Here is a 144,179-nt window from a genome sequence, read left to right on the forward strand (position 1 = left end):
CCTACATAGTAACTTGCAACTTTGAATGAGAATGTGCTTGCTTACAGCAACGTGCTATATGTTCTGAATGCCCGAATTGGGAATCTGTGTCAAAACTGTTAGGAATTATGTGATCCTTACTAGCTGGAAGTAAGGGAGATGGGGCATGATGTTATTTCTAGGAGTTGGACACATACCAAGTTTAGCTCAGTTCTGGGCATCTTTGAAATACCTATACAAACTTGTTCCTACATAGTAACTTGCAACTTTGAATGAAAATGTGATTGCTTACAGCAACGTGCTATATGTTCTGAATGCCCGAATTGGGAATCTGTGTCAAAACTTTGTTAGGAATTATGTGATCCTTACTAGCTGGAAGTAAGGGAGATGGGGCATGAAGTTATTTCTAGGAGTTGGACACATACCAAGTTTAGCTCAGTTCTGGGCATCTTTGAAATACCTATACAAACTTGTTCCTACATAGTAACTTGCCTCTTTGAATGGGAATCTGCTTGCTTACAGCAACGTGCTATATGTTCTGAATGCCCGAATTGGGAATCTGTGTCAAAACTTTGTTAGGAATTATGTGATCCTTACTAGCTGGAAGTAAGGGAGATGGGGCATGAAGTTATTTCTAGGAGTTGGACACATACCAAGTTTAGCTCAGTTCTGGGCATCTTTGAAATACCTATACAAACTGGTTCCTACATAGTAACTTGCAACTTTGAATGGGAATGTGCTTGCTTACAGCAACGTGCTATATGTTCTGAATTCCCGAATTGGGAATCTGTGTCAAAACTTTGTTAGGAATTATGTGATCCTTACTAGCTGGAAGTAAGGGAGATGGGGCATGAAGTTATTTCTTGGAGTTGGACACATAGCAAGTTTAGCTCAGTTCTGGGCATCTTTGAAATACCTATACAAACTTGTTCCTACATAGTAACTTGCATCTTTGAATGAGAATGTGCTTGCTTACAGCAACGTGCTATATGTTCTGAATGCCCGAATTGGCAATCTGTGTCAAAACTTTGTTAGGAATTATGTGATCCTTACTAGCTGGAAGTAAGGGAGATGGGGCATGAAGTTATTTCTAGGAGTTGGACACATACCAAGTTTAGCTCAGTTCTGGGCATCTTTGAAATACCTATACAAACTTGTTCCTACCTAGTAACTTGCAACTTTGAATGAAAATGTGCTTGCTTACAGCAACGTGCTATATGTTCTGAATGCCCGAATAGGGAATCTGTGTCAAAACTTTGTTAGGAATTATGTGATCCTTACTAGCTGGAAGTAAGGGAGATGGGGCATGAAGTTATTTCTAGGAGTTGGACACATACCAAGTTTAGCTCAGTTCTGGGCATCTTTGAAATACCTATACAAACTTGTTCCTACATAGTAACTTGCAACTTTGAATGAAAATGTGCTTGCTTACCGCAACGTGCTATATGTTCTGAATGCCCGAATAGGGAATCTGTGTCAAAACTTTGTTAGGAATTATGTGATCCTTACTAGCTGGAAGTAAGGGAGATGGGGCATGAAGTTATTTCTAGGAGTTGGACACATACCAAGTTTAGCTCAGTTCTGGGCATCTTTGAAATACCTATACAAACTTGTTCCTACCTAGTAACTTGCATCTTTGAATGAGAATGTGCTTGCTTGCAGCAACGTGCTATATGTTCTGAATGCCCGAATTGGGAATCTGTGTCAAAACTTTGTTAGGAATTATGTGATCCTTACTAGCTGGAAGTAAGGGAGATGGGGCATGAAGTTATTTCTAGGAGTTGGACACATACCAAATTTAGCTCAGTTCTGGGCATCTTTGAAATACGTATACAAACTTGTTCCTACCTAGTAACTTGCAACTTTGAATGAGAATGTGCTTGCTTAGAGCAACGTGCTATATGTTCTGAATGCCCGAATAGGGAATCTGTGTCAAAACTTTGTTAGGAATTATGTGATCCTTACTAGCTGGAAGTAAGTGAGATGGGGCATGAAGTTATTTCTAGGATTTGGACACATACCAAGTTTAGCTCAGTTCTGGGCATCTTTGAAATACCTATACAAACTTGTTCCTACATAGTAACTTGCATCTTTGAATGAGAATGTGCTTGCTTACAGCAACGTGCTATATGTTCTGAATGCCCGAATTGGCAATCTGTGTCAAAACTTTGTTAGGAATTATGTGATCCTTACTAGCTGGAAGTAAGGGAGATGAGGCATGAAGTTATTTCTAGGAGTTGGACACATACCAAGTTTAGCTCAGTTCTGGGCATCTTTGAAATACCTATACAAACTTGTTCCTACATAGTAACTTGCATCTTTGAATGAGAATCTGCTTGCTTACAGCAACGTGCTATATGTTCTGAATGCCCGAATTGGGAATCTGTGTCAAAACTTTGTTAGGAATTATGTGATCCTTACTAGCTGGAAGTAAGGGAGATGGGGCATGAAGTTATTTCTAGGAGTTGGACACATACCAAGTTTAGCTCAGTTCTGGGCATCTTTGAAATACCTATACAAACTTGTTCCTACCTAGTAACTTGCATCTTTGAATGAGAATGTGCTTGCTTACAGCAACGTGCCATATGTTCTGAATGCCCGAATTGGGAATCTGTGTCAAAACTTTGTTAGGAATTATGTGATCCTTACTAGCTGGAAGTAAGGGAGATGGGGCATGAAGTTATTTCTACGAGTTGGACACATAGCAAGTTTAGCTCAGTTCTGGGCATCTTTGAAATACCTATACAAACTTGTTCCTACATAGTAACTTGCATCTTTGAATGAGATTCTGCTTGCTTACAGCAACGTGCCATATGTTCTGAAGGCCCGAATTGGGAATCTGTGTCAAAACTTTGTTAGGAATTATGTGATCCTTACTAGCTGGAAGTAAGGGAGATGGGGCATGAAGTTATTTCTAGGAGTTGGACACATACCAAGTTTAGCTCAGTTCTGGGCATCTTTGAAATACCTATACAAACTTGTTCCTACATAGTAACTTGCAACTTTGAATGATAATGTGCTTGCTTACAGCAACGTGCCATATGTTCTGAATGCCCGAATTGGGAATCTGTGTCAAAACTTTGTTAGGAATTATGTGATCCTTACTAGCTGGAAGTAAGGGAGATGGGGCATGAAGTTATTTCTAGGAGTTGGACACATAGCAAGTTTAGCTCAGTTCTGGGCATCTTTGAAATACCTATACAAACTTGTTCCTACATAGTAACTTGCATCTTTGAATGAGAATGTGCTTGCTTACAGCAACGTGCTATATGTTCTGAATGCCCGAATTGGCAATCTGTGTCAAAACTTTGTTAGGAATTATGTGATCCTTACTAGCTGGAAGTAAGGGAGATGGGGCATGAAGTTATTTCTAGGAGTTGGACACATACCAAGTTTAGCTCAGTTCTGGGCATCTTTGAAATACCTATACAAACTTGTTCCTACATAGTAACTTGCAACTTTGAATGAGAATGTGCTTGCTGGCAGCAACGTGCTATATGTTCTGAATGCCCGAATAGGGAATCTGTGTCAAAACTTTGTTAGGAATTATGTGATCCTTACTAGCTGGAAGTAAGGGAGAGGGGGCATGAAGTTATTTCTAGGAGTTGGACACATACCAAGTTTAGCTCAGGTCTGGGCATCTTTGAAATTCCTATACAAACTTGTTCCTACATAGTAACTTGCATCTTTGAATGGGAATCTGCTTGCTTACAGCAACGTGCTATATGTTCTGAATGCCCGAATTGGGAATCTGTGTCAAAACTTTGTTAGGAATTATGTGATCCTTACTAGCTGGAAGTAAGGGAGATGGGGCATGAAGTTATTTCTAGGAGTTGGACACATACCAAGTTTAGCTCAGTTCTGGGCATCTTTGAAATACCTATACAAACTTGTTCCTACATAGTAACTTGCAACTTTGAATGAGAATGTGCTTGCTTGCAGCAACGTGCTATATGTTCTGAATGCCCGAATAGGGAATCTGTGTCAAAACTTTGTTAGGAATTATGTGATCCTTACTAGCTGGAAGTAAGGGAGATGGGGCATGAAGTTATTTCTAGGAGTTGGACACATACCAAGTTTAGCTCAGTTCTGGGCATCTTTGAAATACCTATACAAACTTGTTCCTACATAGTAACTTGCAACTTTGAATGAGAATGTGCTTGCTTACAGCAACGTGCCATATGTTCTGAATGCCCGAATTGGGAATCTGTGTCAAAACTTTGTTAGGAATTATGTGATCCTTACTAGCTGGAAGTAAGGGAGATGGGGCATGAAGTTATTTCTAGGAGTTGGACACATAGCAAGTTTAGCTCAGTTCTGGGCATCTTTGAAATACCTATACAAACTTGTTCCTACATAGTAACTTGCATCTTTGAATGAGAATGTGCTTGCTTACAGCAACGTGCTATATGTTCTGAATGCCCGAATTGGGAATCTGTGTCAAAACTTTGTTAGGAATTATGTGATCCTTACTAGCTGGAAGTAAGGGAGATGGGGCATGAAGTTATTTCTAGGAGTTGGACACATACCAAGTTTAGCTCAGTTCTGGGCATCTTTGAAATACCTATACAAACTTGTTCCTACATAGTAACTTGCATCTTTGAATGAGAATGTGCTTGCTTACAGCAACGTGCCATATGTTCTGAATGCCCGAATTGGGAATCTGTGTCAAAACTTTGTTAGGAATTATGTGATCCTTACTAGCTGGAAGTAAGGGAGATGGGGCATGAATTTATTTCTAGGAGTTGGACACATACCAAGTTTAGCTCAGTTCTGGGCATCTTTGAAATACCTATACAAACTTGTTCCTACATAGTAACTTGCATCTTTGAATGAGAATGTGCTTGCTTACAGCAACGTGCTATATGTTCTGAATGCCCGAATTGGCAATCTGTGTCAAAACTTTGTTAGGAATTATGTGATCCTTACTAGCTGGAAGTAAGGGAGATGGGGCATGAAGTTATTTCTAGGAGTTGGACACATACCAAGTTTAGCTCAGTTCTGGGCATCTTTGAAATACCTATACAAACTTGTTCCTACATAGTAACTTGCAACTTTGAATGAGAATGTGCTTGCTTGCAGCAACGTGCTATATGTTCTGAATGCCCTAATTGGCAATCTGTGTCAAAACTTTGTTAGGAATTATGTGATCCTTACTAGCTGGAAGTAAGGGAGATGGGGCATGAAGTTATTTCTAGGAGTTGGACACATAGCAAGTTTAGCTCAGTTCTGGGCATCTTTGAAATACCTATACAAACTTGTTCCTACATAGTAACTTGCATCTTTGAATGGGAATCTGCTTGCTTACAGCAACGTGCTATATGTTCTGAATGCCCGAATTGGCAATCTGTGTCAAAACTTTGTTAGGAATTATGTGATCCTTACTAGCTGGAAGTAAGGGAGATGGGGCATGAAGTTATTTCTAGGAGTTGGACACATACCAAGTTTAGCTCAGTTCTGGGCATCTTTGAAATACCTATACAAACTTGTTCCTACATAGTAACTTGCAACTTTGAATGAGAATGTGCTTGCTTACAGCAACGTGCCATATGTTCTGAATGCCCGAATTGGGAATCTGTGTCAAAACTTTGTTAGGAATTATGTGATCCTTACTAGCTGGAAGTAAGGGAGATGGGTCATGAAGTTATTTCTAGGAGTTGGACACATACCAAGTTTAGCTCAGTTCTGGGCATCTTTGAAATACCTATACAAACTTGTTCCTACATAGTAACTTGCAACTTTGAATGAGAATGTGCTTGCTTACAGCAACGTGCTATATGTTCTGAATGCCCGAATTGGGAATCAGTGTCAAAACTGTTAGGAATTATGTGATCCTTACTAGCTGGAAGTAAGGGAGATGGGGCATGAAGTTATTTCTAGGAGTTGGACACATACCAAGTTTAGCTCAGTTCTGGGCATCTTTGAAATACCTATACAAACTTGTTCCTACATAGTAACTTGCAACTTTGAATGAGAATGTGCTTGCTTACAGCAACGTGCTATATGTTCTGAATGCCCGAATTGGGAATCTGTGTCAAAACTTTGTTATGAATTATGTGATCCTTACTAGCTGGAAGTAAGGGAGATGGAGCATGAAGTTATTTCTAGGACTTGGACACATACCAAGTTTAGCTCAGTTCTGGGCATCTTTGAAATACCTATACAAACTTGTTCCTACATAGTAACTTGCATCTTTGAATGAGAATGTGCTTGCTTACAGCAACGTGCTATATGTTCTAAATGCCCGAATTGGGAATCTGTGTCAAAACTTTGTTAGGAATTATGTGATCCTTACTAGCTGGAAGTAAGGGAGATGGGGCATGAAGTTATTTCTAGGAGTTGGACACATAGCAAGTTTAGCTCAGTTCTGGGCATCTTTGAAATACCTATACAAACTTGTTCCTACATAGTAACTTGCCTCTTTGAATGGGAATCTGCTTGCTTACAGCAACGTGCTATATGTTCTGAATGCCCGAATTGGGAATCTGTGTCAAAACTTTGTTAGGAATTATGTGATCCTTACTAGCTGGAAGTAAGGGAGATGGGGCATGAAGTTATTTCTAGGAGTTGGACACATACCAATTTAGCTCAGTTCTGGGCATCTTTGAAGTACCTATACAAACTTGTTCCTACATAGTAACTTGCAACTTTGAATGGGAATGTGCTTGCTTACAGCAACGTGCTATATGTTCTGAATTCCCGAATTGGGAATCTGTGTCAAAACTTTGTTAGGAATTATGTGATCCTTACTAGCTGGAAGTAAGGGAGATGGGGCATGAAGTTATTTCTTGGAGTTGGACACATAGCAAGTTTAGCTCAGTTCTGGGCATCTTTGAAATACCTATACAAACTTGTTCCTACATAGTAACTTGCATCTTTGAATGAGAATGTGCTTGCTTACAGCAACGTGCTATATGTTCTGAATGCCCGAATTGGCAATCTGTGTCAAAACTTTGTTAGGAATTATGTGATCCTTACTAGCTGGAAGTAAGGGAGATGGGGCATGAAGTTATTTCTAGGAGTTGGACACATACCAAGTTTAGCTCAGTTCTGGGCATCTTTGAAATACCTATACAAACTTGTTCCTACCTAGTAACTTGCAACTTTGAATGAAAATGTGCTTGCTTACAGCAACGTGCTATATGTTCTGAATGCCCGAATAGGGAATCTGTGTCAAAACTTTGTTAGGAATTATGTGATCCTTACTAGCTGGAAGTAAGGGAGATGGGGCATGAAGTTATTTCTAGGAGTTGGACACATACCAAGTTTAGCTCAGTTCTGGGCATCTTTGAAATACCTATACAAACTTGTTCCTACCTAGTAACTTGCATCTTTGAATGAGAATGTGCTTGCTTGCAGCAACGTGCTATATGTTCTGAATGCCCGAATTGGGAATCTGTGTCAAAACTTTGTTAGGAATTATGTGATCCTTACTAGCTGGAAGTAAGTGAGATGGGGCATGAAGTTATTTCTAGGATTTGGACACATACCAAGTTTAGCTCAGTTCTGGGCATCTTTGAAATACCTATACAAACTTGTTCCTACATAGTAACTTGCATCTTTGAATGAGAATGTGCTTGCTTACAGCAACGTGCTATATGTTCTGAATGCCCGAATTGGCAATCTGTGTCAAAACTTTGTTAGGAATTATGTGATCCTTACTAGCTGGAAGTAAGGGAGATGGGGCATGAAGTTATTTCTAGGAGTTGGACACATAACAAGTTTAGCTCAGTTCTGGGCATCTTTGAAATACCTATACAAACTTGTTCCTACATAGTAACTTGCAACTTTGAATGAGAATGTGCTTGCTTGCAGCAACGTGCTATATGTTCTGAATGCCCGAATAGGGAATCTGTGTCAAAACTTTGTTAGGAATTATGTGATCCTTACTAGCTGGAAGTAAGGGAGATGGAGCATGAAGTTATTTCTTGGAGTTGGACACATACCAAGTTTAGCTCAGTTCTGGGCATCTTTGAAATACCTATACAAACTTGTTCCTACCTAGTAACTTGCATCTTTGAATGAGAATGTGCTTGCTTGCAGCAACGTGCAATATGTTCTGAATGCCCGAATAGGGAATCTGTGTCAAAACTTTGTTAGGAATTATGTGATCCTTACTAGCTGGAAGTAAGGGAGATGGGGCATGAAGTTAATTCTAGGAGTTGGACACATACCAAGTTTAGCTCAGTTCTGGGCATCTTTGAAATACCTATACAAACTTGTTCCTACATAGTAACTTGCATCTTTGAATGAGAATGTGCTTGCTGACAGCAACGTGCTATATGTTCTGAATGCCCGAATTGGGAATCTGTGTCAAAACTTTGTTAGGAATTATGTCATCCTTACTAGCTGGAAGTAAGGGAGATGGGGCATGAAGTTATTTCTAGGAGTTGGACACATACCAAGTTTAGCTCAGTTCTGGGCATCTTTGAAATACCTATACAAACTTGTTCCTACATAGTAACTTGCATCTTTGAATGAGAATGTGCTTGCTTACAGCAACGTGCTATATGTTCTGAATGCCCGAATTGGCAATCTGTGTCAAAACTTTGTTAGGAATTATGTGATCCTTACTAGCTGGAAGTAAGGGAGATGGGGCATGAAGTTATTTCTAGGAGTTGGACACATACCAAGTTTAGCTCAGTTCTGGGCATCTTTGAAATACCTATACAAACTTGTTCCTACATAGTAACTTGCAACTTTGAATGAGAATGTGCTTGCTTGCAGCAACGTGCTATATGTTCTGAATGCCCGAATAGGGAATCTGTGTCAAAACTTTGTTAGGAATTATGTGATCCTTACTAGCTGGAAGTAAGGGAGATGGGGCATGAAGTTATTTCTAGGAGTTGGACACATACCAAGTTTAGCTCAGTTCTGGGCATCTTTGAAATACCTATACAAACTTGTTCCTACTTAGTAACTTGCAACTTTGAATGAGAATGTGCTTGCTTACAGCAACGTGCTATATGTTCTGAATGCCCAAATTGGGAATCTGTGTCAAAACTTTGTTAGGAATTATGTGATCCTTACTAGCTGGAAGTAAGGGAGATGAGGCATGAAGTTATTTCTAGGAGTTGGACACATACCAAGTTTAGCTCAGTTCTGGGCATCTTTGAAATACCTATACAAACTTGTTCCTACATAGTAACTTGCATCTTTGAATGAGAATGTGCTTGCTTACAGCAACGTGCTATATGTTCTGAATGCCCGAATTGGCAATCTGTGTCAAAACTTTGTTAGGAATTATGTGATCCTTACTAGCTGGAAGTAAGGGAGATGGGGCATGAAGTTATTTCTAGGAGTTGGACACATACCAAGTTTAGCTCAGTTCTGGGCATCTTTGAAATACCTATACAAACTTGTTCCTACATAGTAACTTGCAACTTTGAATGAGAATGTGCTTGCTTGCAGCAACGTGCTATATGTTCTGAATGCCCGAATAGGGAATCTGTGTCAAAACTTTGTTAGGAATTATGTGATCCTTACTAGCTGGAAGTAAGGGAGATGGGGCATGAAGTTATTTCTAGGAGTTGGACACATACCAAGTTTAGCTCAGTTCTGGGCATCTTTGAAATACCTATACAAACTTGTTCCTACATAGTAACTTGCATCTTTGAATGGGAATCTGCTTGCTTACAGCAACGTGCTATATGTTCTGAATGCCCGAATTGGGAATCTGTGTTAAAACTTTGTTAGGAATTATGTGATCCTTACTAGCTGGAAGTAAGGGAGATGGGGCATGAAGTTATTTCTAGGAGTTGGACACATACCAAGTTTAGCTCAGTTCTGGGCATCTTTGAAATACCTATACAAACTTGTTCCTACATAGTAACTTGCATCTTTGAATGAGAATGTGCTTGCTTACAGCAACGTGGTATATGTTCTGAATGCCCGAATTGGCAATCTGTGTCAAAACTTTGTTAGGAATTATGTGATCCTTACTAGCTGGAAGTAAGGGAGATGGGGCATGAAGTTATTTCTAGGAGTTGGACACATACCAAGTTTAGCTCAGTTCTGGGCATCTTTGAAATACCTATACAAACTTGTTCCTACATAGTAACTTGCAACTTTGAATGAAAATGTGCTTGCTTACAGCAACGTGCTATATGTTCTGAATGCCCGAATTGGGAATCTGTGTCAAAACTTTGTTAGGAATTATGTGATCCTTACTAGCTGGAAGTAAGGGAGATGGGGCATGAAGTTATTTCTAGGAGTTGGACACATACCAAGTTTAGCTCAGTTCTGGGCACCTTTGAAATACCTATACAAACTTGTTCCTACATAGTAACTTGCATCTTTGAATGAGAATCTGCTTGCTTACAGCAACGTGCTATATGTTCTGAATGCCCGAATAGGGAATCTGTGTCAAAACTTTGTTAGGAATTATGTGATCCTTACTAGCTGGAAGTAAGGGAGATGGGGCATGAAGTTATTTCTAGGAGTTGGACACATACCAAGTTTAGCTCAGTTCTGGGCATCTTTGAAATACCTATACAAACTTGTTCCTACCTAGTAACTTGCAACTTTGAATGAAAATGTGCTTGCTTACAGCAACGTGCTATATGTTCTGAATGCCCGAATAGGGAATCTGTGTCAAAACTTTGTTAGGAATTATGTGATCCTTACTAGCTGGAAGTAAGGGAGATGGGGCATGAAGTTATTTCTAGGAGTTGGACACATACCAAGTTTAGCTCAGTTCTGGGCATCTTTGAAATACCTATACAGACTTGTTCCTACCTAGTAACTTGCAACTTTGAATGAGAATGTGCTTGCTTACAGCAACGTGCTATATGTTCTGAATGCCCGAATTGGGAATCTGTGTCAAAACTTTGTTAGGAATTATGTGATCCTTACTAGCTGGAAGTAAGGGAGATGGGGCATGAAGTTATTTCTAGGAGTTGGACACATACCAAGTTTAGCTCAGTTCTGGGCATCTTTGAAATACCTATACAAACTTGTTCCTACATAGTAACTTGCAACTTTGAATGAGAATGTGCTTGCTTGCAGCAACGTGCTATATGGTCTGAATGCCCGAATAGGGAATCTGTGTCAAAACTTTGTTAGGAATTATGTGATCCTTACTAGCTGGAAGTAAGGGAGATGGGGCATGAAGTTATTTCTAGGAGTTGGACACATACCAAGTTTAGCTCAGTTCTGGGCATCTTTGAAATACCTATACAAACTTGTTCCTACATAGTAACTTGCAACTTTCAATGAGAATGTGCTTGCTTACAGCAACGTGCTATATGTTCTGAATGCCCGAATTGGGAATCTGTGTCAAAACTTTGTTAGGAATTATGTGATCCTTACTAGCTGGAAGTAAGGGAGATGGGGCATGAAGTTATTTCTAGGAGTTGGACACATACCAAGTTTAGCTCAGTTCTGGGCATCTTTGAAATACCTATACAAACTTGTTCCTACCTAGTAACTTGCATCTTTGAATGAGAATCTGCTTGCTTACAGCAACGTGCTATATGTTCTGAATGCCCGAATTGGGAATCTGTGTCAAAACTTTGTTAGGAATTATGTGATCCTTACTAGCTGGAAGTAAGGGAGATGGGGCATGAAGTTATTTCTAGGAGTTGGACACATACCAAGTTTAGCTCAGTTCTGGGCATCTTTGAAATACCTATACAAACTTGTTCCTACCTAGTAACTTGCATCTTTGAATGAGAATGTGCTTGCTTACAGCAACGTGCTATATGTTCTGAATGCCCGAATTGGGAATCTGTGTCAAAACTTTGTTAGGAATTATGTGATCCTTACTAGCTGGAAGTAAGGGAGATGGGGCATGAAGTTATTTCTAGGAGTTGGACACATAGCAAGTTTAGCTCAGTTCTGGGCATCTTTGAAATACCTATACAAACTTGTTCCTACATAGTAACTTGCATCTTTGAATGAGATTCTGTTTGCTTACAGCAACGTGCTATATGTTCTGAATGCCCGAATTGGGAATCTGTGTCAAAACTTTGTTAGGAATTATGTGATCCTTACTAGCTGGAAGTAAGGGAGATGGGGCATGAAGTTATTTCTAGGAGTTGGACACATACCAAGTTTAGCTCAGTTCTGGGCATCTTTGAAATACCTATACAAACTTGTTCCTACATAGTAACTTGCAACTTTGAATGAGAATGTGCTTGCTTACAGCAACGTGCCATATGTTCTGAATGCCCGAATTGGGAATCTGTGTCAAAACTTTGTTAGGAATTTTGTGATCCTTACTAGCTGGAAGTAAGGGAGATGGGGCATGAAGTTATTTCTAGGAGTTGGACACATACCAAGTTTAGCTCAGTTCTGGGCATCTTTGAAATACCTATACAAACTTGTTCCTACATAGTAACTTGCAACTTTGAATGAGAATGTGCTTGCTTACAGCAACGTGCCATATGTTCTGAATGCCCGAATTGGGAATCTGTGTCAAAACTTTGTTAGGAATTATGTGATCCTTACTAGCTGGAAGTAAGGGAGATGGGGCATGAAGTTATTTCTAGGAGTTGGACACATACCAAGTTTAGCTCAGTTCTGGGCATCTTTGAAATACCTATACAAACTTGTTCCTACATAGTAACTTGCATCTTTGAATGAGAATGTGCTTGCTTACAGCAACGTGCTATATGTTCTGAATGCCCGAATTGGCAATCTGTGTCAAAACTTTGTTAGGAATTATGTGATCCTTACTAGCTGGAAGTAAGGGAGATGGGGCATGAAGTTATTTCTAGGAGTTGGACACATACCAAGTTTAGCTCAGTTCTGGGCATCTTTGAAATACCTATACAAACTTGTTCCTACATAGTAACTTGCAACTTTGAATGAGAATGTGCTTGCTTGCAGCAACGTGCTATATGTTCTGAATGCCCGAATAGGGAATCTGTGTCAAAACTTTGTTAGGAATTATGTGATCCTTACTAGCTGGAAGTAAGGGAGATGGGGCATGAAGTTATTTCTAGGAGTTGGACACATACCAAGTTTAGCTCAGTTCTGGGCATCTTTGAAATACCTATACAAACTTGTTCCTACCTAGTAACTTCCATCTTTGAATGGGTATCTGCTTGCTTACAGCAACGTGCTATATGTTCTGAATGCCCGAATAGGGAATCTGTGTCAAAACTTTGTTAGGAATTATGTGATCCTTACTAGCTGGAAGTAAGGGAGATGGGGCATGAAGTTATTTCTAGGAGTTGGACACATACCAAGTTTAGCTCAGTTCTGGGCATCTTTGAAATACCTATACAAACTTGTTCCTACATAGTAACTTGCAACTTTGAATGAGAATGTGCTTGCTTACAGCAACGTGCTATATGTTCTGAATGCCCGAATTGGGAATCTGTGTCAAAACTTTGTTAGGAATTATGTGATCCTTACTAGCTGGAAGTAAGGGAGATGGGGCATGAAGTTATTTCTAGGAGTTGGACACATAGCAAGTTTAGCTCAGTTCTGGGCATCTTTGAAATACCTATACAAACTTGTTCCTACATAGTAACTTGCATCTTTGAATGAGAATGTGCTTGCTTACAGCAACGTGCTATATGTTCTGAATGCCCGATTTGGGAATCTGTGTCAAAACTTTGTTAGGAATTATGTGATCCTTACTAGCTGGAAGTAAGGGAGATGGGGCATGAAGTTATTTCTAGGAGTTGGACACATACCAAGTTTAGCTCAGTTCTGGGCATCTTTGAAATACCTATACAAACTTGTTCCTACATAGTAACTTGCAACTTTGAATGAAAATGTGCTTGCTTACAGCAACGTGCTATATGTTCTGAATGCCCGAATTGGGAATCTGTGTCAAAACTTTGTTAGGAATTATGTGATCCTTACTAGCTGGAAGTAAGGGAGATGGGGCATGAAGTTATTTCTAGGAGTTGGACACATACCACGTTTAGCTCAGTTCTGGGCATCTTTGAAATACCTATACAAACTTGTTCCTACATAGTAACTTGCATCTTTGAATGAGAATCTGCTTGCTTACAGCAACGTGCTATATGTTCTGAATGCCCGAATTGGGAATCTGTGTCAAAACTTTGTTAGGAATTATGTGATCCTTACTAGCTGGAAGTAAGGGAGATGGGGCATGAAGTTATTTCTAGGAGTTGGACACATACCAAGTTTAGCTCAGTTCTGGGCATCTTTGAAATACCTATACAAACTTGTTCCTACCTAGTAACTTGCATCTTTGAATGAGAATGTGCTTGCTTACAGCAACGTGCTATATGTTCTGAATGCCCGAATTGGGAATCTGTGTCAAAACTTTGTTAGGAATTATGTGATCCTTACTAGCTGGAAGTAAGGGAGATGGGGCATGAAGTTATTTCTAGGAGTTGGTCACATAGCAAGTTTAGCTCAGTTCTGGGCATCTTTGAAATACCTATACAAACTTGTTCCTACATAGTAACTTGCATCTTTGAATGAGATTCTGTTTGCTTACAGCAACGTGCTATATGTTCTGAATGCCCGAATTGGGAATCTGTGTCAAAACTTTGTTAGGAATTATGTGATCCTTACTAGCTGGAAGTAAGGGAGATGGGGCATGAAGTTATTTCTAGGAGTTGGACACATACCAAGTTTAGCTCAGTTCTGGGCATCTTTGAAATACCTATACAAACTTGTTCCTACATAGTAACTTGCAACTTTGAATGAGAATGTGCTTGCTTACAGCAACGTGCCATATGTTCTGAATGCCCGAATTGGGAATCTGTGTCAAAACTTTGTTAGGAATTTTGTGATCCTTACTAGCTGGAAGTAAGGGAGATGGGGCATGAAGTTATTTCTAGGAGTTGGACACATACCAAGTTTAGCTCAGTTCTGGGCATCTTTGAAATACCTATACAAACTTTTTCCTACATAGTAACTTGCAACTTTGAATGAGAATGTGCTTGCTTACAGCAACGTGCCATATGTTCTGAATGCCCGAATTGGGAATCTGTGTCAAAACTTTGTTAGGAATTATGTGATCCTTACTAGCTGGAAGTAAGGGAGATGGGGCATGAAGTTATTTCTAGGAGTTGGACACATACCAAGTTTAGCTCAGTTCTGGGCATCTTTGAAATACCTATACAAACTTGTTCCTACATAGTAACTTGCATCTTTGAATGAGAATGTGCTTGCTTACAGCAACGTGCTATATGTTCTGAATGCCCGAATTGGCAATCTGTGTCAAAACTTTGTTAGGAATTATGTGATCCTTACTAGCTGGAAGTAAGGGAGATGGGGCATGAAGTTATTTCTAGGAGTTGGACACATACCAAGTTTAGCTCAGTTCTGGGCATCTTTGAAATACCTATACAAACTTGTTCCTACATAGTAACTTGCAACTTTGAATGAGAATGTGCTTGCTTGCAGCAACGTGCTATATGTTCTGAATGCCCGAATAGGGAATCTGTGTCAAAACTTTGTTAGGAATTATGTGATCCTTACTAGCTGGAAGTAAGGGAGATGGGGCATGAAGTTATTTCTAGGAGTTGGACACATACCAAGTTTAGCTCAGTTCTGGGCATCTTTGAAATACCTATACAAACTTGTTCCTACCTAGTAACTTGCATCTTTGAATGGGAATCTGCTTGCTTACAGCAACGTGCTATATGTTCTGAATGCCCGAATTGGGAATCTGTGTCAAAACTTTGTTAGGAATTATGTGATCCTTACTAGCTGGAAGTAAGGGAGATGGGGCATGAAGTTATTTCTAGGAGTTGGACACATACCAAGTTTAGCTCAGTTCTGGGCATCTTTGAAATACCTATACAAACTTGTTCCTACATAGTAACTTGCATCTTTGAATGAGAATGTGCTTGCTTACAGCAACGTGCTATATGTTCTGAATGTCCGAATTGGCAATCTGTGTCAAAACTTTGTTAGGAATTATGTGATCCTTACTAGCTGGAAGTATGGGAGATGGGGCATGAAGTTATTTCTAGGAGTTGGACACATACCAAGTTTAGCTCAGTTCTGGGCATCTTTGAAATACCTATACAAACTTGTTCCTACCTAGTAACTTGCATCTTTGAATGAGAATGTTCTTGCTTACAGCAACGTGCTATATGTTCTGAATGCCCGAATTGGGAATCTGTGTCAAAACTTTGTTAGGAATTATGTGATCCTTACTAGCTGAAAGTAAGGGAGATGGGGCATGAAGTTATTTCTAGGAGTTGGACACATAGCAAGTTTAGCTCAGTTCTGGGCATCTTTGAAATACCTATACAAACTTGTTCCTACATAGTAACTTGCATCTTTGAATGAGATTCTGCTTGCTTACAGCAACGTGCTATATGTTCTGAATGCCCGAATTGGGAATCTGTGTCAAAACTTTGTTAGGAATTATGTGATCCTTACTAGCTGGAAGTAAGGGAGATGGGGCATGAAGTTATTTCTAGGAGTTGGACACATACCAAGTTTAGCTCAGTTCTGGGCATCTTTGAAATACCTGTACAAACTTCTTCCTACATAGTAACTTGCAACTTTGAATGAGAATGTGCTTGCTTACAGCAACGTGCCATATGTTCTGAATGCCCGAATTGGGAATCTGTGTCAAAACTTTGTTAGGAATTTTGTGATCCTTACTAGCTGGAAGTAAGGGAGATGGGGCATGAAGTTATTTCTAGGAGTTGGACACATACCAAGTTTAGCTCAGTTCTGGGCATCTTTGAAATACCTATACAAACTTGTTCCTACATAGTAACTTGCAACTTTGAATGAGAATGTGCTTGCTTACAGCAACGTGCCATATGTTCTGAATGCCCGAATTGGGAATCTGTGTCAAAACTTTGTTAGGAATTATGTGATCCTTACTAGCTGGAAGTAAGGGAGATGGGGCATGAAGTTATTTCTAGGAGTTGGACACATACCAAGTTTAGCTCAGTTCTGGGCATCTTTGAAATACCTATACAAACTTGTTCCTACATAGTAACTTGCATCTTTGAATGAGAATGTGCTTGCTTACAGCAACGTGCCATATGTTCTGAATGCCCGAATTGGCAATCTGTGTCAAAACTTTGTTAGGAATTATGTGATCCTTACTAGCTGGAAGTAAGGGAGATGGGGCATGAAGTTATTTCTAGGAGTTGGACACATACCAAGTTTAGCTCAGTTCTGGGCATCTTTGAAATACCTATACAAACTTGTTCCTACATAGTAACTTGCAACTTTGAATGAGAATGTGCTTGCTTGCAGCAAAGTGCTATATGTTCTGAATGCCCGAATAGGGAATCTGTGTCAAAACTTTGTTAGGAATTATGTGATCCTTACTAGCTGGAAGTAAGGGAGATGGGGCATGAAGTTATTTCTAGGAGTTGGACACATACCAAGTTTAGCTCAGTTTTGGGCATCTTTGAAATACCTATACAAACTTGTTCCTACATAGTAACTTGCATCTTTGAATGGGAATCCGCTTGCTTACAGCAACGTGCTATATGTTCTGAATGCCCGAATTGGGAATCTGTGTCAAAACTTTGTTAGGAATTATGTGATCCTTACTAGCTGGAAGTAAGGGAGATGGGGCATGAAGTTATTTCTAGGAGTTGGACACATACCAAGTTTAGCTCAGTTCTGGGCATCTTTCAAATACCTATACAAACTTGTTCCTACATAGTAACTTGCATCTTTGAATGAGAATGTGCTTGCTTACAGCAACGTGCTATATGTTCTGAATGCCCGAATTGGCAATCTGTGTCAAAACTTTGTTAGGAATTATGTGATCCTTACTAGCTGGAAGTAAGGGAGATGGGGCATGAAGTTATTTCTAGGAGTTGGACACATACCAAGTTTAGCTCAGTTCTGGGCATCTTTGAAATACCTATACAAACTTGTTCCTACATAGTAACTTGCAACTTTGAATGAGAATGTGCTTGCTTACAGCAACGTGCTATATGTTCTGAATGCCCGAATTGGCAATCTGTGTCAAAACTTTGTTAGGAATTATGTGATCCTTACTAGCTGGAAGTCAGGGAGATGGGGCATGAAGTTATTTCTAGGAGTTGGACACATACCAAGTTTAGCTCAGTTCTGGGCATCTTTGAAATACCTATACAAACTTGTTCCTACATAGTAACTTGCAACTTTGAATGAGAATGTGCTTGCTTACAGCAACGTGCCATATGTTCTGAATGCCCGAATTGGGAATCTGTGTCAAAACTTTGTTAGGAATTATGTGATCCTTACTAGCTGGAAGTCAGGGAGATGGGGCATGAAGTTATTTCTAGGAGTTGGACACATAGCAAGTTTAGCTCAGTTCTGGGCATCTTTGAAATACCTATACAAACTTGTTCCTACATAGTAACTTGCATCTTTGAATGAGAATGTGCTTGCTTACAGCAACGTGCTATATGTTCTGAATGCCCGAATTGGCAATCTGTGTCAAAACTTTGTTAGGAATTATGTGATCCTTACTAGCTGGAAGTAAGGGAGATGGGGCATGAAGTTATTTCTAGGAGTTGGACACATACCAAGTTTAGCTCAGTTCTGGGCATCTTTGAAATACCTATACAAACTTGTTCCTACATAGTAACTTGCAACTTTGAATGAGAATGTGCTTGCTTACAGCAACGTGCCATATGTTCTGAATGCCCGAATTGGGTATCTGTGTCAAAACTTTGTTAGGAATTATGTGATCCTTACTAGCTGGAAGTAAGGGAGATGGGGCATGAAGTTATTTCTAGGAGTTGGACACATAGCAAGTTTAGCTCAGTTCTGGGCATCTTTGAAATACCTATACAAACTTGTTCCTACATAGTAACTTGCATCTTTGAATGAGAATGTGCTTGCTTACAGCAACGTGCTATATGTTCTGAATGCCCGAATTGGCAATCTGTGTCAAAACTTTGTTAGGAATTATGTGATCCTTACTAGCTGGAAGTAAGGGAGATGGGGCATGAAGTTATTTCTAGGAGTTGGACACATACCAAGATTAGCTCATTTCTGGGCATCTTTGAAATACCTATACAAACTTGTTCCTACATAGTAACTTGCATCTTTGATTGAGAATGTGCTTGCTTACAGCAACGTGCTATATGTTCTGAATGCCCGAATTGGGAATCTGTGTCAAAACTGTTAGGAATTATGTGATCCTTACTAGCTGGAAGTAAGGGAGATGGGGCATGAAGTTATTTCTAGGAGTTGGACACATACCAAGTTTAGCTCAGTTCTGGGCATCTTTGAAATACCTATACAAACTTGTTCCTACCTAGTAACTTGCATCTTTGAATGAGAATCTGCTTGCTTACAGCAACGTGCTATATGTTCTGAATGCCCGAATAGGGAATCTGTGTCAAAACTTTGTTAGGAATTATGTGATCCTTACTAGCTGGAAGTAAGGGAGATGGGGCATGAAGTTATTTCTAGGAGTTGGACACATACCAAGTTTAGCTCAGTTCTGGGCATCTTTGAAATACCTATACAAACTTGTTCCTACCTAGTAACTTGCAACTTTGAATGAAAATGTGCTTGCTTACAGCAACGTGCTATATGTTCTGAATGCCCGAATAGGGAATCTGTGTCAAAACTTTGTTAGGAATTATGTGATCCTTACTAGCTGGAAGTAAGGGAGATGGGGCATGAAGTTATTTCTAGGAGTTGGACACATACCAAGTTTAGCTCAGTTCTGGGCATCTTTGAAATACCTATACAAACTTGTTCCTACATAGTAACTTGCATCTTTGAATGGGAATCTGCTTGCTTACAGCAACGTGCTATATGTTCTGAATGCCCGAATTGGGAATCTGTGTCAAAACTTTGTTAGGAATTATGTGATCCTTACTAGCTGGAAGTAAGGGAGATGGGGCATGAAGTTATTTCTAGGAGTTGGACACATACCAAGTTTAGCTCAGTTCTGGGCATCTTTCAAATACCTATACAAACTTGTTCCTACATAGTAACTTGCATCTTTGAATGAGAATGTGCTTGCTTACAGCAACGTGCTATATGTTCTGAATGCCCGAATTGGCAATCTGTGTCAAAACTTTGTTAGGAATTATGTGATCCTTACTAGCTGGAAGTAAGGGAGATGGGGCATGAAGTTATTTCTAGGAGTTGGACACATACCAAGTTTAGCTCAGTTCTGGGCATCTTTGAAATACCTATACAAACTTGTTCCTACATAGTAACTTGCAACTTTGAATGAGAATGTGCTTGCTTACAGCAACGTGCTATATGTTCTGAATGCCCGAATTGGCAATCTGTGTCAAAACTTTGTTAGGAATTATGTGATCCTTACTAGCTGGAAGTCAGGGAGATGGGGCATGAAGTTATTTCTAGGAGTTGGACACATACCAAGTTTAGCTCAGTTCTGGGCATCTTTGAAATACCTATACAAACTTGTTCCTACATAGTAACTTGCAACTTTGAATGAGAATGTGCTTGCTTACAGCAACGTGCCATATGTTCTGAATGCCCGAATTGGGAATCTGTGTCAAAACTTTGTTAGGAATTATGTGATCCTTACTAGCTGGAAGTCAGGGAGATGGGGCATGAAGTTATTTCTAGGAGTTGGACACATAGCAAGTTTAGCTCAGTTCTGGGCATCTTTGAAATACCTATACAAACTTGTTCCTACATAGTAACTTGCATCTTTGAATGAGAATGTGCTTGCTTACAGCAACGTGCTATATGTTCTGAATGCCCGAATTGGCAATCTGTGTCAAAACTTTGTTAGGAATTATGTGATCCTTACTAGCTGGAAGTAAGGGAGATGGGGCATGAAGTTATTTCTAGGAGTTGGACACATACCAAGTTTAGCTCAGTTCTGGGCATCTTTGAAATACCTATACAAACTTGTTCCTACATAGTAACTTGCAACTTTGAATGAGAATGTGCTTGCTTACAGCAACGTGCCATATGTTCTGAATGCCCGAATTGGGTATCTGTGTCAAAACTTTGTTAGGAATTATGTGATCCTTACTAGCTGGAAGTAAGGGAGATGGGGCATGAAGTTATTTCTAGGAGTTGGACACATAGCAAGTTTAGCTCAGTTCTGGGCATCTTTGAAATACCTATACAAACTTGTTCCTACATAGTAACTTGCATCTTTGAATGAGAATGTGCTTGCTTACAGCAACGTGCTATATGTTCTGAATGCCCGAATTGGCAATCTGTGTCAAAACTTTGTTAGGAATTATGTGATCCTTACTAGCTGGAAGTAAGGGAGATGGGGCATGAAGTTATTTCTAGGAGTTGGACACATACCAAGTTTAGCTCATTTCTGGGCATCTTTGAAATACCTATACAAACTTGTTCCTACATAGTAACTTGCATCTTTGATTGAGAATGTGCTTGCTTACAGCAACGTGCTATATGTTCTGAATGCCCGAATTGGGAATCTGTGTCAAAACTGTTAGGAATTATGTGATCCTTACTAGCTGGAAGTAAGGGAGATGGGGCATGAAGTTATTTCTAGGAGTTGGACACATACAAAGTTTAGCTCAGTTCTGGGCATCTTTGAAATACCTATACAAACTTGTTCCTACCTAGTAACTTGCATCTTTGAATGAGAATCTGCTTGCTTACAGCAACGTGCTATATGTTCTGAATGCCCGAATTGGGAATCTGTGTCAAAACTTTGTTAGGAATTATGTGATCCTTACTAGCTGGAAGTAAGGGAGATGGGGCATGAAGTTATTTCTAGGAGTTGGACACATACCAAGTTTAGCTCAGTTCTGGGCATCTTTGAAATACCTATACAAACTTGTTCCTACATAGTAACTTGCAACTTTGAATGAGAATGTGCTTGCTTGCAGCAACGTGCTATATGTTCTGAATGCCCGAATAGGGAATCTGTGTCAAAACTTTGTTAGGAATTATGTGATCCTTACTAGCTGGAAGTAAGGGAGATGGGGCATGAAGTTATTTCTAGGAGTTGGACACATACCAAGTTTAGCTCAGTTCTGGGCATCTTTGAAATACCTATACAAACTTGTTCCTACATAGTAACTTGCATCTTTGAATGGGAATCTGCTTGCTTACAGCAACGTGCTATATGTTCTGAATGCCCGAATTGGGAATCTGTGTCAAAACTTTGTTAGGAATTATGTGATCCTTACTAGCTGGAAGTAAGGGAGATGGGGCATGAAGTTATTTCTAGGAGTTGGACACATACCAAGTTTAGCTCAGTTCTGGGCATCTTTCAAATACCTATACAAACTTGTTCCTACATAGTAACTTGCATCTTTGAATGAGAATGTGCTTGCTTACAGCAACGTGCTATATGTTCTGAATGCCCGAATTGGCAATCTGTGTCAAAACTTTGTTAGGAATTATGTGATCCTTACTAGCTAGAAGTAAGGGAGATGGGGCATGAAGTTATTTCTAGGAGTTGGACACATACCAAGTTTAGCTCAGTTCTGGGCATCTTTGAAATACCTATACAAACTTGTTCCTACATAGTAACTTGCAACTTTGAATGAGAATGTGCTTGCTTACAGCAACGTGCTATATGTTCTGAATGCCCGAATTGGCAATCTGTGTCAAAACTTTGTTAGGAATTATGTGATCCTTACTAGCTGGAAGTCAGGGAGATGGGGCATGAAGTTATTTCTAGGAGTTGGACACATACCAAGTTTAGCTCAGTTCTGGGCATCTTTGAAATACCTATACAAACTTGTTCCTACATAGTAACTTGCAACTTTGAATGAGAATGTGCTTGCTTACAGCAACGTGCCATATGTTCTGAATGCCCGAATTGGGAATCTGTGTCAAAACTTTGTTAGGAATTATGTGATCCTTACTAGCTGGAAGTCAGGGAGATGGGGCATGAAGTTATTTCTAGGAGTTGGATACATAGCAAGTTTAGCTCAGTTCTGGGCATCTTTGAAATACCTATACAAACTTGTTCCTACATAGTAACTTGCATCTTTGAATGAGAATGTGCTTGCTTACAGCAACGTGCTATATGTTCTGAATGCCCGAATTGGCAATCTGTGTCAAAACTTTGTTAGGAATTATGTGATCCTTACTAGCTGGAAGTAAGGGAGATGGGGCATGAAGTTATTTCTAGGAGTTGGACACATACCAAGTTTAGCTCAGTTCTGGGCATCTTTGAAATACCTATACAAACTTGTTCCTACATAGTAACTTGCAACTTTGAATGAGAATGTGCTTGCTTACAGCAACGTGCCATATGTTCTGAATGCCCGAATTGGGTATCTGTGTCAAAACTTTGTTAGGAATTATGTGATCCTTACTAGCTGGAAGTAAGGGAGATGGGGCATGAAGTTATTTCTAGGAGTTGGACACATAGCAAGTTTAGCTCAGTTCTGGGCATCTTTGAAATACCTATACAAACTTGTTCCTACATAGTAACTTGCATCTTTGAATGAGAATGTGCTTGCTTACAGCAACGTGCTATATGTTCTGAATGCCCGAATTGGCAATCTGTGTCAAAACTTTGTTAGGAATTATGTGATCCTTACTAGCTGGAAGTAAGGGAGATGGGGCATGAAGTTATTTCTAAGAGTTGGACACATACCAAGTTTAGCTCAGTTCTGGGCATCTTTGAAATACCTATACAAACTTGTTCCTACATAGTAACTTGCATCTTTGATTGAGAATGTGCTTGCTTACAGCAACGTGCTATATGTTCTGAATGCCCGAATTGGGAATCTGTGTCAAAACTGTTAGGAATTATGTGATCCTTACTAGCTGGAAGTAAGGGAGATGGGGCATGATGTTATTTCTAGGAGTTGGACACATACCAAGTTTAGCTCAGTTCTGGGCATCTTTGAAATACCTATACAAACTTGTTCCTACATAGTAACTTGCAACTTTGAATGAAAATGTGATTGCTTACAGCAACGTGCTATATGTTCTGAATGCCCGAATTGGGAATCTGTGTCAAAACTTTGTTAGGAATTATGTGATCCTTACTAGCTGGAAGTAAGGGAGATAGGGCATGAAGTTATTTCTAGGAGTTGGACACATACCAAGTTTAGCTCAGTTCTGGGCATCTTTGAAATACCTATACAAACTTGTTCCTACCTAGTAACTTGCAACTTTGAATGAGAATGTGCTTGCTTACAGCAACGTGCTATATGTTCTGAATGCCCGAATAGGGAATCTGTGTGAAAACTTTGTTAGGAATTATGTGATCCTTACTAGCTGGAAGTAAGGGATATGGGGCATGAAGTTATTTCTAGGAGTTGGACACATACCAAGTTTAGCTCAGTTCTGGGCATCTTTGAAATACCTATACAAACTTGTTCCTACCTAGTAACTTGCATCTTTGAATGAGAATCTGCTTGCTTACAGCAACGTGCTATATGTTCTGAATGCCCGAATAGGGAATCTGTGTCAAAACTTTGTTAGGAATTATGTGATCCTTACTAGCTGGAAGTAAGGGAGATGGGGCATGAAGTTATTTCTAGGAGTTGGACACATACCAAGTTTAGCTCAGTTCTGGGCATCTTTGAAATACCTATACAAACTTGTTCCTACCTAGTAACTTGCAACTTTGAATGAAAATGTGCTTGCTTACAGCAACGTGCTATATGTTCTGAATGCCCGAATAGGGAATCTGTGTCAAAACTTTGTTAGGAATTATGTGATCCTTACTAGCTGGAAGTAAGGGAGATGGGGCATGAAGTTATTTCTAGGAGTTGGACACATACCAAGTTTAGCGCAGTTCTGGGCATCTTTGAAATACCTATACAAACTTGTTCCTACCTAGTAACTTGCAACTTTGAATGAGAATGTGCTTGCTTACAGCAACGTGCTATATGTTCTGAATGCCCGAATTGGGAATCTGTGTCAAAACTTTGTTAGTAATTATGTGATCCTTACTAGCTGGAAGTAAGGGAGATGGGGCATGAAGTTATTTCTAGGAGTTGGACACATACCAAGTTTAGCTCAGTTCTGGGCATCTTTGAAATACCTATACAAACTTGTTCCTACATAGTAACTTGCAACTTTGAATGAGAGTGTGCTTGCTTGCAGCAACGTGCTATATGTTCTGAATGCCCGAATAGGGAATCTGTGTCAAAACTTTGTTAGGAATTATGTGATCCTTACTAGCTGGAAGTAAGGGAGATGGGGCATGAAGTTATTTCTAGGAGTTGGACACATAGCAAGTTTAGCTCAGTTCTGGGCATCTTTGAAATACCTATACAAACTTGTTCCTACATAGTAACTTGCAACTTTGAATGAAAGTGTGCTTGCTTACAGCAACGTGCTATATGTTCTGAATGCCCGAATTGGGAATCTGTGTCAAAACTTTGTTAGGAATTATGTGATCCTTACTAGCTGGAAGTAAGGGAGATGGGGCATGAAGTTATTTCTAGGAGTTGGACACATACCAAGTTTAGCTCAGTTCTGGGCATCTTTGAAATACCTATACAAACTTGTTCCTACATAGTAACTTGCAACTTTGAATGAGAATGTGCTTGCTTACAGCAACGTGCTATATGTTCTGAATGCCCGAATAGGGAATCTGTGTCAAAACTTTGTTAGGAATTATGTGATCCTTACTAGCTGGAAGTAAGGGAGATGGGGCATGAAGTTATTTCTAGGACTTGGACACATACCAAGTTTAGCTCAGTTCTGGGCATCTTTGAAATACCTATACAAACTTGTTCCTACATAGTAACTTGCAACTTTGAATGAGAATGTGCTTGCTTGCAGCAACGTGCTATATGTTCTGAATGCCCGAATAGGGAATCTGTGTCAAAACTTTGTTAGGAATTATGTGATCCTTACTAGCTGGAAGTAAGGGAGATGGGGCATGAAGTTATTTCTAGGAGTTGGACACATACCAAGTTTAGCTCAGTTCTGGGCATCTTTGAAATACCTATACAAACTTGTTCCTACATAGTAACTTGCAACTTTGAATGAGAATGTGCTTGCTTGCAGCAACGTGCTATATGTTCTGAATGCCCGAATAGGGAATCTGTGTCAAAACTTTGTTAGGAATTATGTGATCCTTACTAGCTGGAAGTAAGGGAGATGGGGCATGAAGTTATTTCTAGGAGTTGGACACATACCAAGTTTAGCTCAGTTCTGGGCATCTTTGAAATACCTATACAAACTTGTTCCTACATAGTAACTTGCAACTTTGAATGAGAATGTGCTTGCTTACAGCAACGTGCTATATGTTCTGAATGCCCGAATTGGGAATCTGTGTCAAAACTTTGTTAGGAATTATGTGATCCTTACTAGCTGGAAGTAAGGGAGATGGGGCATGAAGTTATTTCTAGGAGTTGGACACATACCAAGTTTAGCTCAGTTCTGGGCATCTTTGAAATACCTATACAAACTTGTTCCTACATAGTAACTTGCATCTTTGAATGAGAATGTGCTTGCTTACAGCAACGTGCTATATGTTCTGAATGACCGAATTGGGAATCTGTGTCAAAACTTTGTTAGGAATTATGTGATCCTTACTAGCTGGAAGTAAGGGAGATGGGGCATGAAGTTATTTCTAGGAGTTGGACACATACCAAGTTTAGCTCAGTTCTGGGCATCTTTGAAATACCTATACAAACTTGTTCCTACATAGTAACTTGCAACTTTGAATGAGAATGTGCTTGCTTACAGCAACGTGCTATATGTTCTGAATGCCCGAATAGGGAATCTGTGTCAAAACTTTGTTAGGAATTATGTGATCCTTACTAGCTGGAAGTAAGGTAGATGGGGCATGAAGTTATTTCTAGGAGTTGGACACATACCAAGTTTAGCTCAGTTCTGGGCATCTTTGAAATACCTATCCAAACTGGTTCCTACATAGTAACTTGCAACTTTGAATGAGAATGTGCTTGCTTGCAGCAACGTGCTATATGTTCTGAATGCCCGAATAGGGAATCTGTGTCAAAACTTTGTTAGGAATTATGTGATCCTTACTAGCTGGAAGTAAGGTAGATGGGGCATGAAGTTATTTCTAGGAGTTGGACACATACCAAGTTTAGCTCAGTTCTGGGCATCTTTGAAATACCTATACAAACTTGTTCCTACCTAGTAACTTGCATCTTTGAATGAGAATGTGCTTGCTTGCAGCAACGTGCTATATGTTCTAGATGCCCGAATAGGGAATCTGTGTCAAAACTTTGTTAGGAATTATGTGATCCTTACTAGCTGGAAGTAAGGGAGATGGGGCATGAAGTTATTTCTAGGAGTTGGACACATACCAAGTTTAGCTCAGTTCTGGGCATCTTTGAAATACCTATACAAACTTGTTCCTACCTAGTAACTTGCAACTTTGAATGAGAATGTGCTTGCTTAGAGCAACGTGCTATATGTTCTGAATGCCCGAATAGGGAATCTGTGTCAAAACTTTGTTAGGAATTATGTGATCCTTACTAGCTGGAAGTAAGTGAGATGGGGCATGAAGTTATTTCTAGGAGTTCGACACATACCAAGTTTAGCTCAGTTCTGGGCATCTTTGAAATACCTATACAAACTTGTTCCTACCTAGTAACTTGCATCTTTGAATGAGAATGTGCTTGCTTACAGCAACGTGCTATATGTTCTGAATGCCCGAATTGGCAATCTGTGTCAAAACTTTGTTAGGAATTATGTGATCCTTACTAGCTGGAAGTAAGGCAGATGGGGCATGAAGTTATTTCTAGGAGTTGGACACATACCAAGTTTAGCTCAGTTCTGGGCATCTTTGAAATACCTATACAAACTTGTTCCTACATAGTAACTTGCAACTTTGAATGAGAATGTGCTTGCTTGCAGCAACGTGCTATATGTTCTGAATGCCCGAATAGGGAATCTGTGTCAAAACTTTGTTAGGAATTATGTGATCCTTACTAGCTGGAAGTAAGGGAGATGGGGCATGAAGTTATTTCTTGGAGTTGGACACATACCAAGTTTAGCTCAGTTCTGGGCATCTTTGAAATACCTATACAAACTTGTTCCTACCTAGTAACTTGCATCTTTGAATGAGAATGTGCTTGCTTGCAGCAACGTGCTATATGTTCTGAATGCCCGAATAGGGAATCTGTGTCAAAACTTTGTTAGGAATTATGTGATCCTTACTAGCTGGAAGTAAGGGAGATGGGGCATGAAGTTATTTCTAGGAGTTGGACACATACCAAGTTTAGCTCAGTTCTGGGCATCTTTGAAATACCTATACAAACTTGTTCCTACCTAGTAACTTGCAACTTTGAATGAGAATGTGCTTGCTTACAGCAACGTGCTATATGTTCTGAATGCCCGAATAGGGAATCTGTGTCAAACCTTTGTTAGGAATTATGTGATCCTTACTAGCTGGAAGTAAGTGAGATGGGGCATGAAGTTATTTCTTGGAGTTGGACACATACCAAGTTTAGCTCAGTTCTGGGCATCTTTGAAATACCTATACAAACTTGTTCCTACCTAGTAACTTGCATCTTTGAATGAGAATGTGCTTGCTTGCAGCAACGTGCTATATGTTCTGAATGCCCGAATAGGGAATCTGTGTCAAAACTTTGTTAGGAATTATGTGATCCTTACTAGCTGGAAGTAAGGGAGATGGGGCATGAAGTTATTTCTAGGAGTTGGACACATACCAAGTTTAGCTCAGTTCTGGGCATCTTTGAAATACCTATACAAACTTGTTCCTACCTAGTAACTTGCAACTTTGAATGAGAATGTGCTTGCTTAGAGCAACGTGCTATATGTTCTGAATGCCCGAATAGGGAATCTGTGTCAAAACTTTGTTAGGAATTATGTGATCCTTACTAGCTGGAAGTAAGTGAGATGGGGCATGAAGTTATTTCTAGGAGTTGGACACATACCAAGTTTAGCTCAGTTCTGGGCATCTTTGAAATACCTATACAAACTTGTTCCTACCTAGTAACTTGCATCTTTGAATGAGAATGTGCTTGCTTACAGCAACGTGCTATATGTTCTGAATGCCCGAATTGGCAATCTGTGTCAAAACTTTGTTAGGAATTATGTGATCCTTACTAGCTGGAAGTAAGGGAGATGGGGCATGAAGTTATTTCTAGGAGTTGGACACATACCAAGTTTAGCTCAGTTCTGGGCATCTTTGAAATACCTATACAAACTTGTTCCTACATAGTAACTTGCAACTTTGAATGAGAATGTGCTTGCTTGCAGCAACGTGCTATATGTTCTGAATGCCCGAATAGGGAATCTGTGTCAAAACTTTGTTAGGAATTATGTGATCCTTACTAGCTGGAAGTAAGGGAGATGGAGCATGAAGTTATTTCTTGGAGTTGGACACATACCAAGTTTAGCTCAGTTCTGGGCATCTTTGAAATACCTATACAAACTTGTTCCTACCTAGTAACTTGCATCTTTGAATGAGAATGTGCTTGCTTGCAGCAACGTGCTATATGTTCTGAATGCCCGAATAGGGAATCTGTGTCAAAACTTTGTTAGGAATTATGTGATCCTTACTAGCTGGAAGTAAGGGAGATGGGGCATGAAGTTATTTCTAGGAGTTGGACACATACCAAGTTTAGCTCAGTTCTGGGCATCTTTAAAATACCTATACAAACTTGTTCCTACATAGTAACTTGCATCTTTGAATGAGAATGTGCTTGCTGACAGCAACGTGCTATATGTTCTGAATGCCCGAATTGGGAATCTGTGTCAAAACTTTGTTAGGAATTATGTCATCCTTACTAGCTGGAGGTAAGGGAGATGGGGCATGAAGTTATTTCTAGGAGTTGGACACATACCAAGTTTAGCTCAGTTCTGGGCATCTTTGAAATACCTATACAAACTTGTTCCTACATAGTAACTTGCATCTTTGAATGAGAATGTGCTTGCTTACAGCAACGTGCTATATGTTCTGAATGCCCGAATTGGCAATCTGTGTCAAAACTTTGTTAGGAATTATGTGATCCTTACTAGCTGGAAGTAAGGGAGATGGGGCATGAAGTTATTTCTAGGAGTTGGACACATACCAAGTTTAGCTCAGTTCTGGGCATCTTTGAAATACCTATACAAACTTGTTCCTACATAGTAACTTGCAACTTTGAATGAGAATGTGCTTGCTTGCAGCAACGTGCTATAACTTCTGAATGCCCGAATAGGGAATCTGTGTCAAAACTTTGTTAGGAATTATGTGATCCTTACTAGCTGGAAGTAAGGGAGATGGGGCATGAAGTTATTTCTTGGAGTTGGACACATACCAAGTTTAGCTCAGTTCTGGGCATCTTTGAAATACCTACACAAACTTGTTCCTACCTAGTAACTTGCATCTTTGAATGAGAATGTGCTTGCTTGCAGCAACGTGCTATATGTTCTGAATGCCCGAATAGGGAATCTGTGTCAAAACTTTGTTAGGAATTATGTGATCCTTACTAGCTGGAAGTAAGGGAGATGGGGCATGAAGTTATTTCTAGGAGTTGGACACATACCAAGTTTAGCTCAGTTCTGGGCATCTTTGAAATACCTATACAAACTTGTTCCTACATAGTAACTTGCATCTTTGAATGAGAATGTGCTTGCTTACAGCAACGTGCTATATGTTCTGAATGCCCGAATTGGCAATCTGTGTCAAAACTTTGTTAGGAATTATGTGATCCTTACTAGCTGGAAGTAAGGGAGATGGGGCATGAAGTTATTTCTAGGAGTTGGACACATACCAAGTTTAGCTCAGTTCTGGGCATCTTTGAAATACCTATACAAACTTGTTCCTACATAGTAACTTGCAACTTTGAATGAGAATGTGCTTGCTTGCAGCAACGTGCTATAAGTTCTGAATGCCCGAATAGGGAATCTGTGTCAAAACTTTGTTAGGAATTATGTGATCCTTACTAGCTGGAAGTAAGGGAGATGGGGCATGAAGTTATTTCTTGGAGTTGGACACATACCAAGTTTAGCTCAGTTCTGGGCATCTTTGAAATACCTACACAAACTTGTTCCTACCTAGTAACTTGCATCTTTGAATGAGAATGTGCTTGCTTGCAGCAACGTGCTATATGTTCTGAATGCCCGAATAGGGAATCTGTGTCAAAACTTTGTTAGGAATTATGTGATCCTTACTAGCTGGAAGTAAGGGAGATGGGGCATGAAGTTATTTCTAGGAGTTGGACACATACCAAGTTTAGCTCAGTTCTGGGCATCTTTGAAATACCTATACAAACTTGTTCCTACCTAGTAACTTGCATCTTTGAATGAGAATCTGCTTGCTTATAGCAACGTGCTATATGTTCTGAATGCCCGAATAGGGAATCTGTGTCAAAACTTTGTTAGGAATTATGTGATCCTTACTAGCTGGAAGTAAGGGAGATGGGGCATGAAGTTATTTCTAGGAGTTGGACACATACCAAGTTTAGCTCAGTTGTGGGCATCTTTGAAATACCTATACAAACTTGTTCCTACATAGTAACTTGCAACTTTGAATGAGAATGTGCTTGCTTACAGCAACGTGCTATATGTTCTGAATGCCCGAATTGGGAATCTGTGTCAAAACTTTGTTAGGAATTATGTGATCCTTACTAGCTGGAAGTAAGGGAGATGGAGCATGAAGTTATTTCTAGGAGTTGGACACATACCAAGTTTAGCTCAGTTCTGGGCATCTTTGAAATACCTATACAAACTTGTTCCTACATAGTAACTTGCAACTTTGAATGAGAATGTGCTTGCTTACAGCAACGTGCTATATGTTCTGAATGCCCGAATTGGGAATCTGTGTCAAAACTTTGTTAGGAATTATGTGATCCTTACTAGCTGGAAGTAAGGGAGATGGGGCATGAAGTTATTTCTAGGAGTTGGACACATACCAAGTTTAGCTCAGTTCTGGGCATCTTTGAAATACCTATACAAACTTGTTCCTACATAGTAACTTGCAACTTTGAATGAGAATGTGCTTGCTTGCAGCAACGTGCTATATGTTCTGAATGCCCGAATAGGGAATCTGTGTCAAAACTTTGTTAGGAATTATGTGATCCTTACTAGCTGGAAGTAAGGGAGATGGGGCATGAAGTGATTTCTAGGAGTTGGACACATAGCAAGTTTAGCTCAGTTCTGGGCATCTTTGAAATACCTATACAAACTTGTTCCTACCTAGTAACTTGCATCTTTGAATGAGAATGTGCTTGCTTGCAGCAACGTGCTATATGTTCTGAATGCCCGAATTGGGAATCTGTGTCACAACTTTGTTAGGAATTATGTGATCCTTACTAGCTGGAAGTAAGGGAGATGGGGCATGAAGTTATTTCTAGGAGTTGGACACATACCAAGTTTAGCTCAGTTCTGGGCATCTTTGAAATACCTATACAAACTTGTTCCTACCTAGTAACATGCATCTTTGAATGAGAATGTGCTTGCTTGCAGCAACGTGCTATATGTTCTGAATGCCCGAATTGGGAATCTGTGTCAAAACTTTGTTAGGAATTATGTGATCCTTACTAGCTGGAAGTAAGGTAGATGGGGCATGAAGTTATTTCTAGGAGTTGGACACATACCAAGTTTAGCTCAGTTCTGGGCATCTTTGAAATACCTATACAAACTTGTTCCTACCTAGTAACTTGCATCTTTGAATGAGAATGTGCTTGCTTGCAGCAACGTGCTATATGTTCTGAATGCCCGAATAGGGAATCTGTGTCAAAACTTTGTTAGGAATTATGTGATCCTTACTAGCTGGAAGTAAGGGATATGGGGCATGAAGTTATTTCTAGGAGTTTGACACATACCAAGTTTAGCTCAGTTCTGGGCATCTTTGAAATACCTATACAAACTTGTTCCTACCTAGTAACTTGCATCTTTGAATGAGAATCTGCTTGCTTACAGCAACGTGCTATATGTTCTGAATGCCCGAATAGGGAATCTGTGTCAAAACTTTGTTAGGAATTATGTGATCCTTACTAGCTGGAAGTAAGGGAGATGGGGCATGAAGTTATTTCTAGGAGTTGGACACAGACCAAGTTTAGCTCAGTTCTGGGCATCTTTGAAATACCTATACAAACTTGTTCCTACCTAGTAACTTGCAACTTTGAATGAAAATGTGCTTGCTTACAGCAACGTGCTATATGTTCTGAATGCCCGAATAGGGAATCTGTGTCAAAACTTTGTTAGGAATTATGTGATCCTTACTAGCTGGAAGTAAGGGAGATGGGGCATGAAGTTATTTCTAGGAGTTGGACACATACCAAGTTTAGTTCAGTTCTGGGCATCTTTGAAATACCTATACAAACTTGTTCCTACATAGTAACTTGCAACTTTGAATGAGAATGTTCTTGCTTGCAGCAACGTGCTATATGTTCTGAATGCCCGAATAGGGAATCTGTGTCAAAACTTTGTTAGGAATTATGTGATCCTTACTAGCTGGAAGTAAGGGAGATGGAGCATGAAGTTATTTCTTGGAGTTGGACACATACCAAGTTTAGCTCAGTTCTGGGCATCTTTGAAATACCTATACAAACTTGTTCCTACCTAGTAACTTGCATCTTTGAATGAGAATGTGCTTGCTTGCAGCAACGTGCTATATGTTCTGAATGCCCGAATAGGGAATCTGTGTCAAAACTTTGTTAGGAATTATGTGATCCTTACTAGCTGGAAGTAAGGGAGATGGGGCATGAAGTTATTTCTAGGAGTTGGACACATACCAAGTTTAGCTCAGTTCTGGGCATCTTTGAAATACCTATACAAACTTGTTCATACCTAGTAACTTGCATCTTTGAATGAGAATCTGCTTGCTTATAGCAACGTGCTATATGTTCTGAATGCCCGAATAGGGAATCTGTGTCAAAACTTTGTTAGGAATTATGTGATCCTTACTAGCTGGAAGTAAGGGAGATGGGGCATGAAGTTATTTCTAGGAGTTGGACACATACCAAGTTTAGCTCAGTTGTGGGCATCTTTGAAATACCTATACAAACTTGTTCCTACATAGTAACTTGCAACTTTGAATGAGAATGTGCTTGCTTACAGCAACGTGCTATATGTTCTGAATGCCCGAATTGGGAATCTGTGTCAAAACTTTGTTAGGAATTATGTGATCCTTACTAGCTGGAAGTAAGGGAGATGGAGCATGAAGTTATTTCTAGGAGTTGGACACATACCAAGTTTAGCTCAGTTCTGGGCATCTTTGAAATACCTATACAAACTTGTTCCTACATAGTAACTTGCAACTTTGAATGAGAATGTGCTTGCTTACAGCAACGTGCTATATGTTCTGAATGCCCGAATTGGGAATCTGTGTCAAAACTTTGTTAGGAATTATGTGATCCTTACTAGCTGGAAGTAAGGGAGATGGGGCATGAAGTTATTTCTAGGAGTTGGACACATACCAAGTTTAGCTCAGTTCTGGGCATCTTTGAAATACCTATACAAACTTGTTCCTACATAGTAACTTGCAACTTTGAATGAGAATGTGCTTGCTTGCAGCAACGTGCTATATGTTCTGAATGCCCGAATAGGGAATCTGTGTCAAAACTTTGTTAGGAATTATGTGATCCTTACTAGCTGGAAGTAAGGGAGATGGGGCATGAAGTGATTTCTAGGAGTTGGACACATAGCAAGTTTAGCTCAGTTCTGGGCATCTTTGAAATACCTATACAAACTTGTTCCTACCTAGTAACTTGCATCTTTGAATGAGAATGTGCTTGCTTGCAGCAACGTGCTATATGTTCTGAATGCCCGAATTGGGAATCTGTGTCACAACTTTGTTAGGAATTATGTGATCCTTACTAGCTGGAAGTAAGGGAGATGGGGCATGAAGTTATTTCTAGGAGTTGGACACATACCAAGTTTAGCTCAGTTCTGGGCATCTTTGAAATACCTATACAAACTTGTTCCTACCTAGTAACATGCATCTTTGAATGAGAATGTGCTTGCTTGCAGCAACGTGCTATATGTTCTGAATGCCCGAATTGGGAATCTGTGTCAAAACTTTGTTAGGAATTATGTGATCCTTACTAGCTGGAAGTAAGGTAGATGGGGCATGAAGTTATTTCTAGGAGTTGGACACATACCAAGTTTAGCTCAGTTCTGGGCATCTTTGAAATACCTATACAAACTTGTTCCTACCTAGTAACTTGCATCTTTGAATGAGAATGTGCTTGCTTGCAGCAACGTGCTATATGTTCTGAATGCCCGAATAGGGAATCTGTGTCAAAACTTTGTTAGGAATTATGTGATCCTTACTAGCTGGAAGTAAGGGATATGGGGCATGAAGTTATTTCTAGGAGTTGGACACATACCAAGTTTAGCTCAGTTCTGGGCATCTTTGAAATACCTATACAAACTTGTTCCTACCTAGTAACTTGCATCTTTGAATGAGAATCTGCTTGCTTACAGCAACGTGCTATATGTTCTGAATGCCCGAATAGGGAATCTGTGTCAAAACTTTGTTAGGAATTATGTGATCCTTACTAGCTGGAAGTAAGGGAGATGGGGCATGAAGTTATTTCTAGGAGTTGGACACAGACCAAGTTTAGCTCAGTTCTGGGCATCTTTGAAATACCTATACAAACTTGTTCCTACCTAGTAACTTGCAACTTTGAATGAAAATGTGCTTGCTTACAGCAACGTGCTATATGTTCTGAATGCCCGAATAGGGAATCTGTGTCAAAACTTTGTTAGGAATTATGTGATCCTTACTAGCTGGAAGTAAGGGAGATGGGGCATGAAGTTATTTCTAGGAGTTGGACACATACCAAGTTTAGTTCAGTTCTGGGCATCTTTGAAATACCTATACAAACTTGTTCCTACATAGTAACTTGCAACTTTGAATGAGAATGTTCTTGCTTGCAGCAACGTGCTATATGTTCTGAATGCCCGAATAGGGAATCTGTGTCAAAACTTTGTTAGGAATTATGTGATCCTTACTAGCTGGAAGTAAGGGAGATGGAGCATGAAGTTATTTCTTGGAGTTGGACACATACCAAGTTTAGCTCAGTTCTGGGCATCTTTGAAATACCTATACAAACTTGTTCCTACCTAGTAACTTGCATCTTTGAATGAGAATGTGCTTGCTTGCAGCAACGTGCTATATGTTCTGAATGCCCGAATAGGGAATCTGTGTCAAAACTTTGTTAGGAATTATGTGATCCTTACTAGCTGGAAGTAAGGGAGATGGGGCATGAAGTTATTTCTAGGAGTTGGACACATACCAAGTTTAGCTCAGTTCTGGGCATCTTTGAAATACCTATACAAACTTGTTCCTACCTAGTAACTTGCAACTTTGAATGAGAATGTGCTTGCTTAGAGCAACGTGCTATATGTTCTGAATGCCCGAATAGGGAATCTGTGTCAAAACTTTGTTAGGAATTATGTGATCCTTACTAGCTGGAAGTAAGTGAGATGGGGCATGAAGTTATTTCTAGGAGTTGGACACATACCAAGTTTAGCTCAGTTCTGGGCATCTTTGAAATACCTATACAAACTTGTTCCTACATAGTAACTTGCATCTTTGAATGAGAATGTGCTTGCTTACAGCAACGTGCTATATGTTCTGAATGCACGAATTGGCAATCTGTGTCAAAACTTTGTTAGGAATTATGTGATCCTTACTAGCTGGAAGTAAGGGAGATGGGGCATGAAGTTATTTCTAGGAGTTGGACACATAACAAGTTTAGCTCAGTTCTGGGCATCTTTGAAATACCTATACAAACTTGTTCCTACATAGTAACTTGCAACTTTGAATGAGAATGTGCTTGCTTGCAGCAACGTGCTATATGTTCTGAATGCCCGAATAGGGAATCTGTGTCAAAACTTTGTTAGGAATTATGTGATCCTTACTAGCTGGAAGTAAGGGAGATGGAGCATGAAGTTATTTCTTGGAGTTGGACACATACCAAGTTTAGCTCAGTTCTGGGCATCTTTGAAATACCTATACAAACTTGTTCCTACCTAGTAACTTGCATCTTTGAATGAGAATGTGCTTGCTTGCAGCAACGTGCTATATGTTCTGAATGCCCGAATAGGGAATCTGTGTCAAAACTTTGTTAGGAATTATGTGATCCTTACTAGCTGGAAGTAAGGGAGATGGGGCATGAAGTTATTTCTAGGAGTTGGACACATACCAAGTTTAGCTCAGTTCTGGGCATCTTTGAAATACCTATACAAACTTGTTCCTACCTAGTAACTTGCAACTTTGAATGAGAATGTGCTTGCTTAGAGCAACGTGCTATATGTTCTGAATGCCCGAATAGGGAATCTGTGTCAAAACTTTGTTAGGAATTATGTGATCCTTACTAGCTGGAAGTAAGGGAGATGGGGCATGAAGTTATTTCTAGGAGTTGGACACATAGCAAGTTTAGCTCAGTTCTGGGCATCTTTGAAATACCTATACAAACTTGTTCCTACCTAGTAACTTGCATCTTTGAATGAGAATGTGCTTGCTTGCAGCAACGTGCTATATGTTCTGAATGCCCGAATTGGGAATCTGTGTCACAACTTTGTTAGGAATTATGTGATCCTTACTAGCTGGAAGTAAGGGATATGGGGCATGAAGTTATTTCTAGGAGTTGGACACATACCAAGTTTAGCTCAGTTCTGGGCATCTTTGAAATACCTATACAAACTTGTTCCTACCTAGTAACATGCATCTTTGAATGAGAATGTGCTTGCTTGCAGCAACGTGCTATATGTTCTGAATGCCCGAATTGGGAATCTGTGTCAAAACTTTGTTAGGAATTATGTGATCCTTACTAGCTGGAAGTAAGGTAGATGGGGCATGAAGTTATTTCTAGGAGTTGGACACATACCAAGTTTAGCTCAGTTCTGGGCATCTTTGAAATACCTATACAAACTTGTTCCTACCTAGTAACTTGCATCTTTGAATGAGAATGTGCTTGCTTGCAGCAACGTGCTATATGTTCTGAATGCCCGAATAGGGAATCTGTGTCAAAACTTTGTTAGGAATTATGTGATCCTTACTAGCTGGAAGTAAGGGATATGGGGCATGAAGTTATTTCTAGGAGTTGGACACATACCAAGTTTAGCTCAGTTCTGGGCATCTTTGAAATACCTATACAAACTTGTTCCTACCTAGTAACTTGCATCTTTGACTGAGAATCTGCTTGCTTACAGCAACGTGCTATATGTTCTGAATGCCCGAATAGGGAATCTGTGTCAAAACTTTGTTAGGAATTATGTGATCCTTACTAGCTGGAAGTAAGGGAGATGGGGCATGAAGTTATTTCTAGGAGTTGGACACAGACCAAGTTTAGCTCAGTTCTGGGCATCTTTGAAATACCTATACAAACTTGTTCCTACCTAGTAACTTGCAACTTTGAATGAAAATGTGCTTGCTTACAGCAACGTGCTATATGTTCTGAATGCCCGAATAGGGAATCTGTGTCAAAACTTTGTTAGGAATTATGTGATCCTTACTAGCTGGAAGTAAGGGACATGGGGCATGAAGTTATTTCTAGGAGTTGGACACATACCAAGTTTAGTTCAGTTCTGGGCATCTTTGAAATACCTATACAAACTTGTTCCTACATAGTAACTTGCAACTTTGAATGAGAATGTTCTTGCTTGCAGCAACGTGCTATATGTTCTGAATGCCCGAATAGGGAATCTGTGTCAAAACTTTGTTAGGAATTATGTGATCCTTACTAGCTGGAAGTAAGGGAGATGGAGCATGAAGTTATTTCTTGGAGTTGGACACATACCAAGTTTAGCTCAGTTCTGGGCATCTTTGAAATACCTATACAAACTTGTTCCTACCTAGTAACTTGCATCTTTGAATGAGAATGTGCTTGCTTGCAGCAACGTGCTATATGTTCTGAATGCCCGAATAGGGAATCTGTGTCAAAACTTTGTTAGGAATTATGTGATCCTTACTAGCTGGAAGTAAGGGAGATGGGGCATGAAGTTATTTCTAGGAGTTGGACACATACCAAGTTTAGCTCAGTTCTGGGCATCTTTGAAATACCTATACAAACTTGTTCCTACCTAGTAACTTGCAACTTTGAATGAGAATGTGCTTGCTTAGAGCAACGTGCTATATGTTCTGAATGCCCGAATAGGGAATCTGTGTCAAAACTTTGTTAGGAATTATGTGATCCTTACTAGCTGGAAGTAAGTGAGATGGGGCATGAAGTTATTTCTAGGAGTTGGACACATACCAAGTTTAGCTCAGTTCTGGGCATCTTTGAAATACCTATACAAACTTGTTCCTACATAGTAACTTGCATCTTTGAATGAGAATGTGCTTGCTTACAGCAACGTGCTATATGTTCTGAATGCACGAATTGGCAATCTGTGTCAAAACTTTGTTAGGAATTATGTGATCCTTACTAGCTGGAAGTAAGGGAGATGGGGCATGAAGTTATTTCTAGGAGTTGGACACATAACAAGTTTAGCTCAGTTCTGGGCATCTTTGAAATACCTATACAAACTTGTTCCTACATAGTAACTTGCAACTTTGAATGAGAATGTGCTTGCTTGCAGCAACGTGCTATATGTTCTGAATGCCCGAATAGGGAATCTGTGTCAAAACTTTGTTAGGAATTATGTGATCCTTACTAGCTGGAAGTAAGGGAGATGGAGCATGAAGTTATTTCTTGGAGTTGGACACATACCAAGTTTAGCTCAGTTCTGGGCATCTTTGAAATACCTATACAAACTTGTTCCTACCTAGTAACTTGCATCTTTGAATGAGAATGTGCTTGCTTGCAGCAACGTGCTATATGTTCTGAATGCCCGAATAGGGAATCTGTGTCAAAACTTTGTTAGGAATTATGTGATCCTTACTAGCTGGAAGTAAGGGAGATGGGGCATGAAGTTATTTCTAGGAGTTGGACACATACCAAGTTTAGCTCAGTTCTGGGCATCTTTGAAATACCTATACAAACTTGTTCCTACCTAGTAACTTGCAACTTTGAATGAGAATGTGCTTGCTTAGAGCAACGTGCTATATGTTCTGAATGCCCGAATAGGGAATCTGTGTCAAAACTTTGTTAGGAATTATGTGATCCTTACTAGCTGGAAGTAAGTGAGATGGGGCATGAAGTTATTTCTAGGAGTTGGACACATACCAAGTTTAGCTCAGTTCTGGGCATCTTTGAAATACCTATACAAACTTGTTCCTACATAGTAACTTGCATCTTTGAATGAGAATGTGCTTGCTTACAGCAACGTGCTATATGTTCTGAATGCCCGAATTGGCAATCTGTGTCAAAACTTTGTTAGGAATTATGTGATCCTTACTAGCAGGAAGTAAGGGAGATGGGGCATGAAGTTATTTCTAGGAGTTGGACACATACCAAGTTTAGCTCAGTTCTGGGCATCTTTGAAATACCTATACAAACTTGTTCCTACCTAGTAACTTGCATCTTTGAATGAGAATGTGCTTGCTTGCAGCAACGTGCTATATGTTCTGAATGCCCGAATAGGGAATCTGTGTCAAAACTTTGTTAGGAATTATGTGATCCTTACTAGCTGGAAGTAAGGGAGATGGGGCATGAAGTTATTTCTAGGAGTTGGACACATACCAAGTTTAGCTCAGTTCTGGGCATCTTTGAAATACCTATACAAACTTGTGCCTACCTAGTAACTTGCATCTTTAAATGAGAATGTGCTTGCTTGCAGCAACGTGCTATATGTTCTGAATGCCCGAATTGGGAATCTGTGTCAAAACTTTGTTAGGAATTATGTGATCCTTACTAGCTGGAAGTAAGGGAGATGGAGCATGAAGTTATTTCTAGGAGTTGGACACATACCAAGTTTAGCTCAGTTCTGGGCATCTTTGAAAAACCTATACAAACTTGTTCCTACCTAGTAACTTGCATCTTTGAATGAGAATGTGCTTGCTTGCAGCAACGTGCTATATGTTCTGAATGCCCGAATAGGGAATCTGTGTCAAAACTTTGTTAGGAATTATGTGATCCTTACTAGCTGGAAGTAAGGGAGATGGGGCATGAAGTTATTTCTAGGAGTTGGACACATACCAAGTTTAGCTCAGTTCTGGGCATCTTTGAAATACCTATACAAACTTGTTCCTACCTAGTAACTTGCAACTTTGAATGAGAATGTGCTTGCTTAGAGCAACGTGCTATATGTTCTGAATGCCCGAATAGGGAATCTGTGTCAAAACTTTGTTAGGAATTATGTGATCCTTACTAGCTGGAAGTAAGTGAGATGGGGCATGAAGTTATTTCTAGGAGTTGGACACATACCAAGTTTAGCTCAGTTCTGGGCATCTTTGAAATACCTATACAAACTTGTTCCTACATAGTAACTTGCAACTTTGAATGAGAATGTGCTTGCTTGCAGCAACGTGCTATATGTTCTGAATGCCCGAATAGGGAATCTGTGTCAAAACTTTGTTAGGCATTATGTGATCCTTACTAGCTGGAAGTAAGGGAGATGGAGCATGAAGTTATTTCTAGGAGTTGGACACATACCAAGTTTAGCTCAGTTCTGGGCATCTTTGAAATACCTATACAAACTTGTTCCTACCTAGTAACTTGCAACTTTGAATGAAAATGTGCTTGCTTACAGCAACGTGCTATATGTTCTGAATGCCCGAATAGGGAATCTGTGTCAAAACTTTGTTAGGAATTATGTGATCCTTACTAGCTGGAAGTAAGGGAGATGGGGCATGAAGTTATTTCTAGGAGTTGGACACATAGCAAGTTTAGCTCAGTTCTGGGCATCTTTGAAATACCTATACAAACTTGTTCCTACATAGTAACTTGCAACTTTGAATGAGAATGTGCTTGCTTGCAGCAACGTGCTATATGTTCTGAATGCCCGAATAGGGAATCTGTGTCAAAACTTTGTTAGGAATTATGTGATCCTTACTAGCTGGAAGTAAGGGAGATGGGGCATGAGGTTATTTCTAGGATTTGGACACATACCAAGTTTAGCTCAGTTCTGGGCATCTTTGAAATACCTATACAAACTTGTTCCTACATAGTAACTTGCAACTTTGAATGAGAATGTGCTTGCTTACAGCAACGTGCTATATGTTCTGAATGCCCGAATTGGGAATCTGTGTCAAAACTTTGTTAGGAATTATGTGATCCTTACTAGCTGGAAGTAAGGGAGATGGGGCATGAAGTTATTTCTAGGAGTTGGACACATACCAAGTTTAGCTCAGTTCTGGGCATCTTTGAAATACCTATACAAACTTGTTCCTACATAGTAACTTGCATCTTTGAATGAGAATGTGCTTGCTTACAGCAACGTGCTATATGTTCTGAATGCCCGAATTGGGAATCTGTGTCAAAACTTTGTTAGGAATTATGTGATCCTTACTAGCTGGAAGTAAGGGAGATGGGGCATGAAGTTATTTCTAGGAGTTGGACACATACCAAGTTTAGCTCAGTTCTGGGCATCTTTGAAATACCTACACAAACTTGTTCCTACCTAGTAACTTGCATCTTTGAATGAGAATGTGCTTGCTTGCAGCAACGTGCTATATGTTCTGAATGCCCGAATTGGGAATCTGTGTCAAAACTTTGTTAGGAATTATGTGATCCTTACTAGCTGGAAGTAACGGAGATGGAGCATGAAGTTATTTCTAGGAGTTGGACACATACCAAGTTTAGCTCAGTTCTGGGCATCTTTGAAATACCTATACAAACTTGTTCCTACCTAGTAACTTGCATCTTTGAATGAGAATGTGCTTGCTTGCAGCAACGTGCTATATGTTCTGAATGCCCGAATAGGGAATCTGTGTCAAAACTTTGTTAGGAATTATGTGATCCTTACTAGCTGGAAGTAAGGGAGATGGGGCATGAAGTTATTTCTAGGAGTTGGACACATACCAAGTTTAGCTCAGTTCTGGGCATCTTTGAAATACCTATACAAACTTGTTCCTACCTAGTAACTTGCAACTTGGAATGAGAATGTGCTTGCTTAGAGCAACGTGCTATATGTTCTGAATGGCCGAATAGGGAATCTGTGTCAAAACTTTGTTAGGAATTATGTGATCCTTACTAGCTGGAAGTAAGTGAGATGGGGCATGAAGTTATTTCTAGGAGTTGGACACATACCAAGTTTAGCTCAGTTCTGGGCATCTTTGAAATACCTATACAAACTTGTTCCTACATAGTAACTTGCATCTTTGAATGAGAATGTGCTTGCTTACAGCAACGTGCTATATGTTCTGAATGCCCGAATTGGCAATCTGTGTCAAAACTTTGTTAGGAATTATGTGATCCTTACTAGCTGGAAGTAAGGGAGATGGGGCATGAAGTTATTTCTAGGAGTTGGACACATACCAAGTTTAGCTCAGTTCTGGGCATCTTTGAAATACCTATACAAACTTGTTCCTACCTAGTAACTTGCAACTTTGAATGAGAATGTGCTTGCTTAGAGCAACGTGCTATATGTTCTGAATGCCCGAATAGGGAATCTGTGTCAAAACTTTGTTAGGAATTATGTGATCCTTACTAGCTGGAAGTAAGTGAGATGGGGCATGAAGTTATTTCTAGGAGTTGGACACATACCAAGTTTAGCTCAGTTCTGGGCATCTTTGAAATACCTATACAAACTTGTTCCTACATAGTAACTTGCAACTTTGAATGAGAATGTACTTGCTTACAGCAACGTGCTATATGTTCTGAATGCCCGAATAGGGAATCTGTGTCAAAACTTTGTTAGGAATTATGTGATCCTTACTAGCTGGAAGTAAGGGAGATGGGGCATGAAGTTATTTCTTGGAGTTGGACACATACCAAGTTTAGCTCAGTTCTGGGCATCTTTGAAATACCTATACAAACTTGTTCCTACCTAGTAACTTGCATCTTTGAATGAGAACGTGCTTGCTTGCAGCAACGTGCTATATGTTCTGAATGCCCGAATAGGGAATCTGTGTCAAAACTTTGTTAGGAATTATGTGATCCTTACTAGCTGGAAGTAAGGGAGATGGGGCATGAAGTTATTTCTAGGAGTTGGACACATACCAAGTTTAGCTCAGTTCTGGGCATCTTTGAAATACCTATACAAACTTGTTCCTACCTAGTAACTTGCAACTTTGAATGAGAATGTGCTTGCTTAGAGCAACGTGCTATATGTTCTGAATGCCCGAATAGGGAATCTGTGTCAAAACTTTGTTAGGAATTATGTGATCCTTACTAGCTGGAAGTAAGTGAGATGGGGCCTGAAGTTATTTCTAGGAGTTGGACACATACCAAGTTTAGCTCAGTTCTGGGCATCTTTGAAATACCTACACAAACTTGTTCCTACCTAGTAACTTGCATCTTTGAATGAGAATGTGCTTGCTTACAGCAACGTGCTATATGTTCTGAATGCCCGAATTGGCAATCTGTGTCAAAACTTTGTTAGGAATTATGTGATCCTTACTAGCAGGAAGTAAGGGAGAGGGGGCATGAAGTTATTTCTAGGAGTTGGACACATACCAAGTTTAGCTCAGTTCTGGGCATCTTTGAAATACCTATACAAACTTGTTCCTACCTAGTAACTTGCAACTTTGAATGAGAATGTGCTTGCTTAGAGCAACGTGCTATATGTTCTGAATGCCCGAATAGGGAATCTGTGTCAAAACTTTGTTAGGAATTTTGTGATCCTTACTAGCTGGAAGTAAGTGAGATGGGGCATGAAGTTATTTCTAGGAGTTGGACACATACCAAGTTTAGCTCAGTTCTGGGCATCTTTGAAATACCTATACAAACTTGTTCCTACATAGTAACTTGCATCTTTGAATGAGAATGTGCTTGCTTACAGCAACGTGCTATATGTTCTGAATGCCCGAATTGGCAATCTGTGTCAAAACTTTGTTAGGAATTATGTGATCCTTACTAGCTGGAAGTAAGGGAGATGGGGCATGAAGTTATTTCTAGGAGTTGGACACATACCAAGTTTAGCTCAGTTCTGGGCATCTTTGAAATACCTATACAAACTTGTTCCTACATAGTAACTTGCAACTTTGAATGAGAATGTGCTTGCTTGCAGCAACGTGCTATATGTTCTGAATGCCCGAATAGGGAATCTGTGTCAAAACATTGTTAGGAATTATGTGATCCTTACTAGCTGGAAGTAAGGGAGATGGAGCATGAAGTTATTTCTTGGAGTTGGACACATAGCAAGTTTAGCTCAGTTCTGGGCATCTTTGAAATACCTATACAAACTTGTTCCTACCTAGTAACTTGCATCTTTGAATGAGAATGTGCTTGCTTGCAGCAACGTGCTATATGTTCTGAATGCCCGAATAGGGAATCTGTGTCAAAACTTTGTTAGGAATTATGTGATCCTTACTAGCTGGAAGTAAGGGAGATGGGGCATGAAGTTATTTCTAGGAGTTGGACACATACCAAGTTTAGCTCAGTTCTGGGCATCTTTGAAATACCTATACAAACTTGTTCCTACCTAGTAACTTGCAACTTTGAATGAAAATGTGCTTGCTTACAGCAACGTGCTATATGTTCTGAATGCCCGAATAGGGAATCTGTGTCAAAACTTTGTTAGGAATTATGTGATCCTTACTAGCTGGAAGTAAGGGAGATGGGGCATGAAGTTATTTCTATGAGTTGGACACATACCAAGTTTAGCTCAGTTCTGGGCATCTTTGAAATACCTATACAAACTTGTTCCTACCTAGTAACTTGCATCTTTGAATGAGAATGTGCTTGCTTGCAGCAACGTGCTATATGTTCTGAATGCCCGAATAGGGAATCTGTGTCAAAACTTTGTTAGGAATTATGTGATCCTTACTAGCTGGAAGTAAGGGATATGGGGCATGAAGTTATTTCTAGGAGTTGGACACATACCAAGTTTAGCTCAGTTCTGGGCATCTTTGAAATACCTATACAAACTTGTTCCTACCTAGTAACTTGCATCTTTGACTGAGAATCTGCTTGCTTACAGCAACGTGCTATATGTTCTGAATGCCCGAATAGGGAATCTGTGTCAAAACTTTGTTAGGAATTATGTGATCCTTACTAGCTGGAAGTAAGGGAGATGGGGCATGAAGTTATTTCTAGGAGTTGGACACATACCAAGTTTAGCTCAGTTCTGGGCATCTTTGAAATACCTATACAAACTTGTTCCTACCTAGTAACTTGCAACTTTGAATGAAAATGTGCTTGCTTACAGCAACGTGCTATATGTTCTGAATGCCCGAATAGGGAATCTGTGTCAAAACTTTGTTAGGAATTATGTGATCCTTACTAGCTGGAAGTAAGGGATATGGGGCATGAAGTTATTTCTAGGAGTTGGACACATACCAAGTTTAGCTCAGTTCTGGGCATCTTTGAAATACCTATACAAACTTGTTCCTACATAGTAACTTGCAACTTTGAATGAAAATGTGCTTGCTTACAGCAACGTGCTATATGTTCTGAATGCCCGAATTGGGAATCTGTGTCAAAACTTTGTTAGGAATTATGTGATCCTTACTAGCTGGAAGTAAGGGAGATGGGGCATGAAGTTATTTCTAGGAGTTGGACACATACCAAGTTTAGCTCAGTTCTGGGCATCTTTGAAATACCTATACAAACTTGTTCCTACATAGTAACTTGCAACTTTGAATGAGAATGTGCTTGCTTGCAGCAACGTGCTATATGTTCTGAATGCCCGAATAGGGAATCTGTGTCAAAACTTTGTTAGGAATTATGTGATCCTTACTAGCTGGAAGTAAGGGAGATGGGGCATGAAGTTATTTCTAGGAGTTGGACACATACCAAGTTTAGCTCAGTTCTGGGCATCTTTGAAATACCTATACAAACTTGTTCCTACATAGTAACTTGCAACTTTGAATGAGAATGTGCTTGCTTGCAGCAACGTGCTATATGTTCTGAATGCCCGAATAGGGAATCTGTGTCAAAACTTTGTTAGGAATTATGTGATCCTTACTAGCTGGAAGTAAGGGAGATGGGGCATGAAGTTATTTCTAGGAGTTGGACACATACCAAGTTTAGCTCAGTTCTGGGCATCTTTGAAATACCTATACAAACTTGTTCCTACATAGTAACTTGCAACTTTGAATGAGAATGTGCTTGCTTGCAGCAACGTGCTATATGTTCTGAATGCCCGAATAGGGAATCTGTGTCAAAACTTTGTTAGGAATTATGTGATCCTTACTAGCTGGAAGTAAGGGAGATGGGGCATGAGGTTATTTCTAGGATTTGGACACATACCAAGTTTAGCTCAGTTCTGGGCATCTTTGAAATACCTATACAAACTTGTTCCTACATAGTAACTTGCAACTTTGAATGAGAATGTGCTTGCTTACAGCAACGTGCTATATGTTCTGAATGCCCGAATTGGGAATCTGTGTCAAAACTTTGTTAGGAATTATGTGATCCTTACTAGCTGGAAGTAAGGGAGATGGGGCATGAAGTTATTTCTAGGAGTTGGACACATACCAAGTTTAGCTCAGTTCTGGGCATCTTTGAAATACCTACACAAACTTGTTCCTACCTAGTAACTTGCATCTTTGAATGAGAATGTGCTTGCTTACAGCAACGTGCTATATGTTCTGAATGCCCGAATTGGGAATCTGTGTCAAAACTTTGTTAGGAATTATGTGATCCTTACTAGCTGGAAGTAAGGGAGATGGGGCATGAAGTTATTTCTAGGAGTTGGACACATACCAAGTTTAGCTCAGTTCTGGGCATCTTTGAAATACCTACACAAACTTGTTCCTACCTAGTAACTTGCATCTTTGAATGAGAATGTGCTTGCTTGCAGCAACGTGCTATATGTTCTGAATGCCCGAATAGGGAATCTGTGTCAAAACTTTGTTAGGAATTATGTGATCCTTACTAGCTGGAAGTAAGGGAGATGGGGCATGAAGTTATTTCTAGGAGTTGGACACATACCAAGTTTAGCTCAGTTCTGGGCATCTTTGAAATACCTATACAAACTTGTTCCTACCTAGTAACTTGCATCTTTGAATGAGAATGTGCTTGCTTACAGCAACGTGCTATATGTTCTGAATGCCCGAATTGGCAATCTGTGTCAAAACTTTGTTAGGAATTATGTGATCCTTACTAGCTGGAAGTAAGGGAGATGGGGCATGAAGTTATTTCTAGGAGTTGGACACATACCAAGTTTAGCTCAGTTCTGGGCATCTTTGAAATACCTATACAAACTTGTTCCTACCTAGTAACTTGCAACTTTGAATGAGAATGTGCTTGCTTGCAGCAACGTGCTATATGTTCTGAATGCCCGAATAGGGAATCTGTGTCAAAACTTTGTTAGGAATTATGTGATCCTTACTAGCTGGAAGTAAGGGAGATGGAGCATGAAGTTATTTCTTGGAGTTGGACACATACCAAGTTTAGCTCAGTTCTGGGCATCTTTGAAATACCTATACAAACTTGTCCCTACCTAGTAACTTGCATCTTTGAATGAGAATGTGCTTGCTTGCAGCAACGTGCTATATGTTCTGAATGCCCGAATAGGGAATCTGTGTCAAAACTTTGTTAGGAATTATGTGATCCTTACTAGCTGGAAGTAAGGGAGATGGGGCATGAAGTTATTTCTAGGAGTTGGACACATACCAAGTTTAGCTCAGTTCTGGGCATCTTTGAAATACCTATACAAACTTGTCCCTACCTAGTAACTTGCAACTTTGAATGAGAATGTGCTTGCTTACAGCAACGTGCTATATGTTCTGAATGCCCGAATAGGGAATCTGTGTCAAAACTTTGTTAGGAATTATGTGATCCTTACTAGCTGGAAGTAAGGGAGATGGGGCATGAAGTTATTTCTAGGAGTTGGACACATACCAAGTTTAGCTCAGTTCTGGGCATCTTTGAAATACCTATACAAACTTGTTCCTACCTAGTAACTTGCAACTTTGAATGAAAATGTGCTTGCTTACAGCAACGTGCTATATGTTCTGAATGCCCGAATTGGGAATCTGTGTCAAAACTTTGTTAGGAATTATGTGATCCTTACTAGCTGGAAGTAAGGGAGATGGGGCATGAAGTTATTTCTAGGAGTTGGACACATACCAAGTTTAGCTCAGTTCTGGGCATCTTTGAAATACCTATACAAACTTGTTCCTACCTAGTAACTTGCAACTTTGAATGAAAATGTGCTTGCTTACAGCAACGTGCTATATGTTCTGAATGCCCGAATTGGGAATCTGTGTCAAAACTTTGTTAGGAATTATGTGATCCTTACTAGCTGGAAGTAAGGGAGATGGGGCATGAAGTTATTTCTAGGAGTTGGACACATACCAAGTTTAGCTCAGTTCTGGGCATCTTTGAAATACCTACACAAACTTGTTCCTACCTAGTAACTTGCATCTTTGAATGAGAATGTGCTTGCTTACAGCAACGTGCTATATGTTCTGAATGCCCGAATTGGGAATCTGTGTCAAAACTTTGTTAGGAATTATGTGATCCTTACTAGCTGGAAGTAAGGGAGATGGGGCATGAAGTTATTTCTAGGAGTTGGACACATACCAAGTTTAGCTCAGTTCTGGGCATCTTTGAAATACCTACACAAACTTGTTCCTACCTAGTAACTTGCATCTTTGAATGAGAATGTGCTTGCTTGCAGCAACGTGCTATATGTTCTGAATGCCCGAATAGGGAATCTGTGTCAAAACTTTGTTAGGAATTATGTGATCCTTACTAGCTGGAAGTAAGGGAGATGGGGCATGAAGTTATTTCTAGGAGTTGGACACATACCAAGTTTAGCTCAGTTCTGGGCATCTTTGAAATACCTATACAAACTTGTTCCTACCTAGTAACTTGCATCTTTGAATGAGAATGTGCTTGCTTACAGCAACGTGCTATATGTTCTGAATGCCCGAATTGGCAATCTGTGTCAAAACTTTGTTAGGAATTATGTGATCCTTACTAGCTGGAAGTAAGGGAGATGGGGCATGAAGTTATTTCTAGGAGTTGGACACATACCAAGTTTAGCTCAGTTCTGGGCATCTTTGAAATACCTATACAAACTTGTTCCTACCTAGTAACTTGCAACTTTGAATGAGAATGTGCTTGCTTGCAGCAACGTGCTATATGTTCTGAATGCCCGAATAGGGAATCTGTGTCAAAACTTTGTTAGGAATTATGTGATCCTTACTAGCTGGAAGTAAGGGAGATGGAGCATGAAGTTATTTCTTGGAGTTGGACACATACCAAGTTTAGCTCAGTTCTGGGCATCTTTGAAATACCTATACAAACTTGTCCCTACCTAGTAACTTGCATCTTTGAATGAGAATGTGCTTGCTTGCAGCAACGTGCTATATGTTCTGAATGCCCGAATAGGGAATCTGTGTCAAAACTTTGTTAGGAATTATGTGATCCTTACTAGCTGGAAGTAAGGGAGATGGGGCATGAAGTTATTTCTAGGAGTTGGACACATACCAAGTTTAGCTCAGTTCTGGGCATCTTTGAAATACCTATACAAACTTGTCCCTACCTAGTAACTTGCAACTTTGAATGAGAATGTGCTTGCTTACAGCAACGTGCTATATGTTCTGAATGCCCGAATAGGGAATCTGTGTCAAAACTTTGTTAGGAATTATGTGATCCTTACTAGCTGGAAGTAAGGGAGATGGGGCATGAAGTTATTTCTAGGAGTTGGACACATACCAAGTTTAGCTCAGTTCTGGGCATCTTTGAAATACCTATACAAACTTGTTCCTACCTAGTAACTTGCAACTTTGAATGAAAATGTGCTTGCTTACAGCAACGTGCTATATGTTCTGAATGCCCGAATTGGGAATCTGTGTCAAAACTTTGTTAGGAATTATGTGATCCTTACTAGCTGGAAGTAAGGGAGATGGGGCATGAAGTTATTTCTAGGAGTTGGACACATACCAAGTTTAGCTCAGTTCTGGGCATCTTTGAAATACCTATACAAACTTGTTCCTACCTAGTAACTTGCAACTTTGAATGAAAATGTGCTTGCTTACAGCAACGTGCTATATGTTCTGAATGCCCGAATTGGGAATCTGTGTCAAAACTTTGTTAGGAATTATGTGATCCTTACTAGCTGGAAGTAAGGGAGATGGGGCATGAAGTTATTTCTAGGAGTTGGACACATACCAAGTTTAGCTCAGTTCTGGGCATCTTTGAAATACCTATACAAACTTGTTCCTACATAGTAACTTGCAACTTTGAATGAGAATGTGCTTGTTTACAGCAACGTGCTATATGTTCTGAATGCCCGAATAGGGAATCTGTGTCAAAACTTTGTTAGGAATTATGTGATCCTTACTAGCTGGAAGTAAGGGAGATGGGGCATGAAGTTATTTCTTGGAGTTGGACACATACCAAGTTTAGCTCAGTTCTGGGCATCTTTGAAATACCTATACAAACTTGTTCCTACATAGTAACTTGCAACTTTGAATGAGAATGTGCTTGCTTGCAGCAACGTGCTATATGTTCTGAATGCCCGAATAGGGAATCTGTGTCAAAACTTTGTTAGGAATTATGTGATCCTTACTAGCTGGAAGTAAGGGAGATGGGGCATGAAGTTATTTCTAGGAGTTGGACACATACCAAGTTTAGCTCAGTTCTGGGCATCTTTGAAATACCTATACAAACTTGTTCCTACATAGTAACTTGCAACTTTGAATGAGAATGTGCTTGCTTGCAGCAACGTGCTATATGTTCTGAATGCCCGAATAGGGAATCTGTGTCAAAACTTTGTTAGGAATTATGTGATCCTTACTAGCTGGAAGTAAGGGAGATGGGGCATGAAGTTATTTCTAGGAGTTGGACACATACCAAGTTTAGCTCAGTTCTGGGCATCTTTGAAATACCTATACAAACTTGTTCCTACATAGTAACTTGCAACTTTGAATGAGAATCTGCTTGCTTACAGCAACGTGCTATATGTTCTGAATGCCCGAATTGGGAATCTGTGTCAAAACTTTGTTAGGAATTATGTGATCCTTACTAGCTGGAAGTAAGGGAGATGGGGCATGAAGTTATTTCTAGGAGTTGGACACATACCAAGTTTAGCTCAGTTCTGGGCATCTTTGAAATACCTATACAAACTTGTTCCTACATAGTAACTTGCAACTTTGAATGAGAATGTGCTTGCTTGCAGCAACGTGCTATATGTTCTGAATGCCCGAATAGGGAATCTGTGTCAAAACTTTGTTAGGAATTATGTGATCCTTACTAGCTGGAAGTAAGGGAGATGGAGCATGAAGTTATTTCTTGGAGTTGGACACATACCAAGTTTAGCTCAGTTCTGGGCATCTTTGAAATACCTATACAAACTTGTCCCTACCTAGTAACTTGCATCTTTGAATGAGAATGTGCTTGCTTGCAGCAACGTGCTATATGTTCTGAATGCCCGAATAGGGAATCTGTGTCAAAACTTTGTTAGGAATTATGTGATCCTTACTAGCTGGAAGTAAGGGAGATGGGGCATGAAGTTATTTCTAGGAGTTGGACACATACCAAGTTTAGCTCAGTTCTGGGCATCTTTGAAATACCTATACAAACTTGTCCCTACCTAGTAACTTGCAACTTTGAATGAGAATGTGCTTGCTTACAGCAACGTGCTATATGTTCTGAATGCCCGAATAGGGAATCTGTGTCAAAACTTTGTTAGGAATTATGTGATCCTTACTAGCTAGAAGTAAGGGAGATGGGGCATGAAGTTATTTCTAGGAGTTGGACACATACCAAGTTTAGCTCAGTTCTGGGCATCTTTGAAATACCTATACAAACTAGTTCCTACCTAGTAACTTGCATCTTTGAATGAGAATGTGCTTGCTTGCAGCAACGTGCTATATGTTCTGAATGCCCGAATAGGGAATCTGTGTCAAAACTTTGTTAGGAATTATGTGATCCTTACTAGCTGGAAGTAAGGGAGATGGGGCATGAAGTTATTTCTAGGAGTTGGACACATAGCAAGTTTAGCTCAGTTCTGGGCATCTTTGAAATACCTATACAAACTTGTTCCTACATAGTAACTTGCATCTTTGAATGAGATTCTGCTTGCTTACAGCAACGTGCTATATGTTCTGAATGCCCGAATTGGGAATCTGTGTCAAAACTTTGTTAGGAATTATGTGATCCTTACTAGCTGGAAGTAAGGGAGATGGGGCATGAAGTTATTTCTAGGAGTTGGACACATATCAAGTTTAGCTCAGTTCTGGGCATCTTTGAAATACCTATACAAACTTGTTCCTACATAGTAACTTGCAACTTTGAATGAGAATGTGCTTGCTTACAGCAACGTGCCATATGTTCTGAATGCCCGAATTGGGAATCTGTGTCAAAACTTTGTTAGGAATTATGTGATCCTTACTAGCTGGAAGTAAGGGAGATGGGGCATGAAGTTATTTCTAGGAGTTGGACACATACCAAGTTTAGCTCAGTTCTGGGCATCTTTGAAATACCTATACAAACTTGTTCCTGCATAGTAACTTGCAACTTTGAATGAGAATGTGCTTGCTTACAGCAACGTGCCATATGTTCTGAATGCCCGAATTGGGAATCTGTGTCAAAACTTTGTTAGGAATTATGTGATCCTTACTAGCTGGAAGTAAGGGAGATGGGGCATGAAGTTATTTCTAGGAGTTGGACACATACCAAGTTTAGCTCAGTTCTGGGCATCTTTGAAATACCTATACAAACTTGTTCCTACCTAGTAACTTGCAACTTTGAATGAAAATGTGCTTGCTTACAGCAACGTGCTATATGTTCTGAATGCCCGAATTGGGAATCTGTGTCAAAACTTTGTTAGGAATTATGTGATCCTTACTAGCTGGAAGTAAGGGAGATGGGGCATGAAGTTATTTCTAGGAGTTGGACACATACCAAGTTTAGCTCAGTTCTGGGCATCTTTGAAATACCTATACAAACTTGTTCCTACCTAGTAACTTGCAACTTTGAATGAAAATGTGCTTGCTTACAGCAACGTGCTATATGTTCTGAATGCCCGAATTGGGAATCTGTGTCAAAACTTTGTTAGGAATTATGTGATCCTTACTAGCTGGAAGTAAGGGAGATGGGGCATGAAGTTATTTCTAGGAGTTGGACACATACCAAGTTTAGCTCAGTTCTGGGCATCTTTGAAATACCTATACAAACTTGTTCCTACCTAGTAACTTGCAACTTTGAATGAAAATGTGCTTGCTTACAGCAACGTGCTATATGTTCTGAATGCCCGAATTGGGAATCTGTGTCAAAACTTTGTTAGGAATTATGTGATCCTTACTAGCTGGAAGTAAGGGAGATGGGGCATGAAGTTATTTCTAGGAGTTGGACACATACCAAGTTTAGCTCAGTTCTGGGCATCTTTGAAATACCTATACAAACTTGTTCCTACATAGTAACTTGCAACTTTGAATGAGAATGTGCTTGTTTACAGCAACGTGCTATATGTTCTGAATGCCCGAATAGGGAATCTGTGTCAAAACTTTGTTAGGAATTATGTGATCCTTACTAGCTGGAAGTAAGGGAGATGGGGCATGAAGTTATTTCTTGGAGTTGGACACATACCAAGTTTAGCTCAGTTCTGGGCATCTTTGAAATACCTATACAAACTTGTTCCTACATAGTAACTTGCAACTTTGAATGAGAATGTGCTTGCTTGCAGCAACGTGCTATATGTTCTGAATGCCCGAATAGGGAATCTGTGTCAAAACTTTGTTAGGAATTATGTGATCCTTACTAGCTGGAAGTAAGGGAGATGGGGCATGAAGTTATTTCTAGGAGTTGGACACATACCAAGTTTAGCTCAGTTCTGGGCATCTTTGAAATACCTATACAAACTTGTTCCTACATAGTAACTTGCAACTTTGAATGAGAATGTGCTTGCTTGCAGCAACGTGCTATATGTTCTGAATGCCCGAATAGGGAATCTGTGTCAAAACTTTGTTAGGAATTATGTGATCCTTACTAGCTGGAAGTAAGGGAGATGGGGCATGAAGTTATTTCTAGGAGTTGGACACATACCAAGTTTAGCTCAGTTCTGGGCATCTTTGAAATACCTATACAAACTTGTTCCTACATAGTAACTTGCAACTTTGAATGAGAATCTGCTTGCTTACAGCAACGTGCTATATGTTCTGAATGCCCGAATTGGGAATCTGTGTCAAAACTTTGTTAGGAATTATGTGATCCTTACTAGCTGGAAGTAAGGGAGATGGGGCATGAAGTTATTTCTAGGAGTTGGACACATACCAAGTTTAGCTCAGTTCTGGGCATCTTTGAAATACCTATACAAACTTGTTCCTACATAGTAACTTGCAACTTTGAATGAGAATGTGCTTGCTTGCAGCAACGTGCTATATGTTCTGAATGCCCGAATAGGGAATCTGTGTCAAAACTTTGTTAGGAATTATGTGATCCTTACTAGCTGGAAGTAAGGGAGATGGAGCATGAAGTTATTTCTTGGAGTTGGACACATACCAAGTTTAGCTCAGTTCTGGGCATCTTTGAAATACCTATACAAACTTGTCCCTACCTAGTAACTTGCATCTTTGAATGAGAATGTGCTTGCTTGCAGCAACGTGCTATATGTTCTGAATGCCCGAATAGGGAATCTGTGTCAAAACTTTGTTAGGAATTATGTGATCCTTACTAGCTGGAAGTAAGGGAGATGGGGCATGAAGTTATTTCTAGGAGTTGGACACATACCAAGTTTAGCTCAGTTCTGGGCATCTTTGAAATACCTATACAAACTTGTCCCTACCTAGTAACTTGCAACTTTGAATGAGAATGTGCTTGCTTACAGCAACGTGCTATATGTTCTGAATGCCCGAATAGGGAATCTGTGTCAAAACTTTGTTAGGAATTATGTGATCCTTACTAGCTAGAAGTAAGGGAGATGGGGCATGAAGTTATTTCTAGGAGTTGGACACATACCAAGTTTAGCTCAGTTCTGGGCATCTTTGAAATACCTATACAAACTAGTTCCTACCTAGTAACTTGCATCTTTGAATGAGAATGTGCTTGCTTGCAGCAACGTGCTATATGTTCTGAATGCCCGAATAGGGAATCTGTGTCAAAACTTTGTTAGGAATTATGTGATCCTTACTAGCTGGAAGTAAGGGAGATGGGGCATGAAGTTATTTCTAGGAGTTGGACACATAGCAAGTTTAGCTCAGTTCTGGGCATCTTTGAAATACCTATACAAACTTGTTCCTACATAGTAACTTGCATCTTTGAATGAGATTCTGCTTGCTTACAGCAACGTGCTATATGTTCTGAATGCCCGAATTGGGAATCTGTGTCAAAACTTTGTTAGGAATTATGTGATCCTTACTAGCTGGAAGTAAGGGAGATGGGGCATGAAGTTATTTCTAGGAGTTGGACACATATCAAGTTTAGCTCAGTTCTGGGCATCTTTGAAATACCTATACAAACTTGTTCCTACATAGTAACTTGCAACTTTGAATGAGAATGTGCTTGCTTACAGCAACGTGCCATATGTTCTGAATGCCCGAATTGGGAATCTGTGTCAAAACTTTGTTAGGAATTATGTGATCCTTACTAGCTGGAAGTAAGGGAGATGGGGCATGAAGTTATTTCTAGGAGTTGGACACATACCAAGTTTAGCTCAGTTCTGGGCATCTTTGAAATACCTATACAAACTTGTTCCTGCATAGTAACTTGCAACTTTGAATGAGAATGTGCTTGCTTACAGCAACGTGCCATATGTTCTGAATGCCCGAATTGGGAATCTGTGTCAAAACTTTGTTAGGAATTATGTGATCCTTACTAGCTGGAAGTAAGGGAGATGGGGCATGAAGTTATTTCTAGGAGTTGGACACATACCAAGTTTAGCTCAGTTCTGGGCATCTTTGAAATACCTATACAAACTTGTTCCTACATAGTAACTTGCATCTTTGAATGAGAATGTGCTTGCTTACAGCAACGTCCTATATGTTCTGAATGCCCGAATTGGCAATCTGTGTCAAAACTTTGTTAGGAATTATGTGATCCTTACTAGCTGGAAGTAAGGGAGATGGGGCATGAAGTTATTTCTAGGAGTTGGACACATACCAAGTTTAGCTCAGTTCTGGGCATCTTTGAAATACCTATACAAACTTGTTCCTACATAGTAACTTGCAACTTTGAATGAGAATGTGCTTGCTTGCAGCAACGTGCTATATGTTCTGAATGCCCGAATAGGGAATCTGTGTCAAAACTTTGTTAGGAATTATGTGATCCTTACTAGCTGGAAGTAAGGGAGATGGGGCATGAAGTTATTTCTAGGAGTTGGACACATACCAAGTTTAGCTCAGTTCTGGGCATCTTTGAAATACCTATACAAACTTGTTCCTACATAGTAACTTGCATCTTTGAATGGGAATCTGCTTGCTTACAGCAACGTGCTATATGTTCTGAATGCCCGAATTGGGAATCTGTGTCAAAACTTTGTTAGGAATTATGTGATCCTTACTAGCTGGAAGTAAGGGAGATGGGGCATGAAGTTATTTCTAGGAGTTGGACACATACCAAGTTTAGCTCAGTTCTGGGCATCTTTGAAATACCTATACAAACTTGTTCCTACATAGTAACTTGCAACTTTGAATGAGAATCTGCTTGCTTACAGCAACGTGCTATATGTTCTGAATGCCCGAATTGGCAATCTGTGTCAAAACTTTGTTAGGAATTATGTGATCCTTACTAGCTGGAAGTAAGGGAGATGGGGCATGAAGTTATTTCTAGGAGTTGGACACATACCAAGTTTAGCTCAGTTCTGGGCATCTTTGAAATACCTATACAAACTTGTTCCTACATAGTAACTTGCATCTTTGAATGAGAATGTGCTTGCTTACAGCAACGTGCTATATGTTCTGAATGCCCGAATTGGGAATCTGTGTCAAAACTTTGTTAGGAATTATGTGATCCTTACTAGCTGGAAGTAAGGGAGATGAGGCATGAAGTTATTTCTAGGAGTTGGACACATACCAAGTTTAGCTCAGTTCTGGGCATCTTTGAAATACCTATACAAACTTGTTCCTACATAGTAACTTGCAACTTTGAATGAAAATGTGCTTGCTTACAGCAACGTGCTATATGTTCTGAATGCCCGAATAGGGAATCTGTGTCAAAACTTTGTTAGGAATTATGTGATCCTTACTAGCTGGAAGTAAGGGAGATGGGGCATGAAGTTATTTCTAGGAGTTGGACACATACCAAGTTTAGCTCAGTTCTGGGCATCTTTGAAATACCTATACAAACTTGTTCCTACATAGTAACTTGCATCTTTGAATGAGAATCTGCTTGCTTACAGCAACGTGCTATATGTTCTGAATGCCCGAATAGGGAATCTGTGTCAAAACTTTGTTAGGAATTATGTGATCCTTACTAGCTGGAAGTAAGGGAGATGGGGCATGAAGTTATTTCTAGGAGTTGGACACATACCAAGTTTAGCTCAGTTCTGGGCATCTTTGAAATACCTATACAAACTTGTTCCTACATAGTAACTTGCAACTTTGAATGAGAATGTGCTTGCTTGCAGCAACGTGCTATATGTTCTGAATGCCCGAATAGGGAATCTGTGTCAAAACTTTGTTAGGAATTATGTGATCCTTACTAGCTGGAAGTAAGGGAGATGGGGCATGAAGTTATTTCTAGGAGTTGGACACATACCAAGTTTAGCTCAGTTCTGGGCATCTTTGAAATACCTATACAAACTTGTTCCTACATAGTAACTTGCAACTTTGAATGAGAATCTGCTTGCTTACAGCAACGTGCTATATGTTCTGAATGCCCGAATTGGGAATCTGTGTCAAAACTTTGTTAGGAATTATGTGATCCTTACTAGCTGGAAGTAAGGGAGATGGGGCATGAAGTTATTTCTAGGAGTTGGACACATACCAAGTTTAGCTCAGTTCTGGGCATCTTTGAAATACCTATACAAACTTGTTCCTACATAGTAACTTGCAACTTTGAATGAGAATGTGCTTGCTTGCAGCAACGTGCTATATGTTCTGAATGCCCGAATAGGGAATCTGTGTCAAAACTTTGTTAGGAATTATGTGATCCTTACTAGCTGGAAGTAAGGGAGATGGAGCATGAAGTTATTTCTTGGAGTTGGACACATACCAAGTTTAGCTCAGTTCTGGGCATCTTTGAAATACCTATACAAACTTGTCCCTACCTAGTAACTTGCATCTTTGAATGAGAATGTGCTTGCTTGCAGCAACGTGCTATATGTTCTGAATGCCCGAATAGGGAATCTGTGTCAAAACTTTGTTAGGAATTATGTGATCCTTACTAGCTGGAAGTAAGGGAGATGGGGCATGAAGTTATTTCTAGGAGTTGGACACATACCAAGTTTAGCTCAGTTCTGGGCATCTTTGAAATACCTATACAAACTTGTCCCTACCTAGTAACTTGCAACTTTGAATGAGAATGTGCTTGCTTACAGCAACGTGCTATATGTTCTGAATGCCCGAATAGGGAATCTGTGTCAAAACTTTGTTAGGAATTATGTGATCCTTACTAGCTAGAAGTAAGGGAGATGGGGCATGAAGTTATTTCTAGGAGTTGGACACATACCAAGTTTAGCTCAGTTCTGGGCATCTTTGAAATACCTATACAAACTAGTTCCTACCTAGTAACTTGCATCTTTGAATGAGAATGTGCTTGCTTGCAGCAACGTGCTATATGTTCTGAATGCCCGAATAGGGAATCTGTGTCAAAACTTTGTTAGGAATTATGTGATCCTTACTAGCTGGAAGTAAGGGAGATGGGGCATGAAGTTATTTCTAGGAGTTGGACACATAGCAAGTTTAGCTCAGTTCTGGGCATCTTTGAAATACCTATACAAACTTGTTCCTACATAGTAACTTGCATCTTTGAATGAGATTCTGCTTGCTTACAGCAACGTGCCATATGTTCTGAATGCCCGAATTGGGAATCTGTGTCAAAACTTTGTTAGGAATTATGTGATCCTTACTAGCTGGAAGTAAGGGAGATGGGGCATGAAGTTATTTCTAGGAGTTGGACACATATCAAGTTTAGCTCAGTTCTGGGCATCTTTGAAATACCTATACAAACTTGTTCCTACATAGTAACTTGCAACTTTGAATGAGAATGTGCTTGCTTACAGCAACGTGCCATATGTTCTGAATGCCCGAATTGGGAATCTGTGTCAAAACTTTGTTAGGAATTATGTGATCCTTACTAGCTGGAAGTAAGGGAGATGGGGCATGAAGTTATTTCTAGGAGTTGGACACATACCAAGTTTAGCTCAGTTCTGGGCATCTTTGAAATACCTATACAAACTTGTTCCTGCATAGTAACTTGCAACTTTGAATGAGAATGTGCTTGCTTACAGCAACGTGCCATATGTTCTGAATGCCCGAATTGGGAATCTGTGTCAAAACTTTGTTAGGAATTATGTGATCCTTACTAGCTGGAAGTAAGGGAGATGGGGCATGAAGTTATTTCTAGGAGTTGGACACATACCAAGTTTAGCTCAGTTCTGGGCATCTTTGAAATACCTATACAAACTTGTTCCTACATAGTAACTTGCATCTTTGAATGAGAATGTGCTTGCTTACAGCAACGTCCTATATGTTCTGAATGCCCGAATTGGCAATCTGTGTCAAAACTTTGTTAGGAATTATGTGATCCTTACTAGCTGGAAGTAAGGGAGATGGGGCATGAAGTTATTTCTAGGAGTTGGACACATACCAAGTTTAGCTCAGTTCTGGGCATCTTTGAAATACCTATACAAACTTGTTCCTACATAGTAACTTGCAACTTTGAATGAGAATGTGCTTGCTTGCAGCAACGTGCTATATGTTCTGAATGCCCGAATAGGGAATCTGTGTCAAAACTTTGTTAGGAATTATGTGATCCTTACTAGCTGGAAGTAAGGGAGATGGGGCATGAAGTTATTTCTAGGAGTTGGACACATACCAAGTTTAGCTCAGTTCTGGGCATCTTTGAAATACCTATACAAACTTGTTCCTACATAGTAACTTGCATCTTTGAATGGGAATCTGCTTGCTTACAGCAACGTGCTATATGTTCTGAATGCCCGAATTGGGAATCTGTGTCAAAACTTTGTTAGGAATTATGTGATCCTTACTAGCTGGAAGTAAGGGAGATGGGGCATGAAGTTATTTCTAGGAGTTGGACACATACCAAGTTTAGCTCAGTTCTGGGCATCTTTGAAATACCTATACAAACTTGTTCCTACATAGTAACTTGCAACTTTGAATGAGAATCTGCTTGCTTACAGCAACGTGCTATATGTTCTGAATGCCCGAATTGGCAATCTGTGTCAAAACTTTGTTAGGAATTATGTGATCCTTACTAGCTGGAAGTAAGGCAGATGGGGCATGAAGTTATTTCTAGGAGTTGGACACATACCAAGTTTAGCTCAGTTCTGGGCATCTTTGAAATACCTATACAAACTTGTTCCTACATAGTAACTTGCATCTTTGAATGAGAATGTGCTTGCTTACAGCAACGTGCTATATGTTCTGAATGCCCGAATTGGGAATCTGTGTCAAAACTTTGTTAGGAATTATGTGATCCTTACTAGCTGGAAGTAAGGGAGATGAGGCATGAAGTTATTTCTAGGAGTTGGACACATACCAAGTTTAGCTCAGTTCTGGGCATCTTTGAAATACCTATACAAACTTGTTCCTACATAGTAACTTGCAACTTTGAATGAAAATGTGCTTGCTTACAGCAACGTGCTATATGTTCTGAATGCCCGAATAGGGAATCTGTGTCAAAACTTTGTTAGGAATTATGTGATCCTTACTAGCTGGAAGTAAGGGAGATGGGGCATGAAGTTATTTCTAGGAGTTGGACACATACCAAGTTTAGCTCAGTTCTGGGCATCTTTGAAATACCTATACAAACTTGTTCCTACATAGTAACTTGCATCTTTGAATGAGAATCTGCTTGCTTACAGCAACGTGCTATATGTTCTGAATGCCCGAATAGGGAATCTGTGTCAAAACTTTGTTAGGAATTATGTGATCCTTACTAGCTGGAAGTAAGGGAGATGGGGCATGAAGTTATTTCTAGGAGTTGGACACATACCAAGTTTAGCTCAGTTCTGGGCATCTTTGAAATACCTATACAAACTTGTTCCTACCTAGTAACTTGCATCTTTGAATGAGAATGTGCTTGCTTACAGCAACGTGCTATATGTTCTGAATGCCCGAATTGGGAATCTGTGTCAAAACTTTGTTAGGAATTATGTGATCCTTACTAGCTGGAAGTAAGGGAGATGGGGCATGAAGTTATTTCTAGGAGTTGGACACATACCAAGTTTAGCTCAGTTCTGGGCATCTTTGAAATACCTATACAAACTTGTTCCTACATAGTAACTTGCATCTTTGAATGAGATTCTGCTTGCTTGCAGCAACGTGCTATATGTTCTGAATGCCCGAATTGGGAATCTGTGTCAAAACTTTGTTAGGAATTATGTGATCCTTACTAGCTGGAAGTAAGGGAGATGGGGCATGAAGTTATTTCTAGGAGTTGGACACATACCAAGTTTAGCTCAGTTCTGGGCATCTTTGAAATACCTATACAAACTTGTTCCTGCATAGTAACTTGCAACTTTGAATGAGAATGTGCTTGCTTACAGCAACGTGCCATATGTTCTGAATGCCCGAATTGGGAATCTGTGTCAAAACTTTGTTAGGAATTATGTGATCCTTACTAGCTGGAAGTAAGGGAGATGGGGCATGAAGTTATTTCTAGGAGTTGGACACATACCAAGTTTAGCTCAGTTCTGGGCATCTTTGAAATACCTATACAAACTTGTTCCTGCATAGTAACTTGCAACTTTGAATGAGAATGTGCTTGCTTACAGCAACGTGCCATATGTTCTGAATGCCCGAATTGGGAATCTGTGTCAAAACTTTGTTAGGAATTATGTGATCCTTACTAGCTGGAAGTAAGGGAGATGGGGCATGAAGTTATTTCTAGGAGTTGGACACATACCAAGTTTAGCTCAGTTCTGGGCATCTTTGAAATACCTATACAAACTTGTTCCTACATAGTAACTTGCATCTTTGAATGAGAATGTGCTTGCTTGCAGCAACGTGCCATATGTTCTGAATGCCCGAATTGGCAATCTGTGTCAAAACTTTGTTAGGAATTATGTGATCCTTACTAGCTGGAAGTAAGGGAGATGGGGCATGAAGTTATTTCTAGGAGTTGGACACATACCAAGTTTAGCTCAGTTCTGGGCATCTTTGAAATACCTATACAAACTTGTTCCTACATAGTAACTTGCAACTTTGAATGAGAATGTGCTTGCTTGCAGCAACGTGCTATATGTTCTGAATGCCCGAATAGGGAATCTGTGTCAAAACTTTGTTAGGAATTATGTGATCCTTACTAGCTGGAAGTAAGGGAGATGGGGCATGAAGTTATTTCTAGGAGTTGGACACATACCAAGTTTAGCTCAGTTCTGGGCATCTTTGAAATACCTATACAAACTTGTTCCTACATAGTAACTTGCATCTTTGAATGGGAATCTGCTTGCTTACAGCAACGTGCTATATGTTCTGAATGCCCGAATTGGCAATCTGTGTCAAAACTTTGTTAGGAATTATGTTATCCTTACTAGCTGGAAGTAAGGGAGATGGGGCATGAAGTTATTTCTAGGAGTTGGACACATACCAAGTTTAGCTCAGTTCTGGGCATCTTTGAAATACCTATACAAACTTGTTCCTACATAGTAACTTGCATCTTTGAATGAGAATGTGCTTGCTTACAGCAACGTGCTATATGTTCTGAATGCCCGAATTGGCAATCTGTGTCAAAACTTTGTTAGGAATTATGTGATCCTTACTAGCTGGAAGTAAGGGAGATGGGGCATGAAGTTATTTCTTGGAGTTGGACACATACCAAGTTTAGCTCAGTTCTGGGCATCTTTGAAATACCTATACAAACTTGTTCCTACCTAGTAACTTGCATCTTTGAATGAGAATGTGCTTGCTTACAGCAACGTGCTATATGTTCTGAATGCCCGAATAGGGAATCTGTGTCAAAACTTTGTTAGGAATTATGTGATCCTTACTAGCTGGAAGTAAGGGAGATGGGGCATGAAGTTATTTCTTGGAGTTGGACACATACCAAGTTTAGCTCAGTTCTGGGCATCTTTGAAATACCTATACAAACTTGTTCCTACCTAGTAACTTGCATCTTTGAATGAGAATGTGCTTGCTTGCAGCAACGTGCTATATGTTCTGAATGCCCGAATAGGGAATCTGTGTCAAAACTTTGTTAGGAATTATGTGATCCTTACTAGCTGGAAGTAAGGGAGATGGGGCATGAAGTTATTTCTAGGAGTTGGACACATACCAAGTTTAGCTCAGTTCTGGGCATCTTTGAAATACCTATACAAACTTGTTCCTACCTAGTAACTTGCATCTTTGAATGAGAATGTGCTTGCTTACAGCAACGTGCTATATGTTCTGAATGCCCGAATTGGGAATCTGTGTCAAAACTTTGTTAGGAATTATGTGATCCTTACTAGCTGGAAGTAAGGGAGATGGGGCATGAAGTTATTTCTAGGAGTTCGACACATACCAAGTTTAGCTCAGTTCTGGGCATCTTTGAAATACCTATACAAACTTGTTCCTACCTAGTAACTTGCATCTTTGAATGAGAATGTGCTTGCTTGCAGCAACGTGCTATATGTTCTGAATGCCCGAATAGGGAATCTGTGTCAAAACTTTGTTAGGAATTATGTGATCCTTACTAGCTGGAAGTAAGGGAGATGGGGCATGAAGTTATTTCTAGGAGTTGGACACATACCAAGTTTAGCTCAGTTCTGGGCATCTTTGAAATACCTATACAAACTTGTTCCTACCTAGTAACTTGCATCTTTGTATGAGAATGTGCTTGCTTGCAGCAACGTGCTATATGTTCTGAATGCCCGAATAGGGAATCTGTGTCAAAACTTTGTTAGGAATTATGTGATCCTTACTAGCTGGAAGTAAGGGAGATGGGGCATGAAGTTATTTCTAGGAGTTGGACACATACCAAGTTTAGCTCAGTTCTGGGCATCTTTGAAATACCTATACAAACTTGTTCCTACCTAGTAACTTGCAACTTTGAATGAAAATGTGCTTGCTTACAGCAACGTGCTATATGGTCTGAATGCCCGAATAGGGAATCTGTGTCAAAACTTTGTTAGGAATTATGTGATCCTTACTAGCTGGAAGTAAGGGAGATGGGGCATGAAGTTATTTCTAGGAGTTGGACACATACCAAGTTTAGCTCAGTTCTGGGCATCTTTGAAATACCTATACAAACTTGTTCCTACCTAGTAACTTGCATCTTTGAATGAGAATGTGCTTGCTTGCAGCAACGTCCTATATGTTCTGAATGCCCGAATTGGCAATCTGTGTCAAAACTTTGTTAGGAATTATGTGATCCTTACTAGCTGGAAGTAAGGGAGATGGGGCATGAAGTTATTTCTAGGAGTTGGACACATACCAAGTTTAGCTCAGTTCTGGGCATCTTTGAAATACCTATACAAACTTGTTCCTACATAGTAACTTGCAACTTTGAATGAGAATGTGCTTGCTTGCAGCAACGTGCTATATGTTCTGAATGCCCGAATAGGGAATCTGTGTCAAAACTTTGTTAGGAATTATGTGATCCTTACTAGCTGGAAGTAAGGGAGATGGGGCATGAAGTTATTTCTAGGAGTTGGACACATACCAAGTTTAGCTCAGTTCTGGGCATCTTTGAAATACCTATACAAACTTGTTCCTACCTAGTAACTTGCAACTTTGAATGAGAATGTGCTTGCTTACAGCAACGTGCTATATGTTCTGAATGCCCGAATAGGGAATCTGTGTCAAAACTTTGTTAGGAATTATGTGATCCTTACTAGCTGGAAGTAAGGGAGATGGGGCATGAAGTTATTTCTAGGAGTTGGACACATACCAAGTTTAGCTCAGTTCTGGGCATCTTTGAAATACCTATACAAACTTGTTCCTACCTAGTAACTTGCAACTTTGAATGAGAATGTGCTTGCTTACAGCAACGTGCTATATGTTCTGAATGCCCGAATTGGGAATCTGTGTCAAAACTTTGTTAGGAATTATGTGATCCTTACTAGCTGGAAGTAAGGGAGATGGGGCATGAAGTTATTTCTAGGAGTTGGACACATACCAAGTTTAGCTCAGTTCTGGGCATCTTTGAAATACCTATACAAACTTGTTCCTACATAGTAACTTGCAACTTTGAATGAGAATGTGCTTGCTTACAGCAACGTGCTATATGTTCTGAATGCCCGAATAGGGAATCTGTGTCAAAACGTTGTTAGGAATTATGTGATCCTTACTAGCTGGAAGTAAGGGAGATGGGGCATGAAGTTATTTCTAGGAGTTGGACACATACCAAGTTTAGCTCAGTTCTGGGCATCTTTGAAATACCTATACAAACTTGTTCCTACATAGTAACTTGCAACTTTGAATGAGAATGTGCTTGCTTGCAGCAACGTGCTATATGTTCTGAATGCCCGAATAGGGAATCTGTGTCAAAACTTTGTTAGGAATTATGTGATCCTTACTAGCTGGAAGTAAGGGAGATGGGGCATGAAGTTATTTCTAGGAGTTGGACACATACCAAGTTTAGCTCAGTTCTGGGCATCTTTGAAATACCTATACAAACTTGTTCCTACATAGTAACTTGCAACTTTGAATGAGAATGTGCTTGCTTGCAGCAACGTGCTATATGTTCTGAATGCCCGAATAGGGAATCTGTGTCAAAACTTTGTTAGGAATTATGTGATCCTTACTAGCTGGAAGTAAGGGAGATGGGGCATGAAGTTATTTCTAGGAGTTGGACACATACCAAGTTTAGCTCAGTTCTGGGCATCTTTGAAATACCTATACAAACTTGTTCCTACATAGTAACTTGCAACTTTGAATGAGAATGTGCTTGCTTGCAGCAACGTGCTATATGTTCTGAATGCCCGAATAAGGAATCTGTGTCAAAACTTTGTTAGGAATTATGTGATCCTTACTAGCTGGAAGTAAGGGAGATGGGGCATGAAGTTATTTCTAGGAGTTGGACACATACCAAGTTTAGCTCAGTTCTGGGCATCTTTGAAATACCTATACAAACTTGTTCCTACATAGTAACTTGCAACTTTGAATGAGAATGTGCTTGCTTGCAGCAACGTGCTATATGTTCTGAATGCCCGAATAAGGAATCTGTGTCAAAACTTTGTTAGGAATTATGTGATCCTTACTAGCTGGAAGTAAGGGAGATGGGGCATGAAGTTATTTCTAGGAGTTGGACACATACCAAGTTTAGCTCAGTTCTGGGCATCTTTGAAATACCTATACAAACTTGTTCCTACATAGTAACTTGCAACTTTGAATGAGAATGTGCTTGCTTGCAGCAACGTGCTATATGTTCTGAATGCCCGAATAGGGAATCTGTGTCAAAACTTTGTTAGGAATTATGTGATCCTTACTAGCTGGAAGTAAGGGAGATGGGGCATGAAGTTATTTCTAGGAGTTGGACACATACCAAGTTTAGCTCAGTTCTGGGCATCTTTGAAATACCTATACAAACTTGTTCCTACATAGTAACTTGCAACTTTGAATGACAATGTGCTTGCTTACAGCAACGTGCTATATGTTCTGAATGCCCGAATTGGGAATCTGTGTCAAAACTTTGTTAGGAATTATGTGATCCTTACTAGCTGGAAGTAAGGGAGATGGGGCATGAAGTTATTTCTAGGAGTTGGACACATACCAAGTTTAGCTCAGTTCTGGGCATCTTTGAAATACCTATACAAACTTGTTCCTACATAGTAACTTGCAACTTTGAATGAGAATGTGCTTGCTTACAGCAACGTGCTATATGTTCTGAATGCCCGAATTGGGAATCTGTGTCAAAACTTTGTTAGGAATTATGTGATCCTTACTAGCTGGAAGTAAGGGAGATGGGGCATGAAGTTATTTCTAGGAGTTGGACACATACCAAGTTTAGCTCAGTTCTGGGCATCTTTGAAATACCTATACAAACTTGTTCCTACATAGTAACTTGCAACTTTGAATGAGAATGTGCTTGCTTACAGCAACGTGCTATATGTTCTGAATGCCCGAATAGGGAATCTGTGTCAAAACTTTGTTAGGAATTATGTGATCCTTACTAGCTGGAAGTAAGGGAGATGGGGCATGAAGTTATTTCTAGGAGTTGGACACATACCAACTTTAGCTCAGTTCTGGGCATCTTTGAAATACCTATACAAACTTGTTCCTATATAGTAACTTGCATCTTTGAATGAGAATGTGCTTGCTTACAGCAACGTGCTATATGTTCTGAATGCCCGAATTGGCAATCTGTGTCAAAACTTTGTTAGGAATTATGTGATCCTTACTAGCTGGAAGTAAGGGAGATGGGGCATGAAGTTATTTCTAGGAGTTGGACACATACCAAGTTTAGCTCAGTTCTGGGCATCTTTGAAATACCTATACAAACTTGTTCCTACATAGTAACTTGCAACTTTGAATGACAATGTGCTTGCTTGCAGCAACGTGCTATATGTTCTGAATGCCCGAATAGGGAATCTGTGTCAAAACTTTGTTAGGAATTATGTGATCCTTACTAGCTGGAAGTAAGGGAGATGGGGCATGAAGTTATTTCTAGGAGTTGGACACATACCAAGTTTAGCTCAGTTCTGGGCATCTTTGAAATACCTATACAAACTTGTTCCTACATAGTAACTTGCAAATTTGAATGAGAATCTGCGTGCTTACAGCAACGTGCTATATGTTCTGAATGCCCGAATTGGGAATCTGTGTCAAAACTTTGTTAGGAATTATGTGATCCTTACTAGCTGGAAGTAAGGGAGATGGGGCATGAAGTTATTTCTAGGAGTTGGACACATACCAAGTTTAGCTCAGTTCTGGGCATCTTTGAAATACCTATACAAACTTGTTCCTACATAGTAACTTGCATCTTTGAATGAGAATGTGCTTGCTTACAGCAACGTGCTATATGTTCTGAATGCCCGAATTGGGAATCTGTGTCAAAACTTTGTTAGGAATTATGTGATCCTTACTAGCTGGACGTAAGGGAGATGGGGCATGAAGTTATTTCTAGGAGTTGGACACATAGCATTTTAGCTCAGTTCTGGGCATCTTTGAAATACCTATACAAACTTGTTCCTACATAGTAACTTGCATCTTTGAATGAGATTCTGCTTGCTTACAGCAACGTGCTATATGTTCTGAATCCCCGAATTGGGAATCTGTGTCAAAACTTTGTTAGGAATTATGTGATCCTTACTAGCTGGAAGTAAGGGAGATGGGGCATGAAGTTATTTCTAGGAGTTGGACACATACCAAGTTTAGCTCAGTTCTGGGCATCTTTGAAATACCTATACAAACTTGTTCCTACATAGTAACTTGCAACTTTGAATGAGAATGTGCTTGCTTACAGCAACGTGCCATATGTTCTGAATGCCCGAATTGGGAATCTGTTTCAAAACTTTTTTAGGAATTATGTGATCCTTACTAGCTGGAAGTAAGGGAGATGGGGCATGAAGTTATTTCTAGGAGTTGGACACATACCAAGTTTAGCTCAGTTCTGGGCATCTTTGAAATACCTATACAAACTTGTTCCTACATAGTAACTTGCAACTTTGAATGAGAATGTGCTTGCTTACAGCAACGTGCCATATGTTCTGAATGCCCGAATTGGGAATCTGTGTCAAAACTTTGTTAGGAATTATGTGATCCTTACTAGCTGGAAGTAAGGGAGATGGGGCATGAAGTTATTTCTAGGAGTTGGACACATACCAAGTTTAGCTCAGTTCTGGGCATCTTTGAAATACCTATACAAACTTGTTCCTACATAGTAACTTGCATCTTTGAATGAGAATGTGCTTGCTTACAGCAACGTGCTATATGTTCTGAATGCCCGAATTGGCAATCTGTGTCAAAACTTTGTTAGGAATTATGTGATCCTTACTAGCTGGAAGTAAGGGAGATGGGGCATGAAGTTATTTCTAGGAGTTGGACACATACCAAGTTTAGCTCAGTTCTGGGCATCTTTGAAATACGTATACAAACTTGTTCCTACATAGTAACTTGCAACTTTGAATGAGAATGTGCTTGCTTACAGCAACGTGCTATATGTTCTGAATGCCCGAATAGGGAATCTGTGTCAAAACTTTGTTAGGAATTATGTGATCCTTACTAGCTGGAAGTAAGGGAGATGGGGCATGAAGTTATTTCTAGGAGTTGGACACATACCAAGTTTAGCTCAGTTCTGGGCATCTTTGAAATACCTATACAAACTTGTTCCTACATAGTAACTTGCAACTTTGAATGAGAATCTGCTTGCTTACAGCAACGTGCTATATGTTCTGAATGCCCGAATTGGGAATCTGTGTCAAAACTTTGTTAGGAATTATGTGATCCTTACTAGCTGGAAGTAAGGGAGATGGGGCATGAAGTTATTTCTAGGAGTTGGACACATACCAAGTTTAGCTCAGTTCTGGGCATCTTTGAAATACCTCTACAAACTTGTTCCTACCTAGTAACTTGCATCTTTGAATGAGAATGTGCTTGCTTACAGCAACGTGCTATATGTTCTGAATGCCCGAATTGGGAATCTGTGTCAAAACTTTGTTAGGAATTATGTGATCCTTACTAGCTGGAAGTAAGGGAGATGGGGCATGAAGTTATTTCTAGGAGTTGGACACATAGCAAGTTTAGCTCAGTTCTGGGCATCTTTGAAATACCTATACAAACTTGTTCCTACATAGTAACTTGCATCTTTGAATGAGATTCTGCTTGCTTACAGCAACGTGCTATATGTTCTGAATGCCCAAATTGGGAATCTGTGTCAAAACTTTGTTAGGAATTATGTGATCCTTACTAGCTGGAAGTAAGGGAGATGGGGCATGAAGTTATTTCTAGGAGTTGGACACATACCAAGTTTAGCTCAGTTCTGGGCATCTTTGAAATACCTATACAAACTTGTTCCTACATAGTAACTTGCAACTTTGAATGAGAATGTGCTTGCTTACAGCAACGTGCTATATGTTCTGAATGCCCGAATTGGGAATCTGTGTCAAAACTTTGTTAGGAATTATGTGATCCTTACTAGCTGGAAGTAAGGGAGATGGGGCATGAAGTTATTTCTAGGAGTTGGACACATACCAAGTTTAGCTCAGTTCTGGGCATCTTTGAAATACCTATACAAACTTGTTCCTACATAGTAACTTGCATCTTTGAATGAGAATGTGCTTGCTTACAGCAACGTGCTATATGTTCTGAATGCCCGAATTGGGAATCTGTGTCAAAACTTTGTTAGGAATTATGTGATCCTTACTAGCTGGACGTAAGGGAGATGGGGCATGAAGTTATTTCTAGGAGTTGGACACATAGCATTTTAGCTCAGTTCTGGGCATCTTTGAAATACCTATACAAACTTGTTCCTACATAGTAACTTGCATCTTTGAATGAGATTCTGCTTGCTTACAGCAACGTGCTATATGTTCTGAATCCCCGAATTGGGAATCTGTGTCAAAACTTTGTTAGGAATTATGTGATCCTTACTAGCTGGAAGTAAGGGAGATGGGGCATGAAGTTATTTCTAGGAGTTGGACACATACCAAGTTTAGCTCAGTTCTGGGCATCTTTGAAATACCTATACAAACTTGTTCCTACATAGTAACTTGCAACTTTGAATGAGAATGTGCTTGCTTACAGCAACGTGCCATATGTTCTGAATGCCCGAATTGGGAATCTGTTTCAAAACTTTTTTAGGAATTATGTGATCCTTACTAGCTGGAAGTAAGGGAGATGGGGCATGAAGTTATTTCTAGGAGTTGGACACATACCAAGTTTAGCTCAGTTCTGGGCATCTTTGAAATACCTATACAAACTTGTTCCTACATAGTAACTTGCAACTTTGAATGAGAATGTGCTTGCTTACAGCAACGTGCCATATGTTCTGAATGCCCGAATTGGGAATCTGTGTCAAAACTTTGTTAGGAATTATGTGATCCTTACTAGCTGGAAGTAAGGGAGATGGGGCATGAAGTTATTTCTAGGAGTTGGACACATACCAAGTTTAGCTCAGTTCTGGGCATCTTTGAAATACCTATACAAACTTGTTCCTACATAGTAACTTGCATCTTTGAATGAGAATGTGCTTGCTTACAGCAACGTGCTATATGTTCTGAATGCCCGAATTGGCAATCTGTGTCAAAACTTTGTTAGGAATTATGTGATCCTTACTAGCTGGAAGTAAGGGAGATGGGGCATGAAGTTATTTCTAGGAGTTGGACACATACCAAGTTTAGCTCAGTTCTGGGCATCTTTGAAATACCTATACAAACTTGTTCCTACATAGTAACTTGCAACTTTGAATGAGAATGTGCTTGCTTACAGCAACGTGCTATATGTTCTGAATGCCCGAATAGGGAATCTGTGTCAAAACTTTGTTAGGAATTATGTGATCCTTACTAGCTGGAAGTAAGGGAGATGGGGCATGAAGTTATTTCTAGGAGTTGGACACATACCAAGTTTAGCTCAGTTCTGGGCATCTTTGAAATACCTATACAAACTTGTTCCTACATAGTAACTTGCAAATTTGAATGAGAATCTGCTTGCTTACAGCAACGTGCTATATGTTCTGAATGCCCGAATTGGGAATCTGTGTCAAAACTTTGTTAGGAATTATGTGATCCTTACTAGCTGGAAGTAAGGGAGATGGGGCATGAAGTTATTTCTAGGAGTTGGACACATACCAAGTTTAGCTCAGTTCTGGGCATCTTTGAAATACCTATACAAACTTGTTCCTACATAGTAACTTGCATCTTTGAATGAGAATGTGCTTGCTTACAGCAACGTGCTATATGTTCTGAATGCCCGAATTGGGAATCTGTGTCAAAACTTTGTTAGGAATTATGTGATCCTTACTAGCTGGACGTAAGGGAGATGGGGCATGAAGTTATTTCTAGGAGTTGGACACATAGCATTTTAGCTCAGTTCTGGGCATCTTTGAAATACCTATACAAACTTGTTCCTACATAGTAACTTGCATCTTTGAATGAGATTCTGCTTGCTTACAGCAACGTGCTATATGTTCTGAATCCCCGAATTGGGAATCTGTGTCAAAACTTTGTTAGGAATTATGTGATCCTTACTAGCTGGAAGTAAGGGAGATGGGGCATGAAGTTATTTCTAGGAGTTGGACACATACCAAGTTTAGCTCAGTTCTGGGCATCTTTGAAATACCTATACAAACTTGTTCCTACATAGTAACTTGCAACTTTGAATGAGAATGTGCTTGCTTACAGCAACGTGCCATATGTTCTGAATGCCCGAATTGGGAATCTGTTTCAAAACTTTTTTAGGAATTATGTGATCCTTACTAGCTGGAAGTAAGGGAGATGGGGCATGAAGTTATTTCTAGGAGTTGGACACATACCAAGTTTAGCTCAGTTCTGGGCATCTTTGAAATACCTATACAAACTTGTTCCTACATAGTAACTTGCAACTTTGAATGAGAATGTGCTTGCTTACAGCAACGTGCCATATGTTCTGAATGCCCGAATTGGGAATCTGTGTCAAAACTTTGTTAGGAATTATGTGATCCTTACTAGCTGGAAGTAAGGGAGATGGGGCATGAAGTTATTTCTAGGAGTTGGACACATACCAAGTTTAGCTCAGTTCTGGGCATCTTTGAAATACCTATACAAACTTGTTCCTACATAGTAACTTGCATCTTTGAATGAGAATGTGCTTGCTTACAGCAACGTGCTATATGTTCTGAATGCCCGAATTGGCAATCTGTGTCAAAACTTTGTTAGGAATTATGTGATCCTTACTAGCTGGAAGTAAGGGAGATGGGGCATGAAGTTATTTCTAGGAGTTGGACACATACCAAGTTTAGCTCAGTTCTGGGCATCTTTGAAATACCTATACAAACTTGTTCCTACATAGTAACTTGCAACTTTGAATGAGAATGTGCTTGCTTACAGCAACGTGCTATATGTTCTGAATGCCCGAATAGGGAATCTGTGTCAAAACTTTGTTAGGAATTATGTGATCCTTACTAGCTGGAAGTAAGGGAGATGGGGCATGAAGTTATTTCTAGGAGTTGGACACATACCAAGTTTAGCTCAGTTCTGGGCATCTTTGAAATACCTATACAAACTTGTTCCTACATAGTAACTTGCAACTTTGAATGAGAATCTGCTTGCTTACAGCAACGTGCTATATGTTCTGAATGCCCGAATTGGGAATCTGTGTCAAAACTTTGTTAGGAATTATGTGATCCTTACTAGCTGGAAGTAAGGGAGATGGGGCATGAAGTTATTTCTAGGAGTTGGACACATACCAAGTTTAGCTCAGTTCTGGGCATCTTTGAAATACCTCTACAAACTTGTTCCTACCTAGTAACTTGCATCTTTGAATGAGAATGTGCTTGCTTACAGCAACGTGCTATATGTTCTGAATGCCCGAATTGGGAATCTGTGTCAAAACTTTGTTAGGAATTATGTGATCCTTACTAGCTGGAAGTAAGGGAGATGGGGCATGAAGTTATTTCTAGGAGTTGGACACATAGCAAGTTTAGCTCAGTTCTGGGCATCTTTGAAATACCTATACAAACTTGTTCCTACATAGTAACTTGCATCTTTGAATGAGATTCTGCTTGCTTACAGCAACGTGCTATATGTTCTGAATGCCCAAATTGGGAATCTGTGTCAAAACTTTGTTAGGAATTATGTGATCCTTACTAGCTGGAAGTAAGGGAGATGGGGCATGAAGTTATTTCTAGGAGTTGGACACATACCAAGTTTAGCTCAGTTCTGGGCATCTTTGAAATACCTATACAAACTTGTTCCTACATAGTAACTTGCAACTTTGAATGAGAATGTGCTTGCTTACAGCAACGTGCTATATGTTCTGAATGCCCGAATTGGGAATCTGTGTCAAAACTTTGTTAGGAATTATGTGATCCTTACTAGCTGGAAGTAAGGGAGATGGGGCATGAAGTTATTTCTAGGAGTTGGACACATACCAAGTTTAGCTCAGTTCTGGGCATCTTTGAAATACCTATACAAACTTGTTCCTACATAGTAACTTGCAACTTTGAATGAGAATGTGCTTGCTTACAGCAACGTGCTATATGTTCTGAATGCCCGAATAGGGAATCTGTGTCAAAACTTTGTTAGGAATTATGTGATCCTTACTAGCTGGAAGTAAGGGAGATGGGGCATGAAGTTATTTCTAGGAGTTGGACACATACCAAGTTTAGCTCAGTTCTGGGCATCTTTGAAATACCTATACAAACTTGTTCCTACATAGTAACTTGCAACTTTGAATGAGAATCTGCTTGCTTACAGCAACGTGCTATATGTTCTGAATGCCCGAATTGGGAATCTGTGTCAAAACTTTGTTAGGAATTATGTGATCCTTACTAGCTGGAAGTAAGGGAGATGGGGCATGAAGTTATTTCTAGGAGTTGGACACATACCAAGTTTAGCTCAGTTCTGGGCATCTTTGAAATACCTCTACAAACTTGTTCCTACCTAGTAACTTGCATCTTTGAATGAGAATGTGCTTGCTTACAGCAACGTGCTATATGTTCTGAATGCCCGAATTGGGAATCTGTGTCAAAACTTTGTTAGGAATTATGTGATCCTTACTAGCTGGAAGTAAGGGAGATGGGGCATGAAGTTATTTCTAGGAGTTGGACACATAGCAAGTTTAGCTCAGTTCTGGGCATCTTTGAAATACCTATACAAACTTGTTCCTACATAGTAACTTGCATCTTTGAATGAGATTCTGCTTGCTTACAGCAACGTGCTATATGTTCTGAATGCCCAAATTGGGAATCTGTGTCAAAACTTTGTTAGGAATTATGTGATCCTTACTAGCTGGAAGTAAGGGAGATGGGGCATGAAGTTATTTCTAGGAGTTGGACACATACCAAGTTTAGCTCAGTTCTGGGCATCTTTGAAATACCTATACAAACTTGTTCCTACATAGTAACTTGCAACTTTGAATGAGAATGTGCTTGCTTACAGCAACGTGCTATATGTTCTCAATGCCCGAATTGGGAATCTGTGTCAAATCTTTGTTAGGAATTATGTGATCCTTACTAGCTGGAAGTAAGGGAGATGGGGCATGAAGTTATTTCTAGGATTTGGACACATACCAAGTTTAGCTCAGTTCTGGGCATCTTTGAAATACCTATACAAACTTGTTCCTACCTAGTAACTTGCATCTTTGAATGAGAATGTGCTTGCTTACAACAACGTGCTATATGTTCTGAATGCCCGAATTGGGAATCTGTGTCAAAACTTTGTTAGGAATTATGTGATCCTTACTATCTGGAAGTAAGGGAGATGGGGCATGAAGTTATTTCTAGGAGTTGGACACATAGCAAGTTTAGCTCAGTTCTGGGCATCTTTGAAATACCTATACAAACTTGTTCCTACATAGTAACTTGCATCTTTGAATGAAATTCTGCTTGCTTACAGCAACGTGCTATATGTTCTGAATGCCCGAATTGGGAATCTGTGTCAAAACTTTGTTAGGAATTATGTGATCCTTACTAGCTGGAAGTAAGGGAGATGGGGCATGAAGTTATTTCTAGGAGTTGGACACATACCAAGTTTAGCTCAGTTCTGGGCATCTTTGAAATACCTATACAAACTTGTTCCTACATAGTAACTTGCAACTTTGAATGAGAATGTGCTTGCTTACAGCAACGTGCCATATGTTCTGAATGCCCGAATTGGGAATCTGTGTCAAAACTTTGTTAGGAATTATGTGATCCTTACTAGCTGGAAGTAAGGGAGATGGGGCATGAAGTTATTTCTAGGAGTTGGACACATACCAAGTTTAGCTCAGTTCTGGGCATCTTTGAAATACCTATACAAACTTGTTCCTACATAGTAACTTGCAACTTTGAATGAGAATGTGCTTGCTTACAGCAACGTGCCATATGTTCTGAATGCCCGAATTGGGAATCTGTGTCAAAACTTTGTTAGGAATTATGTGATCCTTACTAGCTGGAAGTAAGGGAGATGGAGCATGAAGTTATTTCTTGGAGTTGGACACATACCAAGTTTAGCTCAGTTCTGGGCATCTTTGAAATACCTATACAAACTTGTTCCTACATAGTAACTTGCATCTTTGAATGAGAATGTGCTTGCTTACAGCAACGTGCTATATGTTCTGAATACCCGAATTGGCAATCTGTGTCAAAACTTTGTTAGGAATTATGTGATCCTTACTAGCTGGAAGTAAGGGAGATGGGGCATGAAGTTATTTCTAGGAGTTGGACACATACCAAGTTTAGCTCAGTTCTGGGCATCTTTGAAATACCTATACAAACTTGTTCCTACATAGTAACTTGCAACTTTGAATGAGAATGTGCTTGCTTGCAGCAACGTGCTATATGTTCTGAATGCCCGAATAGGGAATCTGTGTCAAAACTTTGTTAGGAATTATGTGATCCTTACTAGCTGGAAGTAAGGGAGATGGGGCATGAAGTTATTTCTAGGAGTTGGACACATACCAAGTTTAGCTCAGTTCTGGGCATCTTTGAAATACCTATACAAACTTGTTCCTACATAGTAACTTGCATCTTTGAATGGGAATCTGCTTGCTTACAGCAACGTGGTATATGTTCTGAATGCCCGAATTGGGAATCTGTGTCAAAACTTTGTTAGGAATTATGTGATCCTTACTAGCTGGAAGTAAGGGAGATGGGGCATGAAGTTATTTCTAGGAGTTGGACACATACCAATTTTAGCTCAGTTCTGGGCATCTTTGAAATACCTATACAAACTTGTTCCTACATAGTAACTTGCATCTTTGAATGAGAATGTGCTTGCTTACAGCAACGTGCTATATGTTCTGAATGCCCGAATTGGAAATCTGTGTCAAAACTTTGTTAGGAATTATGTGATCCTTACTAGCTGGAAGTAAGGGAGATGGGGCATGAAGTTATTTCTAGGAGTTGGACACATACCAAGTATAGCTCAGTTCTGGGCATCTTTGAAATACCTATACAAACTTGTTCCTACATAGTAACTTGCAACTTTGAATGAGAATGTGCTTGCTTACAGCAACGTGCCATATGTTCTGAATGCCCGAATTGGGAATCTGTGTCAAAACTTTGTTAGGAATTATGTGATCCTTACTAGCTGGAAGTAAGGGAGATGGGGCATGAAGATATTTCTAGGAGTTGGACACATAGCAAGTTTAGCTCAGTTCTGGGCATCTTTGAAATACCTATACAAACTTGTTCCTACATAGTAACTTGCATCTTTGAATGAGAATGTGCTTGCTTACAGCAACGTGCTATATGTTCTGAATGCCCCAATTGGCAATCTGTGTCAAAACTTTGTTAGGAATTATGTGATCCTTACTAGCTGGAAGTAAGGGAGATGGGGCATGAAGTTATTTCTAGGAGTTGGACACATACCAAGTTTAGCTCATTTCTGGGCATCTTTGAAATACCTATACAAACTTGTTCCTACATAGTAACTTGCATCTTTGAATGAGAATGTGCTTGCTTACAGCAACGTGCTATATGTTCTGAATGCCCGAATTGGGAATCTGTGTCAAAACTGTTAGGAATTATGTGATCCTTACTAGCTGGAAGTAAGGGAGATGGGGCATGATGTTATTTCTAGGAGTTGGACACATACCAAGTTTAGCTCAGTTCTGGGCATCTTTGAAATACCTATACAAACTTGTTCCTACATAGTAACTTGCAACTTTGAATGAAAATGTGCTTGCTTGCAGCAACGTGCTATATGTTCTGAATGCCCGAATAGGGAATCTGTGTCAAAACTTTGTTAGGAATTATGTGATCCTTACTAGCTGGAAGTAAGGGAGATGGGGCATGAAGTTATTTCTAGGAGTTGGACACATACCAAGTTTAGCTCAGTTCTGGGCATCTTTGAAATACCTATACAAACTTGTTCCTACATAGTAACTTGCAACTTTGAATGAGAATGTGCTTGCTTGCAGCAACGTGCTATATGTTCTGAATGCCCGAATAGGGAATCTGTGTCAAAACTTTGTTAGGAATTATGTGATCCTTACTAGCTGGAAGTAAGGGAGATGGGGCATGAAGTTATTTCTAGGAGTTGGACACATACCAAGTTTAGCTCAGTTCTGGGCATCTTTGAAATACCTATACAAACTTGTTCCTACATAGTAACTTGCAACTTTGAATGAAAATGTGATTGCTTACAGCAACGTGCTATATGTTCTGAATGCCCGAATTGGGAATCTGTGTCAAAACTTTGTTAGGAATTATGTGATCCTTACTAGCTGGAAGTAAGGGAGATGGGGCATGAAGTTATTTCTAGGAGTTGGACACATACCAAGTTTAGCTCAGTTCTGGGCATCTTTGAAATACCTATACAAACTTGTTCCTACATAGTAACTTGCAACTTTGAATGAGAATGTGCTTGCTTACAGCAACGTGCCATATGTTCTGAATGCCCGAATTGGGAATCTGTGTCAAAACTTTGTTAGGAATTATGTGATCCTTACTAGCTGGAAGTAAGGGAGATGGGGCATGAAGTTATTTCTAGGAGTTGGACACATACCAAGTTTAGCTCAGTTCTGGGCATCTTTGAAATACCTATACAAACTTGTTCCTACATAGTAACTTGCATCTTTGAATGAGAATGTGCTTGCTTACAGCAACGTGCTATATGTTCTGAATACCCGAATTGGCAATCTGTGTCAAAACTTTGTTAGGAATTATGTGATCCTTACTAGCTGGAAGTAAGGGAGATGGGGCATGAAGTTATTTCTAGGAGTTGGACACATACCAAGTTTAGCTCAGTTCTGGGCATCTTTGAAATACCTATACAAACTTGTTCCTACATAGTAACTTGCAACTTTGAATGAGAATGTGCTTGCTTGCAGCAACGTGCTATATGTTCTGAATGCCCGAATAGGGAATCTGTGTCAAAACTTTGTTAGGAATTATGTGATCCTTACTAGCTGGAAGTAAGGGAGATGGGGCATGAAGTTATTTCTAGGAGTTGGACACATACCAAGTTTAGCTCAGTTCTGGGCATCTTTGAAATACCTATACAAACTTGTTCCTACATAGTAACTTGCATCTTTGAATGGGAATCTGCTTGCTTACAGCAACGTGGTATATGTTCTGAATGCCCGAATTGGGAATCTGTGTCAAAACTTTGTTAGGAATTATGTGATCCTTACTAGCTGGAAGTAAGGGAGATGGGGCATGAAGTTATTTCTAGGAGTTGGACACATACCAATTTTAGCTCAGTTCTGGGCATCTTTGAAATACCTATACAAACTTGTTCCTACATAGTAACTTGCATCTTTGAATGAGAATGTGCTTGCTTACAGCAACGTGCTATATGTTCTGAATGCCCGAATTGGGAATCTGTGTCAAAACTGTTAGGAATTATGTGATCCTTACTAGCTGGAAGTAAGGGAGATGGGGCATGATGTTATTTCTAGGAGTTGGACACATACCAAGTTTAGCTCAGTTCTGGGCATCTTTGAAATACCTCTACAAACTTGTTCCTACATAGTAACTTGCAACTTTGAATGAAAATGTGATTGCTTACAGCAACGTGCTATATGTTCTGAATGCCCGAATTGGGAATCTGTGTCAAAACTTTGTTAGGAATTATGTGATCCTTACTAGCTGGAAGTAAGGGAGATGGGGCATGAAGTTATTTCTAGGAGTTGGACACATACCAAGTTTAGCTCAGTTCTGGGCATCTTTGAAATACCTATACAAACTTGTTCCTACATAGTAACTTGCAACTTTGAATGAGAATGTGCTTGCTTGCAGCAACGTGCTATATGTTCTGAATGCCCGAATAGGGAATCTGTGTCAAAACTTTGTTAGGAATTATGTGATCCTTACTAGCTGGAAGTAAGGGAGATGGGGCATGAAGTTATTTCTAGGAGTTGGACACATACCAAGTTTAGCTCAGTTCTGGGCATCTTTGAAATACCTATACAAACTTGTTCCTACATAGTAACTTGCATCTTTGAATGAGAATGTGCTTGCTTACAGCAACGTGCTATATGTTCTGAATACCCGAATTGGCAATCTGTGTCAAAACTTTGTTAGGAATTATGTGATCCTTACTAGCTGGAAGTAAGGGAGATGGGGCATGAAGTTATTTCTAGGAGTTGGACACATACCAAGTTTAGCTCAGTTCTGGGCATCTTTGAAATACCTATACAAACTTGTTCCTACATAGTAACTTGCAACTTTGAATGAGAATGTGCTTGCTTGCAGCAACGTGCTATATGTTCTGAATGCCCGAATAGGGAATCTGTGTCAAAACTTTGTTAGGAATTATGTGATCCTTACTAGCTGGAAGTAAGGGAGATGGGGCATGAAGTTATTTCTAGGAGTTGGACACATACCAAGTTTAGCTCAGTTCTGGGCATCTTTGAAATACCTATACAAACTTGTTCCTACATAGTAACTTGCACCTTTGAATGGGAATCTGCTTGCTTACAGCAACGTGGTATATGTTCTGAATGCCCGAATTGGGAATCTGTGTCAAAACTTTGTTAGGAATTATGTGATCCTTACTAGCTGGAAGTAAGGGAGATGGGGCATGAAGTTATTTCTAGGAGTTGTACACATACCAATTTTAGCTCAGTTCTGGGCATCTTTGAAATACCTATACAAACTTGTTCCTACATAGTAACTTGCATCTTTGAATGAGAATGTGCTTGCTTACAGCAACGTGCTATATGTTCTGAATGCCCAAATTGGCAATCTGTGTCAAAACTTTGTTAGGAATTATGTGATCCTTACTAGCTGGAAGTAAGGGAGATGGGGCATGAAGTTATTTCTAGGAGTTGGACACATACCAAGTTTAGCTCAGTTCTGGGCATCTTTGAAATACCTATACAAACTTGTTCCTACATAGTAACTTGCAACTTTGAATGAGAATGTGCTTGCTTACAGCAACGTGCCATATGTTCTGAATGCCCGAATTGGGAATCTGTGTCAAAACTTTGTTACGAATTATGTGATCCTTACTAGCTGGAAGTAAGGGAGATGGGGCATGAAGTTATTTCTAGGAGTTGGACACATAGCAAGTTTAGCTCAGTTCTGGGCATCTTTGAAATACCTATACAAACTTGTTCCTACATAGTAACTTGCATCTTTGAATGAGAATGTGCTTGCTTACAGCAACGTGCTATATGTTCTGAATGCCCCAATTGGCAATCTGTGTCAAAACTTTGTTAGGAATTATGTGATCCTTACTAGCTGGAAGTAAGGGAGATGGGGCATGAAGTTATTTCTAGGAGTTGGACACATACCAAGTTTAGCTCATTTCTGGGCATCTTTGAAATACCTATACAAACTTGTTCCTACATAGTAACTTGCATCTTTGAATGAGAATGTGCTTGCTTACAGCAACGTGCTATATGTTCTGAATGCCCGAATTGGGAATCTGTGTCAAAACTGTTAGGAATTATGTGATCCTTACTAGCTGGAAGTAAGGGAGATGGGGCATGATGTTATTTCTAGGAGTTGGACACATACCAAGTTTAGCTCAGTTCTGGGCATCTTTGAAATACCTATACAAACTTGTTCCTACATAGTAACTTGCAACTTTGAATGAAAATGTGATTGCTTACAGCAACGTGCTATATGTTCTGAATGCCCGAATTGGGAATCTGTGTCAAAACTTTGTTAGGAATTATGTGATCCTTACTAGCTGGAAGTAAGGGAGATGGGGCATGAAGTTATTTCTAGGAGTTGGACACATACCAAGTTTAGCTCAGTTCTGGGCATCTTTGAAATACCTATACAAACTTGTTCCTACATAGTAACTTGCAACTTTGAATGAGAATGTGCTTGCTTGCAGCAACGTGCTATATGTTCTGAATGCCCGAATAGGGAATCTGTGTCAAAACTTTGTTAGGAATTATGTGATCCTTACTAGCTGGAAGTAAGGGAGATGGGGCATGAAGTTATTTCTAGGAGTTGGACACATACCAAGTTTAGCTCAGTTCTGGGCATCTTTGAAATACCTATACAAACTTGTTCCTACATAGTAACTTGCAACTTTGAATGAGAATGTGCTTGCTTACAGCAACGTGCTATATGTTCTGAATGCCCGAATTGGGAATCTGTGTCAAAACTTTGTTAGGAATTATGTGATCCTTACTAGCTGGAAGTAAGGGAGATGGGGCATGAAGTTATTTCTAGGAGTTGGACACATACCAAGTTTAGCTCAGTTCTGGGCATCTTTGAAATACCTATACAAACTTGTTCCTACATAGTAACTTGCATCTTTGAATGAGAATGTGCTTGCTTACAGCAACGTGCTATATGTTCTGAATGCCCGAATTGGGAATCTGTGTCAAAACTGTTAGGAATTATGTGATCCTTACTAGCTGGAAGTAAGGGAGATGGGGCATGATGTTATTTCTAGGAGTTGGACACATACCAAGTTTAGCTCAGTTCTGGGCATCTTTGAAATACCTATACAAACTTGTTCCTACATAGTAACTTGCAACTTTGAATGAAAATGTGATTGCTTACAGCAACGTGCTATATGTTCTGAATGCCCGAATTGGGAATCTGTGTCAAAACTTTGTTAGGAATTATGTGATCCTTACTAGCTGGAAGTAAGGGAGATGGGGCATGAAGTTATTTCTAGGAGTTGGACACATACCAAGTTTAGCTCAGTTCTGGGCATCTTTGAAATACCTATACAAACTTGTTCCTACATAGTAACTTGCAACTTTGAATGAGAATGTGCTTGCTTGCAGCAACGTGCTATATGTTCTGAATGCCCGAATAGGGAATCTGTGTCAAAACTTTGTTAGGAATTATGTGATCCTTACTAGCTGGAAGTAAGGGAGATGGGGCATGAAGTTATTTCTAGGAGTTGGACACATACCAAGTTTAGCTCAGTTCTGGGCATCTTTGAAATACCTATACAAACTTGTTCCTACCTAGTAACTTGCATCTTTGAATGAGAAGGTGCTTGCTTACAGCAACGTGCTATATGTTCTGAATGCCCGAATTGGGAATCTGTGTCAAAACTTTGTTAGGAATTATGTGATCCTTACTAGCTGGAAGTAAGGGAGATGGGGCATGAAGTTATTTCTAGGAGTTGGACACATAGCAAGTTTAGCTGAGTTCTGGGCATCTTTGAAATACCTATACAAACTTGTTCCTACATAGTAACTTGCATCTTTGAATGAGATTCTGCTTGCTTACAGCAACGTGCTATATGATCTGAATGCCCGAATTGGGAATCTGTGTCAAAACTTTGTTAGGAAATATGTGACCCTTACTAGCTGGAAGTAAGGGAGATGGGGCATGAAGTTATTTCTAGGAGTTGGACACATACCAAGTTTAGCTCAGTTCTGGGCATCTTTGAAATACCTATACAAACTTGTTCCTACCTAGTAACTTGCATCTTTGAATGAGAATGTGCTTGCTTGCAGCAACGTGCTATATGTTCTGAATGCCCGAATAGGGAATCTGTGTCAAAACTTTGTTAGGAATTATGTGATCCTTACTAGCTGGAAGTAAGGGATATGGGGCATGAAGTTATTTCTAGGAGTTGGACACATACCAAGTTTAGCTCAGTTCTGGGCATCTTTGAAATACCTATACAAACTTGTTCCTACCTAGTAACTTGCATCTTTGAATGAGAATGTGCTTGCTTGCAGCAACGTGCTATATGTTCTGAATGCCCGAATAGGGAATCTGTGTCAAAACTTTGTTAGGAATTATGTGATCCTTACTAGCTGGAAGTAAGGGATATGGGGCATGAAGTTATTTCTAGGAGTTGGACACATACCAAGTTTAGCTCAGTTCTGGGCATCTTTGAAATACCTATACAAACTTGTTCCTACCTAGTAACTTGCATCTTTGAATGAGAATCTGCTTGCTTACAGCAACGTGCTATATGTTCTGAATGCCCGAATAGGGAATCTGTGTCAAAACTTTGTTAGGAATTATGTCATCCTTACTAGCTGGAAGTAAGGGAGATGGGGCATGAAGTTATTTCTAGGAGTTGGACACATACCAAGTTTAGCTCAGTTCTGGGCATCTTTGAAATACCTATACAAACTTGTTCCTACCTAGTAACTTGCATCTTTGAATGAGAATCTGCTTGCTTACAGCAACGTGCTATATGTTCTGAATGCCCGAATAGGGAATCTGTGTCAAAACTTTGTTAGGAATTATGTGATCCTTACTAGCTGGAAGTAAGGGATATGGGGCATGAAGTTATTTCTAGGAGTTGGACACATACCAAGTTTAGCTCAGTTCTGGGCATCTTTGAAATACCTATACAAACTTGTTCCTACCTAGTAACTTGCATCTTTGAATGAGAATGTGCTTGCTTGCAGCAACGTGCTATATGTTCTGAATGCCCGAATAGGGAATCTGTGTCAAAACTTTGTTAGGAATTATGTGATCCTTACTAGCTGGAAGTAAGGGATATGGGGCATGAAGTTATTTCTAGGAGTTGGACACATACCAAGTTTAGCTCAGTTCTGGGCATCTTTGAAATACCTATACAAACTTGTTCCTACCTAGTAACTTGCATCTTTGAATGAGAATGTGCTTGCTTGCAGCAACGTGCTATATGTTCTGAATGCCCGAATTGGGAATCTGTGTCAAAACTTTGTTAGGAATTATGTGATCCTTACTAGCTGGAAGTAAGGGAGATGGGGCATGAAGTTATTTCTAGGAGTTGGACACATACCAAGTTTAGCTCAGTTCTGGGCATCTTTGAAATACCTATACAAACTTGTTCCTACATAGTAACTTGCAACTTTGAATGAGAATGTGCTTGCTTGCAGCAACGTGCTATATGTTCTGAATGCCCGAATAGGGAATCTGTGTCAAAACTTTGTTAGGAATTATGTGATCCTTACTAGCTGGAAGTAAGGGAGATGGGGCATGAAGTTATTTCTAGGAGTTGGACACATACCAAGTTTAGCTCAGTTCTGGGCATCTTTGAAATACCTATACAAACTTGTTCCTACATAGTAACTTGCAACTTTGAATGAGAATGTGCTTGCTTACAGCAACGTGCTATATGTTCTGAATGCCCGAATTGGGAATCTGTGTCAAAACTTTGTTAGGAATTATGTGATCCTTACTAGCTGGAAGTAAGGGAGATGGGGCATGAAGTTATTTCTAGGAGTTGGACACATACCAAGTTTAGCTCAGTTCTAGGCATCTTTGAAATACCTATACAAACTTGTTCCTACATAGTAACTTGCATCTTTGAATGAGAATGTGCTTGCTTACAGCAACGTGCTATATGTTCTGAATGCCCGAATTGGGAATCTGTGTCAAAACTGTTAGGAATTATGTGATCCTTACTAGCTGGAAGTAAGGGAGATGGGGCATGATGTTATTTCTAGGAGTTGGACACATACCAAGTTTAGCTCAGTTCTGGGCATCTTTGAAATACCTATACAAACTTGTTCCTACATAGTAACTTGCAACTTTGAATGAAAATGTGATTGCTTACAGCAACGTGCTATATGTTCTGAATGCCCGAATTGGGAATCTGTGTCAAAACTTTGTTAGGAATTATGTGATCCTTACTAGCTGGAAGTAAGGGAGATGGGGCATGAAGTTATTTCTAGGAGTTGGACACATACCAAGTTTAGCTCAGTTCTGGGCATCTTTGAAATACCTATACAAACTTGTTCCTACATAGTAACTTGCAACTTTGAATGAGAATGTGCTTGCTTGCAGCAACGTGCTATATGTTCTGAATGCCCGAATAGGGAATCTGTGTCAAAACTTTGTTAGGAATTATGTGATCCTTACTAGCTGGAAGTAAGGGAGATGGGGCATGAAGTTATTTCTAGGAGTTGGACACATACCAAGTTTAGCTCAGTTCTGGGCATCTTTGAAATACCTATACAAACTTGTTCCTACCTAGTAACTTGCATCTTTGAATGAGAAGGTGCTTGCTTACAGCAACGTGCTATATGTTCTGAATGCCCGAATTGGGAATCTGTGTCAAAACTTTGTTAGGAATTATGTGATCCTTACTAGCTGGAAGTAAGGGAGATGGGGCATGAAGTTATTTCTAGGAGTTGGACACATAGCAAGTTTAGCTGAGTTCTGGGCATCTTTGAAATACCTATACAAACTTGTTCCTACATAGTAACTTGCATCTTTGAATGAGATTCTGCTTGCTTACAGCAACGTGCTATATGATCTGAATGCCCGAATTGGGAATCTGTGTCAAAACTTTGTTAGGAAATATGTGACCCTTACTAGCTGGAAGTAAGTGAGATGGGGCATGAAGTTATTTCTAGGAGTTGGACACATACCAAGTTTAGCTCAGTTCTGGGCATCTTTGAAATACCTATACAAACTTGTTCCTACCTAGTAACTTGCATCTTTGAATGAGAATGTGCTTGCTTGCAGCAACGTGCTATATGTTCTGAATGCCCGAATAGGGAATCTGTGTCAAAACTTTGTTAGGAATTATGTGATCCTTACTAGCTGGAAGTAAGGGATATGGGGCATGAAGTTATTTCTAGGAGTTGGACACATACCAAGTTTAGCTCAGTTCTGGGCATCTTTGAAATACCTATACAAACTTGTTCCTACCTAGTAACTTGCATCTTTGAATGAGAATGTGCTTGCTTGCAGCAACGTGCTATATGTTCTGAATGCCCGAATAGGGAATCTGTGTCAAAACTTTGTTAGGAATTATGTGATCCTTACTAGCTGGAAGTAAGGGATATGGGGCATGAAGTTATTTCTAGGAGTTGGACACATACCAAGTTTAGCTCAGTTCTGGGCATCTTTGAAATACCTATACAAACTTGTTCCTACCTAGTAACTTGCATCTTTGAATGAGAATCTGCTTGCTTACAGCAACGTGCTATATGTTCTGAATGCCCGAATAGGGAATCTGTGTCAAAACTTTGTTAGGAATTATGTCATCCTTACTAGCTGGAAGTAAGGGAGATGGGGCATGAAGTTATTTCTAGGAGTTGGACACATACCAAGTTTAGCTCAGTTCTGGGCATCTTTGAAATACCTATACAAACTTGTTCCTACCTAGTAACTTGCATCTTTGAATGAGAATCTGCTTGCTTACAGCAACGTGCTATATGTTCTGAATGCCCGAATAGGGAATCTGTGTCAAAACTTTGTTAGGAATTATGTGATCCTTACTAGCTGGAAGTAAGGGATATGGGGCATGAAGTTATTTCTAGGAGTTGGACACATACCAAGTTTAGCTCAGTTCTGGGCATCTTTGAAATACCTATACAAACTTGTTCCTACCTAGTAACTTGCATCTTTGAATGAGAATGTGCTTGCTTGCAGCAACGTGCTATATGTTCTGAATGCCCGAATAGGGAATCTGTGTCAAAACTTTGTTAGGAATTATGTGATCCTTACTAGCTGGAAGTAAGGGATATGGGGCATGAAGTTATTTCTAGGAGTTGGACACATACCAAGTTTAGCTCAGTTCTGGGCATCTTTGAAATACCTATACAAACTTGTTCCTACCTAGTAACTTGCATCTTTGAATGAGAATGTGCTTGCTTGCAGCAACGTGCTATATGTTCTGAATGCCCGAATAGGGAATCTGTGTCAAAACTTTGTTAGGAATTATGTGATCCTTACTAGCTGGAAGTAAGGGATATGGGGCATGAAGTTATTTCTAGGAGTTGGACACATACCAAGTTTAGCTCAGTTCTGGGCATCTTTGAAATACCTATACAAACTTGTTCCTACCTGGTAACTTGCATCTTTGAATGAGAATCTGCTTGCTTACAGCAACGTGCTATATGTTCTGAATGCCCGAATAGGGAATCTGTGTCAAAACTTTGTTAGGAATTATGTGATCCTTACTAGCTGGAAGTAAGGGAGATGGGGCATGAAGTTATTTCTAGGAGTTGGACACATACCAAGTTTAGCTCAGTTCTGGGCATCTTTGAAATACCTATACAAACTTGTTCCTACCTAGTAACTTGCAACTTTGAATGAGAATGTGCTTGCTTACAGCAACGTGCTATATGTTCTGAATGCCCGAATAGGGAATCTGTGTCAAAACTTTGTTAGGAATTATGTGATCCTTACTAGCTGGAAGTAAGGGAGATGGGGCATGAAGTTATTTCTAGGAGTTGGACACATACCAAGTTTAGCTCAGTTCTGGGCATCTTTGAAATACCTATACAAACTTGTTCCTACATAGTAACTTGCAACTTTGAATGAGAATGTGCTTGCTTGCAGCAACGTGCTATATGTTCTGAATGCCCGAATAGGGAATCTGTGTCAAAACTTTGTTAGGAATTATGTGATCCTTACTAGCTGTAAGTAAGGGAGATGGGGCATGAGGTTATTTCTAGGAGTTGGACACATACCAAGTTTAGCTCAGTTCTGGGCATCTTTGAAATACCTATACAAACTTGTTCCTACATAGTAACTTGCAACTTTGAATGAGAATGTGCTTGCTTACAGCAACGTGCTATATGTTCTGAATGCCCGAATTGGGAATCTGTGTCAAAACTTTGTTAGGAATTATGTGATCCTTACTAGCTGGAAGTAAGGGAGATGGGGCATGAAGTTATTTCTAGGAGTTGGACACATACCAAGTTTAGCTCAGTTCTGGGCATCTTTGAAATACCTCTACAAACTTGTTCCTACATAGTAACTTGCAACTTTGAATGAGAATGTGCTTGCTTACAGCAACGTGCTATATGTTCTGAATGTCCGAATTGGGAATCTGTGTCAAAACTTTGTTAGGAATTATGTGATCCTTACTAGCTTGAAGTAAGGGAGATGGGGCATGAAGTTATTTCTAGGAGTTGGACACATACCAAGTTCAGCTCAGTTCTGGGCATCTTTGAAATACCTATACAAACTTGTTCCTACATAGTAACGTGCAACTTGAATGACAATGTACTTGCTTACAGCAACGTGCTATATGTTCTGAATGCCCGAATTGGGAATCTGTGTCAAAACTTTGTTAGGAATTATGTGATCCTTACTAGCTGGAAGTAAGGGAGATGGGGCATGAAGTTATTTCTAGGAGTTGGACACATACCAAGTTTAGCTCAGTTCTGGGCATCTTTGAAATACCTATACAAACTTGTTCCTACCTAGTAACTTGCATCTTTGAATGAGAATGTGCTTGCTTATAGCAACGTGCTATATGTTCTGAATGCCCGAATTGGGAATCTGTGTCAAAACTTTGTAAGGAATTATGTGATCCTTACTAGCTGGAAGTAAGGGAGATGGGGCATGAAGTTATTTCTAGGAGTTGGACACATACCAAGTTTAGCTCAGTTCTGGGCATCTTTGAAATACCTACACAAACTTGTTCCTACCTAGTAACTTGCATCTTTGAATGAGAATGTGCTTGCTTGCAGCAACGTGCTATATGTTCTGAATGCCCGAATAGGGAATCTGTGTCAAAACTTTGTTAGGAATTATGTGATCCTTACTAGCTGGAAGTAAGGGAGATGGGGCATGAAGTTATTTCTAGGAGTTGGACACATACCAAGTTTAGCTCAGTTCTGGGCATCTTTGAAATACCTATACAAACTTGTTCCTACCTAGTAACTTGCATCTTTGAATGAGAATGTGCTTGCTTATAGCAACGTGCTATATGTTCTGAATGCCCGAATAGGGAATCTGTGTCAAAACTTTGTTAGGAATTATGTGATCCTTACTAGCTGGAAGTAAGGGAGATGGGGCATGAAGTTATTTCTAGGAGTTGGACACATACCAAGTTTAGCTCAGTTCTGGGCATCTTTGAAATACCTATACAAACTTGTTCCTACCTAGTAACTTGCAACTTTGAATGAGAATGTGCTTGCTTACAGCAACGTGCTATATGTTCTGAATGCCCGAATTGGGAATCTGTGTCAAAACTTTGTTAGGAATTATGTGATCCTTACTAGCTGGAAGTAAGGGAGATGGGGCATGAAGTTATTTCTAGGAGTTGGACACATACCAAGTTTAGCTCAGTTCTGGGCATCTTTGAAATACCTATACAAACTTGTTCCTACCTAGCAACTTGCAACTTTGAATGAGAATGTGCTTGCTTACAGCAACGTGCTATATGTTCTGAATGCCCGAATAGGGAATCTGTGTCAAAACTTTGTTAGGAATTATGTGATCCTTACTAGCTGGAAGTAAGGGAGATGGGGCATGAAGTTATTTCTAGGAGTTGGACACATACCAAGTTTAGCTCAGTTCTGGGCATCTTTGAAATACCTATACAAACTTGTTCCTACATAGTAACTTGCAACTTTGAATGAGAATGTGCTTGCTTACAGCAACGTGCTATATGTTCTGAATGCCCGAATTGGGAATCTGTGTCAAAACTTTGTTAGGAATTATGTGATCCTTACTAGCTGGAAGTAAGGGAGATGGGGCATGAAGTTATTTCTAGGAGTTGGACACATAGCAAGTTTAGCTCAGTTCTGGGCATCTTTGAAATACCTATACAAACTTGTTCCTACATAGTAACTTGCATCTTTGAATGAGAATGTGCTTGCTTGCAGCAACGTGCTATATGTTCTGAATGCCCGAATAGGGAATCTGTGTCAAAACTTTGTTAGGAATTATGTGATCCTTACTAGCTGGAAGTAAGGGAGATGGGGCATGAAGTTATTTCTAGGAGTTGGACACATACCAAGTTTAGCTCAGTTCTGGGCATCTTTGAAATACCTATACAAACTTGTTCCTACATAGTAACTTGCAACTTTGAATGAGAATGTGCTTGCTTACAGCAACGTGCTATATGTTCTGAATGCCCGAATTGGGAATCTGTGTCAAAACTTTGTTAGGAATTATGTGATCCTTACTAGCTGGAAGTAAGGGAGATGGGGCATGAAGTTATTTCTAGGAGTTGGACACATACCAAGTTTAGCTCAGTTCTGGGCATCTTTGAAATACCTATACAAACTTGTTCCTACATAGTAACTTGCATCTTTGAATGAGAATGTGCTTGCTTACAGCAACGTGCTATATGTTCTGAATGCCCGAATTGGGAATCTGTGTCAAAACTTTGTTAGGAATTATGTGATCCTTACTAGCTGGAAGTAAGGGAGATGGGGCATGAAGTTATTTCTAGGAGTTGGACACATACCAAGTTTACCTCAGTTCCGGGCATCTTTGAAATACCTATACAAACTTGTTCCTACATAGTAACTTGCATCTTTGAATGAGAATGTGCTTGCTTACAGCAACGTGCTATATGTTCTGAATGCCCGAATTGGGAATCTGTGTCAAAACTTTGTTAGGAATTATGTGATCCTTACTAGCTGGAAGTAAGGGAGATGGGGCATGAAGTTATTTCTAGGAGTTGGACACATACCAAGTTTAGCTCAGTTCTGGGCATCTTTGAAATACCTATACAAACTTGTTCCTACATAGTAACTTGCAACTTTGAATGAGAATGTGCTTGCTTGCAGCAACGTGCTATATGTTCTGAATGCCCGAATAGGGAATCTGTGTCAAAACTTTGTTAGGAATTATGTGATCCTTACTAGCTGGAAGTAAGGGAGATGGGGCATGAAGTTATTTCTAGGAGTTGGACACATACCAAGTTTAGCTCAGTTCTGGGCATCTTTGAAATACCTATACAAACTTGTTCCTACCTAGTAACTTGCAACTTTGAATGAGAATGTGCTTGCTTGCAGCAACGTGCTATATGTTCTGAATGCCCGAATAGGGAATCTGTGTCAAAACTTTGTTAGGAATTATGTGATCCTTACTAGCTTGATGTAAGGGAGATGGGGCATGAAGTTATTTCTAGGAGTTGGACACATACCAAGTTTAGCTCAGTTCTGGGCATCTTTGAAATACCTATACAAACTTGTTCCTACCTAGTAACTTGCATCTTTGAATGAGAATGTGCTTGCTTGCAGCAACGTGCTATATGTTCTGAATGCCCGAATTGGGAATCTGTGTCAAAACTTTGTTAGGAATTATGTGATCCTTATTAGCTGGAAGTAAGTGAGATGGGGCATGAAGTTATTTCTAGGAGTTGGACACATACCAAGTTTAGCTCAGTTCTGGGCATCTTTGAAATACCTATACAAACTTGTTCCTACCTAGTAACTTGCATCTTTGAATGAGAATGTGCTTGCTTGCAGCAACGTGCTATATGTTCTGAATTCCCGAATAGGGAATCTGTGTCTAAACTTTGTTAGGAATTATGTGATCCTTACTAGCTGGAAGTAAGGGAGATGGGGCATGAAGTTATTTCTAGGAGTTGGACACATACCAAGTTTAGCTCAGTTCTGGGCATCTTTGAAATACCTCTACAAACTTGTTCCTACATAGTAACTTGCAACTTTGAATGAGAATCTGCTTGCTTACAGCAACGTGCTATATGTTCTGAATGTCCGAATTGGGAATCTGTGTCAAAACTTTGTTAGGAATTATGTGATCCTTACTAGCTGGAAGTAAGGGAAATGGGGCATGAAGTTATTTCTAGGAGTTGGACACATACGAAGTTCAGCTCAGTTCTGGGCATCTTTGAAATACCTATACAAACTTGTTCTTACATAGTAACGTGCAACTTGAATGACAATGTACTTGCTTACAGCAACGTGCTATATGTTCTGAATGCCCGAATTGGGAATCTGTGTCAAAACTTTGTTAGGAATTATGTGATCCTTACTAGCTGGAAGTAAGGGAGATGGGGCATGAAGTTATTTCTAGGAGTTGGACACATACCAAGTTTAGCTCAGTTCTGGGCATCTTTGAAATACCTATACAAACTTGTTCCTACATAGTAACTTGCAACTTTGAATGAGAATGTGCTTGCTTACAGCAACGTGCTATATGTTCTGAATGCCCGAATAGGGAATCTGTGTCAAAACTTTGTTAGGAATTATGTGATCCTTACTAGCTGGAAGTAAGGGAGATGGGGCATGAAGTTATTTCTAGGAGTTGGACACATACCAAGTTTAGCTCAGTTCTGGGCATCTTTGAAATACCTATACAAACTTGTTCCTACATAGTAACTTGCAACTTTGAATGAGAATGTGCTTGCTTGCAGCAACGTGCTATATGTTCTGAATGCCCGAATTGGGAATCTGTGTCAAAACTTTGTTAGGAATTATGTGATCCTTACTAGCTGGAAGTAAGGGAGATGGGGCATGAGGTTATTTCTAGGAGTTGGACACATACCAAGTTTAGCTCAGTTCTGGGCATCTTTGAAATACCTATACAAACTTGTTCCTACATAGTAACTTGCAACTTTGAATGAGAATGTGCTTGCTTACAGCAACGTGCTATATGTTCTGAATGCCCGAATTGGGAATCTGTGTCAAAACTTTGTTAGGAATTATGTGATCCTTAATAGCTGGAAGTAAGGGAGATGGGGCATGAAGTTATTTCTAGGAGTTGGACACATACCAAGTTTAGCTCAGTTCTGGGCATCTTTGAAATACCTATACAAACTTGTTCCTACATAGTAACTTGCATCTTTGAATGAGAATGTGCTTGCTTACAGCAACGTGCTATATGTTCTGAATGCCCGAATTGGGAATCTGTGTCAAAACTTTGTTAGGAATTATGTGATCCTTACTAGCTGGAAGTAAGGGAGATGGGGCATGAAGTTATTTCTAGGAGTTGGACACATACCAAGTTTAGCTCAGTTCTGGGCATCTTTGAAATACCTACACAAACTTGTTCCTACGTAGTAACTTGCATCTTTGAATGAGAATGTGCTTGCTTGCAGCAACGTGCTATATGTTCTGAATGCCCGAATAGGGAATCTGTGTCAAAACTTTGTTAGGAATTATGTGATCCTTACTAGCTGGAAGTAAGTGAGATGGGGCATGAAGTTATTTCTAGGAGTTGGACACATACCAACTTTAGCTCAGTTCTGGGCATCTTTGAAATACCTATACAAACTTGTTCCTACCTAGTAACTTGCATCTTTGAATGAGAATCTGCTTGCTTATAGCAACGTGCTATATGTTCTGAATGCCCGAATAGGGAATCTGTGTCAAAACTTTGTTAGGAATTATGTGATCCTTACTAGCTGGAAGTAAGGGAGATGGGGCATGAAGTTATTTCTAGGAGTTAGACACATACCAAGTTTAGCTCAGTTCTGGGCATCTTTGAAATACCTATACAAACTTGTTCCTACATAGTAACTTGCAACTTTGAATGAGAATGTGCTTGCTTACAGCAACGTGCTATATGTTCTGAATGCCCGAATTGGGAATCTGTGTCAAAACTTTGTTAGGAATTATGTGATCCTTACTAGCTGGAAGTAAGGGAGATGGGGCATGAAGTTATTTCTAGGAGTTGGACACATACCAAGTTTAGCTCAGTTCTGGGCATCTTTGAAATACCTATACAAACTTGTTCCTACATAGTAACTTGCAACTTTGAATGAGAATGTGCTTGCTTACAGCAACGTGCTATATGTTCTGAATGCCCGAATTGGGAATCTGTGTCAAAACTTTGTTAGGAATTATGTGATCCTTACTAGCTGGAAGTAAGGGAGATGGGGCATGAAGTTATTTATAGGAGTTGGACACATACCAAGTTTAGCTCAGTTCTGGGCATCTTTGAAATACCTATACAAACTTGTTCCTACCTAGTAACTTGCATCTTTGAATGAGAATGTGCTTGCTTGCAGCAACGTGCTATATGTTCTGAATGCCCGAATTGGGAATCTGTGTCACAACTTTGTTAGGATTTATGTGATCCTTACTAGCTGGAAGTAAGGGAGATGGGGCATGAAGTTATTTCTAGGAGTTGGACACATACCAAGTTTAGCTCAGTTCTGGGCATCTTTGAAATACCTATACAAACTTGTTCCTACCTAGTAACTTGCATCTTTGAATGAGAATGTGCTTGCTTGCAGCAACGTGCTATATGTTCTGAATGCCCGAATTGGGAATCTGTGTCACAACTTTGTTAGGAATTATGTGATCCTTACTAGCTGGAACTAAGGGAGATGGGGCATGAAGTTATTTCTAGGAGTAGGACACATACCAAGTTTAGCTCAGTTCTGGGCATCTTTGAAATACCTATACAAACTTGTTCCTACCTAGTAACTTGCATCTTTGAATGAGAATGTGCTTGCTTGCAGCAACGTGCTATATGTTCTGAATGCCCGAATTGGGAATCTGTGTCAAAACTTTGTTAGGAATTATGTGATCCTTACTAGCTGGAAGTAAGGGAGATGGGGCATGAAGTTATTTCTAGGAGTTGGACACATACCAAGTTTAGCTCAGTTCTGGGCATCTTTGAAATACCTATACAAACTTGTTCCTACCTAGTAACTTGCATCTTTGAATGAGAATCTGCTTGCTTACAGCAACGTGCTATATGTTCTGAATGCCCGAATAGGGAATCTGTGTCAAAACTTTGTTAGGAATTATGTGATCCTTAATAGCTGGAAGTAAGGGAGATGGGGCATGAAGTTATTTCTAGGAGTTGGACACATACCAAGTTTAGCTCAGTTCTGGGCATCTTTGAAATACCTATACAAACTTGTTCCTACCTAGTAACTTGCAACTTTGAATGAAAATGTGCTTGCTTACAGCAACGTGCTATATGTTCTGAATGCCCGAATAGGGAATCTGTGTCAAAACTTTGTTAGGAATTATGTGATCCTTACTAGCTGGAAGTAAGGGAGATGGGGCATGAAGTTATTTCTAGGAGTTGGACACATACCAAGTTTAGCTCAGTTCTGGGCATCTTTGAAATACCTATACAAACTTGTTCCTACATAGAAACTTGCAACTTTGAATGAGAATGTTCTTGCTTGCAGCAACGTGCTATATGTTCTGAATGCCCGAATAGGGAATCTGTGTCAAAACTTTGTTAGGAATTATGTGATCCTTACTAGCTGGAAGTAAGGGAGATGGAGCATGAAGTTATTTCTTGGAGTTGGACACATACCAAGTTTAGCTCAGTTCTGGGCATCTTTGAAATACCTATACAAACTTGTTCCTACATAGTAACTTGCATCTTTGAATGAGAATGTGCTTGCTTACAGCAACGTGCTATATGTTCTGAATGCCCGAATTGGGAATCTGTGTCAAAACTTTGTAAGGAATTATGTGATCCTTACTAGCTGGAAGTAAGGGAGATGGGGCATGAAGTTATTTCTAGGAGTTGGACACATACCAAGTTTAGCTCAGTTCTGGGCATCTTTGAAATACCTACACAAACTTGTTCCTACCTAGTAACTTGCATCTTTGAATGAGAATGTGCTTGCTTGCAGCAACGTGCTATATGTTCTGAATGCCCGAATAGGGAATCTGTGTCAAAACTTTGTTAGGAATTATGTGATCCTTACTAGCTGGAAGTAAGTGAGATGGAGCATGAAGTTATTTCTAGGAGTTGGACACATACCAAGTTTAGCTCAGTTCTGGGCATCTTTGAAATACCTATACAAACTTGTTCCTACCTAGTAACTTGCATCTTTGAATGAGAATGTGCTTGCTTATAGCAACGTGCTATATGTTCTGAATGCCCGAATAGGGAATCTGTGTCAAAACTTTGTTAGGAATTATGTGATCCTTACTAGCTGGAAGTAAGGGAGATGGGGCATGAAGTTATTTCTAGGAGTTGGACACATACCAAGTTTAGCTCAGTTCTGGGCATCTTTGAAATACCTATACAAACTTGTTCCTACCTAGTAACTTGCAACTTTGAATGAGAATGTGCTTGCTTACAGCAACGTGCTATATGTTCTGAATGCCCGAATTGGGAATCTGTGTCAAAACTTTGTTAGGAATTATGTGATCCTTACTAGCTGGAAGTAAGGGAGATGGGGCATGAATTTATTTCTAGGAGTTGGACACATACCAAGTTTAGCTCAGTTCTGGGCATCTTTGAAATACCTATACAAACTTGTTCCTACCTAGTAACTTGCAACTTTGAATGAGAATGTGCTTGCTTACAGCAACGTGCTATATGTTCTGAATGCCCGAATAGGGAATCTGTGTCAAAACTTTGTTAGGAATTATGTGATCCTTACTAGCTGGAAGTAAGGGAGATGGGGCATGAAGTTATTTCTAGGAGTTGGACACATACCAAGTTTAGCTCAGTTCTGGGCATCTTTGAAATACCTATACAAACTTGTTCCTACATAGTAACTTGCAACTTTGAATGAGAATGTGCTTGCTTACAGCAACGTGCTATATGTTCTGAATGCCCGAATTGGGAATCTGTGTCAAAACTTTGTTAGGAATTATGTGATCCTTACTAGCTGGAAGTAAGGGAGATGGGGCATGAAGTTATTTCTAGGAGTTGGACACATAGCAAGTTTAGCTCAGTTCTGGGCATCTTTGAAATACCTATACAAACTTGTTCCTACATAGTAACTTGCATCTTTGAATGAGAATGTGCTTGCTTGCAGCAACGTGCTATATGTTCTGAATGCCCGAATAGGGAATCTGTGTCAAAACTTTGTTAGGAATTATGTGATCCTTACTAGCTGGAAGTAAGGGAGATGGGGCATGAAGTTATTTCTAGGAGTTGGACACATACCAAGTTTAGCTCAGTTCTGGGCATCTTTGAAATACCTATACAAACTTGTTCCTACATAGTAACTTGCAACTTTGAATGAGAATGTGCTTGCTTACAGCAACGTGCTATATGTTCTGAATGCCCGAATTGGGAATCTGTGTCAAAACTTTGTTAGGAATTATGTGATCCTTACTAGCTGGAAGTAAGGGAGATGGGGCATGAAGTTATTTCTAGGAGTTGGACACATACCAAGTTTAGCTCAGTTCTGGGCATCTTTGAAATACCTATACAAACTTGTTCCTACATAGTAACTTGCATCTTTGAATGAGAATGTGCTTGCTTACAGCAACGTGCTATATGTTCTGAATGCCCGAATTGGGAATCTGTGTCAAAACTTTGTTAGGAATTATGTGATCCTTACTAGCTGGAAGTAAGGGAGATGGGGCATGAAGTTATTTCTAGGAGTTGGACACATACCAAGTTTACCTCAGTTCCGGGCATCTTTGAAATACCTATACAAACTTGTTCCTACATAGTAACTTGCATCTTTGAATGAGAATGTGCTTGCTTACAGCAACGTGCTATATGTTCTGAATGCCCGAATTGGGAATCTGTGTCAAAACTTTGTTAGGAATTATGTGATCCTTACTAGCTGGAAGTAAGTGAGATGGGGCATGAAGTTATTTCTAGGAGTTGGACACATACCAAGTTTAGCTCAGTTCTGGGCATCTTTGAAATACCTATACAAACTTGTTCCTACATAGTAACTTGCAACTTTGAATGAGAATGTGCTTGCTTGCAGCAACGTGCTATATGTTCTGAATGCCCGAATAGGGAATCTGTGTCAAAACTTTGTTAGGAATTATGTGATCCTTACTAGCTGGAAGTAAGGGAGATGGGGCATGAAGTTATTTCTAGGAGTTGGACACATACCAAGTTTAGCTCAGTTCTGGGCATCTTTGAAATACCTATACAAACTTGTTCCTACCTAGTAACTTGCAACTTTGAATGAGAATGGGCTTGCTTGCAGCAACGTGCTATATGTTCTGAATGCCCGAATAGGGAATCTGTGTCAAAACTTTGTTAGGAATTATGTGATCCTTACTAGCTTGATGTAAGGGAGATGGGGCATGAAGTTATTTCTAGGAGTTGGACACATACCAAGTTTAGCTCAGTTCTGGGCATCTTTGAAATACCTATACAAACTTGTTCCTACCTAGTAACTTGCATCTTTGAATGAGAATGTGCTTGCTTGCAGCAACGTGCTATATGTTCTGAATGCCCGAATTGGGAATCTGTGTCAAAACTTTGTTAGGAATTATGTGATCCTTACTAGCTGGAAGTAAGGGAGATGGGGCATGAAGTTATTTCTAGGAGTTGGACACATACCAAGTTTAGCTCAGTTCTGGGCATCTTTGAAATACCTATACAAACTTGTTCCTACCTAGTAACTTGCATCTTTGAATGAGAATGTGCTTGCTTGCAGCAACGTGCTATATGTTCTGAATGCCCGAATAGGGAATCTGTGTCTAAACTTTGTTAGGAATTATGTGATCCTTACTAGCTGGAAGTAAGGGAGATGGGGCATGAAGTTATTTCTAGGAGTTGGACACATACCAAGTTTAGCTCAGTTCTGGGCATCTTTGAAATACCTCTACAAACTTGTTCCTACATAGTAACTTGCAACTTTGAATGAGAATCTGCTTGCTTACAGCAACGTGCTATATGTTCTGAATGTCCGAATTGGGAATCTGTGTCAAAACTTTGTTAGGAATTATGTGATCCTTACTAGCTGGAAGTAAGGGAGATGGGGCATGAAGTTATTTCTAGGAGTTGGACACATACGAAGTTCAGCTCAGTTCTGGGCATCTTTGAAATACCTATACAAACTTGTTCTTACATAGTAACGTGCAACTTGAATGACAATGTACTTGCTTACAGCAACGTGCTATATGTTCTGAATGCCCGAATTGGGAATCTGTGTCAAAACTTTGTTAGGAATTATGTGATCCTTACTAGCTGGAAGTAAGGGAGATGGGGCATGAAGTTATTTCTAGGAGTTGGACACATACCAAGTTTAGCTCAGTTCTGGGCATCTTTGAAATACCTATACAAACTTGTTCCTACATAGTAACTTGCAACTTTGAATGAGAATATGCTTGCTTACAGCAACGTGCTATATGTTCTGAATGCCCGAATAGGGAATCTGTGTCAAAACTTTGTTAGGAATTATGTGATCCTTACTAGCTGGAAGTAAGGGAGATGGGGCATGAAGTTATTTCTAGGAGTTGGACACATACCAAGTTTAGCTCAGTTCTGGGCATCTTTGAAATACCTATACAAACTTGTTCCTACATAGTAACTTGCAACTTTGAATGAGAATGTGCTTGCTTGCAGCAACGTGCTATATGTTCTGAATGCCCGAATTGGGAATCTGTGTCAAAACTTTGTTAGGAATTATGTGATCCTTACTAGCTGGAAGTAAGGGAGATGGGGCATGAGGTTATTTCTAGGAGTTGGACACATACCAAGTTTAGCTCAGTTCTGGGCATCTTTGAAATACCTATACAAACTTGTTCCTACATAGTAACTTGCAACTTTGAATGAGAATGTGCTTGCTTACAGCAACGTGCTATATGTTCTGAATGCCCGAATTGGGAATCTGTGTCAAAACTTTGTTAGGAATTATGTGATCCTTACTAGCTGGAAGTAAGGGAGATGGGGCATGAAGTTATTTCTAGGAGTTGGACACATACCAAGTTTAGCTCAGTTCTGGGCATCTTTGAAATACCTATACAAACTTGTTCCTACATAGTAACTTGCATCTTTGAATGAGAATGTGCTTGCTTACAGCAACGTGCTATATGTTCTGAGTGCCCGAATTGGGAATCTGTGTCAAAACTTTGTTAGGAATTATGTGATCCTTACTAGCTGGAAGTAAGGGAGATGGGGCATGAAGTTATTTCTAGGAGTTGGACACATACCAAGTTTAGCTCAGTTCTGGGCATCTTTGAAATACCTACACAAACTTGTTCCTACGTAGTAACTTGCATCTTTGAATGAGAATGTGCTTGCTTGCAGCAACGTGCTATATGTTCTGAATGCCCGAATAGGGAATCTGTGTCAAAACTTTGTTAGGAATTATGTGATCCTTACTAGCTGGAAGTAAGTGAGATGGGGCATGAAGTTATTTCTAGGAGTTGGACACATACCAACTTTAGCTCAGTTCTGGGCATCTTTGAAATACCTATACAAACTTGTTCCTACCTAGTAACTTGCATCTTTGAATGAGAATCTGCTTGCTTATAGCAACGTGCTATATGTTCTGAATGCCCGAATAGGGAATCTGTGTCAAAACTTTGTTAGGAATTATGTGATCCTTACTAGCTGGAAGTAAGGGAGATGGGGCATGAAGTTATTTCTAGGAGTTGGACACATACCAAGTTTAGCTCAGTTCTGGGCATCTTTGAAATACCTATACAAACTTGTTCCTACATAGTAACTTGCAACTTTGAATGAGAATGTGCTTGCTTACAGCAACGTGCTATATGTTCTGAATGCCCGAATTGGGAATCTGTGTCAAAACTTTGTTAGGAATTATGTGATCCTTACTAGCTGGAAGTAAGGGAGATGGGGCATGAAGTTATTTCTAGGAGTTGGACACATACCAAGTTTAGCTCAGTTCTGGGCATCTTTGAAATACCTATACAAACTTGTTCCTACATAGTAACTTGCAACTTTGAATGAGAATGTGCTTGCTTACAGCAACGTGCTATATGTTCTGAATGCCCGAATTGGGAATCTGTGTCAAAACTTTGTTAGGAATTATGTGATCCTTACTAGCTGGAAGTAAGGGAGATGGGGCATGAAGTTATTTATAGGAGTTGGACACATACCAAGTTTAGCTCAGTTCTGGGCATCTTTGAAATACCTATACAAACTTGTTCCTACCTAGTAACTTGCATCTTTGAATGAGAATGTGCTTGCTTGCAGCAACGTGCTATATGTTCTGAATGCCCGAATTGGGAATCTGTGTCACAACTTTGTTAGGATTTATGTGATCCTTACTAGCTGGAAGTAAGGGAGATGGGGCATGAAGTTATTTCTAGGAGTTGGACACATACCAAGTTTAGCTCAGTTCTGGGCATCTTTGAAATACCTATACAAACTTGTTCCTACCTAGTAACTTGCATCTTTGAATGAGAATGTGCTTGCTTGCAGCAACGTGCTATATGTTCTGAATGCCCGAATTGGGAATCTGTGTCACAACTTTGTTAGGAATTATGTGATCCTTACTAGCTGGAAGTAAGGGAGATGGGGCATGAAGTTATTTCTAGGAGTTGGACACATACCAAGTTTAGCTCAGTTCTGGGCATCTTTGAAATACCTATACAAACTTGTTCCTACCTAGTAACTTGCATCTTTGAATGAGAATGTGCTTGCTTGCAGCAACGTGCTATATGTTCTGAATGCCCGAATTGGGAATCTGTGTCAAAACTTTGTTAGGAATTATGTGATCCTTACTAGCTGGAAGTAAGGGAGATGGGGCATGAAGTTATTTCTAGGAGTTGGACACATACCAAGTTTAGCTCAGTTCTGGGCATCTTTGAAATACCTATACAAACTTGTTCCTACCTAGTAACTTGCATCTTTGAATGAGAATCTGCTTGCTTACAGCAACGTGCTATATGTTCTGAATGCCCGAATAGGGAATCTGTGTCAAAACTTTGTTAGGAATTATGTGATCCTTAATAGCTGGAAGTAAGGGAGATGGGGCATGAAGTTATTTCTAGGAGTTGGACACATACCAAGTTTAGCTCAGTTCTGGGCATCTTTGAAATACCTATACAAACTTGTTCCTACCTAGTAACTTGCAACTTTGAATGAAAATGTGCTTGCTTACAGCAACGTGCTATATGTTCTGAATGCCCGAATAGGGAATCTGTGTCAAAACTTTGTTAGGAATTATGTGATCCTTACTAGCTGGAAGTAAGGGAGATGGGGCATGAAGTTATTTCTAGGAGTTGGACACATACCAAGTTTAGCTCAGTTCTGGGCATCTTTGAAATACCTATACAAACTTGTTCCTACATAGTAACTTGCAACTTTGAATGAGAATGTTCTTGCTTGCAGCAACGTGCTATATGTTCTGAATGCCCGAATAGGGAATCTGTGTCAAAACTTTGTTAGGAATTATGTGATCCTTACTAGCTGGAAGTAAGGGAGATGGAGCATGAAGTTATTTCTTGGAGTTGGACACATACCAAGTTTAGCTCAGTTCTGGGCATCTTTGAAATACCTATACAAACTTGTTCCTACCTAGTAACTTGCATCTTTGAATGAGAATGTGCTTGCTTGCAGCAACGTGCTATATGTTCTGAATGCCCGAATAGGGAATCTGTGTCAAAACTTTGTTAGGAATTATGTGATCCTTACTAGCTGGAAGTAAGGGAGATGGGGCATGAAGTTATTTCTTGGAGTTGGACACATACCAAGTTTAGCTCAGTTCTGGGCATCTTTGAAATACCTATACAAACTTGTTCCTACCTAGTAACTTGCAACTTTGAATGAGAATGTGCTTGCTTAGAGCAACGTGCTATATGTTCTGAATGCCCGAATAGGGAATCTGTGTCAAAACTTTGTTAGGAATTATGTGATCCTTACTAGCTGGAAGTAAGTGAGATGGGGCATGAAGTTATTTCTAGGAGTTGGACACATACCAAGTTTAGCTCAGTTCTGGGCATCTTTAAAATACCTATACAAACTTGTTCCTACATAGTAACTTGCATCTTTGAATGAGAATGTGCTTGCTTACAGCAACGTGCTATATGTTCTGAATGCCCGAATAGGGAATCTGTGTCAAAACTTGGTTAGGAATTATGTGATCCTTACTAGCTGGAAGTAAGGGAGATGGAGCATGAAGTTATTTCTTGGAGTTGGACACATACCAAGTTTAGCTCAGTTCTGGGCATCTTTGAAATACCTATACAAACTTGTTCCTACCTAGTAACTTGCATCTTTGAATGAGAATGTGCTTGCTTGCAGCAACGTGCTATATGTTCTGAATGCCCGAATAGGGAATCTGTGTCAAAACTTTGTTAGGAATTATGTGATCCTTACTAGCTGGAAGTAAGGGAGATGGGGCATGAAGTTATTTCTAGGAGTTGGACACATACCAAGTTTAGCTCAGTTCTGGGCATCTTTGAAATACCTATACAAACTTGTTCCTACCTAGTAACTTGCATCTTTGAATGAGAATGTGCTTGCTTGCAGCAACGTGCTATATGTTCTGAATGCCCGAATAGGGAATCTGTGTCAAAACTTTGTTAGGAATTATGTGATCCTTACTAGCTGGAAGTAAGGGATATGGGGCATGAAGTTATTTCTAGGAGTTGGACACATACCAAGTTTAGCTCAGTTCTGGGCATCTTTGAAATACCTATACAAACTTGTTCCTACATAGTAACTTGCATCTTTGAATGAGAATCTGCTTGCTTACAGCAACGTGCTATATGTTCTGAATGCCCGAATAGGGAATCTGTGTCAAAACTTTGTTAGGAATTATGTGATCCTTACTAGCTGGAAGTAAGGGAGATGGGGCATGAAGTTATTTCTAGGAGTTGGACACATAGCAAGTTTAGCTCAGTTCTGGGCATCTTTGAAATACCTATACAAACTTGTTCCTACCTAGTAACTTGCAACTTTGAATGAGAATGTGCTTGCTTACAGCAACGTGCTATATGTTCTGAATGCCCGAATTGGCAATCTGTGTCAAAACTTTGTTAGGAATTATGTGATCCTTACTAGCTGGAAGTAAGGGAGATGGGGCATGAAGTTATTTCTAGGAGTTGGACACATACCAAGTTTAGCTCAGTTCTGGGCATCTTTGAAATACCTATACAAACTTGTTCCTACATAGTAACTTGCAACTTTGAATGAGAATGTGCTTGCTTGCAGCAACGTGCTATATATTCTGAATGCCCGAATAGGGAATCTGTGTCAAAACTTTGTTAGGAATTATGTGATCCTTACTAGCTGGAAGTAAGGGAGATGGAGCATGAAGTTATTTCTTGGAGTTGGACACATACCAAGTTTAGCTCAGTTCTGGGCATCTTTGAAATACCTATACAAACTTGTTCCTACCTAGTAACTTGCATCTTTGAATGAGAATGTGCTTGCTTGCAGCAACGTGCTATATGTTCTGAATGCCCGAATAGGGAATCTGTGTCAAAACTTTGTTAGGAATTATGTGATCCTTACTAGCTGGAAGTAAGGGAGATGGGGCATGAAGTTATTTCTAGGAGTTGGACACATACCAAGTTTAGCTCAGTTCTGGGCATCTTTGAAATACCTATACAAACTTGTTCCTACCTAGTAACTTGCAACTTTGAATGAGAATGTGCTTGCTTAGAGCAACGTGCTATATGTTCTGAATGCCCGAATAGGGAATCTGTGTCAAAACTTTGTTAGGAATTATGTGATCCTTACTAGCTGGAAGTAAGTGAGATGGGGCATGAAGTTATTTCTAGGAGTTGGACACATACCAAGTTTAGCTCAGTTCTGGGCATCTTTAAAATACCTATACAAACTTGTTCCTACATAGTAACTTGCATCTTTGAATGAGAATGTGCTTGCTTACAGCAACGTGCTATATGTTCTGAATGCCCGAATTGGCAATCTGTGTCAAAACTTTGTTAGGAATTATGTGATCCTTACTAGCTGGAAGTAAGGGAGATGGGGCATGAAGTTATTTCTAGGAGTTGGACACATAACAAGTTTAGCTCAGTTCTGGGCATCTTTGAAATACCTATACAAACTTGTTCCTACATAGTAACTTGCAACTTTGAATGAGAATGTGCTTGCTTGCAGCAACGTGCTATATGTTCTGAATGCCCGAATAGGGAATCTGTGTCAAAACTTTGTTAGGAATTATGTGATCCTTACTAGCTGGAAGTAAGGGAGATGGAGCATGAAGTTATTTCTTGGAGTTGGACACATACCAAGTTTAGCTCAGTTCTGGGCATCTTTGAAATACCTATACAAACTTGTTCCTACCTAGTAACTTGCATCTTTGAATGAGAATGTGCTTGCTTGCAGCAACGTGCTATATGTTCTGAATGCCCGAATAGGGAATCTGTGTCAAAACTTTGTTAGGAATTATGTGATCCTTACTAGCTGGAAGTAAGGGAGATGGGGCATGAAGTTATTTCTAGGAGTTGGACACATACCAAGTTTAGCTCAGTTCTGGGCATCTTTGAAATACCTATACAAACTTGTTCCTAAATAGTAACTTGCAACTTTGAATGAGAATGTGCTTGCTTAGAGCAACGTGCTATATGTTCTGAATGCCCGAATAGGGAATCTGTGTCAAAACTTTGTTAGGAATTATGTGATCCTTACTAGCTGGAAGTAAGTGAGATGGGGCATGAAGTTATTTCTAGGAGTTGGACACATACCAAGTTTAGCTCAGTTCTGGGCATCTTTGAAATACCTATACAAACTTGTTCCTACATAGTAACTTGCATCTTTGAATGAGAATGTGCTTGCTTACAGCAACGTGCTATATGTTCTGAATGCCCGAATTGGCAATCTGTGTCAAAACTTTGTTAGGAATTATGTGATCCTTACTAGCTGGAAGTAAGGGAGATGGGGCATGAAGTTATTTCTAGGAGTTGGACACATACCAAGTTTAGCTCAGTTCTGGGCATCTTTGAAATACCTATACAAACTTGTTCCTACATAGTAACTTGCAACTTTGAATGAGAATGTGCTTGCTTGCAGCAACGTGCTATATGTTCTGAATGCCCGAATAGGGAATCTGTGTCAAAACTTTGTTAGGAATTATGTGATCCTTACTAGCTGGAAGTAAGGGAGATGGAGCATGAAGTTATTTCTTGGAGTTGGACACATACCAAGTTTAGCTCAGTTCTGGGCATCTTTGAAATACCTATACAAACTTGTTCCTACCTAGTAACTTGCATCTTTGAATGAGAATGTGCTTGCTTGCAGCAACGTGCTATATGTTCTGAATGCCCGAATAGGGAATCTGTGTCAAAACTTTGTTAGGAATTATGTGATCCTTACTAGCTGGAAGTAAGGGAGATGGGGCATGAAGTTATTTCTAGGAGTTGGACACATACCAAGTTTAGCTCAGTTCTGGGCATCTTTGAAATACCTATACAAACTTGTTCCTACCTAGTAACTTGCATCTTTGAATGAGAATGTGCTTGCTTGCAGCAACGTGCTATATGTTCTGAATGCCCGAATAGGGAATCTGTGTCAAAACTTTGTTAGGAATTATGTGATCCTTACTAGCTGGAAGTAAGGGATATGGGGCATGAAGTTATTTCTAGGAGTTGGACACATACCAAGTTTAGCTCAGTTCTGGGCATCTTTGAAATACCTATACAAACTTGTTCCTACATAGTAACTTGCATCTTTGAATGAGAATCTGCTTGCTTACAGCAACGTGCTATATGTTCTGAATGCCCGAATAGGGAATCTGTGTCAAACTTTGTTAGGAATTATGTGATCCTTACTAGCTGGAAGTAAGGGAGATGGGGCATGAAGTTATTTCTAGGAGTTGGACACATAGCAAGTTTAGCTCAGTTCTGGGCATCTTTGAAATACCTATACAAACTTGTTCCTACCTAGTAACTTGCAACTTTGAATGAGAATGTGCTTGCTTACAGCAACGTGCTATATGTTCTGAATGCCCGAATTGGCAATCTGTGTCAAAACTTTGTTAGGAATTATGTGATCCTTACTAGCTGGAAGTAAGGGAGATGGAGCATGAAGTTATTTCTTGGAGTTGGACACATACCAAGTTTAGCTCAGTTCTGGGCATCTTTGAAATACCTATACAAACTTGTTCCTACCTAGTAACTTGCATCTTTGAATGAGAATGTGCTTGCTTGCAGCAACGTGCTATATGTTCTGAATGCCCGAATAGGGAATCTGTGTCAAAACTTTGTTAGGAATTATGTGATCCTTACTAGCTGGAAGTAAGGGAGATGGGGCATGAAGTTATTTCTAGGAGTTGGACACATACCAAGTTTAGCTCAGTTCTTGGCATCTTTGAAATACCTATACAAACTTGTTCCTACCTAGTAACTTGCATCTTTGAATGAGAATGTGCTTGCTTGCAGCAACGTGCTATATGTTCTGAATGCCCGAATAGGGAATCTGTGTCAAAACTTTGTTAGGAATTATGTGATCCTTACTAGCTGGAAGTAAGGGATATGGGGCATGAAGTTATTTCTAGGAGTTGGACACATACCAAGTTTAGCTCAGTTCTGGGCATCTTTGAAATACCTATACAAACTTGTTCCTACATAGTAACTTGCATCTTTGAATGAGAATCTGCTTGCTTACAGCAACGTGCTATATGTTCTGAATGCCCGAATAGGGAATCTGTGTCAAACTTTGTTAGGAATTATGTGATCCTTACTAGCTGGAAGTAAGGGAGATGGGGCATGAAGTTATTTCTAGGAGTTGGACACATAGCAAGTTTAGCTCAGTTCTGGGCATCTTTGAAATACCTATACAAACTTGTTCCTACCTAGTAACTTGCAACTTTGAATGAGAATGTGCTTGCTTGCAGCAACGTGCTATATGTTCTGAATGCCCGAATAGGGAATCTGTGTCAAAACTTTGTTAGGAATTATGTGATCCTTACTAGCTGGAAGTAAGGGAGATGGGGCATGAAGTTATTTCTAGGAGTTGGACACATACCAAGTTTAGCTCAGTTCTGGGCATCTTTGAAATACCTATACAAACTTGTTCCTACATAGTAACTTGCATCTTTGAATGAGAATCTGCTTGCTTACAGCAACGTGCTATATGTTCTGAATGCCCGAATAGGGAATCTGTGTCAAACTTTGTTAGGAATTATGTGATCCTTACTAGCTGGAAGTAAGGGAGATGGGGCATGAAGTTATTTCTAGGAGTTGGACACATAGCAAGTTTAGCTCAGTTCTGGGCATCTTTGAAATACCTATACAAACTTGTTCCTACCTAGTAACTTGCAACTTTGAATGAGAATGTGCTTGCTTACAGCAACGTGCTATATGTTCTGAATGCCCGAATTGGCAATCTGTGTCAAAACTTTGTTAGGAATTATGTGATCCTTACTAGCTGGAAGTAAGGGAGATGGGGCATGAAGTTATTTCTAGGAGTTGGACACATACCAAGTTTAGCTCAGTTCTGGGCATCTTTGAAATACCTATACAAACTTGTTCCTACATAGTAACTTGCATCTTTGAATGAGAATGTGCTTGCTTACAGCAACGTGCTATATGTTCTGAATGCCCGAATTGGCAATCTGTGTCAAAACTTTGTTAGGAATTATGTGATCCTTACTAGCTGGAAGTAAGGGAGATGGGGCATGAAGTTATTTCTAGGAGTTGGACACATACCAAGTTTAGCTCAGTTCTGGGCATCTTTGAAATACCTATACAAACTTGTTCCTACATAGTAACTTGCAACTTTGAATGAGAATGTGCTTGCTTGCAGCAACGTGCTATATGTTCTGAATGCCCGAATAGGGAATCTGTGTCAAAACTTTGTTAGGAATTATGTGATCCTTACTAGCTGGAAGTAAGGGAGATGGAGCATGAAGTTATTTCTTGGAGTTGGACACATACCAAGTTTAGCTCAGTTCTGGGCATCTTTGAAATACCTATACAAACTTGTTCCTACCTAGTAACTTGCATCTTTGAATGAGAATGTGCTTGCTTGCAGCAACGTGCTATATGTTCTGAATGCCCGAATAGGGAATCTGTGTCAAAACTTTGTTAGGAATTATGTGATCCTTACTAGCTGGAAGTAAGGGAGATGGGGCATGAAGTTATTTCTAGGAGTTGGACACATACCAAGTTTAGCTCAGTTCTGGGCATCTTTGAAATACCTATACAAACTTGTTCCTACCTAGTAACTTGCATCTTTGAATGAGAATGTGCTTGCTTGCAGCAACGTGCTATATGTTCTGAATGCCCGAATAGGGAATCTGTGTCAAAACTTTGTTAGGAATTATGTGATCCTTACTAGCTGGAAGTAAGGGATATGGGGCATGAAGTTATTTCTAGGAGTTGGACACATACCAAGTTTAGCTCAGTTCTGGGCATCTTTGAAATACCTATACAAACTTGTTCCTACATAGTAACTTGCATCTTTGAATGAGAATCTGCTTGCTTACAGCAACGTGCTATATGTTCTGAATGCCCGAATAGGGAATCTGTGTCAAACTTTGTTAGGAATTATGTGATCCTTACTAGCTGGAAGTAAGGGAGATGGGGCATGAAGTTATTTCTAGGAGTTGGACACATAGCAAGTTTAGCTCAGTTCTGGGCATCTTTGAAATACCTATACAAACTTGTTCCTACCTAGTAACTTGCAACTTTGAATGAGAATGTGCTTGCTTACAGCAACGTGCTATATGTTCTGAATGCCCGAATTGGCAATCTGTGTCAAAACTTTGTTAGGAATTATGTGATCCTTACTAGCTGGAAGTAAGGGAGATGGAGCATGAAGTTATTTCTTGGAGTTGGACACATACCAAGTTTAGCTCAGTTCTGGGCATCTTTGAAATACCTATACAAACTTGTTCCTACCTAGTAACTTGCATCTTTGAATGAGAATGTGCTTGCTTGCAGCAACGTGCTATATGTTCTGAATGCCCGAATAGGGAATCTGTGTCAAAACTTTGTTAGGAATTATGTGATCCTTACTAGCTGGAAGTAAGGGAGATGGGGCATGAAGTTATTTCTAGGAGTTGGACACATACCAAGTTTAGCTCAGTTCTGGGCATCTTTGAAATACCTATACAAACTTGTTCCTACCTAGTAACTTGCATCTTTGAATGAGAATGTGCTTGCTTGCAGCAACGTGCTATATGTTCTGAATGCCCGAATAGGGAATCTGTGTCAAAACTTTGTTAGGAATTATGTGATCCTTACTAGCTGGAAGTAAGGGAGATGGGGCATGAAGTTATTTCTAGGAGTTGGACACATAGCAAGTTTAGCTCAGTTCTGGGCATCTTTGAAATACCTATACAAACTTGTTCCTACCTAGTAACTTGCAACTTTGAATGAGAATGTGCTTGCTTACAGCAACGTGCTATATGTTCTGAATGCCCGAATTGGCAATCTGTGTCAAAACTTTGTTAGGAATTATGTGATCCTTACTAGCTGGAAGTAAGGGAGATGGGGCATGAAGTTATTTCTAGGAGTTGGACACATACCAAGTTTAGCTCAGTTCTGGGCATCTTTGAAATACCTATACAAACTTGTTCCTACATAGTAACTTGCAACTTTGAATGAGAATGTGCTTGCTTGCAGCAACGTGCTATATGTTCTGAATGCCCGAATAGGGAATCTGTGTCAAAACTTTGTTAGGAATTATGTGATCCTTACTAGCTGGAAGTAAGGGAGATGGGGCATGAAGTTATTTCTAGGAGTTGGACACATACCAAGTTTAGCTCAGTTCTGGGCATCTTTGAAATACCTATACAAACTTGTTCCTACATAGTAACTTGCATCTTTGAATGAGAATCTGCTTGCTTACAGCAACGTGCTATATGTTCTGAATGCCCGAATAGGGAATCTGTGTCAAACTTTGTTAGGAATTATGTGATCCTTACTAGCTGGAAGTAAGGGAGATGGGGCATGAAGTTATTTCTAGGAGTTGGACACATAGCAAGTTTAGCTCAGTTCTGGGCATCTTTGAAATACCTATACAAACTTGTTCCTACCTAGTAACTTGCAACTTTGAATGAGAATGTGCTTGCTTACAGCAACGTGCTATATGTTCTGAATGCCCGAATTGGCAATCTGTGTCAAAACTTTGTTAGGAATTATGTGATCCTTACTAGCTGGAAGTAAGGGAGATGGGGCATGAAGTTATTTCTAGGAGTTGGACACATACCAAGTTTAGCTCAGTTCTGGGCATCTTTGAAATACCTATACAAACTTGTTCCTACATAGTAACTTGCAACTTTGAATGAGAATGTGCTTGCTTGCAGCAACGTGCTATATGTTCTGAATGCCCGAATAGGGAATCTGTGTCAAAACTTTGTTAGGAATTATGTGATCCTTACTAGCTGGAAGTAAGGGAGATGGGGCATGAAGTTATTTCTAGGAGTTGGACACATACCAAGTTTAGCTCAGTTCTGGGCTTCTTTGAAATACCTATACAAACTTGTTCCTACATAGTAACTTGCAACTTTGAATGAAAATGTGCTTGCTTACAGCAACGTGCTATATGTTCTGAATGCCCGAATTGGGAATCTGTGTCAAAACTTTGTTAGGAATTATGTGATCCTTACTAGCTGGAAGTAAGGGAGATGGGGCATGAAGTTATTTCTAGGAGTTGGACACATACCAAGTTTAGCTCAGTTCTGGGCATCTTTGAAATACCTATACAAACTTGTTCCTACATAGTAACTTGCAACTTTGAATGAGAATGTGCTTGCTTACAGCAACGTGCTATATGTTCTGAATGCCCGAATAGGGAATCTGTGTCAAAACTTTGTTAGGAATTATGTGATCCTTACTAGCTGGAAGTAAGGGAGATGGGGCATGAAGTTATTTCTAGGAGTTGGACACATACCAAGTTTAGCTCAGTTCTGGGCATCTTTGAAATACCTATACAAACTTGTTCCTACATAGTAACTTGCAACTTTGAATGAGAATGTGCTTGCTTGCAGCAACGTGCTATATGTTCTGAATGCCCGAATAGGGAATCTGTGTCAAAACTTTGTTAGGAATTATGTGATCCTTACTAGCTGGAAGTAAGGGAGATGGGGCATGAAGTTATTTCTAGGAGTTGGACACATACCAAGTTTAGCTCAGTTCTGGGCATCTTTGAAATACCTATACAAACTTGTTCCTACATAGTAACTTGCAACTTTGAATGAGAATGTGCTTGCTTGCAGCAACGTGCTATATGTTCTGAATGCCCGAATAGGGAATCTGTTTCAAAACTTTGTTAGGAATTATGTGATCCTTACTAGCTGGAAGTAAGGGAGATGGGGCATGAGGTTATTTCTAGGAGTTGGACACATACCAAGTTTAGCTCAGTTCTGGGCATCTTTGAAATACCTATACAAACTTGTTCCTACATAGTAACTTGCAACTTTGAATGAGAATGTGCTTGCTTACAGCAACGTGCTATATGTTCTGAATGCCCGAATAGGGAATCTGTGTCAAAACTTTGTTAGGAATTATGTGATCCTTACTAGCTGGAAGTAAGGGAGATGGGGCATGAGGTTATTTCTAGGAGTTGGACACATACCAAGTTTAGCTCAGTTCTGGGCATCTTTGAAATACCTATACAAACTTGTTCCTACATAGTAACTTGCATCTTTGAATGAGAATGTGCTTGCTTACAGCAACGTGCTATATGTTCTGAATGCCCGAATTGGGAATCTGTGTCAAAACTTTGTTAGGAATTATGTGATCCTTACTAGCTGGAAGTAAGGGAGATGGGGCATGAAGTTATTTCTAGGAGTTGGACACATACCAAGTTTAGCTCAGTTCTGGGCATCTTTGAAATACCTATACAAACTTGTTCCTACCTAGTAACTTGCAACTTTGAATGAAAATGTGCTTGCTTACAGCAACGTGCTATATGTTCTGAATGCCCGAATTGGGAATCTGTGTCAAAACTTTGTTAGGAATTATGTGATCCTTACTAGCTGGAAGTAAGGGAGATGGGGCATGAAGTTATTTCTAGGAGTTGGACACATACCAAGTTTAGCTCAGTTCTGGGCATCTTTGAAATACCTATACAAACTTGTTCCTACATAGTAACTTGCAACTTTGAATGAGAATGTGCTTGCTTGCAGCAACGTGCTATATGTTCTGAATGCCCGAATAGGGAATCTGTGTCAAAACTTTGTTAGGAATTATCTGATCCTTACTAGCTGGAAGTAAGGGAGATGGAGCATGAAGTTATTTCTTGGAGTTGGACACATACCAAGTTTAGCTCAGTTCTGGGCATCTTTGAAATACCTATACAAACTTGTTCCTACCTAGTAACTTGCATCTTTGAATGAGAATGTGCTTGCTTACAGCAACGTGCTATATGTTCTGAATGCCCGAATTGGCAATCTGTGTCAAAACTTTGTTAGGAATTATGTGATCCTTAGTAGCTGGAAGTAAGGGAGATGGGGCATGAAGTTATTTCTAGGAGTTGGACACATACCAAGTTTAGCTCAGTTCTGGGCATCTTTGAAATACCTATACAAACTTGTTCCTACATAGTAACTTGCAACTTTGAATGAGAATGTGCTTGCTTGCAGCAACGTGCTATATGTTCTGAATGCCCGAATAGGGAATCTGTGTCAAAACTTTGCTAGGAATTATGTGATCCTTACCAGCTGGAAGTAAGGGAGATGGAGCATGAAGTTATTTCTTGGAGGTGGACACATACCAAGTTTAGCTCAGTTCTGGGCATCTTTGAAATACCTATACAAACTTGTCCCTACCTAGTAACTTGCATCTTTGAATGAGAATGTGCTTGCTTGCAGCAACGTGCTATATGTTCTGAATGCCCGAATAGGGAATCTGTGTCAAAACTTTGTTAGGAATTACGTGATCCTTACTAGCTGGAAGTAAGGGAGATGGGGCATGAAGTTATTTCTAGGAGTTGGACACATACCAAGTTTAGCTCAGTTCTGGGCATCTTTGAAATACCTATACAAACTTGTTCCTACATAGTAACTTGCAACTTAGAATGAGAATGTGCTTGCTTGCAGCAACGTGCTATATGTTCTGAATGCCCGAATAGGGAATCTGTGTCAAAACTTTGTTAGGAATTACGTGATCCTTACTAGCTGGAAGTAAGGGAGATGGGGCATGAAGTTATTTCTAGGAGTTGGACACATACCAAGTTTAGCTCAGTTCTGGGCATCTTTGAAATACCTATACAAACTTGTTCCTACATAGTAACTTGCAACTTTGAATGAGAATCTGCTTGCTTACAGCAACGTGCTATATGTTCTGAATGCCCGATTTGGGAATCTGTGTCAAAACTTTGTTAGGAATTATGTGATCCTTACTAGCTGGAAGTAAGGGAGATGGGGCATGAAGTTATTTCTAGGAGTTGGACACATACCAAGTTTAGCTCAGTTCTGGGCATCTTTGAAATACCTATACAAACTTGTTCCTACATAGTAACTTGCATCTTTGAATGAGAATGTGCTTGCTTACAGCAACGTGCTATATGTTCTGAATGCCCGAATTGGGAATCTGTGTCAAAACTTTGTTAGGAATTATGTGATCCTTACTAGCTGGAAGTAAGGGAGATGGGGCATGAAGTTATTTCTAGGAGTTGGACACATACCAAGTTTAGCTCAGTTCTGGGCATCTTTGAAATACCTATACAAACTTGTTCCTACCTAGTAACTTGCAACTTTGAATGAGAATGTGCTTGCTTACAGCAACGTGCTATATGTTCTGAATGCCCGAATTGGGAATCTGTGTCAAAACTTTGTTAGGAATTATGTGATCCTTACTAGCTGGAAGTAAGGGAGATGGGGCATGAAGTTATTTCTAGGAGTTGGACACATACCAAGTTTAGCTCAGTTCTGGGCATCTTTGAAATACCTATACAAACTTGTTCCTACATAGTAACTTGCATCTTTGAATGAGAATCTGCTTGCTTACAGCAACGTGCTATATGTTCTGAATGCCCGAATAGGGAATCTGTGTCAAAACTTTGTTAGGAATTATGTGATCCTTACTAGCTGGAAGTAAGGGAGATGGGGCATGAAGTTATTTCTAGGAGTTGGACACATACCAAGTTTAGCTCAGTTCTGGGCATCTTTGAAATACCTATACAAACTTGTTCCTACCTAGTAACTTGCATCTTTGAATGAGAATGTGCTTGCTTACAGCAACGTGCTATATGTTCTGAATGCCCGAATTGGGAATATGTGTCAAAACTTTGTTAGGAATTATGTGATCCTTACTAGCTGGAAGTAAGGGAGATGGGGCATGAAGTTATTTCTAGGAGTTGGACACATAGCAAGTTTAGCTCAGTTCTGGGCATCTTTGAAATACCTATACAAACTTGTTCCTACATAGTAACTTGCATCTTTGAATGAGATTCTGCTTGCTTACAGCAACGTGCTATATGTTCTGAATGCCCGAATTGGGAATCTGTGTCAAAACTTTGTTAGGAATTATGTGATCCTTACTAGCTGGAAGTAAGGGAGATGGGGCATGAAGTTATTTCTAGGAGTTGGACACATACCAAGTTTAGCTCAGTTCTGGGCATCTTTGAAATACCTATACAAACTTGTTCCTACATAGTAACTTGCAACTTTGAATGAGAATGTGCTTGCTTACAGCAACGTGCCATATGTTCTGAATGCCCGAATTGGGAATCTGTGTCAAAACTTTGTTAGGAATTATGTGATCCTTACTAGCTGGAAGTAAGGGAGATGGGGCATGAAGTTATTTCTAGGAGTTGGACACATACCAAGTTTAGCTCAGTTCTGGGCATCTTTGAAATACCTATACAAACTTGTTCCTGCATAGTAACTTGCAACTTTGAATGAGAATGTGCTTGCTTACAGCAACGTGCCATATGTTCTGAATGCCCGAATTGGGAATCTGTGTCAAAACTTTGTTAGGAATTATGTGATCCTTACTAGCTGGAAGTAAGGGAGATGGGGCATGAAGTTATTTCTAGGAGTTGGACACATACCAAGTTTAGCTCAGTTCTGGGCATCTTTGAAATACCTATACAAACTTGTTCCTACATAGTAACTTGCATCTTTGAATGAGAATGTGCTTGCTTACAGCAACGTGCTATATGTTCTGAATGCCCGAATTGGCAATCTGTGTCAAAACTTTGTTAGGAATTATGTGATCCTTACTAGCTGGAAGTAAGGGAGATGGGGCATGAAGTTATTTCTAGGAGTTGGACACATACCAAGTTTAGCTCAGTTCTGGGCATCTTTGAAATACCTATACAAACTTGTTCCTACATAGTAACTTGCAACTTTGAATGAGAATGTGCTTGCTTGCAGCAACGTGCTATATGTTCTGAATGCCCGAATAGGGAATCTGTGTCAAAACTTTGTTAGGAATTATGTGATCCTTACTAGCTGGAAGTAAGGGAGATGGGGCATGAAGTTATTTCTAGGAGTTGGACACATACCAAGTTTAGCTCAGTTCTGGGCATCTTTGAAATACCTATACAAACTTGTTCCTACATAGTAACTTGCAACTCTGAATGAGAATGTGCTTGCTTGCAGCAACGTGCTATATGTTCTGAATGCCCGAATAGGGAATCTGTGTCAAAACTTTGTTAGGAATTATCTGATCCTTACTAGCTGGAAGTAAGGGAGATGGAGCATGAAGTTATTTCTTGGAGTTGGACACATACCAAGTTTAGCTCAGTTCTGGGCATCTTTGAAATACCTATACAAACTTGTTCCTACCTAGTAACTTGCATCTTTGAATGAGAATGTGCTTGCTTGCAGCAACGTGCTATATGTTCTGAATGCCCGAATAGGGAATCTGTGTCAAATCTTTGTTAGGAATTATGTGATCCTTACTAGCTGGAAGTAAGGGAGATGGGGCATGAAGTTATTTCTACGAGTTGGACACATACCAAGTTTAGCTCAGTTCTGGGCATCTTTGAAATACCTATACAAACTTGTTCCTACCTAGTAACTTGCATCTTTGAATGAGAATGTGCTTGCTTACACAACGTGCTATATGTTCTGAATGCCCGAATTGGCAATCTGTGTCAAAACTTTGTTAGGAATTATGTGATCCTTAGTAGCTGGAAGTAAGGGAGATGGGGCATGAAGTTATTTCTAGGAGTTGGACACATACCAAGTTTAGCTCAGTTCTGGGCATCTTTGAAATACCTATACAAACTTGTTCCTACATAGTAACTTGCAACTTTGAATGAGAATGTGCTTGCTTGCAGCAACGTGCTATATGTTCTGAATGCCCGAATAGGGAATCTGTGTCAAAACTTTGCTAGGAATTATGTGATCCTTACCAGCTGGAAGTAAGGGAGATGGAGCATGAAGTTATTTCTTGGAGTTGGACACATACCAAGTTTAGCTCAGTTCTGGGCATCTTTGAAATACCTATACAAACTTGTCCCTACCTAGTAACTTGCATCTTTGAATGAGAATGTGCTTGCTTGCAGCAACGTGCTGTATGTTCTGAATGCCCGAATAGGGAATCTGTGTCAAAACTTTGTTAGGAATTATGTGATCCTTACTAGCTGGAAGTAAGGGAGATGGGGCATGAAGTTATTTCTAGGAGTTGGACACATACCAAGTTTAGCTCAGTTCTGGGCATCTTTGAAATACCTATACAAACTTGTTCCTACATAGTAACTTGCAACTTTGAATGAGAATGTGCTTGCTTGCAGCAACGTGCTATATGTTCTGAATGCCCGAATAGGGAATCTGTGTCAAAACTTTGTTAGGAATTACGTGATCCTTACTAGCTGGAAGTAAGGGAGATGGGGCATGAAGTTATTTCTAGGAGTTGGACACATACCAAGTTTAGCTCAGTTCTGGGCATCTTTGAAATACCTATACAAACTTGTTCCTACATAGTAACATGCAACTTTGAATGAGAATCTGCTTGCTTACAGCAACGTGCTATATGTTCTGAATGCCCGAATTGGGAATCTGTGTCAAAACTTTGTTAGGAATTATGTGATCCTTACTAGCTGGAAGTAAGGGAGATGGGGCATGAAGTTATTTCTAGGAGTTGGACACATACCAAGTTTAGCTCAGTTCTGGGCATCTTTGAAATACCTATACAAACTTGTTCCTACATAGTAACTTGCATCTTTGAATGAGAATCTGCTTGCTTACAGCAACGTGCTATATGTTCTTAATGCCCGAATAGGGAATCTGTGTCAAAACTTTGTTAGGAATTATGTGATCCTTACTAGCTGGAAGTAAGGGAGATGGGGCATGAAGTTATTTCTAGGAGTTGGACACATACCAAGTTTAGCTCAGTTCTGGGCATCTTTGAAATACCTATACAAACTTGTTCCTACCTAGTAACTTGCATCTTTGAATGAGAATGTGCTTGCTTACAGCAACGTGCTATATGTTCTGAATGCCCGAATTGGGAATCTGTGTCAAAACTTTGTTAGGAATTATGTGATCCTTACTAGCTGGAAGTAAGGGAGATGGGGCATGAAGTTATTTCTAGGAGTTGGACACATAGCAAGTTTAGCTCAGTTCTGGGCATCTTTGAAATACCTATACAAACTTGTTCCTACATAGTAACTTGCATCTTTGAATGAGATTCTGCTTGCTTACAGCAACGTGCTATATGTTCTGAATGCCCGAATTGGGAATCTGTGTCAAAACTTTGTTAGGAATTATGTGATCCTTACTAGCTGGAAGTAAGGGAGATGGGGCATGAAGTTATTTCTAGGAGTTGGACACATACCAAGTTTAGCTCAGTTCTGGGCATCTTTGAAATACCTATACAAACTTGTTCCTACATAGTAACTTGCAACTTTGAATGAGAATGTGCTTGCTTACAGCAACGTGCCATATGTTCTGAATGCCCGAATTGGGAATCTGTGTCAAAACTTTGTTAGGAATTATGTGATCCTTACTAGCTGGAAGTAAGGGAGATGGGGCATGAAGTTATTTCTAGGAGTTGGACACATACCAAGTTTAGCTCAGTTCTGGGCATCTTTGAAATACCTATACAAACTTGTTCCTGCATAGTAACTTGCAACTTTGAATGAGAATGTGCTTGCTTACAGCAACGTGCCATATGTTCTGAATGCCCGAATTGGGAATCTGTGTCAAAACTTTGTTAGGAATTATGTGATCCTTACTAGCTGGAAGTAAGGGAGATGGGGCATGAAGTTATTTCTAGGAGTTGGACACATACCAAGTTTAGCTCAGTTCTGGGCATCTTTGAAATACCTATACAAACTTGTTCCTACATAGTAACTTGCAACTTTGAATGAGAATGTGCTTGCTTGCAGCAACGTGCTATATGTTCTGAATGCCCGAATAGGGAATCTGTGTCAAAACTTTGTTAGGAATTATGTGATCCTTACTAGCTGGAAGTAAGGGAGATGGGGCATGAAGTTATTTCTAGGAGTTGGACACATACCAAGTTTAGCTCAGTTCTGGGCATCTTTGAAATACCTATACAAACTTGTTCCTACATAGTAACTTGCATCTTTGAATGAGAATGTGCTTGCTTACAGCAACGTGCTGTATGTTCTGAATGCCCGAATTGGGAATCTGTGTCAAAACATTGTTAGGAATTATGTGATCCTTACTAGCTGGAAGTAAGGGAGATGGGGCATGAAGTTATTTCTAGGAGTTGGACACATACCAAGTTTAGCTCAGTTCTGGGCATCTTTGAAATACCTATACAAACTTGTTCCTACATAGTAACTTGCAACTTTGAATGAAAATGTGCTTGCTTACAGCAACGTGCTATATGTTCTGAATGCCCGAATTGGGAATCTGTGTCAAAACTTTGTTAGGAATTATGTGATCCTTACTAGCTGGAAGTAAGGGAGATGGGGCATGAAGTTATTTCTAGGAGTTGGACACATACCAAGTTTAGCTCAGTTCTGGGCATCTTTGAAATACCTATACAAACTTGTTCCTACATAGTAACTTGCATCTTTGAATGAGAATCTGCTTGCTTACAGCAACGTGCTATATGTTCTGAATGCCCGAATAGGGAATCTGTGTCAAAACTTTGTTAGGAATTATGTGATCCTTACTAGCTGGAAGTAAGGGAGATGGGGCATGAAGTTATTTCTAGGAGTTGGACACATACCAAGTTTAGCTCAGTTCTGGGCATCTTTGAAATACCTATACAAACTTGTTCCTACCTAGTAACTTGCATCTTTGAATGAGAATGTGCTTGCTTACAGCAACGTGCTATATGTTCTGAATGCCCGAATTGGGAATCTGTGTCAAAACTTTGTTAGGAATTATGTGATCCTTACTAGCTGGAAGTAAGGGAGATGGGGCATGAAGTTATTTCTAGGAGTTGGACACATAGCAAGTTTAGCTCAGTTCTGGGCATCTTTGAAATACCTATACAAACTTGTTCCTACATAGTAACTTGCATCTTTGAATGAGATTCTGCTTGCTTACAGCAACGTGCTATATGTTCTGAATGCCCGAATTGGGAATCTGTGTCAAAACTTTGTTAGGAATTATGTGATCCTTACTAGCTGGAAGTAAGGGAGATGGGGCATGAAGTTATTTCTAGGAGTTGGACACATACCAAGTTTAGCTCAGTTCTGGGCATCTTTGAAATACCTATACAAACTTGTTCCTACATAGTAACTTGCAACTTTGAATGAGAATGTGCTTGCTTACAGCAACGTGCCATATGTTCTGAATGCCCGAATTGGGAATCTGTGTCAAAACTTTGTTAGGAATTATGTGATCCTTACTAGCTGGAAGTAAGGGAGATGGGGCATGAAGTTATTTCTAGGAGTTGGACACATACCAAGTTTAGCTCATTTCTGGGCATCTTTCAAATACCTATACAAACTTGTTCCTGCATAGTAACTTGCAACTTTGAATGAGAATGTGCTTGCTTACAGCAACGTGCCATATGTTCTGAATGCCCGAATTGGGAATCTGTGTCAAAACTTTGTTAGGAATTATGTGATCCTTACTAGCTGGAAGTAAGGGAGATGGGGCATGAAGTTATTTCTAGGAGTTGGACACATACCAAGTTTAGCTCAGTTCTGGGCATCTTTGAAATACCTATACAAACTTGTTCCTACATAGTAACTTGCATCTTTGAATGAGAATGTGCTTGCTTACAGCAACGTGCTATATGTTCTGAATGCCCGAATTGGCAATCTGTGTCAAAACTTTGTTAGGAATTATGTGATCCTTACTAGCTGGAAGTAAGGGAGATGGGGCATGAAGTTATTTCTAGGAGTTGGACACATACCAAGTTTAGCTCAGTTCTGGGCATCTTTGAAATACCTATACAAACTTGTTCCTACATAGTAACTTGCAACTTTGATTGAGAATGTGCTTGCTTGCAGCAACGTGCTATATGTTCTGAATGCCCGAATAGGGAATCTGTGTCAAAACTTTGTTAGGAATTATGTGATCCTTACTAGCTGGAAGTAAGGGAGATGGGGCATGAAGTTATTTCTAGGAGTTGGACACATACCAAGTTTAGCTCAGTTCTGGGCATCTTTGAAATACCTATACAAACTTGTTCCTACATAGTAACTTGCATCTTTGAATGGGAATCTGCTTGCTTACAGCAACGTGGTATATGTTCTGAATGCCCGAATTGGGAATCTGTGTCACATCTTTGTTAGGAATTATGTGGTCCTTACTAGCTGGAAGTAAGGGAGATGGGGCATGAAGTTATTTCTAGGAGTTGGACACATACCAAGTTTAGCTCAGTTCTGGGCATCTTTGAAATACCTATACAAACTTGTTCCTACATAGTAACTTGCATCTTTGAATGAGAATGTGCTTGCTTACAGCAACGTGCTATATGTTCTGAATGCCCGAATTGGCAATCTGTGTCAAAACTTTGTTATGAATTATGTGATCCTTACTAGCTGGAAGTAAGGGAGATGGGGCATGAAGTTATTTCTAGGAGTTGGACACATACCAAGTTTAGCTCAGTTCTGGGCATCTTTGAAATACCTATACAAACTTGTTCCTACATAGTAACTTGCAACTTTGAATGAGAATGTGCTTGCTTGCAGCAACGTGCTATATGTTCTGAATGCCCGAATAGGGAATCTGTGTCAAAACTTTGTTAGGAATTATGTGATCCTTACTAGCTGGAAGTAAGGGAGATGGGGCATGAAGTTATTTCTAGGAGTTGGACACATACCAAGTTTAGCTCAGTTCTGGGCATCTTTGAAATACCTATACAAACTTGTTCCTACATAGTAACTTGCAACTTTGAATGAGAATCTGCTTGCTTACAGCAACGTGCTATATGTTCTGAATGCCCGAATTGGGAATCTGTGTCAAAACTTTTGTTAGGAATTATGTGATCCTTACTAGCTGGAAGTAAGGGAGATGGGGCATGAAGTTATTTCTAGGAGTTGGACACATACCAAGTTTAGCTCAGTTCTGGGCATCTTTGAAATACCTATACAAACTTGTTCCTACATAGTAACTTGCATCTTTGAATGAGAATGTGCTTGCTTACAGCAACGTGCTATATGTTCTGAATGCCCGAATTGGGAATCTGTGTCAAAACTTTGTTAGGAATTATGTGATCCTTACTAGCTGGAAGTAAGGGAGATGGGGCATGAAGTTATTTCTAGGAGTTGGACACATACCAAGTTTAGCTCAGTTCTGGGCATCTTTGAAATACCTATACAAACTTGTTCCTACATAGTAACTTGCAACTTTGAATGAAAATGTGCTTGCTTACAGCAACGTGCTATATGTTCTGAATGCCCGAATTGGGAATCTGTGTCAAAACTTTGTTAGGAATTATGTGATCCTTACTAGCTGGAAGTAAGGGAGATGGGGCATGAAGTTATTTCTAGGAGTTGGACACATACCAAGTTTAGCTCAGTTCTGGGCATCTTTGAAATACCTATACAAACTTGTTCCTACATAGTAACTTGCATCTTTGAATGACAATCTGCTTGCTTACAGCAACGTGCTATATGTTCTGAATGCCCGAATAGGGAATCTGTGTCAAAACTTTGTTAGGAATTATGTGATCCTTACTAGCTGGAAGTAAGGGAGATGGGGCATGAAGTTATTTCTAGGAGTTGGACACATACCAAGTTTAGCTCAGTTCTGGGCATCTTTGAAATACCTATACAAACTTGTTCCTACCTAGTAACTTGCATCTTTGAATGAGAATGTGCTTGCTTACAGCAACGTGCTATATGTTCTGAATGCCCGAATTGGGAATCTGTGTCAAAACTTTGTTAGGAATTATGTGATCCTTACTAGCTGGAAGTAAGGGAGATGGGGCATGAAGTTATTTCTAGGAGTTGGACACATAGCAAGTTTAGCTCAGTTCTGGGCATCTTTGAAATACCTATACAAACTTGTTCCTACATAGTAACTTGCATCTTTGAATGAGATTCTGCTTGCTTACAGCAACGTGCTATATGTTCTGAATGCCCGAATTGGGAATCTGTGTCAAAACTTTGTTAGGAATTATGTGATCCTTACTAGCTGGAAGTAAGGGAGATGGGGCATGAAGTTATTTCTAGGAGTTGGACACATACCAAGTTTAGCTCAGTTCTGGGCATCTTTGAAATACCTATACAAACTTGTTCCTACATAGTAACTTGCAACTTTGAATGAGAATGTGCTTGCTTACAGCAACGTGCCATATGTTCTGAATGCCCGAATTGGGAATCTGTGTCAAAACTTTGTTAGGAATTATGTGATCCTTACTAGCTGGAAGTAAGGGAGATGGGGCATGAAGTTATTTCTAGGAGTTGGACACATACCAAGTTTAGCTCAGTTCTGGGCATCTTTGAAATACCTATACAAACTTGTTCCTGCATAGTAACTTGCAACTTTGAATGAGAATGTGCTTGCTTACAGCAACGTGCCATATGTTCTGAATGCCCGAATTGGGAATCTGTGTCAAAACTTTGTTAGGAATTATGTGATCCTTACTAGCTGGAAGTAAGGGAGATGGGGCATGAAGTTATTTCTAGGAGTTGGACACATACCAAGTTTAGCTCAGTTCTGGGCATCTTTGAAATACCTATACAAACTTGTTCCTACATAGTAACTTGCATCTTTGAATGAGAATGTGCTTGCTTACAGCAACGTGCTATATGTTCTGAATGCCCGAATTGGCAATCTGTGTCAAAACTTTGTTAGGAATTATGTGATCCTTACTAGCTGGAAGTAAGGGAGACGGGGCATGAAGTTATTTCTAGGAGTTGGACACATACCAAGTTTAGCTCAGTTCTGGGCATCTTTGAAATACCTATACAAACTTGTTCCTACATAGTAACTTGCAACTTTGAATGAGAATGTGCTTGCTTGCAGCAACGTGCTATATGTTCCGAATGCCCGAATAGGGAATCTGTGTCAAAACTTTGTTAGGAATTATGTGATCCTTACTAGCTGGAAGTAAGGGAGATGGGGCATGAAGTTATTTCTAGGAGTTGGACACATACCAAGTTTAGCTCAGTTCTGGGCATCTTTGAAATACCTATACAAACTTGTTCCTACATAGTAACTTGCATCTTTGAATGGGAATCTGCTTGCTTACAGCAACGTGCCATATGTTCTGAATGCCCGAATTGGGAATCTGTGTCAAAACTTTGTTAGGAATTATGTGATCCTTACTAGCTGGAAGTAAGGGAGATGGGGCATGAAGTTATTTCTAGGAGTTGGACACATACCAAGTTTAGCTCAGTTCTGGGCATCTTTGAAATACCTATACAAACTTGTTCCTACATAGTAACTTGCAACTTTGAATGAGAATGTGCTTGCTTACAGCAACGTGCCATATGTTCTGAATGCCCGAATTGGGAATCTGTGTCAAAACTTTGTTAGGAATTATGTGATCCTTACTAGCTGGAAGTAAGGGAGATGGGGCATGAAGTTATTTCTAGGAGTTGGACACATACCAAGTTTAGCTCAGTTCTGGGCATCTTTGAAATACCTATACAAACTTGTTCCTACATAGTAACTTGCATCTTTGAATGAGAATGTGCTTGCTTACAGCAACGTGCTATATGTTCTGAATGCCCGAATTGGCAATCTGTGTCAAAACTTTGTTAGGAATTATGTGATCCTTACTAGCTGGAAGTAAGGGAGATGGGGCATGAAGTTATTTCTAGGAGTGGACACATACCAAGTTTAGCTCAGTTCTGGGCATCTTTGAAATACCTATACAAACTTGTTCCTACATAGTAACTTGCATCTTTGAATGGGAATCTGCTTGCTTACAGCAACGTGCTATATGTTCTGAATGCCCGAATTGGGAATCTGTGTCAAAACTTTGTTAAGAATTATGTGATCCTTACTAGCTGGAAGTAAGGGAGATGGGGCATGAAGTTATTTCTAGGAGTTGGACACATACCAAGTTTAGCTCAGTTCTGGGCATCTTTGAAATACCTATACAAACTTGTTCCTACATAGTAACTTGCATCTTTGAATGAGAATGTGCTTGCTTACAGCAACGTGCCATATGTTCTGAATGCCCGAATTGGCAATCTGTGTCAAAACTTTGTTAGGAATTATGTGATCCTTACTAGCTGGAAGTAAGGGAGATGGGGCATGAAGTTATTTCTAGGAGTTGGACACATACCAAGTTTAGCTCAGTTCTGGGCATCTTTGAAATACCTATACAAACTTGTTCCTACATAGTAACTTGCAACTTTGAATGAGAATGTGCTTGCTTACAGCAACGTGCCATATGTTCTGAATGCCCGAATTGGGAATCTGTGTCAAAACTTTGTTAGGAATTATGTGATCCTTACTAGCTGGAAGTAAGGGAGATGGGGCATGAAGTTATTTCTAGGAGTTGGACACATAGCAAGTTTAGCTCAGTTCTGGGCATCTTTGAAATACCTATACAAACTTGTTCCTACATAGTAACTTGCATCTTTGAATGAGAATGTGCTTGCTTACAGCAACGTGCTATATGTTCTGAATGCCCGAATTGGCAATCTGTGTCAAAACTTTGTTAGGAATTATGTGATCCTTACTAGCTGGAAGTAAGGGAGATGGGGCATGAAGTTATTTCTAGGAGTTGGACACATACCAAGTTTAGCTCAGTTCTGGGCATCTTTGAAATACCTATACAAACTTGTTCCTACATAGTAACTTGCAACTTTGAATGAAAATGTGCTTGCTTACAGCAACGTGCTCTATGTTCTGAATGCCCGAATTGGGAATCTGTGTCAAAACTTTGTTAGGAATTATGTGATCCTTACTAGCTGGAAGTAAGGGAGATGGGGCATGAAGTTATTTCTAGGAGTTGGACACATACCAAGTTTAGCTCAGTTCTGGGCATCTTTGAAATACCTATACAAACTTGTTCCTACATAGTAACTTGCATCTTTGAATGAGAATCTGCTTGCTTACAGCAACGTGCTATATGTTCTGAATGCCCGAATTGGGAATCTGTGTCAAAACTTTGTTAGGAATTATGAGATCCTTACTAGCTGGAAGTAAGGGAGATGGGGCATGAAGTTATTTCTAGGAGTTGGACACATACCAAGTTTAGCTCAGTTCTGGGCATCTTTGAAATACCTATACAAACTTGTTCCTACATAGTAACTTGCATCTTTGAATGAGAATGTGCTTGCTTACAGCAACGTGCTATATGTTCTGAATGCCCGAATTGTGAATCTGTGTCAAAACTTTGTTAGGAATTATGTGATCCTTACTAGCTGGAAGTAAGGGAGATGGGGCATGAAGTTATTTCTAGGAGTTGGACACATAGCAAGTTTAGCTCAGTTCTGGGCATCTTTGAAATACCTATACAAACTTGTTCCTACATAGTAACTTGCATCTTTGAATGAGAATGTGCTTGCTTACAGCAACGTGCTATATGTTCTGAATGCCCGAATTGGGAATCTGTGTCAAAACTTTGTTAGGAATTATGTGATCCTTACTAGCTGGAAGTAAGGGAGATGGGGCATGAAGTTATTTCTAGGAGTTGGACACATACCAAGTTTAGCTCAGTTCTGGGCATCTTTGAAATACCTATACAAACTTGTTCCTACATAGTATCTTGCAACTTTGAATGAGAATGTGCTTGCTTACAGCAACGTGCCATATGTTCTGAATGCCCGAATTGGGAATCTGTGTCAAAACTTTGTTAGGAATTATGTGATCCTTACTAGCTGGAAGTAAGGGAGATGGGGCATGAAGTTATTTCTAGGAGTTGGACACATAGCAAGTTTAGCTCAGTTCTGGGCATCTTTGAAATACCTATACAAACTTGTTCCTACATAGTAACTTGCATCTTTGAATGAGAATGTGCTTGCTTACAGCAACGTGCTATATGTTCTGAATGCCCGAATTGGCAATCTGTGTCAAAACTTTGTTAGGAATTATGTGATCCTTACTAGCTGGAAGTAAGGGAGATGGGGCATGAAGTTATTTCTAGGAGTTGGACACATACCAAGTTTAGCTCATTTCTGGGCATCTTTGAAATACCTATACAAACTTGTTCCTACATAGTAACTTGCATCTTTGAATGAGAATGTGCTTGCTTACAGCAACGTGCTATATGTTCTGAATGCCCGAATTGGGAATCTGTGTCAAAACTGTTAGGAATTATGTGATCCTTACTAGCTGGAAGTAAGGGAGATGGGGCATGATGTTATTTCTAGGAGTTTGACACATACCCAGTTTAGCTCAGTTCTGGGCATCTTTGAAATACCTATACAAACTTGTTCCTACATAGTAACTTGCAACTTTGAATGAAAATGTGATTGCTTACAGCAACGTGCTATATGTTCTGAATGCCCGAATTGGGAATCTGTGTCAAAACTTTGTTAGGAATTATGTGATCCTTACTAGCTGGAAGTAAGGGAGATGGGGCATGAAGTTATTTCTAGGAGTTGGACACATACCAAGTTTAGCTCAGTTCTGGGCATCTTTGAAATACCTATACAAACTTGTTCCTACATAGTAACTTGCAACTTTGAATGAGAATGTGCTTGCTTGCAGCAACGTGCTATATGTTCTGAATGCCCGAATAGGGAATCTGTGTCAAAACTTTGTTAGGAATTATGTGATCATTACTAGCTGGAAGTAAGGGAGATGGGGCATGAAGTTATTTCTAGGAGTTGGACACATACCAAGTTTAGCTCAGTTCTGGGCATCTTTGAAATACCTATACAAACTTGTTCCTACATAGTAACTTGCAACTTTGAATGAGAATGTGCTTGCTTACAGCAACGTGCTATATGTTCTGAATGCCCGAATTGGGAATCTGTGTCAAAACTTTGTTAGGAATTATGTGATCCTTACTAGCTGGAAGTAAGGGAGATGGGGCATGAAGTTATTTCTAGGAGTTGGACACATACCAAGTTTAGCTCAGTTCTGGGCATCTTTGAAATACCTATACAAACTTGTTCCTACATAGTAACTTGCATCTTTGAATGAGAATCTGCTTGCTTACAGCAACGTGCTATATGTTCTGAATGCCCGAATTGGGAATCTGTGTCAAAACTTTGTTAGGAATTATGTGATCCTTACTAGCTGGAAGTAAGGGAGATGGGGCATGAAGTTATTTCTAGGAGTTGGACACATAGCAAGTTTAGCTCAGTTCTGGGCATCTTTGAAATACCTATACAAACTTGTTCCTACCTAGTAACTTGCATCTTTAATGAGAATGTGCTTGCTTACAGCAACGTGCTATATGTTCTGAATGCCCGAATTGGGAATCTGTGTCAAAACTTTGTTAGGAATTATGTGATCCTTACTAGCTGGAAGTAAGGGAGATGGGGCATGAAGTTATTTCTAGGAGTTGGACACATAGCAAGTTTAGCTCAGTTCTGGGCATCTTTGAAATACCTATACAAACTTGTTCCTACCTAGTAACTTGCATCTTTAATGAGAATCTGCTTGCTTACAGCAACGTGCTATATGTTCTGAATGCCCGAATAGGGAATCTGTGTCAAAACTTTGTTAGGAATTATGTGATCCTTACTAGCTGGAAGTAAGGGATATGGGGCATGAAGTTATTTCTAGGAGTTGGACACATACCAAGTTTAGCTCAGTTCTGGGCATCTTTGAAATACCTATACAAACTTGTTCCTACCTAGTAACTTGCAACTTTGAATGAAAATGTGCTTGATTACAGCAAGGTGCTATATGTTCTGAATGCCCGAATAGGGAATCTGTGTCAAAACTTTGTTAGGAATTATGTGATCCTTACTAGCTGGAAGTAAGGGAGATGGGGCATGAAGTTATTTCTAGGAGTTGGACACATACCAAGTTTAGCTCAGTTCTGGGCATCTTTGAAATACCTATACAAACTTGTTCCTACCTAGTAACTTGCAACTTTGAATGAAAATGTGTTTGCTTACAGCAACGTGCTATATGTTCTGAATGCCCGAATAGGGAATCTGTGTCAAAACTTTGTTAGGAATTATGTGATCCTTACTAGCTGGAAGTAAGGGAGATGGGGCATGAAGTTATTTCTAGGAGTTGGACACATACCAAGTTTAGCTCAGTTCTGGGCATCTTTGAAATACCTATACAAACTTGTTCCTACCTAGTAACTTGCATCTTTGAATGAGAATGTGCTTGCTTGCAGCAACGTGCTATATGTTCTGAATGCCCGAATAGGGAATCTGTGTCAAAACTTTGTTAGGAATTATGTGATCCTTACTAGCTGGAAGTAAGGGATATGGGGCATGAAGTTATTTCTATGAGTTGGACACATACCAAGTTTAGCTCAGTTCTGGGCATCTTTGAAATACCTATACAAACTTGTTCCTACATAGTAACTTGCATCTTTGAATGAGAATGTGCTTGCTTACAGCAACGTGCTATATGTTCTGAATGCCCGAATAGGGAATCTGTGTCAAAACTTTGTTAGGAATTATGTGATCCTTACTAGCTGGAAGTAAGGGAGATGGGGCATGAAGTTATTTCTAGGAGTTGGACACATACCAAGTTTAGCTCAGTTCTGGGGATCTTTGAAATACCTATACAAACTTGTTCCTACCTAGTAACTTGCAACTTTGAATGAGAATGTGCTTGCTTACAGCAACGTGCTATATGTTCTGAATGCCCGAATTGGGAATCTGTGTCAAAACTTTGTTAGGAATTATGTGATCCTTACTAGCTGGAAGTAAGGGAGATGGGGCATGAAGTTATTTCTAGGAGTTGGACACATACCAAGTTTAGCTCAGTTCTGGGCATCTTTGAAATACCTATACAAACTTGTTCCTACATAGTAACTTGCAACTTTGAATGAGAATGTGCTTGCTTACAGCAACGTGCTATATGTTCTGAATGCCCGAATAGGGAATCTGTGTCAAAACTTTGTTAGGAATTATGTGATCCTTACTAGCTGGAAGTAAGGGAGATGGGGCATGAAGTTATTTCTAGGAGTTGGACACATACCAAGTTTAGCTCAGTTCTGGGCATCTTTGAAATACCTATACAAACTTGTTCCTACATAGTAACTTGCAACTTTGAATGAGAGTGTGCTTGCTTGCAGCAACGTGCTATATGTTCTGAATGCCCGAATAGGGAATCTGTGTCAAAACTTTGTTAGGAATTATGTGATCCTTACTAGCTGGAAGTAAGGGAGATGGGGCATGAAGTTATTTCTAGGATTTGGACACATACCAAGTTTAGCTCAGTTCTGGGCATCTTTGAAATACCTATACAAACTTGTTCCTACATAGTAACTTGCAACTTTGAATGAAAATGTGCTTGCTTACAGCAACGTGCTATATGTTCTGAATGCCCGAATTGGGAATCTGTGTCAAAACTTTGTTAGGAATTATGTGATCCTTACTAGCTGGAAGTAAGGGAGATGGGGCATGAAGTTATTTCTAGGAGTTGGACACATACCAAGTTTAGCTCAGTTCTGGGTATCTTTGAAATACCTATACAAACTTGTTCCTACATAGTAACTTGCAACTTTGAATGAGAATGTGCTTGCTTACAGCAACGTGCTATATGTTCTGAATGCCCGAATAGGGAATCTGTGTCAAAACTTTGTTAGGAATTATGTGATCCTTACTAGCTGGAAGTAAGGGAGATGGGGCATGAAGTTATTTCTAGGAGTTGGACACATACCAAGTTTAGCTCAGTTCTGGGCATCTTTGAAATACCTATACAAACTTGTTCCTACATAGTAACTTGCAACTTTGAATGAGAATGTGCTTGCTTGCAGCAACGTGCTATATGTTCTGAATGCCCGAATAGGGAATCTGTGTCAAAACTTTGTTAGGAATTATGTGATCCTTACTAGCTGGAAGTAAGGGAGATGGGGCATGAAGTTATTTCTAGGAGTTGGACACATACCAAGTTTAGCTCAGTTCTGGGCATCTTTGAAATACCTATACAAACTTGTTCCTACATAGTAACTTGCAACTTTGAATGAGAATGTGCTTGCTTGCAGCAACGTGCTATATGTTCTGAATGCCCGAATAGGGAATCTGTGTCAAAACTTTGTTAGGAATTATGTGATCCTTACTAGCTGGAAGTAAGGGAGATGGGGCATGAAGTTATTTCTAGGAGTTGGACACATACCAAGTTTAGCTCAGTTCTGGGCATCTTTGAAATACCTATACAAACTTGTTCCTACATAGTAACTTGCAACTTTGAATGAGAATGTGCTTGCTTACAGCAACGTGCTATATGTTCTGAATGCCCGAATTGGGAATCTGTGTCAAAACTTTGTTAGGAATTATGTGATCCTTACTAGCTGGAAGTAAGGGAGATGGGGCATGAAGTTATTTCTAGGAGTTGAACACATACCAAGTTTAGCTCAGTTCTGGGCATCTTTGAAATACCTATACAAACTTGTTCCTACATAGTAACTTGCAACTTTGAATGAGAATGTGCTTGCTTACAGCAACGTGCTATATGTTCTGAATGCCCGAATTGGGAATCTGTGTCAAAACTTTGTTAGGAATTATGTGATCCTTACTAGCTGGAAGTAAGGGAGATGGGGCATGAAGTTATTTCTAGGAGTTGGACACATACCAAGTTTAGCTCAGTTCTGGGCATCTTTGAAATACCTATACAAACTTGTTCCTACATAGTAACTTGCATCTTTGAATGAGAATCTGCTTGCTTACAGCAACGTGCTATATGTTCTGAATGCCCAAATTGGGAATCTGTGTCAAAACTTTGTTAGGAATTATGTGATCCTTACTAGCTGGAAGTAAGGGAGATGGGGCATGAAGTTATTTCTAGGAGTTGGACACATACCAAGTTTAGCTCAGTTCTGGGCATCTTTGAAATACCTATACAAACTTGTTCCTACCTAGTAACTTGCATCTTTGAATGAGAATGTGCTTGCTTACAGCAACGTGCTATATGTTCTGAATGCCCGAATTGGGAATCTGTGTCAAAACTTTGTTAGGAATTATGTGATCCTTACTAGCTGGAAGTAAGGGAGATGGGGCATGAAGTTATTTCTAGGAGTTGGACACATACCAAGTTTAGCTCAGTTCTGGGCATCTTTGAAATACCTATACAAACTTGTTCCTACCTAGTAACTTGCAACTTTGAATGAAAATGTGCTTGCTTACAGCAACGTGCTATATGTTCTGAATGCCCGAATTGGGAATCTGTGTCAAAACTTTGTTAGGAATTATGTGATCCTTACTAGCTGGAAGTAAGGGAGATGGGGCATGAAGTTATTTCTAGGAGTTGGACACATAGTAAGTTTAGCTCAGTTCTTGGCATCTTTGAAATACCTATACAAACTTGTTCCTGCATAGTAACTTGCATCTTTGAATGAGATTCTGTTTGCTTACAGCAACGTGCTATATGTTCTGAATGCCCGAATTGGGAATCTGTGTCAAAACTTTGTTAGGAATTATGTGATCCTTACTAGCTGGAAGTAAGGGAGATGGGGCATGAAGTTATTTCTAGGAGTTGGACACATACCAAGTTTAGCTCAGTTCTGGGCATCTTTGAAATACCTATACAAACTTGTTCCTACATAGTAACTTGCAACTTTGAATGAGAATGTGCTTGCTTACAGCAACGTGGCATATGTTCTGAATGCCCGAATTGGGAATCTGTGTCAAAACTTTGTTAGGAATTTTGTGATCCTTACTAGCTGGAAGTAAGGGAGATGGGGCATGAAGTTATTTCTAGGAGTTGGACACATACCAAGTTTAGCTCAGTTCTGGGCATCTTTGAAATACCTATACAAACTTGTTCCTACATAGTAACTTGCAACTTTGAATGAGAATGTGCTTGCTTACAGCAACGTGCTATATGTTCTGAATGCCCGAATTGGGAATCTGTGTCAAAACTTTGTTAGGAATTATGTGATCCTTACTAGCTGGAAGTAAGGGAGATGGGGCATGAAGTTATTTCTAGGAGTTGGACACATACCAAGTTTAGCTCAGTTCTGGGCATCTTTGAAATACCTATACAAACTTGTTCCTACATAGTAACTTGCATCTTTGAATGAGAATGTGCTTGCTTACAGCAACGTGCTATATGTTCTGAATGCCCGAATTGGCAATCTGTGTCAAAACTTTGTTAGGAATTATGTGATCCTTACTAGCTGGAAGTAAGGGAGATGGGGCATGAAGTTATTTCTAGGAGTTGGACACATACCAAGTTTAGCTCAGTTCTGGGCATCTTTGAAATACCTATACAAACTTGTTCCTACCTAGTAACTTGCAACTTTGAATGAAAATGTGCTTGCTTACAGCAACGTGCTATATGTTCTGAATGCCCGAATAGGGAATCTGTGTCAAAACTTTGTTAGGAATTATGTGATCCTTACTAGCTGGAAGTAAGGGAGATGGGGCATGAAGTTATTTCTAGGAGTTATACACATACCAAGTTTAGCTCAGTTCTGGGCATCTTTGAAATACCTATACAAACTTGTTCCTACATAGTAACTTGCAACTTTGAATGAGAATGTGCTTGCTTACAGCAACGTGCCATATGTTCTGAATGCCCGAATTGGGAATCTGTGTCAAAACTTTGTTAGGAATTTTGTGATCCTTACTAGCTGGAAGTAAGGGAGATGGGGCATGAAGTTATTTCTAGGAGTTGGACACATACCAAGTTTAGCTCAGTTCTGGGCATCTTTGAAATACCTATACAAACTTGTTCCTACATAGTAACTTGCATCTTTGAATGAGAATGTGCTTGCTTACAGCAACGTGCTATATGTTCTGAATGCCCGAATAGGGAATCTGTGTCAAAACTTTGTTAGGAATTATGTGATCCTTACTAGCTGGAAGTAAGGGAGATGGGGCATGAAGTTATTTCTAGGAGTTGGACACATACCAAGTTTAGCTCAGTTCTGGGCATCTTTGAAATACCTATACAAACTTGTTCCTACCTAGTAACTTGCAACTTTGAATGAAAATGTGCTTGCTCTCAGCAACGTGCTATATGTTCTGAATGCCCGAATAGGGAATCTGTGTCAAAACTTTGTTAGGAATTATGTGATCCTTACTAGCTGGAAGTAAGGGAGATGGGGCATGAAGTTATTTCTAGGAGTTATACACATACCAAGTTTAGCTCAGTTCTGGGCATCTTTGAAATACCTATACAAACTTGTTCCTACATAGTAACTTGCAACTTTGAATGAGAATGTGCTTGCTTACAGCAACGTGCCATATGTTCTGAATGCCCGAATTGGGAATCTGTGTCAAAACTTTGTTAGGAATTTTGTGATCCTTACTAGCTGGAAGTAAGGGAGATGGGGCATGAAGTTATTTCTAGTAGTTGGACACATACCAAGTTTAGCTCAGTTCTGGGCATCTTTGAAATACCTATACAAACTTGTTCCTACCTAGTAACTTGCAACTTTAAATGAAAATGTGCTTGCTTACAGCAACGTGCTATATGTTCTGAATGCCCGAATTGGGAATCTGTGTCAAAACTTTGTTAGGAATTATGTGATCCTTACTAGCTGGAAGTAAGGGAGATGGGGCATGAAGTTATTTCTAGGAGTTGGACACATAGTAAGTTTAGCTCAGTTCTTGGCATCTTTGAAATACCTATACAAACTTGTTCCTGCATAGTAACTTGCATCTTTGAATGAGATTCTGTTTGCTTACAGCAACGTGCTATATGTTCTGAATGCCCGAATTGGGAATCTGTGTCAAAACTTTGTTAGGAATTATGTGATCCTTACTAGCTGGAAGTAAGGGAGATGGGGCATGAAGTTATTTCTAGGAGTTGGACACATACCAAGTTTAGCTCAGTTCCGGGCATCTTTGAAATACCTATACAAACTTGTTCCTACATAGTAACTTGCAACTTTGAATGAGAATGTGCTTGCTTACAGCAACGTGCCATATGTTCTGAATGCCCGAATTGGGAATCTGTGTCAAAACTTTGTTAGGAATTTTGTGATCCTTACTAGCTGGAAGTAAGGGAGATGGGGCATGAAGTTATTTCTAGGAGTTGGACACATACCAAGTTTAGCTCAGTTCTGGGCATCTTTGAAATACCTATACAAACTTGTTCCTACATAGTAACTTGCAACTTTGAATGAGAATGTGCTTGCTTACAGCAACGTGCTATATGTTCTGAATGCCCGAATTGGGAATCTGTGTCAAAACTTTGTTAGGAATTATGTGATCCTTACTAGCTGGAAGTAAGGGAGATGGGGCATGAAGTTATTTCTAGGAGTTGGACACATACCAAGTTTAGCTCAGTTCTGGGCATCTTTGAAATACCTATACAAACTTGTTCCTACATAGTAACTTGCATCTTTGAATGAGAATGTGCTTGCTTACAGCAACGTGCTATATGTTCTGAATGCCCGAATTGGCAATCTGTGTCAAAACTTTGTTAGGAATTATGTGATCCTTACTAGCTGGAAGTAAGGGAGATGGGGCATGAAGTTATTTCTAGGAGTTGGACACATACCAAGTTTAGCTCAGTTCTGGGCATCTTTGAAATACCTATACAAACTTGTTCCTACCTAGTAACTTGCAACTTTGAAAGAAAATGTGCTTGCTTACAGCAACGTGCTATATGTTCTGAATGCCCGAATAGGGAATCTGTGTCAAAACTTTGTTAGGAATTATGTGATCCTTACTAGCTGGAAGTAAGGGAGATGGGGCATGAAGTTATTTCTAGGAGTTGGACACATACCAAGTTTAGCTCAGTTCTGGGCATCTTTGAAATACCTATACAAACTTGTTCCTACCTAGTAACTTGCAACTTTGAATGAGAATGTGCTTGCTTACAGCAACGTGCCATATGTTCTGAATGCCCGAATTGGGAATCTGTGTCAAAACTTTGTTAGGAATTTTGTGATCCTTACTAGCTGGAAGTAAGGGAGATGGGGCATGAAGTTATTTCTAGGAGTTGGACACATACCAAGTTTAGCTCAGTTCTGGGCATCTTTGAAATACCTATACAAACTTGTTCCTACCTTGTAACTTGCATCTTTGAATGAGAATGTGCTTGCTTACAGCAACGTGCCATATGTTCTGAATGCCCGAAGTGGGAATCTGTGTCAAAACTTTGTTAGGAATTATGTGATCCTTACTAGCTGGAAGTAAGGGAGATGGGGCATGAAGTTATTTCTAGGAGTTGGACACATACCAAGTTTAGCTCAGTTCTGGGCATCTTTGAAATACCTATACAAACTTGTTCCTACCTAGTAACTTGCATCTTTGAATGAGAATGTGCTTGCTTACAGCAACGTGCTATATGTTCTGAATGCCCGAATAGGGAATCTGTGTCAAAACTTTGTTAGGAAATATGTGATCCTTACTAGCTGGAAGTAAGGGAGATGGGGCATCAAGTTATTTCTAGGAGTTGGACACATACCAAGTATAGCTCAGTTCTGGGCATCTTTGAAATACCTATACAAACTTGTTCCTACATAGTAACTTGCATCTTTGAATGAGATTCTGCTTGCTTACAGCAACGTGCTATATGTTCTGAATGCCCGAATTGGGAATCTGTGTCAAAACTTTGTTAGGAATTATGTGATCCTTACTAGCTGGAAGTAAGGGAGATGGGGCATGAAGTTATTTCTAGGAGTTGGACACATACCAAGTTTAGCTCAGTTCTGGGCATCTTTGAAATACCTATACAAACTTGTTCCTACCTAGTAACTTGCAACTTTGAATGAGAATGTGCTTGCTTACAGCAACGTGCCATATGTTCTGAATGCCCGAATTGGGAATCTGTGTCAAAACTTTGTTAGGAATTATGTGATCCTTACTAGCTGGAAGTAAGGGAGATGGGGCATGAAGTTATTTCTAGGAGTTGGACACATACCAAGTTTAGCTCAGTTCTGGGCATCTTTGAAATACCTATACAAACTTGTTCCTACATAGTAACTTGCAACTTTGAATGAGAATGTGCTTGCTTACAGCAACGTGCTATATGTTCTGAATGCCCGAATTGGGAATCTGTGTCAAAACTTTGTTAGGAATTATGTGATCCTTACTAGCTGGAAGTAAGGGAGATGGGGCATGAAGTTATTTCTAGGAGTTGGACACATACCAAGTTTAGCTCAGTTCTGGGCATCTTTGAAATACCTATACAAACTTGTTCCTACATAGTAACTTGCAACTTTGAATGAGAATGTGCTTGCTTGCAGCAACGTGCTATATGTTCTGAATGCCCGAATAGGGAATCTGTGTCAAAACTTTGTTAGGAATTATGTGATCCTTACTAGCTGGAAGTAAGGGAGATGGGGCATGAAGTTATTTCTAGGAGTTGGACACATACCAAGTTTAGCTCAGTTCTGGGCATCTTTGAAATACCTATACAAACTTGTTCCTACATAGTAACTTGCATCTTTGAATGGGAATCTGCTTGCTTACAGCAACGTGCTATATGTTCTGAATGCCCGAATTGGGAATCTGTGTCAAAACTTTGTTAGGAATTATGTGATCCTTACTAGCTGGAAGTAAGGGAGATGGGGCATGAAGTTATTTCTAGGAGTTGGACACATACCAAGTTTAGTTCAGTTCTGGGCATCTTTGAAATACCTATACAAACTTGTTCCTACATAGTAACTTGCATCTTTGAATGAGAAAGTGCTTGCTTACAGCAACGTGCTATATGTTCTGAATGCCCGAATTGGGAATCTGTGTCAAAACTTTGTTAGGAAATATGTGATCCTTACTAGCTGGAAGTAAGGGAGATGGGGCATGAAGTTATTTCTAGGAGTTGGACACATACCAAGTATAGCTCAGTTCTGGGCATCTTTGAAATACCTATACAAACTTGTTCCTACATAGTAACTTGCATCTTTGAATGAGATTCTGCTTGCTTACAGCAACGTGCTATATGTTCTGAATGCCCGAATTGGGAATCTGTGTCAAAACTTTGTTAGGAATTATGTGATCCTTACTAGCTGGAAGTAAGGGAGATGGGGCATGAAGTTATTTCTAGGAGTTGGACACATACCAAGTTTAGCTCAGTTCTGGGCATCTTTGAAATACCTATACAAACTTGTTCCTACATAGTAACTTGCAACTTTGAATGAGAATGTGCTTGCTTACAGCAACGTGCCATATGTTCTGAATGCCCGAATTGGGAATCTGTGTCAAAACTTTGTTAGGAATTATGTGATCCTTACTAGCTGGAATAAGGGAGATGGGGCATGAAGTTATTTCTAGGAGTTGGACACATACCAAGTTTAGCTCAGTTCTGGGCATCTTTGAAATACCTATACAAACTTGTTCCTACATAGTAACTTGCAACTTTGAATGAGAATGTGCTTGCTTACAGCAACGTGCTATATGTTCTGAATGCCCGAATTGGGAATCTGTGTCAAAACTTTGTTAGGAATTATGTGATCCTTACTAGCTGGAAGTAAGGGAGATGGGGCATGAAGTTATTTCTAGGAGTTGGACACATACCAAGTTTAGCTCAGTTCTGGGCATCTTTGAAATACCTATACAAACTTGTTCCTACATAGTAACTTGCAACTTTGAATGAGAATGTGCTTGCTTGCAGCAACGTGCTATATGTTCTGAATGCCCGAATAGGGAATCTGTGTCAAAACTTTGTTAGGAATTATGTGATCCTTACTAGCTGGAAGTAAGGGAGATGGGGCATGAAGTTATTTCTAGGAGTTGGACACATACCAAGTTTAGCTCAGTTCTGGGCATCTTTGAAATACCTATACAAACTTGTTCCTACATAGTAACTTGCAACTTTGAATGAGAATGTGCTTGCTTACAGCAACGTGCCATATGTTCTGAATGCCCGAATTGGGAATCTGTGTCAAAACTTTGTTAGGAATTATGTGATCCTTACTAGCTGGAAGTAAGGGAGATGGGGCATGATGTTATTTCTAGGAGTTGGACACATAGCAAGTTTAGCTCAGTTCTGGGCATCTTTGAAATACCTATACAAACTTGTTCCTACATAGTAACTTGCATCTTTGAATGAGAATGTGCTTGCTTACAGCAACGTGCTATATGTTCTGAATGCCCGAATTGGCAATCTGTGTCAAAACTTTGTTAGGAATTATGTGATCCTTACTAGCTGGAAGTAAGGGAGATGGGGCATGAAGTTATTTCTAGGAGTTGGACACATACCAAGTTTAGCTCATTTCTGGGCATCTTTGAAATACCTATACAAACTTGTTCCTACATAGTAACTTGCATCTTTGAATGAGAATGTGCTTGCTTACAGCAACGTGCTATATGTTCTGAATGCCCGAATTGGGAATCTGTGTCAAAACTGTTAGGAATTATGTGATCCTTACTAGCTGGAAGTAAGGGAGATGGGGCATGATGTTATTTCTAGGAGTTGGACACATACCAAGTTTAGCTCAGTTCTGGGCATCTTTGAAATACCTATACAAACTTGTTCCTACATAGTAACTTGCAACTTTGAATGAAAATGTGATTGCTTACAGCAACGTGCTATATGTTCTGAATGCCCGAATTGGGAATCTGTGTCAAAACTTTGTTAGGAATTATGTGATCCTTACTAGCTGGAAGTAAGGGAGATGGGGCATGAAGTTATTTCTAGGAGTTGGACACATACTAAGTTTAGCTCAGTTCTGGGCATCTTTGAAATACCTATACAAACTTGTTCCTACATAGTAACTTGCAACTTTGAATGAGAATGTGCTTGCTTGCAGCAACGTGCTATATGTTCTGAATGCCCGAATTGGGAATCTGTGTCAAAACTTTGTTAGGAATTATGTGATCCTTACTAGCTGGAAGTAAGGGAGATGGGGCATGAAGTTATTTCTAGGAGTTGGACACATACCAAGTTTAGCTCAGTTCTGGGCATCTTTGAAATACCTATACAAACTTGTTCCTACGTAGTAACTTGCAACTTTGAATGAGAATGTGCTTGCTTACAGCAACGTGCCATATGTTCTGAATGCCCGAATTGGGAATCTGTGTCAAAACTTTGTTAGGAATTTTGTGATCCTTACTAGCTGGAAGTAAGGGAGATGGGGCATGAAGTTATTTCTAGTAGTTGGACACATACCAAGTTTAGCTCAGTTCTGGGCATCTTTGAAATACCTATACAAACTTGTTCCTACCTAGTAACTTGCAACTTTGAATGAGAATGTGCTTGCTTACAGCAACGTGCCATATGTTCTGAATGCCCGAATTGGGAATCTGTGTCAAAACTTTGTTAGGAATTTTGTGATCCTTACTAGCTGGAAGTAAGGGAGATGGGGCATGAAGTTATTTCTAGGAGTTGGACACATACCAAGTTTAGCTCAGTTCTGGGCATCTTTGAAATACCTATACAAACTTGTTCCTACATAGTAACTTGCATCTTTGAATGAGAATGTGCTTGCTTACAGCAACGTGCTATATGTTCTGAATGCCCGAATTGGGAATCTGTGTCAAAACTTTGTTAGGAATTATGTGATCCTTACTAGCTGGAAGTAAGGGAGATGGGGCATGAAGTTATTTCTAGGAGTTGGACACATACCAAGTTTAGCTCAGTTCTGGGCATCTTTGAAATACCTATACAAACTTGTTCCTACCTAGTAACTTGCAACTTTGAATGAAAATGTGCTTGCTCTCAGCAACGTGCTATATGTTCTGAATGCCCGAATAGGGAATCTGTGTCAAAACTTTGTTAGGAATTATGTGATCCTTACTAGCTGGAAGTAAGGGAGATGGGGCATGAAGTTATTTCTAGGAGTTATACACATACCAAGTTTAGCTCAGTTCTGGGCATCTTTGAAATACCTATACAAACTTGTTCCTACATAGTAACTTGCAACTTTGAATGAGAATGTGCTTGCTTACAGCAACGTGCCATATGTTCTGAATGCCCGAATAGGGAATCTGTGTCAAAACTTTGTTAGGAATTTTGTGATCCTTACTAGCTGGAAGTAAGGGAGATGGGGCATGAAGTTATTTCTAGGAGTTGGACACATACCAAGTTTAGCTCAGTTCTGGGCATCTTTGAAATACCTATACAAACTTGTTCCTACCTTGTAACTTGCATCTTTGAATGAGAATGTGCTTGCTTACAGCAACGTGCCATATGTTCTGAATGCCCGAATTGGGAATCTGTGTCAAAACTTTGTTAGGAATTATGTGATCCTTACTAGCTGGAAGTAAGGGAGATGGGGCATGAAGTTATTTCTAGGAGTTGGACACATACCAAGTTTAGCTCAGTTCTGGGCATCTTTGAAATACCTATACAAACTTGTTCCTACCTAGTAACTTGCATCTTTGAATGAGAATGTGCTTGCTTACAGCAACGTGCTATATGTTCTGAATGCCCGAATAGGGAATCTGTGTCAAAACTTTGTTAGGAAATATGTGATCCTTACTAGCTGGAAGTAAGGGAGATGGGGCATCAAGTTATTTCTAGGAGTTGGACACATACCAAGTATAGCTCAGTTCTGGGCATCTTTGAAATACCTATACAAACTTGTTCCTACATAGTAACTTGCATCTTTGAATGAGATTCTGCTTGCTTACAGCAACGTGCTATATGTTCTGAATGCCCGAATTGGGAATCTGTGTCAAAACTTTGTTAGGAATTATGTGATCCTTACTAGCTGGAAGTAAGGGAGATGGGGCATGAAGTTATTTCTAGGAGTTGGACACATACCAAGTTTAGCTCAGTTCTGGGCATCTTTGAAATACCTATACAAACTTGTTCCTACCTAGTAACTTGCAACTTTGAATGAGAATGTGCTTGCTTACAGCAACGTGCCATATGTTCTGAATGCCCGAATTGGGAATCTGTGTCAAAACTTTGTTAGGAATTATGTGATCCTTACTAGCTGGAAGTAAGGGAGATGGGGCATGAAGTTATTTCTAGGAGTTGGACACATACCAAGTTTAGCTCAGTTCTGGGCATCTTTGAAATACCTATACAAACTTGTTCCTACATAGTAACTTGCAACTTTGAATGAGAATGTGCTTGCTTACAGCAACGTGCTATATGTTCTGAATGCCCGAATTGGGAATCTGTGTCAAAACTTTGTTAGGAATTATGTGATCCTTACTAGCTGGAAGTAAGGGAGATGGGGCATGAAGTTATTTCTAGGAGTTGGACACATACCAAGTTTAGCTCAGTTCTGGGCATCTTTGAAATACCTATACAAACTTGTTCCTACATAGTAACTTGCAACTTTGAATGAGAATGTGCTTGCTTGCAGCAACGTGCTATATGTTCTGAATGCCCGAATAGGGAATCTGTGTCAAAACTTTGTTAGGAATTATGTGATCCTTACTAGCTGGAAGTAAGGGAGATGGGGCATGAAGTTATTTCTAGGAGTTGGACACATACCAAGTTTAGCTCAGTTCTGGGCATCTTTGAAATACCTATACAAACTTGTTCCTACATAGTAACTTGCATCTTTGAATGGGAATCTGCTTGCTTACAGCAACGTGCTATATGTTCTGAATGCCCGAATTGGGAATCTGTGTCAAAACTTTGTTAGGAATTATGTGATCCTTACTAGCTGGAAGTAAGGGAGATGGGGCATGAAGTTATTTCTAGGAGTTGGACACATACCAAGTTTAGTTCAGTTCTGGGCATCTTTGAAATACCTATACAAACTTGTTCCTACATAGTAACTTGCATCTTTGAATGAGAAAGTGCTTGCTTACAGCAACGTGCTATATGTTCTGAATGCCCGAATTGGGAATCTGTGTCAAAACTTTGTTAGGAAATATGTGATCCTTACTAGCTGGAAGTAAGGGAGATGGGGCATGAAGTTATTTCTAGGAGTTGGACACATACCAAGTATAGCTCAGTTCTGGGCATCTTTGAAATACCTATACAAACTTGTTCCTACATAGTAACTTGCATCTTTGAATGAGATTCTGCTTGCTTACAGCAACGTGCTATATGTTCTGAATGCCCGAATTGGGAATCTGTGTCAAAACTTTGTTAGGAATTATGTGATCCTTACT

Source organism: Diceros bicornis, chromosome 3 (assembly GCF_020826845.1).
Source record: "Diceros bicornis minor isolate mBicDic1 chromosome 3, mDicBic1.mat.cur, whole genome shotgun sequence".
Classification (NCBI taxonomy): Eukaryota; Metazoa; Chordata; class Mammalia; order Perissodactyla; family Rhinocerotidae; genus Diceros; species Diceros bicornis.